The sequence below is a fragment of the Pogoniulus pusillus genome, chromosome 9 (genome assembly GCF_015220805.1).
Source record: "Pogoniulus pusillus isolate bPogPus1 chromosome 9, bPogPus1.pri, whole genome shotgun sequence".
Classification (NCBI taxonomy): domain Eukaryota; kingdom Metazoa; phylum Chordata; class Aves; order Piciformes; family Lybiidae; genus Pogoniulus; species Pogoniulus pusillus.
Window position 1 is genome coordinate 33409645 of NC_087272.1, and position 121896 is coordinate 33531540.

The 121896-nt window shown below is 43.8% G+C and overlaps 4 protein-coding genes across 7 annotated transcripts; 2 read left to right on the top strand and 2 right to left on the bottom strand.

Annotated features, from left to right (window-relative positions):
- Positions 1 to 20083: 20083 nt before the first annotated feature.
- On the top strand, positions 20084 to 47766 carry KLF3 (KLF transcription factor 3). The gene is made up of 7 exons (XM_064149129.1): positions 20084 to 20281; positions 24330 to 24368; positions 30625 to 30721; positions 38307 to 38802; positions 39467 to 39617; positions 44974 to 45134; positions 46976 to 47766. The coding sequence occupies exons 3-7, from the start codon at positions 30665 to 30667 to the stop codon at positions 47155 to 47157; spliced, it is 1047 nt and encodes a 348-aa protein (XP_064005199.1). The 5' UTR covers positions 20084 to 20281; positions 24330 to 24368; positions 30625 to 30664; the 3' UTR covers positions 47158 to 47766.
- Positions 47767 to 57970: 10204 nt separating this feature from the next.
- On the bottom strand, positions 57971 to 60533 carry LOC135178005 (toll-like receptor 6). Its single transcript, XM_064148431.1, is given in 2 exon segments — positions 57971 to 60422; positions 60424 to 60533. Coding segments are annotated over 2 exon segments (2562 nt in total).
- A 7319-nt stretch (positions 60534 to 67852) lies between these two features.
- Positions 67853 to 76665, bottom strand: LOC135178306 (toll-like receptor 1). 2 transcript variants are annotated; one of them, XM_064149130.1, is made up of 3 exons: positions 76505 to 76665; positions 75943 to 75983; positions 67853 to 69925 (listed from the first exon to the last, which is right to left on the bottom strand). In XM_064149130.1, exon 3 carries the CDS (start codon positions 69853 to 69855, stop codon positions 67900 to 67902), a length of 1956 nt encoding a protein of 651 aa, XP_064005200.1. In that variant the 5' UTR covers positions 69856 to 69925; positions 75943 to 75983; positions 76505 to 76665; the 3' UTR covers positions 67853 to 67899. The 2 variants fall into 2 exon arrangements, with proteins under 2 accessions (XP_064005200.1, XP_064005201.1); XM_064149131.1 differs by lacking the exons at positions 75943 to 75983; positions 76505 to 76665 and adding an exon at positions 75567 to 75652.
- An 82-nt stretch (positions 76666 to 76747) lies between these two features.
- Positions 76748 to 120306, top strand: FAM114A1 (family with sequence similarity 114 member A1). Of its 3 annotated transcripts, XM_064149133.1 has the most exons (14): positions 76748 to 76970; positions 80292 to 80641; positions 82381 to 82468; positions 92939 to 93052; positions 93209 to 93312; positions 95092 to 95226; positions 97007 to 97159; positions 99116 to 99239; positions 105958 to 106040; positions 107153 to 107320; positions 110563 to 110702; positions 112603 to 112675; positions 116926 to 116979; positions 119803 to 120306. In XM_064149133.1, exons 2-14 carry the CDS (start codon positions 80300 to 80302, stop codon positions 119902 to 119904), a joined length of 1680 nt encoding a protein of 559 aa, XP_064005203.1. In that variant the 5' UTR covers positions 76748 to 76970; positions 80292 to 80299; the 3' UTR covers positions 119905 to 120306. The 3 variants fall into 3 exon arrangements, with proteins under 3 accessions (XP_064005203.1, XP_064005204.1, XP_064005205.1); XM_064149134.1 differs by lacking the exon at positions 116926 to 116979; XM_064149135.1 differs by lacking the exon at positions 112603 to 112675 and having other exon boundaries at positions 119803 to 119824.
- Positions 120307 to 121896: the final 1590 nt, after the last annotated feature.

Sequence of the window (121896 nt, forward strand, 5' to 3'; positions counted from 1 at the left end):
CTGATTCTAAGACGATTCTATGAAATGAGGTCTGAGATGTGGAAACTCTGCTTTGCACAGCATATAAGCAACCTGAAATGAGGCATCCAGGATGGGATTCATTTCACTTCACCTTACCCATCTAAAAGTCAGCCTCTCTCAGTCAGCCTCTATAATTACTTGAAAGGGGAAAATTCTTTCAGAAGGAAAACTCAAGTGTGTGAGCTCACACATGGGCAGCTCTGACCTTTTGGAGTCATCTGTCCACCAAATGCAGAGTAATGTTTAGGACACCTAATAGAAAACTAAAGGTAGATGAGACTGCTGATGGACGTTTGATCTCTTGACAGCATTTTGTAAACAGAAACTAATTATTTCTGGCTCTTAGAAAAGCTAAGTAAAACTTTCTAACACCTCTTGGAGAAGGTAAATAGAATCACAGAGAGAATATAGAAGCTGCCAGAAGACAGACTGGCAATAACTGTCAAAGTCACAGGAAGAACACAGGAGATCTTCAATCACAGTCCTGTGTTGAGCCCATTAAACCATGCCTCTTTCAACAAACACCTTTCTACTTGTTGCCAGCAAACATCTCAATAGCAGGTAATTAATTGCTTGTAGCACCTTGCCTTTGAACAAAAAGTGGTCACAAAGCATTCTCTGGAACTGGGTGGCCAGGTCATGTCTCCTAACCCCTTCAAGTGGGCTTGAAGGGAGGAGCCAAGTGTGGTATCCAGAGTAGTTTCAAGTGATCCTTCACTGCTCTGGATTTAGTAAAATTCCAGTGGATACACAGTTAACACCACCCCCACACCATCCCCCCAAAAAAAAGTGTTGTTTTTTTCCTCCCAGGTGTGATGGTTTGGGTGCTACCTGCCCCCCACACTCAAGAAAATCACCCAGACTAAACTCAACCAAGCTGGAAATTGAATGAAGCTTATATTTACAGCTCAGCACAATATACAAGCAGATATTTACAACATAGACAGCTATAGACAGAAATAAACAAGTTAAAAAGTAATAGAGAAACACCACAGCCCTCCCAGAAACCTGAGTCCCCAGGAGGGGCTCCCAATCACCCTTCCACCTTCTTCCCACCCCTCTACCTTACCCCAGACTTTGCCTTACGTTCAAGGTGAGTTTGGAGGGTCAGCCAGGGGGGTTAGGAAGCAGAAGGATTAGTCACACAGTTAGGTTAGGGAGAGAAGTTCATGCAGCCCAGAGAGCAACTCTGTTATCTGTATTTATGTTCTTGTTCTTATACATCTCAGCAAGCCCATGAGTGAACATCACCACTGTTTCCTTTTCACAGCCTATAGTCTAGTTCTTCTCACCAAAACATTCTAGCTAGCTTCAAACTAGCACACCAGGAAAGAAAGGGTATGACAAAAGTAATCTTTCCTCCCATCATCAGTGTGGAAAGCCTGCCAGCTCCAAATGTATTCCCTAGTGTAGAGCAGAGCATCACAAGTATTATATCATCTCCCATCCATAAAAGTCAGGCCAATGAACCTTTAAGTTCATAGGTTATCCAAGGCACTTTCAATATATATATATGTGAGTGTGTCTCTATTGATATGTGCTCGTATGTGTACCTGGGTGTACCTAGGAGTGTCTGCATCTGCATGCACACAATTCCATCGTTTTTCAGGTAAATAATTACAGAATCATAGAATGGTAGGGGTTGGAAGGACCTCTGGAGATCATCCACTCTCGGTATTTAAATATTTGGTCTTACTAATATTGTATACTGCTGGCCAGAAGTGTGTGAGCTATATATGATATGTATGATCTATATATGTAATATGTGAGCTTTCAGTTATGGTGGAACCCTAGAGGGATTTAATTTTTTCACTTTATCAAGCCAGACAAAGCCTTCAGAGCACTGAAGAGACCCACAAGACCAAGAAGGGAGAGATATAGCTACAAAACCAGGGTGAATAATCAGTGGTGCAATGCAGCTGTAAAATCACCGGGCAAATAGTCCATGGAGCTACTGAACTTCCCGCTGGCGGGGGAGGACATGCCCTGAAGCAGCTCAGCTGTGTCATGTAAGAAGCTGCATGGGAGTCCTGAATTCTTACCACCAGCTTATCAGAAGCAGTCACAAGGCAAAGAGAAGGATTTGCTCTTTTTCAGACAGTTCAGCTACCGAGCGCAGAAAGTCACAATATCACAGTATCACAGTATCATCAGGGTTGGAAGAGACCTCACAGATCATCAAGTCCAACCCTTTACCACAGAGCTCAAGGCTAGACCATGGCACCAAGTGCCACATCCAATCCTGCCTTGAACAGCCCCAGGGACGGCGACTCCACCACCTCCCCGGGCAGCCCATTCCAGTGTCCAATGACTCTCTCAGTGAAGAACTTTCTCCTCACCTCCAGCCTAAATCTCCCCTGGCGCAGCCTGAGGCTGTGTCCTCTCGTTCTGGTGCTGGCCACCTGAGAGAAGAGAGCAACCTCCTCCTGGCCACAACCACCCCTCAGGTAGTTGTAGACAGCAATAAGGTCACCCCTGAGCCTCCTCTTCTCCAGGCTAACCAATCCCAGCTCCCTCAGCCTCTCCTCGTAGGGCTGTGCTCAAGGCCTCTCCCCAGCCTCGTCGCCCTTCTCTGGACACGCTCAAGCATCTCAATGTCCCTCCTAAACTGGGGGGCCCAGATCTGAACACAGCACTCAAGGTGTGGTCTAACCAGTGCAGAGTACAGGGGCAGAATGACCTCCCTGCTCCTGCTGACCACACCACTCCTGAAGTCGTGGGTTTGTTTGTGGTAAAGGCAGCAGTGTGCCCTGCACTCGCTTTGCTGCTGTGCAGAAAGAGAGGAGGTTATGAATGCAAAGCAATGGCACTTTGATTTCAGGTTGTAAAAGCTGTATCCTGCTCTTCATGCCCTGTGCTTCACGCCGAGGAAAAGCTGCAGCAGGCCAGAAAGGAGCTCTTGTCAGCCAGCAGACACAAACCCGAGGAAATGTACATTATTTACTGCATCTAAACCTCTTTCTTATGGTAAGCAAGGAGCCTGGCCAGCAAGCCGCAAGCCAAAAGACACCTTAGTGGTCCAGGAAGTTGAGAGATCTTTGAGTTAAATATTGAGCAATGCAGGTGCAGGCTGCAGATGGGAGGTTTGGGTGTGAAAGCATGCCAAGTGCACAACAAAACTCGATTGAAGGAAGCCAATTTTCAGACCTCGGTCTGAATTCATTGCACATAGATGGCAGGAATTCCACAGATAGCCTGTCTGAGAAACAAGGGTTTTCAAGGTTCCTCAGTGTGCAAGCCACTGGCATAGAAAGGGACCTGCTTTGGCTGGCTTTGTTTTGCTTTCTTGCAATTACAGTTATCACCAGGCACACCCAATTTATCTCCTGCTAAATATGCAGGGGCAAAACTCAGCTGAAGTGAGCGGGGAATGCAGTCTGTGTTCACAGGAACAATGTTGTCTTTTTCAAGATTCATGTCCAATTAGTTTAGAATTAAGAATTGAAGAGTTTGTTGAAAGCAAGGAAGCAGACCACCCATATTTGAATTATTTCCACCTTACTTCTTCCACTCATCTTTTGTGCACTTTGCAGTCCACTATCCACTGGGATACACAGACTATTTTTAAGGCTGAAAGAAATCCTGTCTGGGTGTGTGCTTCTTACCTATCTGTAGAGAAACAGGAGCTGTAGTCTGTAAAGATGACAGAAGTTCAAGCAGTAAGTGAAATTATAAAGAGGAAAAAAAGCAGAAATGTTGGGGGAAGGGTGTTTGGGTAGAAAGTAGTTTAGGTTGAAAAAAATGGGCAGAAAGACTTTACCATGCTTTCCAGTCTTGAATTCTCCCCATTCCTACCAAGCAGCCCAATTAACAGTTACCCATTTGAGGGGAAGATGTCACAAAGAAAATTCAAACTGATCATTTGTTCCCTTGCACTCGGCTTTGGTGAGGCCACACTTAGAGTATTTTGTTTGGTTTTGGGCACTGCAATACAAGAGAGATGTGGAGGAGCTGGAGCGGGTCCAGGGGAGGGCAATGAAGCTGGGGAAGGGCCTAGAGAATAAATCTAATGAGGAGCCACTGAGGGAGTTGGAGATGGTTAGTTTGAAGAAGAGGAGGCTGAGGGGAGACCTCATTGCTGTCTACAACTACCTGAAGGGACATTGTGGAGAGGCTCATCTCACAGGTAATTGGAGACAGAACAAGGGGAAATGGCCTCAGGCTGAGACTGGGAGGTTTAGATTGGACATTAGGAAAAAGTTTTTCACAGAGTGAGTGGTCAGGGACTGGAATGAGCTGCCCAGGGAGGTGGTGGAGTCACCCACCTGAGATGTGTTTAAGGGTAATTTGGATGTGGTGCTTAGGGATATGGTTTAAGGTGACTCTTGTAGAGTAGGGCTCTAGGTTGGACTCAGTGATCCTCAGGGGCTTTTCCAACCTGGCTGTTTCTGTGATTCTGTGATGTCTGTGACTTGCTTCTTAAAGCAAATGATCTGTGCTTGGTTACACAGCAACACGCAGGCAATACCTGCCACATGCCTTGAAACGGTGGCACCCACCCAAAAGAAGTCCACCTTGCATAGCATGTTCCACTGGAGGCTCAGTAGCCTTTTGGTGCACCTACTAGCTTAGAAATCACTTGAACAAGGTCTTGAAAGCAAAACTAAAATCTGGATGTTTTCTTCAGTAGGCCTCTCAAGTGCATGATGCATCTGTGTTTAACATGCATTTGGAAGTGAGGAAGCTGCAAGACCAGCTTGCCTTCCTAATGCCTGGCTGCATAGCTATGCTATAATGACTCCTCTGATTCCTTAAGATAGTTTTCTTAGCTTTGTTGCAATGTTTACTTGCATAAGAAGCAAATACACAGTTCTTGCCCCATCATGCAATTTCATCTGTAAACTGTTCAGAAGGGCCTGTGGGGTAGGATGAAAGTAATGGTTTGGAACTGGAGCAGGAGAGATTTAGGTTGGACATCAGGAGGAAGTTCTGCACGGTGACAGTGGGGAAATACCAGAGCCAGGCTGCTTAGGGATGTGGTTGAGGCCCCATCCCTGGAGACATTCAAGGTCAGACTTGTTCTGGCCCTGGGCAGCCTGCCCTAGTTGGAGATGTCCCTGCTGCCTGCAGGGGCTTTGGACAAGATGACCTTGATGTTCCCTTCCAACCCAATGCGATCTGTGAACCTGTGAACTATAGGTGATAATAACAGATGACAGATGCATGTAGAGCTTAGTGAACCCTACCACTGCAATCCCTTGCACTGGCACCTATGTTGGCATTTTGGCTCTGAACCATCACTCACACAGTGCTTTTTGATATAGAAAGCTCTATGCATATGCTAAGTATTCTGCTACTGTTGACACGTACTTAAAACATTTCTCTTTCATTCTATTATTTATTCTTCATATCTTACATTTCTTTGCTTAGGTCCCAATTCTACCCAACTTTCACAACCAGCATTTTCAGTTTACACATTTTTTAGTTATTAGGCCAGAAATATTTGCAATATATTAGGTTAAGCACATACAAAAGTCTTTGGAGAATCCAGGATGCTTAATAATTCACAAAGATTGAAATTCTCTTTTCTCAAGTACGCCTTTGAAATCACTCCTCAACATTTACTCCAACTTAAGGATGTAAATGGGATTTATGTGGGAAAGAGGCTGTTGCTGGCTGTTTACACACGGGTGAATTTTGTCCAGTGGGTGTGTATGTTGATTTTTCCACTCTAGAATTTCTGATCCTCCCAATTCTTCATTACTACCTGCCAAAATCACTGTTGTTCGTTTGGGGATTTTGTACGCTACAAGTGTGATTTATGACCTTTGTGGTCAAAAAATTCCATATCTGACTCTTTTTCCATTCACCTTTAACTCTCCATCCCAGCCCTGATCATAAATGCTTCAAAAAGTTTATATGGATCAGTGACCTTTTTATTAATTAATGGTATTACTAAAAGCTAGCTTGTTAACAGAGTAAGCCTTGATTCTGCCTGTAGAAAAAGTCTCTCACTGAGGACCTCTCTAAGCCAATGGTGCCTGTACAAGAAGCTCTTAAATTTCTCAGCTGCTTATTTCTGAGAACTTCCAGCCCCAAAGGACTGATGTTTTTCTTTGCAACAATTTTCTTTGGGGAGATTTAGGAGTTTAAAGACTTCAGACAGCAGCAAATGTTGCGGGAAGAACATTATATTATATAATTGTTTTCCCCAAAGCAATACAATTCAACCACTTTTGAATTTGGATTATTTTACCTGTCATATTAAAAAAAAACAAAACAAAAAAACCCAAACATTTCCTTAAAGCTTGACCCTTGAGCTTAAACATATTTTCTGTTTTCACTTTACAACATTAATAACTGACATTTTAGTATCACCTCTGAAAACCAACAAGTTAACAGAAAAAAATCTGATGAGACCTCAGTATTCTGAATTTGTATTTCTTACTTGCCATAAGCACACTCCAAAGATACCTAAGTTGGTGCCAGAATATAATCCTACAATTACATCACATTTCCTTTTGAAAAGACAAATATTCAAACATGGTAGAACAAAAATAAAGTTGTAAATTGCATTAGGAGCAAGAGCCATTGGAGTTATCCAAGAAAAGCACATCTTTTCTGCACAAAGCTGGAGGCTGCACAAGCCCCAGACTCCACAACTATGCAGGGAATATGTGGCTGACCAGTAGCAGTTTGCCCTTTTATTAGAAGTATGCACAAAATAATTATTCTCTCCTGATTCTGTGAAGGCTTCAAATAGAGGAGAGATGGCAACAAGCACAACTGGAACAGGCCAAAGGAAGATTTTTGGATACAGTATGCCCCAAAGGGACAACAAAGCAGATTGGATGCCTGCAGAAACAAATAGAGCACAAGTGCCCCTCAAAAGTATGTTCACAGACTAATTGTGATGAAAAGTGGATGGAGAGTTTGCTGCTGATGAATGAATAATGGACATTTAGAAGTAATGTAAATCAAGCTACAAAGGTGCCACAGCAGATTTTTGTGATAGTATCCCTAAACAACTGTTCATCAAAGGTGGAATTTCTCCACTGATGGGACTCTGCTTTGGCCTCACCAAAGGGTTTTGCTGAGGGAGTTCTTTTGGGAGATATCATAGAATCATAGAATCATAGAATCAACCAGGTTGGAAGAGACCTCCAAGATCATCCAGTCCAACCTATCACCCAGCCCTAGCCAGTCAACTAGACCAATCTTGTTCCAATCCCCCATCATAGGCAGGGACATCTCCCACAAGAACAGGTCACTCAAGACCTCATCTGACCTGGACTTTAACACCTCCAGGAAAGGAGCATCCACATCCCATTACTCTATATCCTGTCATGACAAGACCTTGCAAATAGTTCCTCCCCAGCCCTCCTATAGGCTCCCTTCAGATACAAGAAGGCCACTATAAGGTCTCCTCAAAGCCTTCTCCTCTCCAGGCTGAAGAGCCCCAACTCTCCTAGCCTGTCCTGAAAGCGTAGCTTTGCTGTTCATAAGGTATCCAAAGAAACCTGAACAGACCATGTCTTCAGTGTAGACAGGAGAGAGTAAATTGACTAAAGAGCCTTCTTCATGATCTCCTAATCTTGGTCTTCTCAGTCCCATGTAACTCAGCCATCCTAGACAGACTCCAGCAGGCATGTGAGCAGCAGTGCTCTCAGCACCAGCACACTTTAAAGTGAAGCCATCATTAACATCCCCACACCCATCCCTAGTAAATCCTTTTCCTAAGTTTCTGAAAACAGATTTGGAAAGTCACCACATGGCTGTCATGACCTGTTCCTGCTCCATGTCAACTGTTTTCTCTCTGAAGATCTCTTCCTCTTTTCCATCCCACTTCCATACCGTGAAAGGAGACAAGAGGGGTAAGGATGCCAGCTACAGTTTATATAGGTCCAGCAAGGCATGTTTTGCTGCCTCTGTGACCCAGGAGAGGTAAGATCTCATTTCTGGACAGTTTTCAGTGACTTTTTCCTGTTTTGGGGAACTGTTTTATTTCTGTTTAAATGTTACTATAGATACTGGAACTTAGCCTTGCAAAGTTATATAACCAGCTTTGCAGAGTCAAGGGCAAGGATGTCAGGAGGGATCCTCCTGTGCAAGCCCTACAGAGAGGAGAACGTTTGATGCAAGAGTGCCAGGAGGGAAAGCTACTATTCACACCTGCTTCTAAGTCTGGCTGTGTGCCTGCCCTCAGGCCCATATGGATCTGAAGAGAGGTGAGATTTCTGGGAATGTCTTGGTGAAACTAGCCATAGGACAGTCACCAAAAATATTGAAAGAGTAACAGAATTTCTTCAGACATCAAGAGACAACACCACATAAAGCAGGCACTCCACAGCATGGAAACATAATGAAGTTGGTGTTGCATATGTCTGGACTGTTCAGGACAGGGATGTGCACAGAGCCCAATCCTCTTTGGAGGAAGCCAACTCCAGTCCTACAGTGTCTGTGTGGCCACACACCCTGGCTAAGTAGCCCAAAAAGTAGAGCTAGCCAGTTGTTGTGTCAGCACTGTCTCCAAGACCTGTGGTTCTGGAAGCTAACACGGTTCAAAAGTCACCAGCTTGCTCAGAGTAAATTTTGAGCAAAGTTACCTAACCATGGTGGTATGCTCAAAGCCTCAGGCATTCTTCTATTACTCATGAATATTTCTTTATCATATGGTAGGGAAAAAGAAGTTTCTAAACCCATTTTTAAATGCTTAAAGGCATTTGGCTTTCTTCACCATCATGTTCTTAAATTTGGATATTACTTAGAAAAAGTCCACTGTCCTCTAAGCTAATCAGCTCTCTACTGCTTCACCAAATACAACTGAATTCCAGGTGGACACTTGTATCTAAGAAGGATGGCTCACTGATTTCCCAGTGTTTTCAAGAAAGCTGGATTCAGCTCTTGACCCCTTGCAACATCAAAATCTCAGTCCACACTTCCAAACCAAGCTGGGCATTTGAACGTTTAACAGAGTATCTCCTGATTCAAACTGTAATTTTCATCCTTCCTTGCCCATAATACCTGTTTTCCATGAGTGGAATAGTGACCATGCTTCCTTATTTCACAGAAGTGTAGCAAAGATAATTCCCTTAGCAAGTATGTGATGTTTGCCATCAGAGCTTGAGAAAATGAGAATGGAGATTCCTTGCATCACAGGCATGAGAAATGCCCAGCTGTTCTTTACTTGAACCAGTGTCAGTTGTAATCTTGCCTCTCTTGACAACTGCTACAGATGTTCCTTTCACAACCAGTAGGAAGTCCTTCACAGAGATTTGCCATTGGAATGGGCTGCCCAGGGAGGTGGTGGAGTCACCATCCCTGGAGGTGTTCAAGAAAAGACTGAATGAGGCACTTAGTGCCATGGTTTAGATGACTGGCTAGGGCTGGGTGCTAGGTTGGACTGGATGATCTTGGAGGTCTCCTCCAACCTGGTTGATTCTGTGATTCTATGATTCAATACATATGCTGCTGGTGGTTCTTCAGCAAAACAAGGAGAGAGCTCAACAAGAGAGAGACACCAGGCACAGTCATTTAGGACAGAAGTAAGTATTAATTAACATCAAGGGCTATACATCTAGGTGAATTATGTGAACAGAAGCCATGTTTCACCTTCCTTGATTGTTTTTTTTTGCATATACCTGCCACCTCACTTTTATATCTCACAGCTCCTCAAAAGCTTGTTATACTCATACTGGAGCTTTTAAACCAAGTGCAGTTTTCAATTAAATGAAAGTCATTTAGATACTCTTCAGTGGTCCAAATATTCACAAGCTACAAGTGCAGTACCGTACTTGACATGGCCTCTGACACTACAGTTCACTGAAGTAGAGTTTTCCCAAGTCACGTAGAACAGGTCAGACAGAGGTCTGCTGAGGTGTGCTGCACTTGCACACTTAAAAGACAAGGTTTATGCAAACATAAAGAAGACAAGGTTTATGCAAACATAAAGAAGACAGGGTTTATGTAAACATAAAGAAGGATATTAAATGATCCAGCAGTAAGAAGTTGAGTAGGTGGCCACGACAAAAGCAAATGGCTTCTAGTTGCACCAGGGGAGATTTAGATTGGGTAGTAGATGAAATTTCACTGAAAGGGTTCTCAAACACTGGAACAGGCTCCCCAGGGAGCTGGTTGAATCCACAGCCCCTGGAGCTGTTTGAAAGCTGCAGAGATGTCATGCTGAGGGCCATGGTTTAGCACCAGACTTGGTAGAGTTAATGGTTGGACTTGATGATACTAAAGGTCTTTCCCAATCAAAACAATTCTATGATTCCATGACTCCAGCACTTGTACTGTATAGATACAGACAGACATTTCAGTTATTTTTCTTCCTGCAGTCACTAGAAACAAAATTTAACCAAACCAAAGAAAAATCCAAAATAAAAAGAAAGAAAAAGCTCAGTTTGCCCTGAGAAAATCTATCAGAGAACAATTTCTGGGATGTAGTGACCCCTCCACTTTTTGACAATCTGATTCCTTATCTCAAGTTGCACAGTGAAAAGCTGGCAATTTAAAACGAACCTGGTCATTTCTTTTATGATATAATTCTAACATGAAGGGTTGTAGATTAAGGAACAGAAATAATGAGTCCTCCCTTTAAGATTAGACTGGAAAATGTTGGCTTTTTTTTTTTTTTTCTGGTGCTAGTTTTATCTGAGTCATGAAAAATTACGAAGGTGTTTGGCAAAACACACTGTACAAATGCTTTTCTTATTGTATTGAAGAAAAAAAAACCACCCTACTAGCACAACTGGAAGCCTTGCACTTATTGTGAAATCATTTCTTTGCTTTCACGTCATTTTAATGTCACTCAATATTTCTTAACGAACTGAGCTGCAGGCTGGATACCTATGGAGGAATTCCCCTCTGCCTTTGAATGTTCTGAATGCCATATCCTCTTCTATCCCACTTAACTTTTCTTTCACAGTCCCATTGACTTTGCTTGAATTTTAACTGTTACTGTGAGTATTTCAAAGACATTCAGGCCACTTTAAGCGATCAATTCGTTGCTCAGAAATGCCAGAGTGACCTTACCATTTGCTGAATCTGTAAATAAGTAATTATTTGGCTTACTTATTAAGGTAACACACCCTAGCTAGGATGAAAAACCAGACCTACAAGATAAACCTCATCTCAAGTTTCTGCTGGTTGTACTGTCTCAAAGTACTTGCCCGTATTGTATTAGTGAAATTTCATCTATGCTTCACGGTGTAGGTTGGAAGTGTGAGGCATGGGTGGTCAAAGCCACAGTCACCTAACAGATGTCTTCTCTCATTAATTGATGAGTTTAGAATCTTGTTCTGTGCAGATAGAAAGTCAGATTTTCTTTATAGCAGTGGCTGCATGGCAAAGTGTGTAACTACAATTTTCCTGTCAAATCACTTGTCTTTAAAATAGGTGAATCAATAATTGCATTACCAGGTGTCTGTGTAGAAGGGAAAGAATTACACTTCGTGTAGGGGAAATATTATTACCATCACCCCAGAACATTCATCTTTTTTTGCCTGTGTATTAAAATCCTAAATAACATCACTTTACAAAAGTGATTTGGAAGTATCATGAAAACAAATTGTGTCCAAAATCATGTTAAACAAATTCCACCTGTATAAAAAAACCCCAACATTTTAAAAGGATGTATTTTCCCAAATGGTTTTTTTTTTTGCTTTTAACATTTAGAATATGTAGTAAAGGGGAAATACAATAAAAATGGATGGTAGTGCTGTTAAAAACCCAGCACTTGTTCTCTGGTTTGACTAAACAGATGCCATTCTTGCTGGAGAATATAGTGGCACACACAGCTATGGAAGGTGGTAGCCACTGGCTATTCCTTTACTTTGTTGTTAATGCCAGCATTATGGCAATTTTAAGTTGCAATTTGTTTTCATTTGTTGTTTTCTGTTTAAAAAGTACAGCATTTTATAGGTAGTGGCTGCCATGAACAGCCTGGTTTTAAAGCACATAATGATCCTTATCTTCCCCTAAAAGTGGTACTTAATAGAGAATCACAGGATCACAGCATTGGTCAAGTTGGAAGGGACCTCAGGAGGTCATTTAGTCCAATTTCCTGCTCAGAGTAGGTTCAGCTCTGAATTCAGAACAGATTTGTCTGGGCTTTGTCCAATCAGATTCAAAAACAACCAAACTGCTGAAAGAATTTAAGAGCCTCTCTGGGCAACATGTTCTAAAACTTAATGGCAAAAGACTGGTTTTTTTCTTGTTTTGGCTGGAATGCTCCCCTGCCATTCCCTTGGTTTTATGACCACTGTTTCCCATCCTCAAATGGTGCCCTTCAGCTTCACCTTCTCAGTAACCTCACTGTAGGTGCTGGAGAGGAGCTGCTGGTAGGTTCCCACTGAAACTATTTCTTCTCTAGACTGTAACAGCCTTTACCATAATAGGATGTTTTTTTTTTTTAATATAATGGCATTTAAAATATATTTATATCCATTTTTAATACTGAAAAAATAGCAAAAGATGGTAGCTAGTCCAAACTGGACAGATTCTGCAAAGTTCTTAAGCTTCTTTCAAACAGCAGAGGAAAGAACCAATATGTACTCAACACTGGTCAGGCCATACCTTGAGTCCTGTGTCCAGTTCTGGGCCCCTCAATTCAAGAGAGATGTTGAGGTGCTGGAACATGTCAAAAGAAGGGCAACAAAGCTGGTGAAAGGCCTGGAACACAAACCCTATGAGGAGATGCTGAGAGAGCTGGGGGTGTGCAGCCTGCAGAAGAGGAGGCTCAGGGGGGACCTCATTGCTGTCTACAACTGCCTGAAGGGAGACTGTAGCCAGGTGCGGGGTGGTCTCTTCTCCCAGGCAACCAGCAATAGAACAAGGGGACACAGTCTCAAGTTATGCTGGGGGAAGTATAGGCTGGATGTTAGGAGGAAGTTCTTCCCAGAGAGAGTGATTTGCATTGGAATGGGCTGCCCAGGGAGGTGGTGGAGGCACTGTCCCTGGAGGTGTTCAAGCAAAGCCTGGATGAGACACTTAGTGCCATGGTCTAGTTGACTGGGCAGGGCTGGGTGCTAAGTTGGACTGGATGATCTTGGAGGTCTCTTCCAACCTGGCTGATTCTATGATTCTGTGAATATCACACCAACTTCAGTACATCCCTGCACAAAAGGAATGAAACTCTACACTTTGTCTGGTAAGTCATGCAAGAGCCTCACAGCTCAATGAAGAAATGTGCTCAATTTTCAGTAAGTATTGAGTGACATGAGAGTAAGAGAGACAGCATTTATCAGTCCCCTGTTTTCATGCAATACCAGCTATGCAAGAAACAATAAATAGAATTAAAAATAAAACTGTTTCCCCAAATGGCATGCTTTTGGAGGCTGTTTTTCAATATTGTGCATTATGAGTCATCTGTGACTGTGGAAATTCCAGTAAGTCAATGATGTTCTGTCAGGCCTGAACTGGACTCTTTAATTTCTAAACTACACAAGCAAACAAACTCCTCAAATATAAAAAGAGGAGAAAAAAATGCTAAAATGGGTGTTTGCATCTTAAGAAACCCCTCAATCACCCAGAATAGATTAAAAGTTGTTCCTGTGTTCTTTCAGGACACCTAAAAACCTGTGATCTCTGGATATAAGAGACTTCCAACATGTGTCCTGCTTCAGCTATACAAAGCTGAAGCCATGCATAATAAAATATGACCAAAGAAAGAAAGGCTTTAGTTAAACAAAAGGAATTAACACAATACATTAACATTTATCTGTTTTCCCCTCAGCCACACAAAAAATAACTGGAGGCACAATAGCCTTAACTACAGGCTACTTTAGTTAGTCTGAACTCTGTTCTGGAAGATCTAAGGTATGCCTTTCTCTTAGGAGTAATCTGGCATTGCATCTACTGAGTTGCTTGACTGAGAGAAGTCAAAGTGATTTTTAAATCATATAGACCCTTTGGAGGCATAAATAGATACACCTGAAGTACTTTTTGCACAGCAAAGTCAACTTTGATCTGTTAATGATTCCAATTTCTAACTGGCTCACAGCAGGACTTTATTGAGAACAGCAAAGAGCAAATACTGTTGGGATGGAGCAGTGGACAGAACTAAAAGCAACAGCAGTTTTATAACTAAAACAATGACTGCATCTATTTTATTTATTTATTTTTGTGTGAGCAAATCACATCATCTTTCTGCTTCCTATTCTATGCTCCTAGGAAAAATTCCAGCCCAAGTACTAAGGGAAATGTCATTACAGTAATAAAACTCAAGAACAGTAGTAAGAGAAACAGCATCTGCACAGATGGCAAGACTGTTCTCAGCTACATCAGCATCCACACCTCCACTGGAGTGCCTACCAGCATACATTTGATGAGAATTTGGTCTCCAGACCCAACTTTACATGACCATATCTGCTATTAGCTCCAAAAAATGCTGCTATGGAAATCTCAGGTGTCCCTGAACTACATCTTGGACATCAATACTTAATGCAACAATCTCTCTGCATTTCAAATAATGAAACTGAAGCCCAGCAGCCTTCAGTAGCAGTTACATCTGCAACAGAAACATGCTTGTTCTCAAAAAACATCCATGCATAACATGAAATTCAACACACACACACACTGCTGTCCCCAAATGTTGTCCCTGTAATTTTGATTGTTGCAGTGGACCTCAAGATGGACTCTGAGAGGACTGTTTTTTTATTAAAAGCATTTATGTGCAGCTTGTGGTTTTAACTGGAAAGAGGAGCCAGCCATCCTTTCCTCATGTCAGGCAGTGAACACAGGAGGACCTTGTGTTGTACTGCCACAAAATGGGAATTCATTGGTGCTAGTCTCTTCCCCCTAGTAACAAGTGGTAGCATGTGAGGAGATAGCCTCAAGTTGCATCAGGGCAGTATTTGGTTGGATATTAGAAGAAATTTCTTTACTAACAGGGTTCTTAAAGTCTGGAACAGACTCTCTCAGGAGGTGGTTGAATCCCCAAGCCTGCAGGCAATTAAAAGCCACAGAGATGTGGTGCTACTACCAGACTTGGTAGTTAGATGATGGTTGGGCTCAATGATCCGGGAGGTCTTTTCCAATTGGAACAATTCGATGATCCCATGATTTCTGGAGTGAGGAACTACAGCACTTGTCTTTGCCCTGAGGACACAGGAAGAGGCAGGCAGTGAGGAGGAACCTGGGCTGGGTCAGGCAGCAGGAGAAGGAAGGCAGGGAGGGGTTCACACATTTACCTCTGCCCTAGGCCCCATGAACATCAACACCAGCTCTGCCCAAGCTGCTCCAGTGGTTTCCTCTTGCCCACACCTGTGTGACATAGCCAGAGAGCCTGGCTGCTCATTGCCACCTTGCCCTTCCTCCAAGCAAACAGTAAGGTCCCAACTATGCAAACACCCAGGCTGACTCACAGGTTGCTTGCATGCCCAAGTGGCTACAAGATGAGAGCCCACCATTCCAATATGGGGAGTTCCAACACAAGAAAAGCACATCTTGGGGCACACTGCAAAAGCCTTTCCCAGGGATCAGCTCACTGAATGGCATGAGAATTGTCTGACAAAAGATATGCTTGAGTCACAGAATTCACAGGAGGATATGTCTATACCATAGACACAAGCAATGTGACTGCAACACAGTGTAAACATAACCAAGCAAGCTTTACATTAGCTGCTCTGGGCACTGGTAGTCATCCAGGCATTGAGTTCAGGCCAACCTAACCACTCAAGTATTCGCTGAGCTTTATGGGCATGTTTTCTAGCCAGCTCCAACGTCCACACTGCCACAGTTGGATTGCTACCAGCTCCCCAGCTGACTAGTTTAAAAGCAGCTCAGGTATGTCTGTGACCAGCAGCACAGACATACCTAAGCTTCTAAATCATTTAAACTCCTATTTAAGCTCCTACTGTCTCAACTTCCACATCTTAAAAATTGGAATAACAGCACTGGCCTGTGGTGTCGCTGCATGGCTGAGATGAAACATTTGGGGTGGAATAAAAGAAATAAAGAATGCTTAAAGTGTGATATTTAGGGTTCTTCCAAGATATGAACTATGATATTCATCACAAAAGTAATGCAATGACCTCTCTCTCATTCATTCCAGAAGCAGTTCACTGAAGCTGAGGGGAAACCTCAGTCGCTGTCTACAACTACCCAAGGAGAGGTTGTATACAGGTGGGGGTCGGTCTCTTCTCCCAAGTAACTAGTAGAAGTTTGAGAGGGAATGGCCTAAAAGTGTGCCAGGGGACGTTCAGATTTGATACTAGGAATCATTTCTTTCCTGAGTCAGGCATTGGAACAGGCTGCCCAGGGAGGTGGTGGAGTTGCCATCTTTGAAGGTGTTCAGGAAATGCATGGACGTGGCACTTTGGGACATCATTTAAAGGCCATGGAGGTGTTGGTTTGACAGTTGGACTTAATGATCTTAAGAGGTTTTCTCCCACCAAAACAATTGTACAAGTACCAGATGTAGGAGGTGATCTGAAACCATGCAGAATACAGTAAGTTTGTACATAGATACTCAAACACCTCAAATATGTCCAGGCCTTACCCTGTATCTGTGGACTAAGGGAAAAGTCCACCGAGTCCAGCAGACATTTCCCCTCCATAAACACCACCAACTGACTAAACAGAGTAGTTTGTGACACAGAGCAACTGGAAGAAATGGCAGCTGAACACTTGCATTGCTTGGGATCAGTAAATCACCCCAACTTCAACACATAACCTGAAATTGAATTCAGGACTGAAAAAGCACACAAAATTCTTCACTATTTACTTTACTTTTAACTGACTGGAAGCACAATGTAGCTTTAGACTTTAAAAGCCTTAAATTTCTGTACTATTTATGTCACATTGATCACAGTGGTCATTTAGCTGATTGCAGCAAGGGTTCCTTTCATCATGGCTGGTTTTGGTTCTTTAACAGACATCTGAATACATTACATCTTTTCCTTTAACATTTAAATACCCATTTGTTCACACCAAAGAGCCATCCTCCACCACCTCTGCACCACCTCCTGTCCTGTTACACCGAAAATCTGCATGTGCCAAAACTCTCCTTAACGTTTGGGAATACGGATCCTCATGGCTCCATCATGTCACATGCTCCATGGCAAGGGCTCATGCCATGTGCTGCAAACCAAAGGACACTCAATCAGTAATCTTCACTCCTCAAATACCAATGACATCCATACCACTTCTCCTCCTGAGAGAGAAGTCACTCAGCACATCAACATCTGAAATGCTGAGAGGACAATGGGCAGAGCAGGGATGGAGGAGGTGTGGTGGTAGATGTTAAGGGCTGCCATCAGGCAGTCCTTTGATCTAGAAACACTTCCAGACTTGGTTAAAACTGCTGAGTCTGCTAAACAGATGGCAAGGACTCTCTGTGCTACCAGCTTCTCCTCCTGCTTTTTCAATTCCCATTAAAATCAATGAGATTCTGGTCCCTTCAGAATTTGAACATGCCTTCAAATTTCTGGACTGTCAAAATATGAAAAGCAAACACAGGAAGGCAGTGAAATGCTGACTGATGTACAGCCCTGCTTGGCATCACAGAAGTATCATTCACAATCCTCACTCCCCTTGTTTGCCAATATAAATGCAAACAGACTTCACAAAAAGACAGCAAAATTACACTGGATTAAAGCAGGTTCACCTGAGGCTAGAACTTGATGACAGCAGCAAAACCTGACATCTTTACCAAGAGCATCATGCTAGCTCTACTAAATCTTTCGGCATTTATCATGATCACATTAAAACTACTCTGCCTTCAACCTAAGGGTTAGCTGCTACAGTTTGGACCACAAGCATACCTTGGGATGGGCCTATATTCCTATGGTTCTATTTAAAGGGGACCTTGGACCCCTCAAACTACCACATTAGCTGTGTAACCTCTGCTAGTTACCAGAAGAATGCAAAACTGGGACACAACTACTGTATCTTGAGCATGTTCATGCAAGAAAACTACAGGAGCTCCTTTTCACAGCCCTAATGAAATGTTTCATGTCCATGTGTATGTTTTAACACAGCAATTCTGATTATAAGCTTATAATAAAAAAATGACACTTTATGAGCTACATGATAGTATTTCAACAATACCTTGTTGTGACATGATACAGCGTAATTACTTAGCAAGAGAAGCTACAATTCATTGTTATGTCATTGAGTTATAGCCTTCAGGGCTTCAGATTGGTGTCTTAGTTTGCTTTTTAAAGCCACAGAGACTAGCAAGCTAAGTCAAGGAATGCATTAAAACACCCCAGCAGTAACAACACTGCACACGGCAGCAGTGTGTTTGAAAATGTTCTCCCTATCTTTTCCCCATCCCTTTTTTTATTCTTCTTCTACAGCATTGAGATCATACTGGTAAAACAGATAACAGAAATTTCAACCCAAACAGGTCTGTTACATGAAAGTCCTATCAAGGCAGTTAAATCCAGAGACTGATCCTACAAAGCTAGACATGTTGAGCACCTACCACTTGCTCTACCCACCAGACAAAGCATGCCAAGTCCCACATGGTGACCTCTCCATCACTGGCTTTTCATCTGTCCAAGCACTTTGCTCTGCAGGACAGGGCCTTGCCAAGCACAGCATTGGCCTCTTCCCTGGCACCATTTTTAGGTACCATCTATCGTCACTCAAGAAAGGAGATGATTTTATACAGACTGTATGGTCCTGCTCTGGCAGGGGGCTGGACTCGATGAGCTCTTTGGGTACCTTCCAACCCCTAGCATCCTGTGCATACAGTTGGATTAGTAGAAGCAGTGTTGCCTCTCTGATGGAGATGAAGCAGTAGGCCAGGAGGTAAGTGTTGTAAAAAACACCGCTCGCAGTGCAGACCCTTGGTTTGTTTCAGGGTAGAAAGGTAACTGGCTCCTGTTTCACAGGAGGTTCGCCTGCGAAACTCTGTCTCAAGCATTAAGTACGATTTGGGTACAAATCCGCCCCCTCCGCCTCGGCGTGCCCCCGCTGCCCTAGCACCTGGGGAGCCGTGGGGCCGGGCCAGGCTTCCTTAGCCTGGCAACCCCCGGGCAGGGCGGTAGCTGCGGCCGCTCCCCTGCTCCTGCCCCTCCAGCGGCAAGGGAGGCCAGATAGAGGAATGAATGGAGGACACACCTGCTTCGGGCGGTGCCAGCCGCGGGGCTAGGCGGGCGGTCAGGGGCCAGTCGGGGAGTGGGCCAGCCCACCCCGGGGCCGCCCGGCCGAGGGGAGCTAGTAAAGCATCTATCTCAACATCTGCCCCCTTCCCTCACGCCTGTCCCCTGCGGACAGCGAAAGCGCACCGGGGTACGACGTGTGGGTCGCAGCCATTAAAAAACCCCACCCCGGCAGGGGCCTCAGGCAGCTGGCAGTCTCAGCGGGCGAGTCGCCAAGCCGGGGCAGAGGCGGCCCGACACCTCTGCCCCACGCCCAGCCTCGCCTTGGCGCGCCTCGCTTCTCCTCGCCTCGCCCGGCCGCGGCCCAGTCCGGCCCCGCCACCTCCCCGGCGCGCCGGGGCGCGGCACGGGTTGCCCCGCGGGCGGGCAGGCAGGGGCTGGGGGAACCGCCGCCTGGTTCCACGCCGCCCTACTGCCTTTCCCAGCCCCCGCCAGCGAAGCCAGCTCGATGGCAGCGCCCCAGAGCGAGCACCTCCCTTCCTTCCCCCCGAGCACTGGGTGTTGCTGTTGTTTTGCTGCCGCGGCCGCCGCAGGTCGGCCGGGGTGGGCGCGGAGGGAGGGAGGGGAAGGGGTGCGCTGCGCTGCGGGGCCGGGTGCCAGGCGCACGCCTCTGCCTGACACACGGGCGGGAAGGAGGAGCTGGACGGGCAGGTTTGTCAGCGGGGCGGTGGCGGCCCCGCTCCCCTCCCTCCCCTCCTGAGGCTGCTGGGGATAATTAATGTCTGTGCGAGTCTGTCTGCCCCCGGGAGGCAGGGCGGGAGGCGCGGAGTCAGTGCGTGCCCGCCTGTTTGTGTGCGGTGACTCGCCCCGGCCCCTCGGCGGAGCCTCCACCCCGCGGGCGGGGAGCCGCCCGGCCCGCCCGGCCGCGCTCCCCGCCGTGACCCTCCCACCGCCACTCACCCCGCCGGCCCGGGGAGCCTGGCAGGGCGAGCGGCGCCGGCGTCATGTGACAGTGCGGCCCGGTGCCAGGAGCCCGGGGGGGAAGGCGAGCGGGCGGGCGGAGGGCGGGAGGCAGGGCGGCGGGCAGCTCCTCCTTGCACACACACCCCGAGCCACCGCGGAGGCGCCTCAGCCACGGGAACGCGGGACACGCCGGCATCGCGCCTCGGTGCTGCCGAAGCGCCCCCAGCCTCCGACACCTAACGCGACCCCCAACACAGTGGGAGCTGACGGAGGCCCGGCGTCTTGCGCACCGCCAGCCGAGTGTAAGTCTACGGGCGTGGAAAGGGGGGGGCAGGCTGTGCCGGCTGCGGGATGGAGATGCCGGAGGAGGAAAGTTTCCAGGCTACGCGAGCGGTGCGGAGCCCGGCGCGCAGGGGGTGGGACGCTGCCGGCTACTGGAGGAGGCGAAGCCGCAGCCTTGCAGCGGAGGCAGCGGGAGCGACGTCTCGGTCGGGCTGCAGCTGCGGGGAGAGGGGAGCGGGACTCGTCCCGAGGGGCTGTGAAACTTCGCGGGCGCGGTGGGGCGGTGAGGGGGGCGAAGGGTCTGCCGCTGTCCCCGCGCCCGCTCGAGCACGCCGCGCACCTGTGAGGCCACCGGGGCCACTCGGGGCCGCCACTCCAGCGGCGCCCTCCCCCGCTGGCCGCACTCCCTGTTGGAGGGGCCTGGGGCCTCCCGCCTGCCTGCCCCTGGCGGGAGGGCCTGTGGCTGCCCGTCCTCCCGCCCCTCAGGCCGCCCTCCCGCCGAGCGGGGCCGCAGCCCCCGGCCTCCCCTCCGGGCTGTGACAGGCGCAGCTTTGGTTGTACTGAAGTGTCATAGGATACCGCATGGGGATATCGTGCCGGACGACGCTGAGGTGAAAAGTACAGCGAGTTCTCTCGGTTCTGAGGGCGGTAAGGGAAACGCCCGGGCAGGAGCTCGCCTCTTGGCTGTGTCCCGCCAGTAGCACGAAGCTGATCGGCAGCGCCGTGTCCCCAGTTTAACTCTGGGTGAAGGCAAGGATGAGACCGGATTTCGAAAATGAATCCCTCCTACTGTCATCGAACCTTAGCGCCACTTGGCCATGATGTATGCAGAGTTAAACCACTTAGAGCCTAGGACAGCAAGGCAGTTAAGTGTGGAGTTAGAACCTTGGCAATTTGTTTCTTTTAGTTTTTCGGGGTGTGGGGGAGTGTTGTTTTTTTTTAACACTAATGTAGGAATAGGATTTATTTGCTTTGGACTTTTGTCAGGTGAGTGCCTGGCACAGGTAGGGCAGCCCTGGAAAAGGAAGTTTCTGCAACAAGAGCCTGCAGTAGGAGATGACAGCACCACTGGATATTGGGAGACCTATTTCAGAATAGCTCAAGTGGTCATTTTAAGACTTACATGGATAACAAAAAAAAGCAAACCCAAAACATATTAAAGTCACTTTGTGTCACTCACCTGGTGATTCGAGTACCGTATCTGCACCGTCTGCTATGTTTTATTTGTTCCCTTGAAGTTCAGGAAGTGTCACTATTTGTGGAGCTGAAGTCTGAAGGCTTTATTGTTGGGAAAAGCTGAATTTGGGTGGCTGAAAGGAGACCTCCGATTTAAACATCCATAAATGTTCATTACCTGTATTGAAAACAAAGGATCATACAGCTGCTCACTCGTGACTTTCCCAAAGAATACGCTTAAGATAAGATGTCTTGATGATCACATGAGGAGCTGCATCTTGTGTGAGAGGAATCACATCTGGATTTGATAATCCTGGCTAACCCATAAGAGATTTGTTTCAAACTAACTTCCTTCTGGTATTTCAACAAATATTTTGTCTAGTATCAAAATACAAGGAACCTGAAGCTGACTTGAGTGGCCTTTTTTATTTTTTCCCAAGCAGGTAAATACTTTCTTTTTTCCCCCACATTTCCCTGCACAGCAGGGTAAAAATAATTTAATAAAAAATGCTTTGCCTTCCTTGAGAAAAGGAGCAAAATCTCCTCCTAAGTAGCAGAGCTCCAAGGGATCCCCTAGGTACTGTGAGGGTTTGAGCTAGGCAACACCTGTTTAGCTAAAAGCAAAAGTCTTCAGATAAATAATGATGTAAATATGAGTGAGATTAGTTGAAGGCTCAGAGATAATAGAGATGGGAGCTGTACAACCACCAAATTACTTACATTTACAGATACTTGGTGTGAAGAAAGTAAGGAGCTGTTGCTATTGGCATAAAATCTATACCCACACATTGCTGTACTACCCGGTTGTCACCTCATGGGTTGTTAAACTCCAGACAGGAAACCCCACAGCAATTAATAGTGTTCCTGTGGTGCTCATCCACATAATTTGCTGTAACACATTCTCACGTTGGATAGTATTCGATGTCCCACCCGTGGTACGTAAATAAGTGATGCAGAGTATATAAGAGTCAGTATTTGAAGCCACAGCTTTGAAGGAAAACGCGTGTTAAAGTTTTTCTGTTGCATGACACTTAGACAAGACTTGCTTTTACGCTGCCTCGTGTTGTCACCTTTATTCAGCTGGCTAGTTGGGTGCTTTAAAAATACAAGTATTAAATCCATGGAAAATCAGGTCCTGGAATGAAGTCGGAGTGCATACAGAACAGCACAGAATCACCGGATGGTGGGGGTTGGAAGGGACCTCTGGAGATCATGACAGGCTGTGTGATAGCTCAGGAGAACGCTGTTGGGTGCACTGCGTGATGTTAGTCCTCAGCAGTGGAGCAGTACTGAAGAAGAATGAGGCAGAGTCCAGGAGTGACCCTTAACTTCACAAATCGCTCCAGCAGTGGCCTGATTTCGTTAGCCCTGCCTACCAAGAAGGTGCTTAGTGCCAGGCTGGGCGCTGGCTGTTTGATGTCACGAAGCTGTCGCTCTGTTTAGCTACTGGCATTCTGTAAATACAGTAATAAACCAACTGGCCCTACGGAAGGTTTCAGCTAATCGTCATGACCCGTGGTGGCTGAAAATCTCTGCTCCCTTCTGCTAAGGGAGCCTGTTTGTAAATAGGGCAAGTCTCCTGCATAGGGACAGTGTTTTTATTCACACCCAATGAACAAACACCTCCACCCACTGTTGTTGTTTTAAAAGACTCCAGCTGCTCATGAATACAGGGTCAGGGAGGGCCGCCTAAATGTTTCTCTGTGCTCTCTCCCCAGCGCAGCCAGCAGAGCTGTTTCCTGTTCTTTGTTTCAAGGCTGGGGTTTGCGTCACACATTCCAAGTGGCATATGTGGTGCTCTTTCCTGTTTCAGACTGTTTTCTGGCAGATCGGTAGCCTCGTCCAGGCCCCTTGTCACTGCCCCTCAACTCCCAATCCCCACCCAATGAGTTATCATGTCTCTACACACTCCTATTGCTTAAGATGCCTGTGTTATGTCATAACGAGGTCTCCAAGTTAACCTTTAACGCACACCCTCCACTCCAATATGGCTCTGGGACTGGAGAGAGCTTTGCTCCCTTCACTGAAAACTCGTACTCCAGAAGGCTGTAAGCCAGGTTTTTGCTTTCATTTGCTCATCAGCCCATCTGGAATAACTGTTAAAGTCACAGAGTTAAACTGGTGTAAAAAGAGTGTGAGAAGTGAAGTAGGCTTTTGGCTTCTGCCCTTACCCAAGCTGTGTGGCCCACCGTAAGAACTTTCAGTGTCCAAAAGGAATGGATATTTTCTCCTTATACAAACCAGAAGATTCACTGTCTTCCAGATGTAATATGGAAAAAGAGGCACTGCTGGCATGCTTTTCTTTGGAATAAATATGGCTGTCCCACATCTTACATTTTTGAAGGCATAAATGTTTTTTTTTTGCTCCTGTTTTTATATTTGTCTTCTCCCCCACCCTGTTCCGGGCAGACAAAGAGAAACATCAAGAGGAAATTCAGAAAGAGAACATAAATCTTTCTGTTGCTTTGCATCTGACAGAGGAAGAGTTCTAAAGGACCCAAGCCAAAGCTCATTGAAATCAAGAGAAAGACTTGCATTAACTTCAGTGGGCTTTGAATCGGGCCCTGGATGAAAATGCAAGATGGAGTGTTTATTCTTCTCTGTCAGTTATGGGCTGGAATATGCATGGCTTCTGTACACACTGAAATCCTGCCACTCTTTCATTTTACTTCTTTTTTTTTTTAATTATTTATTTCACTTGATTTTTAAGCAATATTTTAGTTCCTGCTGTTGCTCTTTCAGATGCTGAAAGTTAGTGGTTTGTGATCATTGCAGGTATCTTTAAAGAAATATTCAAAATACTTCCTCTTTCAGGGCTTAATTGTATGTGAAAAATAGTTTTCACTGAATGATGTGCATATCCTCACATCAGTTTCTTTTTTGTCTGTTCAGAAATCCAGAAACCAAGAAGTATTTGGCCACACAGTCTTGGTAAGTTGTTGATTGATTATTTTCATTTGTACCTCTCAGTTGTGTTTATTTCGTTGTTTTTCTGTTAATTCTAGAATAGCATGAATGAGTTTATCCCTTAGAACCCAATTAATTATCTTAATTCAGGTCTTGTTAATTTGCACAGGATTTCAAACACATTTGCTCTTTTTTCCCATGCCAGAGGAAGTGTTGCATTTAACTGCATTTAATATTGGAAACTGGTGTATAATAAATGCAGTAAATTTTGTGGTTTGCACCTTTTTTTATAGCCAGAAGTTTTACAAAATCAGAGACTGAGATTGAAATTATAATAGTTCTGTAAACCAACTTTTTAATATTAATTAACACTGCTAACAGGAGGTCTTTTAGAGTTCTTTTATGCTGTCAGCATTGAAGCTTTCTATTTTCATTGCTTCCAATCCAGAATATGAAGTTTGGCAGAGCTTGTTTTAAGAGAGATTTAACCCCTTCCTTGTTAAGGATTCACTTGGTGCTGAGGCTTTGTTTGCGGGTTTTGTAGCTGTAGTTGATATCTCCCAAGGGAAGTAAGTAAGTGTAGATCAACCAAATGGACAGAATAAGCTCTATCACGTTTTTAATAGTAAACTAAGTCAAAATGGGAAAAAAAAACCAACAAAATCCAAACATATGGTCTGCCTGTCATGCAGTCAGTATGTGTTACCAACAGACTAACTTGATACATGAAGGCAGGACAGACTTTGCACTTTTAAAGAGTCTGAGCTGCTTCGGTCACTGTCTCGTTTGTACCCACTACACTCTCCTGCTCTCCTCCCTTTTGTTTTTTTCCCCTAACCCTTCCATAGGTACATAGAAAGTCATTGGCACTTGCCCTATATTCAGATCCTCATTCAAATTAATCACTTAGGCTATTATTCATAAATGGACACTTCCTTTCTTTAGGATGAGAATTTGTTTGTGTTATTCCCCATACTATAAAAAATGTTGAGTCCGTTTTCTTAACTTTCATGAGACAGCAGGGTGTTTTTGTCATTCTTCTCTTGTAATAAAAATAGGGGATTTATACTGACTTCTTCAAATTGTCTTCAGAATTAACCTCTTAAGAGAAATGCAGCCAAAAAAAACCCCAGAGTTCAGTTTGAAAGGGAAAGATTATCAGACCGTTCCACATACTTGTCTTCAAAGGCTGATCTTCTATCCTTACTAGACAATTTCTCCTTCTAAGAAGTAGCTTGAGACAGGAAACCAGGCTGCTCTGATAAAGGAGAATATTGTCTGGTGGAAGTGCATCAGAAGCTTTTCTTTCTCCCTTAGATTCAGTAAATGTAGAACTGAAGGTTGAGCAGGGTTTACATCAGCTCCATCTTTCCCTTGTAGAGAAGAGGCACTGCACTTTTTTTCCCACAAAAAAGAGCCATTTTTGAGCATGTGGTTTTGAAGAGCCCACGATGGTATTATCATATAATATATGGTAATGGAAATATTAATTAATCTGATAAACAGCTAATTAATAATTATGTCAAAGCAATTCTAGGCCAAAAGAACATGATGTAAACCAAGGTAGGATGTACAAGTTACACAAAAAAACCCTCAGATTTTTCATCAGGCTTGCAGTTGTGAAGGGAAGAAAGTAAAAAGTTTTTCAAGTCAATAAAAAGCAAAAATAGTCTGAAATATTAAAAAACAGAATCCTATAGAAATATTCTATCCCTTCATGCCTGTCAAAGGAAACTTTCAGCTGAAAAATTTTGCCCAGTTGCCATTTTCTTTTTACATGACATCTTAACTTTTGCAACAGTTATTACCATTTCCCAGTGGAAATCAAGTGAATAAACAAACACAGAAGGCTGCCAATCAGTGAAACTTTTTGTGTGTGTGTGTGTGTACTGGTTCCTCATGATTCTCCCCCTGCTTTGTTCTTCATGGGCTGGCTGCTCTGGTCCCTTCCCCCAGCATAGTGTCTGGGCCTTTGCTCCTTCCCTTGCTCTTGCTTGTTCTGACTGAGGCTGACTGCTGTGCTGAGCTGGGGAGTTTCTTTGCATGCTGCTATTTTGGGGCCCAGTGCAGTTGAGCTCTTTCTTACTTCCCATTAAAGTTAATGGAAGTTTAGAAACACTTTTTTTGCTGACTCAGGCTTTGTTGAGCAGCTGGTGCACTAAATGCAAACACAGCCCTGGAAAACTTGTAGCTTTTCCAGGGAATCCTGATCTCAGAAGCTGTTTTTTTTTCTCTGTCAAACTTTCTTTAAAGGTTTCACTTGAAGAAAACTTCTCACTTCAGTTCAGAAAACCTCCCTACCATTTGGATTTCATCAGTGGATAGTCTTCTGATAGTATTGCTTTTCTTTAGTATCAGGGGGAAGTTTGACTGGAGGTTCACAGAAGTAACAGTTTCAGAACAACAGCCAAAGTCCCAAAGGGCTTGGACTCAGGAGCTTTGGCCACATGACTTTTGCTGCCTGCTAGATAGAACAGTGCTGCAAGAGCTGCAGTGTCTTTGCAGAGGGCACTGATGCAGTGCTAATTTAGCAGATATCATTACATTATTCTGTAATTACACCAACAATAACAATCATACCTTGAAGCTTCTAGACAAAGCCTCACTGTACTGCAGGGCAGCAGCATTCCTTGCTTTCCCCCAGGCAAAAAGATTAAGAAAGCAAAGGCCATGCATGCTTCCATGCTCAGTGAAGAGAGGCCCCTGCCTGCAAGAAGGATCAGATCGCTGATGAGAGCAAGGGCTCTGTGTTAGAGGGAGGCTTTGTAGTTGCTGGATGTGCAGTCAGAAGTGGCCCTGCACTGCATGCTTTTTTAACAGGTATGCAGTTGGTGGCCCTTGAGAAGGTAGATGTGCAGAGCTGCTGGGAGTAGCTGCAATGTGGTTGCTTTTCTCTGCAGATGTGTACTCTGGGCACATTCTTTAACTGCTTTGGTCATTTCATCCAGGGTAAATACACTGTGCAAGTCCTTATTATCAACATACATGTTAAGTTTTCATTTACTTTTAATTAGGTCTTTGAAACAGTTAAGCTGTTGGGAAGTTAATGTTGAGAAGTCTTCAATCCTGATAAGGTGGTGAGCCCTGCCAGTGACGGAAGGGTTACTTCACTGCATATAGGAGACTATACAGGCAGAGTTTGTGCTTTTCCTAGTTTGCTGTCCTTGCTGGACTTCAGATAGGAAAATGCTGAGGGACTTTGCCTGGACTTTACCTTGCACCTGTCCTTATTTGCATACAAAACCCAATTGCTTCATTTGTCTTTCAGAAGTACAGGGTGTGAGCAAAATCTTATCAAAAGCCATGTCCTGTTTGGACAAGTTGGACTGACTTGGCGGAGATCCACAGGGTGGAGTGAATGGGAGGAGGCAAGAAAGTAAAACCGTGTGGCTTGTTAGCAGAAAAAGAGAGGGAGAGGGGAAAAAAAAAGAGAGGGTGGAATGTTTGCCTACCGGATTGTAGTTAATTATTTAGTTTCAGATTACATGCGTTTTAAATTCTTCTAACCCACATGAAAAAAAACTCTTTAGTGCAAAATAGTTTATCTAATAACATGAAAGACAAAGGCTCTTATTTTTTAATACACTTAATATGAATATATTATTGTCTCCTAACTGTTTTTTTTCCCAGAGTACCTCAGGAATGAGGGACCCTATTTTGATTTTCCAGAAATTAGTTGTATTTACTAAACAATTTGGGAGCTTTCAGACAAGCACATTATGAAATCTATGTGTAAAGTAGAACCCAACTGTTTTCTCATTCCTCTGTAGTAGAAACAGATAAGACTGTTTACCTTCCCAACTGCCCCCTTCTCAGATGTTTAGGAGAGGGAGTTTGGGTTGTTTTTGAGTTAGTAGGCCTGATATTACAGATAGGCAAGGAAAAAAATACAGACTTCTTAGTAGAAGGAATATGCTTCATTTGTGTGTGAGTGTGCATGTACATAGTTGCTTGTGAATGTGGTCCAAGCAATCAATTTGGAGCATTATTTTTAAATACAAGGAGAATTGTTTTGTGAGTTGATTTGCAGCCTTAGGAAGGTGTCCAGCTGAGCTGAATTTTGAATTCCAGGCCGAGGACGGGTTTGTATTGACTCTAGAGCAGCTTTGTCAGTTTCTACCAAATAAGAATTTGTCCCTCTGATCTGGACTGACAGGACCACGTGTGATCTATTATTTTTTTCTTTGTGGAAAATTACTTTCTAGTCACTATGAAATGGGGAAAAGAAGCCCACTGCTTAAGAAGGAGTAGTTGATAAAGAAGGGCTCCATTTCTGTACTATGATGCAGCAATAAAATTAACGTTTCCCTCTGCTGTTCTTAGATGATTGCACCTGAGAAGGAGGGAGAATTACTTGTGGCTTTTATCAGCACAGTACACTTTCTGTTGTCTATGTCGGTCTGATTCCTACAGAGTCATTTAAGAGGCCTCTCAGGAAACACTCAGATGACATGTGAAATGTGTATCAAGTGTCTTTCATGCATTGTCTTGGGCTGAAAGGTGCAAAAGAGTAACAAGCTGAAGAACCACAGAATTGTTTTGGTTGGAAAAGAACTATTAAGGTCATTGAATCTAACCATCCAACCGTCCAAATACAATTTTAAAACAAGAAAAATGACAGAATAGCCTGGAAGTAAGACTGCAGGCTTATAACAAAATCTTTCTTTCCTCTCTCTCTCCCTTGCCTCTCCTCTCTCCTCCTTATTTCTTCCCTCCTCTCCCTCTCTCCCCACCCTCCTTCTCTCTCCTGACGCCCATGTCACTACTCCTTCCTTCCTTGCTTCCTTTCTTATTTCCTTCTTTATTTCCTTGTTTTCTTGTTTCCTTCCTTATTGTTTCTTATTTAATTTCTTACTTCCTTGTTTCCTTCTTTCCTTGTTTCCTTCTTTCCTTGTTTCCTCCTTTCCTTGTTTCCTCCTTTCCTATTGGATTTTTTTTCAGGCCTTTGACTTTTAGAAGTAGAATTATGAAGACACATCAATTTTCTTTTTTGTACTTGTTGGTTTCCCTTATTCACTGTTGTGAGGTGTTTTCCCAAGTCCCTGAACTTTATTGAATGATGGACTTGAAACCACTAATGTTGTCTTCCTTAACAAATTTTTATCTAACACATATGTAATGGTTAATTGGGAGCTTGTTGAGTGGTTTAAGATTGTTAGAATTCTTCTCGTTTGAGCAGGTATATCTTCAAATTTTCATTTCGTTTTCTGGCCACAAATAGAAATCTGTCGTGGAGCCTTTAGCCTTCTTCCTCTGGCTGAATGGGCTGGATGATGTATTCTGGCTGGATTCGCTTCTTTCCAGTGCCATCTACTGGGCAAAGCTGAATTGGTGGCTTTTTTTTTTGTCCTCAGTAGAGGTCACACCACTCACTTCCAGGCAGGGCTGTGAGCTGTACAGTGTTTGGTCAGAACTCGCTCCTTAGAAGATCATCCATATAATGTATACCTCTAGGGATTCATAAGCACTTGCCAACGTCTAAGTGTCACTGAGAACAGCTTTCCTTTGCTTCTCTTGGTTTTCACTCTGTACTCAGAAAACCTGTACTTGGCCCAGGAAAGGTATCTCCTTTCCCTCACACCATCTTCCCAAGTTGACCATGGCAAGTACCTAGTATGACAGTTATGACATGCTTTATGCTAAATAACTTCTACTTCAGGCAGTTTGAGATAAGCTAGAATTAGGCAAGTTAAGTTGAACGCACTGTAGAAAAAACCCATCTGAAGCCACATGGAGACAACTACATTTTTGAAGTTTTCAGAGTGTGCACAGATTGTTGAATTTTCAGTCAATCTGTCATCTCAGGGAAATACCTGCTGATGTTTTGCAGCACATTGGATCTACCTCTTCAAACCAGTCCTGGATTTTAGTCTTTCTTTTGCATGCAAGGCGTTATCAGGACTCTTAGAATATCTCCTCTCCAGAATCAGATCACCTGTACAAACAAGATTGTTTAGAAGTTGTAATTCTGATAACAAACACCTAGTTGAAACTGTGATGCTGAGACCTAATGAAAGTGAACATTTCTGCAGTCTTGGTATGCTCCTAGTCATGTTAAAGATCTATTAAAGTGAGCAGATTTGCCTTTGTTTCAATAGCAGTTGGGAAAGACTAAACTTACAATGACTGCAATGTTTGAATGAAGTCAAGTATTGTAAGAGGTATGTTGGAGGTGGATAAATATTCACATTCATCTGACAAAACAGTAAGTTCTCTACAACTGAAAGAGTTAAATGGGGGATTTCCTGCAGCTTTCTAACACTTTGTCTTGATCCTGCAGGTCAGGAAATCAGAGGCATCAGAACAGGTGGCTAAAGAAGATGTTAATGTTTGACCCAGTCCCTATCAAGCAAGAAGCCATGGACCCTGTTTCAGTGGTAAGACTTTGAAAATATAGTAATTACCCTTTATGAAGACTCTGTAGTTTTTCCATCTTTACATTCATACCAAGGCTTCTTTAAGCCAGGAAAGGTCATAAAGCTATATTTTACTCCCAGTGCAATTAAATGTACTTCCTAGGAAACCTTTTTTCTGTAGTTTGTAGTTTACAAATTCATTGTCCCTAAATCATTTGCCCTGTTACCTCTGCTGGTGCTCCTATCAAGAGAAGGGTTACCCAAGTACTCCTCAGCCACTGCAATGCAAATATGATCTCTGTAGCTCATGCTGCTGGTGAATGTGGGCTGAAATGGAGTTGCCAGACTTCACAGTGAAGTGACAAGAGCCTGTGGTTTCTGTGTTACACTTTTGAAGTAAATGAAAAACTTCTCAGCCCCCTTTTCTCTCCTGGTCTTGACAACATGGGCCTAGGGCTAAATCTACCCTCTATAAACAGCAGGAAAATTGATCCTGACAGAAAAAATCAGTGGCTTTTTTTTGCTGTATAAGCCAGGTCCATTACCTCACCATGTGAACCAGGGCAGCGGAGGAGGAATGGGAGGGGGTGGGAAAGGGGAAACTTTTTAGTTGGGTGAATTTTCTGCCGGCTTGGTGTGTAGGGTCACCTCAGAGTAAAGTCTGATAAGAAAGAGCAGCAGACACTTGTAGGTAGGAAAAATGGGAATTGTAATGATTTAGGATGCCAGAGAAATTCAACAGCCTTAGGAAGCAGTTTATGTCTACTGCATACTTCACCTATTCAACTTCAGGGTGCTGCTGAAAGAGCAGGTTGAGGCTTTTCTCCCTTCTTTCCAGCTTTGTGGCTCCTGTGTATGACATGAAGCAATTGCATGGCCACAAAATGATTTGGGTCAGCTCACTGGATGGTCAGAATTGCTAACTCACCAAAAATACCCTTGCTGTTTTGGTCAGACCAGGAAGCTAATCTGATTCATTTTGTGTATTTTGAGAGCAAGGCAAGGGAGGAGGAGGACAAAGGAATGGGACCTCCCCTTTCAGCAGTAGCCTGCAATAAAACAAGATTAAGTGTAAAATGAAGCCACACCCCTAGAATGGCTGATCAGTTAAAAGGGTGCATAAATCCAAGTGCCTTAAACTCAGGCACTGAACTTCCCAGTGAAAACTTTGCTTCCTGCTTTATTTAAAATGTAGGATAATTGTCACCAAATTCAGTGCATCTGTCAGCAGTCTGATTTCTTCAGTGCTGTTAACACTTTGTGGGAGTTAATATTATATGTATTCTAAAACCACAGTTTGACTTTCGTGGCATTTATTTGCTTGAGAGCAATGAGAGAAAAATAACTGGTCTGTCACTGGGACTGTACATTTGACAAATGACAATATTTGGGTCAAGAAAGAACTTGGCACTGGCCAGTGTCCTTTCAATCACACTTATTGCCTAACCTTGTTAAAATTAGAGGTGATTATCTGCAATTATCTAAGGGTATCAAATAGTGGCAATCAAAGGCAGAAAATTGGCCACTTTCACAGTAAAAGTGTCATTACCTGAACAACAGGAACTCACTCTGCAGGCACTCTGAGCTGTCTTGTCCACATCTGCCTTCATTACCCAAAGAAGGTTCTGCAGGGGCTTGGGATGATGCACAAGAGGCACAAGATGCTGCCGTAGAGAGCTGTGTGCTTTTGCAAGGTGGACAGGGTAGATCTCTCAATAAACAGAGCAAGAGAGGAGTGAGCAGTCTTTCCAGACTGGCAGATGAAGGGAAAACTGCAATGGGGAGAGGAGCAAGGGAGCATTTCTAAGCCAGGTGCTTTTCAGGAGTGTAGTTCCACATGTTGTTTTTTGGATACTTGGTGCTCCTTGCAGAGGTGTGGTACCTGCCGTGTGTTGGACTTCTGGAGTCATCTTGGGTGTTCTTACAGCTGACACAGCGTCATCTCTGACAGCTGTTGGAGACTATTCAGAGCATTTGACCAAATCCTTTTCCTGTTTTCTTTTTTGTTACTGCATAATGCAAAAAAAAAAACCCAAAACAAAAGCAGGAAATGCTTTTTTTTGAGTGAGGTTTCCCTCATGGAGATCTGTCTGGTTTCCCTTGAGCTAAGGAGTGTGTGTATTTCCGTGTGTGGTTGGTAGGTCCAGAGGAGGGCTACGAAGATGACCAGAGGGGCTGGGGAACCTATGCTAAAAAGGAAGTCTGAGAGAGTTGGGCTTTTTCAGCCTGGAGAAGAGAAGGTTCTAAGGAGGCCTTCAGGCAGCCTTTCAGTATTTGAAGAGGGCTACAGGAGAGCTGGAGAGAGACTTCAGACAACGGCATGGAGTGACAGGACAGGGGATAATGGCTTCAAATGGGAAGAAGGTTGATTGAGGTTAGACATGAGGAACAAATTCTTCCCCATTAGGGTGGTGAGACAGAGGAACAGGCTGTCCAGAGAAGTTGTGAAGGCTCCAAACCTGAAAGTGTTGAAAGCTAGGTTGGATGGGGCCTTGAGCAAGGTGATCTAGTAGGTCTCCCTGCCCATGGCAGAAGGATTGGAGCTAGATGCTCTTTAAGGTTCTTTGCAGTTCAAACTGTTGTGTGATTCACTTTCTGCACACACACAGACTGTATCCTCAAGCCTTCAAGGCCCTGCCTTCTCCAGCACTTCTTAGTCATGTGGCTTCTTCAGAGGCCTGCTGCTGAGCTCACCAGCAGAAACCACTTTGGAGACATCTCTAAAGGGAGGAATCATGGTGTGGAGAGAACCCAGGAGAGGATAGCAGCAACTGAGTTTGTTAGTTTTATTGACCTTCTTATGAGGAGGTGGAATGAAAGAGAGACTGTTGGTGCAATGCTTTGGGGGTGCTGAGCACAGCATTCAGTTCACTGCAGGCTGACATAACTCGGAATTGGAAAACTAGGATTTATTTGTCTTGTAACATCCATCCTGATAGTATCATTAGAGGCCAAACTCAGTGAACGCCCTTAGGAATAACTCCTTACTTTACCTGAACATTCACTGCCTGAAACTGTCAAGTCTGTCTTGAAAAAATTCCCAGTGGTTGGGGTGGGAGAAGGAGATGAAGTTTTGACACCACTGGATTTCAGGGGGTGTGTGGCTGAAAGGATTAACTACACTTCTCAGGTGACTTAAGCTCACACCCACAGCATTTCATCACTCAACAGCTCATGCTATTTACTGAATTGAATTATTTAACACATTTTAGGATAGTTCTTAATGAGCAAGTGTCAGTCATCCAAGTCCTAAGTAAATATTTGCTGCTAGGCCTTTTCAAGCCAGTTATTGCTAAAGTTGCTTTTTTTGTATGTTACCATCTTTCTTTGAATTGAAGTAGTTTTTTGCTCCCTTTCCATCAGTCCCCAAACTACTAGTTTCACCAGTTTGTAAAGATAGCTGTGTGCTACATGAGGGATTGATCCCCTGGTGTACTGGAACCCAAATGTCATGTGGTGAGAATGCTTTTTCGTGGATTAGAATAGAATCACACAATCACAGAATCAGTCAGGGTTGGAAGGGACCACAAGGATCATCTAGTTCCAACCCCCCTGCCATGGGCACAGACGCCCTATCCTAGGTCAGGCTGCCCACAGCCTCATCCAGCCTGGTCTTAAACACCTCCAGGGATGGTGCCTCAGCCACTTCCCTGGGCAACCCATTCCAGGCTCTCACCAGTCTCATGGTGAAGAACTTCCTCCTCACGTCCAGTCTGAACCTATCCATCTCCAGCTTCCCTTGATTAGCTACTGCTTGGGCTAATTCTTATTCATCCTCTTAGACAGTGCTGATTTGACAGATGGTTTTTCACCTGTTCTGTTTTCCCAAGAGACTGGCTAAATTTTACATTCATTAGCTCATATAGTTTATAAAAGATGGGCCAAATTGCTTCAAAATCTGTTTGCCTCTACAAGAAAGATGATGTTTCACTGAGGCAGTTTATCAGAAGCTTGAATATTCTAGGCAAACAGAGCAATGATACCTGGCTTTCCATTGCCTCATCTCTACTCCTAGGGCATAACTTCTGGGTCTGGTGAGAAGAGATTGCTCTTGCAGGCTGTGAAGTACACTCCTGTTTCCAGGTTGGACAGGGCTCTGAGCAAGCTGATCTAGTTGTAGATGTCCCTGCTTACTGCAGGGGGATTAGATTACCTTAAAGGTCCCTAAAGCATTCTGTGCCTATGTCATTCCTGCAGTTGGTGGCTTTTAGAAAACTAAAGAGAGTAGTGGGACTTCAGTTTGTTTGCTGTTATTAATGCTCCCTATTTCCAGAGAGACTGGGAAATCTTCCCTGCTCTTCCATCCCATATCCCCCAAGGGGTTCTGTCTGCTTCCCTGGTGAAGAAAGGGGAAGTAGTATACCAAATTGGAAAGCAGTGCTTCATACCAACCTAAGGGCAGTTGCTGTGTCCCAGGGAGCTAGCAACTGCTTAAAGACAAAGGAAGCTTAAATGCAGAAACAGGAGATAGATCTCCATGTGACTTACTCCAAACAAACAGGGCTTCAACTGATAGTGAAGCAAAACTGTTCTCCACCAAACACTTTCTGATTGATAACACATACTTTCCTTATCACTGTTCCAGCATCCTAATCAACTTTTTCATCCCAACACAGATAATTTGTCACACCACATTTTTCTAGGAGAACTTTTATCTGCAGTTCAGGTAGAAACACAGTGATTAAAATTGCAAGAGGAGGAAAAGTTTGGAGAAATCATTCAGCTTCCCCAAACTGCCAGAAAAAAACAGCTGGTGTTAAATCCATACCAGCTTAATTACAACAGTGGAAACCTTCTCTGCAAAATAATGCAAGATATATGGAGTGAAATAACCAAGTGCTTAAAATAATCACTTCTTAAAAACATCAATATTTTCTTTCTAATTCTGGAAAGAATTTATTGCTTCTCTAAATATATTTTACTCCTCTAGTTTAGAGTTCCATGCACAATATTTTGGTAGCTTGGTGTTTTTTCAGTGCACACACCTGGTGTAACCTGAAGACTTGAAAGAAAATTACTGTTTATATAGAATGGTTACAGCTTGGAAGATGCTTTGTCATTTAATCATAGAATCATTTTCATTGGATAAGACCTTTAAGGTCATCAAGTCCAACCATTATCTAACTTTGCCAAGTCTGGTGCTAAGCCATGTCCCTGAGCACCACATCTCTGCAGCTTTTAAACACCTCCAAGGATGGGGATTCAGTCACCTCTCTGGAGATTACCTGTTCCAGTCTTTGATAACTCTTCCAATGAAGTTTCTTCTAGTAACTTGCTGACCAGAAGAAACATTCCCTAAGATTTAAATTGCATAGTCTTTTTCCCTTCCAGTATTCTTGCACTGAAAGCAGTGTTCATAGGTAAGGATGTCGTGATCATCCTTGACAAACCTGCATACTCTAAATGCAGTGTTCAGTGGTAGAACATTCACACTTTGATGAAGCTGAGTAGAGTTTTGTATTGTAAACCACTAACAGCAATTTTAACAGAAGTACTTAATATAAAGTGTTGAATTGTTGCCTGTGCCCATAATTTGATCACATTTAGTAGATAGCAAATACTGTTAAATATTAAACTACCAATACTCAGCCACCTTGAGCACTTCAGTGCTAATAATTCTGTCACTTGGCTCAGCAGTGGTGACAAATGTATAGAAGTTGTTTTAGCCAGCCTAGCTTGCAGGAATGGCATTTTAATAGAATTCTGAGGAACCCTTTACCATGAAAAATGAACCTTTTGTTTTTATTGAATTTGTAAGAGTAGTCATAAAGAGAATAAATACAGTTTCAAAGGGTTTACTGCACTATTGCTGTTTGAAGATTCGTCACCCTTGTATATGTTATTTTGAGTGTTTTATAGAACAGGTGACTCAGCTTTGTTGCTTTATCACAGCACTATGAATGCGACAGGAAAATTGAGTATATCATAGAATCAAGCAGGTTGGAAGAGACCTCCAAGAACATCCAGGCCAACCTAGCACCCAGCCCTAGCCAGTCAGCTAGACCATGGCACTAAGTGCCTCATCCAGTCTTTTCTTGAACACCTCCAGGGACGGCAACTCCACCACCACCCTGGGCAGCCCATTCCAATGGCAAATCACTTTCTCTGTGCAGAACTTCCTCCTAGCATTCAGCCTATACCTCCCCTGGCACAGCTTGAGACTGTGTTCCCTTGTTCTGTTGCTGGTTGGCTGGGAGAAGAGACCAACCCCCACCTGGCTACAGCCTCCCTTCAGTAGTTGTAGACAGCAATGAGATTTGCCCTGAGCCTCCTCTTCTGCAGGCTGCACACCCCCAGCTCCCTCAGCCGCTCCTCATAGGGTTTGTGTTCCAGGCCTTTCACCAGCTTAGTTGCCCTTCTCTGGACACGTTCCAGCACCTCAACATCTCTCTTGAATTGAGGGGCCCAGAACTGGACACAGCACTCAAGGTGTGGCCTGACCATTATTGAGTATAGGGGCAGAATAACCTCCCTTGTGCTACTTGGCCACACTGTTCCTGAGCCAGGCCAGGATGCCATTGTCTCTCTTGGCCACCTGGGCACAGTGCTGGCTCATCTTCAGCCTACTATCTACCAGTACCCCCAAGTCCTTTTCTTCCTGGCTGCTCTCCAGCCACTCTGTCCCCAGCCTGTAGCACTGCTTTCCTAAACTCACTGTTTCAAACAGTAACTGAAAAGAAGAAAAACTTGTGTCATTTTGCAAAAATAGTACTTGACACTCAAAATCAACTAGCAGTCCCTCAGAGGGAAGACAGAGGTGAGAAACCAGGAGGATGTACTGCTAGAAGTTTCACCTCTGGAAAAACAGTAATTGAAATGTCATGGAAATTATTGTATAAAAATAGAATAGTTTTAGATTTCCAATCTCTTTCACTTTCTGCTGTTTTGCCTATTTTTTTTATTTTAATCCCACTCATCAAAGTCTTTTTGGTGCCAAGGAATTGAGTTGTTTTTTTCAATGTAGAGTGAAGCTGCTTAGCCTCAGGTGTGTGAAGCTTTGCTTACCTAGAATCCAGAGATAGCATTTTATTTTAAAAAATATACAACATCTAAAGACTGAAGAACTAAAAATGTTTAGCATTTACCTTTTTACACTCTTGAATTTCTTAGACTTCAGCTATTTTGCAGTGCTTGTAGGGTTCAGATACATAATTCTGTGCTTTAGTGACAATTGTTTTCCAGTTACTTCAGCATTTGGATGGAACCTACTGCAATTCTCAGTCCAATTTAACTCCTCTCTTGGTTGACTTTGTGATCTTCAGTATATAGTTAAATGCTGGGCATAGCACCATGAATCTCCCAGGTCACTTAAGTAATATGCAGCATAGTGTATGAAAGGCAGGTTTTAAGGGAAATAAAGATCTGGATAAGCCTTGAGGGCTTGTCTTCATCATCTGTTTGACATTGCTTCTGAAGCAGTTGAGGAATCAGTCCTGCAACAACTATGTGTGGAAAAATAAGCTTTATTTACTTCACTTTTATTTATAAAGTATGTTAAAGTGTTTTCTTGGAACTTGCTCCTCAGCCGCTTTTCTTTTTCAGCAGTAATTGTGGCTCTGCTGATTTATGGGTTTATTTTCTGTATTTTCCTTTCCCCTCCTGACAGTCATACCCGTCCAATTACATGGACCAGATGAAGCCAAACAAGTACAGTGTCATTTATTCTACACCGAGCATGTTGCACAACAAATTATACTCAAACCCTGAAGGACTATCGAATGGAATCCAGATGGAGCCAGTTGACCTTACAGTGAACAAACGCAGCTCACCATCTTCAACTGGAAGTTCTCCTTCACCCCTAAAATTCCAGACTGTGCATAGGAGAACTTCACCTGGACTGACTCTCTCTTCACCCAGCTCACCTCTCAGCAAATTCACACCCTCCCCACCAGGAGTACAGCCTATTTCCATGCCAATAACAATCCCACCTGTAATGGCTGCTGCTCTTTCACGCCATGGACTGAGAAGCCCTGGAATCCTCCCAGTTATACAGCCTGTTGTGGTCCAGCCAGTTCCTTTTATGTATGCTCCTCATCTTCAGCAGCCCATCATGGTGTCCACAGTCCTTGCAGATGAGATGGAGACACCAAGTAGCGTGCCAGGTTGGTGTTGTAAGAGTTCTTTTTTCTTTCTTTTCATCCTGAGAAAAATAACTGTACATCTAAGTGCTTTTTTTTGGGTGGTTCTCACAATTTAGCAAAAGGAACAAAATTTCTGTTTTTCTAAAGCCTGCAGGAGTAGAATGTATTGTGTAAATACTTTACCAAGGCTGTGACAGTGTAAGTATTCATTTCAGCAAAGGCAGGCAAATTCTGCTGAGGTATTTAAGAGGCCAGGTACCTCACCTGTACATCAAATAAGGCAGCTGACCTGGAGAAGAAAGTTTCTCCTAGCCATAAGGAAAAGTTTATAACCATGACAGTGTAATCTCTGCAAGTTCACAGATTCACAGATTGCAACCGGTTGGAATGGACACTCAAAGGTCATCTTGTCCAACCTTCCCATATTCTATGTCTGAATAAAGCTTTTTATCTACAGAGATAAGGACTGATAAAAAAGTTGGACTGATGAAAATTAATAGAATTGTATCATCAGGAGAGAGACTAAAACTGGAATATTTTGTCTTCTAGCACAAATCATTGCACTAAATATAGAGCTGGGGGATTTCTTTTGGTTTAACTGTGTATCTTTAGGTGTATTTTTCATTTCCATAATGCTCCATAATTTTGATGTGTTACCTTCCCTCTCCTACCCTCCCCCATACAGTGCCTGTCATCGAGTCTTATGAGAAGCCTACACTGAAGAAAACAATCAAAGTAGAGCCAGGAAGTGAACCATTGAAGACTGACTTCTATCCCGAACAACTGTCACCTCCAATGATGACCTCATTGTCTCCCCAGCAAGTAATGGTGCAAGAGTAAGTAGCTAACAGCAGTCCCAAGATCAGTAAAGAACCAAAAGCAGTTCATTGCAGCAGGTAGCAGTTTTGAGGAGTGGAGGCATTGTTGTGCTTTAGAAGATAGGATAAAATACAGATAAACATCCTTCTCCACTGCCACTGTGAAATGTGATTTCTACTCTTGTTTTTCCCTCTTTAGCAACCACATAGATCTGCCATTTATGTAATGCGTTTCTAAAGTAATGCTGGTGCCAATCCTCCAATTTACTGGAAGTGAGATTCCTAGTAATACTTGTGTATGTAAAGCCAGCAGCAAGCAAACTGGAATATACTGTAAAAGATATTTCATACTGATCTCTCCATTTACATCAGCTAAACACCTTTCTTTAGGACTTTCTTTTCTTGGAGGATCTCTTTGTCTTTTAGAAAAAGTTGGCTCCTCAGTGGAAAGAACCCCCAGAGGCCTGGAAGTTCTGTTTATATCCAGTGAAATTCTATGTTTACTTGAGGCTGTTATTCCTTGGGTGGGTGTTTTGGCAGCTCACATAGTTCCTGAATCTTACTCTCCTCCCAGCCACTCGTTTCCACCCTGGTACCAATTCATTGTGCTGGCACAACTGTTACTGAGGCCGCTGCATGAACTGGAGTACAGATCTAACTGAGTTTAACAGTCCTGTTTACAGAAGGCAGAACGAGGGCTGAGAACAAGTGAGGTATGGGGCAGAAACTTTTTCATGGGAAATATTAACTATTTCTCAGAAGTTACCTGAGGAGCCATGAATACTCTTCTATTTCCCTTCATTCTAGGAAAATTTCTGTCAGGTTATAAAAATTGTAGCATGGCCTGGATCCTAGCTCATCCTTCAGCAAGCAGTGCTGAAGTACATGACCTTAGAATCCTTTCTGCCCTTGCTTTCAGCTCACCATCACCCTCAGAGCTGTTGTACCCAGACCTCACCTTCTGCAGTGAAGAAAAAGGGCTTCAAGGCAGAGTCCCAGACCAAGTGTGTGAGTGCAGGGTGATTCAGAAAGGGAGAGAAAGCATCAGATAAGCTGTCTTCTGTGTCCTCCTCCTCCTGCTCATGACCATTCCTAGATTAGAAGGCACACCATGGCTCCAGGGCTAGCTACATTCTGCACAGCCTTTTTTTGGGCACCCTTCCTGGTTTGTAAGTCCCTAAGCAGCTTAGATGCAGGTTCTAGACTGCAGGCTCTGCAGTTAACTCATAGCTTCCATAAACCACGCTGTTTATTGAAAATTAACCTTCTGCCAGGCAACCAGCGACAGAACAAGGGGACACAGTCTCAGGTTGTACCAGGGCGGGTCTAGGCTTGATGTTAGGAGGAAGTTCTTCACTGATTTGCTATTGGAATGGGCTGCCCAGGGAGGTGGTGGAGTCACCATCCCTGGAGGTCTTCAAGAAAAAAATGGATGGGGCACTTAGTGCCATGGTCTAGTTGACTGGCTAGGGCTGGGTGCTAGGTTGGACTGGATGATCTTGGAGATCTCTTCCAACCTGGTTAATTCTGTAATTGTAATAAATATGTAATAAAATAGTAAACTTCTGTGTTTGCTAGGTGATTACTTATCTTCCATAATGGACCTGCCACACAAAGGAGTCAGGTCTATATGTACTCAGGCCTAACATCTGCTAGGTCACAGGACTATCAGATGGTTCAGTTTACACTGGTTCTTTGTTAGGCGTCTTCAACAAGATTAAGTGCTGTTCCTGGCTGATACCACACCCTTCCTCCAGGGCTGTCACTTCTGCAGCCTTGACACCTGCATTAGTGATTTACATCAATTATTTTCCAGTGAGTCCAGTTTCCACAGGAAACCCATCCGCTGAGCAAAGAAAACAAAATTTGGTGTAAACCGTGGGTAGCATTGTCACAAGCAAACTTATGAAGAGCCCATGATTCCAAAGCTTCTCCTCTGCTTGCCCTTCTTCCCCATCTTATGGAGAACTTCTGATGCTTTAAGTTGCTTCCTAGCTCTCCTGTAGAGCTGCAGCTCTTGTTCCTTCCTAAAGCCAACCCTTCCAAGTGTTTATTTGCAGCAAAAAGGTTGTAAATGGTAGGTTTTTATCTTTTCTTGATCACTAAAAAAAAAATATAGACAAATCACACACAAGATGACAGATTTAACCTTAATCAAATTCCCTGTCATCTCACAACTTGGTCTCTCTCTGCAGTATAAGCTCCAGTTGGACAGTAATTTTTTATCATGTTTCATCAGTTGCAAATGCCCAGAGTGCATTATCAAGACACATAAGGTAAAGGGGTATAGGATACCTTCACTGTCACTTTTAACTGACTGATTTTGCTTTAGTATTAGCTTTTTGGCATAAACATCCATAGAATCATGGAATGGTTTGAATTGGAAGGGACCTTAAAAGATCATCTAGTTTCAACCCCCACTGTTATGGGCAGGGACATCTCTTACCAGACCAACTTGATCAGGACCCCATCCAATCTGGCTTAGAAACTTGTAAGATAGGAGCCTCCAGAAGTTCTCTGGGCAACTTGTTCCAGTGTCTGACCATCCTCATGGGGAAGAATTTGCTTCTAATATCTAAAGAAAATGTCTGAGTTTATATATGTGTATAAAAATAAGTATATATAAGTACATGTAAATAGACAGGTGTGTAGGTAGGTAGATGGATGGATAGATAGATAGATTGGTGACATTTCTGTAGGGATGGTCTAGTAGGTCTAATAGTTGATGAAACTATAGAGTTACTTTTAAAATCAGACTGGAGGTAATAATCTCTATCCAAGTGTAAGAAGCCTCATTAAAGCTGCATCTTCTTGCCAGTGCAAGTATCAGACTCTTCACTCCTGCTGTTAGTGTGGCAAAGAAGGAGAAAAATCTGTTGAAATTGTGACATGACTTGCTTTGGAAGATACTCATCTAGTAAGGAGTGATGCTTAAATGATTTCTGTCAGTTTGTATCTGGCCTGTGTCAGAGGGAATGAAAGAATTAGGGCTGTGCTTCTGTTATTGACACTTTACCTCTGATTTTTGACACCACATTTTTTGAAAGTGCCACACCCTGTCTGATTATTGATAAGGTTCTGTAACCTTGCCAGCCTCCTGGCTGCTAAAAGGAAAATGAGACAAATTCTCAGGGCAGTTTTAGAGTGAAAACCATTGCAATCCCTGTACAGGTGCTGTCCTTTGTTTCCATTTTTCCAGATGTGCTTCGAATCACAGAATCATTTTGGTTGGAAAAGAGATATAAGGTCATCAAATCCAACCATTACTGCTAAATCTATCAAGTCTGGTGATAAACCATGTCCCTCAGCACCACATCTCTGCATCTTTTAAACACTTGCAGGGATGAGGATTTAACCACCTCCCTGGGAAGCTTGTTCCAGTGCCGGAAAACCCTTTCAGTCAAGAAGTTTCTTTTCTAAAATCCAACCTAAACCTCCTCTGGTGCAACTTGAGGCCGTTTCCTCTTGTCCTATCACTCATTCACTAGGGAAACCAACATCTCCATTCAGGGCATTGTGGAGAGCAATGAGGTCTCCCCTCAGCCTCCTTTTCTCCAGGCTAAACAACCCCAGTTCCCTCAGCAGCTCCTCATCAGGCCTGTACTCCAGATGTTTCACCAACTTTCTTACCCTTCTATGGACCTGCTCCAGCACCTAAGTGTCTTTCTTATGAAGGCCCCCATTTTACCATGTCCAGGATGAGCCTCCTCACTCAAGGATTTAAAGTCAGGTTTGCTTGCTGCCTGCAGCCAGAGCTTCTCCACTAAGCCTAATATGCAACAGCTTAAAACCGAGCATTGCTTTAGAGAAGCCTTTGGGAATCTAAAGTCTACCTTTCTCACTAAGAGTATGTGCATCTGTGTATTAACATCACCACCTGGGGCTTCCTGCCACTGCAATGTTTTTAGGTAGATTTGATATGCATTTGAAGAATATATCACTCAACAGCCACAGAAACACCCAAGGGAGAGAATTTAGTGTCCAGTTTCAAACTCATAACTAATCAAAGAATTAATAATGTAATTAAACTTCACCCACATCAGTAATTCCCATCCTTCTGCTGTGGAGAGAGTAGAAAATTCACTTCTTAAACCATGCAGAAGATTTTCTGTCTTCAGCACATGCCCTTTGCTTTGCTTAGAGAATTCAGTATTGAGGGTTTCTGCAAATGAGCCCCTAAAGGAATGTGGTTTAAGTAACTAATACATCCTAGGGTTACAAAATGTAATTCCAGACACTAAAAATGTGAAATAAAGCAACTGAGAAAAGACAGGAGTTTCAGAGATCTTATTTCTGCCATGTGGAGGAGCTGTTTTTCCTAAGAAGGAACGCTAATATCTGTAAGTTATATACTCGATTTCGGTTAAAAGCTAAAACATGGGTTAAAAACACCACCGCAGATCTGCTAACAGGGTGAAAAATGCAACTTTGTGAGGTCGAGAGATGCCTGGAGCTGCTCAGCTTTCTGACAAACTTGTTTTCTTTTCTAACATTGCCATGGATTAAAAAATTGAGGTGGTTCCCAGTTCTACTGTAGGAGTGGTGTTCATACTTTAAACTCCATAGCCAGTGACACCTTCTAAGTGTCACCTAAATCTAGTAACACCTAAAATCTGGTGGCCCCAAATCTTGTATATAATGCACAGATATTAGCTTGATGTGTTTTCACGTGCATAAATGCTTATGTTTGTTACAGCAGTCCGTGTGTAGTTAGTACATGTCTTACCTGCAGTGTACCTGTGGGCTTCAAAAGCTAGAAATGATGTTTGTGAAGGTGGAGGGACAACTTCAGACATCCTGTGGGTGTGCCACGCAGGCTGAACTCTACTTTTAGGAATTGACGTCAGTGGTATAGGGAGGCCGCACCCTCCTGCCAGCACCAAACAGGAAATTCTTAATTACTCTCTGAAGGAGTGGCTGGAACAATAAAGATTTGAGTTCTGCTTTGAAACGCTAAAGACACAACTCCTTTAATAATAAGGAATAACTGTTTCCAATTACAAGGGAATGAATTACCTTTGAAGGAAGGAGAAAAGTTGTGACCGAATACAAGAGTGAACTTAAAAGTTTGAGCTATCTGGCATAGGCTGAAAAACAGGAAATTGGAAGGGTTTTCCCTTTGTAAGTTAAAGAAAAAAAACAAAACTGGGGAGTAATGGCTGCATCATGCCACAAAGTGAGTAAACAAAAAATATTCCTGCTAGAATACACAGAATTTGCTAAACCCTGTTGGATTTTTCGACATGCATGTAATGTTGTTCTTCCTGCCAAGAGACAGAGTGGTAGTGAATAAAGAGCTCTGTCAGGAATCATGGTAGCTGAGGTTTGCTCTGCAAAATGTTTTTCGTTTTTAACATTCAATCTGACTTTGCAGGAATCACCCCTCAGTTATAGTCCAGCCAGGAAAGAGACCTTTACCTGTGGAATCTCCAGATACACAAAGAAAACGCAGGATACATCGATGTGACTATGAAGGCTGCAACAAAGTCTACACTAAGAGTTCCCATCTGAAAGCCCACAGAAGAACCCACACAGGTTTGAGCACTGCTATGCTTTTCTGTCATGAGGTCTGTGGTAAAAGACAGTAAGGTGCTGGAGCAGCTCCAGAGAAGGGAAATGAAGCTGGTGAAGGGTCTGAAGAACAGGTCTGGTGAGGGTGGCTAAGGGAACTGGGGTTGTTTAGTCTAGAGGAGAGACCTCATTGCTTTTCTACAACTCCCTGAAAGGAGGTTGGAACCAGGTCAGGGCTAGTCTCTTCTTCCCAGTAACAAGTGACTGGATAGAAGGAAATGGCCTCAAGCTGCACCAGGGGAGGTTTAAGTTGGATATTAGAAGAAACTTCTTGACCGAAAAGGTTCTCAAACACTGGAACTGGCTGGCCAGGGAGGTGGTTGAATCCCTGTCCTTGGAGGTGTTTAATAACTGCAGAAATGTGCTGAGGGACATGGTTTAACACCAGCCTTGGTAGAGTTAGATACTGATTGGACTTGATGATCTTGGAGGTCCTTCCAACCAAAATGGTTCAGCGAGTCTGCAAAATCTGCAGCCTAAGCTTTCAGTTTGTGCTGATAGCCAGGTGACCACAGGTGTAAGTAACAAAACTGTAGACGTTAGATCTGGTGTTGTTCTGGATGTAATGATAGGCTGAAAGAGAGATGTAGTAAGAAGAATCCACAACAAGAGCCTGTTGAGCCAAAGCAGGATCATGGCATACCCTGGTGTGCTGTACATTCACTGGCTCTTTGCTCATTTTCTATCCAAGCGCTTACCAATTACTCATTCTGCACACCCTGTAAACACCAAATCAGTTCAAATTGCCTTGCTTCACCTCTGACATCACTACTAAATTTGGCTGAGACTTCCATGGGAGTAGCCCACTTGCAAAAGTCTGGACTGTGTGCCAGATATGAAGACCTCTGCTTCAGTGCTTCAGTGAACATAGCCCCGTCTCTGCTGTCTGCAGAATCATTCCTCTTGGCATGCTGAATGAACATGTGTGCATTCAGGAGTTTTACAGAGATGTGGCACACCTCTAGGTAAAATGGAGCCATCTAGCTGTTGGGCAGCCCAGCATCATTAAGAGCAACTAGAAAGCAGTGACTGAGAGAGACTGTAAATGCACAAAGTCACAGTGTGGTAGGGGTTTGAAAGGACTTCTGGAGAACACTTAGTCCAACTCCCTCACTAGAGCACCTGGAGCAGGTTGCACAGGACAGATGCTTGTGACATTAGTGCCAGGTACTAAAATAACTGGTAGGAGGTCACAACAAGATTTCTACCCTTGTGCTGAGTGGTACCACCAAGCCTTGCCCCCAGCTAATTGAAAAATACCAGGTCCTGGTTTTGGAAATACTTGAACAAATGCTCAAACCATCACACTTCTGAGCTTGATGAGACAGAAAAAGTGCTAATATGGCAGAGGGAGGAACACAGAGACAGCAAAAAAATAAGTTGTGGCAGGAAACATCTTCCCAATCAGTCAACTTCAACTGAACAGCTGCTAGCACAGAGCAGTCATCAGCCCAGTGCTGCTTGGAGGCTTCTTGAATAAGCATCAAAGTGCCTGTTGAAATTAGGCAAGGCAAGATCTGCCAACTATTCAGTTGATGCATTTGTGTCTTAAATCTTCAGTCTCTTAAATCCTTGGCATGCCAGGGGAAGTTTGGCTTGGATACCAGTTAAAATTTATTTACTGGTGGAGCAGTGAAGCACTGCAACAGGCTGCCCAGAGAGATGGTGAAGTCACCATCCCCAGCAGCGTGTAGCTGTGGCGCTTCGGGATATAGTTCAGTACTCGTGACAGCTGGGTTATAAGTTGGACATAATGATCTTAAAGGCCTTTTCCAACCTTAATGATTCCGTGTTTCTTGTTGCAGGTGAGAAACCCTACAAATGCACTTGGGAGGGCTGCACATGGAAGTTTGCTCGTTCCGATGAACTGACGCGGCATTTCCGCAAGCACACAGGGATCAAACCCTTCCAGTGCCCAGACTGTGACCGCAGCTTTTCACGTTCCGACCACCTTGCTCTGCACAGAAAGCGCCACATGCTCGTCTGAATGTCCTTCTCTCCCTGCCTCCTGTCACACTTCGGTCGTTGTTTTGGGTTTTTTTTTTACACACACATTTTCATTTGGATTCAGCTGGTCTGAATCTCTGAGTTTATACCATTAAAAGCTTACATATGGTCAGTAACATATTATCTAACCCTTCTATGTCCTTGCCACGGGTCAGACCTAAAGAATGTGAACACTTTTATTATTTTTTGGGTTTGTTTTGTTTTGTTTCCTCTGGGGGGTGCTAAGCAAACCCCTTTCTGCAGACAGTATCTTTAATGTATTCCATTGTGAATAAGGGAATTTGTAAACTAACAGCTTTTGTTGGTTTCTTCATATAATCAACCCAACATATATTGATAAAGTAGTAAATGTTACTGGATATCCAAAATGCTAGTCCTTGCCAGAGACTTTTATTTATGTGCCCTCTGAGGGGTACACTCTCCTTTTATGCTCAACAATGCAATGAATGGACTTTCCTGACCGTGTTGATTTCTGCAATATGGTTAATATGACAGTTTTAGAAAGGCACCTGGTTTGGAAATCCCCTCTGCCCAAACAGGGAATAACACTGTAGAAATAAATCGAAGCAATACAATGACTTTACAGAAAGATTTGAGTCATAGTATCATTTACCCCTCTCCTGAAAATGGGCAGCAGTTGGTCCATACATCATACTGTGCATCTAAACCAGTGTCCCCTCTCCTCTGTTGGAGTGTTACATATATCCTTGGATTTATTGCATCATTCCCTGGTGGATTTGTTAAACGAATATCTTTTGTAACACTCTACACTGTGCATATGTATGGTTGGAGCAACCAGGTACTCTCCTTTGGTATGGCATTAGATGATATTCCTAGAAACCTGCCACACCTCCTTTTAACAGTGTAGGCAATCCATCCTACATTTCCTCTAAATCATTTTTTCTCTTTTCTGTACCTCAGAAAATAGAAATCCATCTGTCCAAGATGCTCCAATCTCTATCAAGTGCCACTTTATTAATACACTACAGTATTTAAAATTAGTAATCCATTATATTTTTATGAGAAGGTGGCATCAGATATAAAATTCTTCCCATGACATATTGAGCCATGTGTCTGTTTTGGATAAAAAAATCCCTTTAATCTGATTTGTCACTTTGGTGGTGTCTCAGTGTTAGGTGGATTGAGCTTTCCTGCCAGCATCTCTACTGTTAAAATGCACCAGAAAGCCTTAACTCCCACATCAATCAACAAACACAACTCCACAGATAAAATAAACTGAGTTCAAGCAACCTGCAGTGGATCCTAGCAATGTTACTGTCTCTGGGAGCCTGCTGAAAGGCATGTTTGTGTCTCTATTAGCTGGCAGACTTTGTGACACTGCAAGAAAAATGGGATGTGTTTCTCCAGGATCTCATGCACCAGTGCCAGCTTCTTTACCCCTGGTGAGGTAAATACCATTCCCTGCAAACTAAACCTGCTGAAGTCAGAGTTGTTTTTTTCTCTTGGAAAAGCTCACTGGCAAATGGCAGGGTGAGGGGAGAAGGAATTTGATCAAACTCTTCAGGAGGATGCAGGTGAAGTGTCCATCTGCAGGTGGGTATATCTGAGCTTGTGGAGCAAGTAGGCTATGATTCTACAGCATGGAAAACCCAACAGCAAACCAAAATCATCTTGGAGGTGGAAGAGTTTTTGAGTGCAAAGAGCCTTCCCTTGGATAAGAGTTTACCAGCTGTGCTGGCATGCACATAGCCACAGAATTAGATGAGAGGATCTATACTGCCTAGAGAAAAATCTTCCTGCAGCAACTGCTGAGAAAGATAAAGTATTGTTCCATCTGTTTAACAAATCCTACATGGGAGACTATGGAGCTGCAGTTTTATTGAAGAGCTAGAACCCTGAACATGTACTTGACACAGAGGAGATGAGGGACTCAGAAGGCAAGACCAGGAACATCCCTGCAAAGCTTTTGTGAGGAAGATCACTCTGCACCATACATCCCTGTCTTGGGCGGGACTGAGGGAGGTCATGCCAGGTCTGTCTTCAAACTGCTGCTCATCTGCTTGTCTCTGGAGCTGAAAAGCCTGGCAAGTGACCTGGTGGGTTTTTTTTGTTGGTTGGTTGGTTGTCACTAGCATGGAGGAACTTGTAAGGATGAGAATAATACTAACAAGCAGCTGTCCTAGAATGGGGATTTCTGCTGGCTAATTTTTACTGCCAGCAAAAGCAGAGTTGGCCTCTTCATTAGGCTCTGGGTGTTATTGGCAGTTTCATAACTGCAAACTCATCACTGACAGGCTGTGTGGAGTCCCTGTAGCATCTGTCACAAGTGTCCAGATATTGAGTGTCCCAGGATGTAAACAATTATCTGTTCTATTCTAGGGTTTAAAAAGGCACAACAGGTAAGATCCTATAAAAATAATGCAGCTTAATGGCAACTGGTCCCATTTTCAGTTTAATAAATACATAAAATTAGGGATGTTCCCTAAGGGACATTTATTTCCAATGCCAAGACAGTGATCATAGTAGTCGGGTTACACTTGGGCTCGATCTTAAAGGACCTTTCCAACCTTAATGATTCTATGAGTCTATGATTCTCTTAAGGCTTTCATAAAATGTTTTCTTTCACTCTTTTTAATGAGAACTCTGAAATCAAGGACCCTAAAAGACCTTCTTTGTAACTCACAGTTACTTTAAAGCCTTGAATCTAGGTTATTCACCATGTTCACTCATTAGCTTATGTACCTTTTCCTTAGAATATTTATATTAACAGTGAGGAAAAATACTGTGGAGATACAATAGAACTTTACAATATTTTTATCCATGTGCCTTGCAATTTAGGACAACAGAAATTAAGATATTAAATACAAGTGTTTGAGATTATTTCATGTAAATGCCTTGCCTATAGGATTTTTCAGTTGTGTCTGTGGTGTCTTTTTGTATGGTGACAAAGTCAGAAACACACTTTCAGCTGAAAATATGAATTTACATCTTAACTGGTTCATGGATTCCTTGTAGGAAAATTTTATTTGAGGAGTATCTTACAATTTTCAAATACACATCATTAAATCCTCTTTAAAGCAAATCTTGGTCCTAAAGAGAAGCCAGTTATAAAACTCCAGTCCTGCAGAAATCTGTACTTAAACCAAGCCACCTTTTCCTCTCCCAGTAGTGCACTGTGGAGTGTGTAATAGGTAATAACTGCTAAACTAAAAGACAATCACAAAAAAACACAAAACCAAACCAAGCAAAATCTAAGCAGGTATTTAATGGGGGGGATGGGGGGTGAGGGGGTATTCAGAAGTCCTATTTCTCGTGCCAAATCTTATCCAAGTATGTTGTTGTCTCTGATGAGGTTAGCAACACACAGATTAATACAGATCCTTTTCAAAAATTACCATACCATAAGCAGATTCTGTTACTTCTTTTAGAGATCTCGGCACTTTTGTGATGTATTTTAAAGGGTCAAAATAATCTTTCTGCTCAGCATTTCACACCTGCAAATACAGCAGGGGCAGTTCTATTGACTTTAATATTTCTATAAACTACGTAGAAACACTTTTTTAAATAAAATGTGATCTATTTTCTAAGCTAATAAGATGGGTAATTAAAGGTTTCTAGCCTGCATGACTAGAACTTGCAACTGCAGAGACATTCTGGTAATCTTTCCTTACTAAAGATCGTAGAATCATAGAATCAACCAGGCTGGAAGAGACCTCCAAGATCATCCAGTCCAACCTAGCACCTAGCCCCATCCAGTCAGCTAGACCATGGCACTAAGTGCCTCATCCAGGCTTTTCTTGAACACCTCCAGGGACGGTGCCTCCACCACCTCTCTGGGCAGCCCATTCCAATGCCAATCACTCTCTCTGCCAACAACTTCCTCCTAACATCCAGCCTAGACCTACCCAGGCACAACTTGAGACTGTGTCCCCTTGTTCTGTTGCTGGTTGCCTGGGAGAAGAGGCCAACCCCCACCTGGCTACAATGTCCCTTCAGGTAGTTGTAGACAACAATGAGGTCCCCCTGAGCCTCTTCTTCTGCAGGCTGCACACCCCCAGCTCCCTCAGCCTCTCCTCGTAGGGTTTGTGTTACAGATGTGAATGCTTGATGTGCTTTTCCCTGTTTCTGCTCTGGCAGTCTGATGGGCATTCAGTAATGACATTGTGTCACACCAAGCTGTGACGAGAGGGGAGCACTGTACAGTCCTCCTATACTGAAAACCCAGCACCTATGTATTACACTTCTTAGTAAAGCCACAGAGTATAGCTTGTGGTTCTGCCATCGTAGGTGGCATGACAAGGAGCTACAAGCTTCAGAGGTGTGCCCAGCGATCCCTTCTGGCTCCTGGCAGCGTGCTGGAGCTCCTGTCCTGGGGTTTTGGCACAACCCTCCCATAGGAAAGCATGGGACCAAAGGCAGGAGCAGGCAGAGCATGGCGGGAGGTACCACGGGCACGGCCTGTAGCATTTGAGCTGCTTTTGGCTGCTGTGCCACGGAGAGGCCGTGCTTGCAGTGCGCTTAGAAGCAACCACAGGAGTTCGTTTAGGGCCTTCTACTTAGCCCACTGGCAGGTCATCAAGCACACCGATTTGCTTTATTTACCCTTCGCAGAATGCCTGTCCGAGCCTGCTCCTGACAGCTGCCTCAAAAGGAGCCACTGTACGCGCAGTAGCATCCTGGCCTGGAACAGTGTGGCCAGCAGGAGCAGGGACATGGTTGTCCCCTGCGCTCAGCACTGGTGAGGCCACACCTCGAGTACTGCGGTCAGCTCTGGTGCCCGTAAGGCTGACCCTGTGCGGCTCAATACCGTTCGGAAAAGCTCTTGGTTGGTTGGTACGCGGCAGTTCGGCACTTGGCCTCCGGGGGTCAAGTAGGGGCCTTTGAGCTCGGGAGGCCCTCTGGTGGGACTTAGGACCCCGGGGGCTCCCCGGCGGCGAAGGCGGCAGAAGCACCTGGAGACAGGAGCAGGGTTGAGAGCCCTGGAGAGAGCTTTGGGCGCGCTCCGCTGGCCAGACAGGGCAGGGGGCAACTGCTCGGCGGCAAGCTGCGAAACTGCGAGAGACTGCTTAGAGGACAGCTTGGGAGACAGAAACACCTGCGTGGACGCTGCCGGGAGGGTCGACTGAAACCTGCTTAGAGACTTGCTTGTGAAACGGCTGCTGGGAGAGGTGCTGGTTGCTACCTGCCTGCCCGCCGTGAGGAGCCGCTGCCTGCGTTCTTGTCGTGCCTGTCTGTACCTGCCTGCACTGCCTACCTCCCTGCCCTGGCGTGCGCCTGACAGAGCGAAAGGCTGCTGCAGAGCGGCACAGAGAGCTGCAGTCTCGCCTGGCCCCACTTCCTTACCCCCCTCCCCCCCACTCCTTTTTTGCACCATCGCCTCTCGACCACCGCGGGAGTTATAGGCAGCCTGTCAAATAAACCTTTTCAGGCACTCGACTCCATTTCGAGTCTTAATTCTGTTCCCAAGGATGTAGAGTTGGCCACATTAAAGCTCCACCCGGACGTCCATCAGGGGTTAAGCTCAGCCGCAGGCAGCGCCAGCTGGAACGCAGGCAGAGTTAGCTCCCGCCAAGTCACCCACCCTGGCGGTGTGTAGTTTGGGACCACAGTGAGCCCTCCCTGCAAGAACGGCATTGAGGTGCTGGAGCAGGTCCAGAGAAGGGCAGCGAAGGTGGTGAAGGGTCTGGAGAACCTGTGGTGAGGAACCGGGACTGTTTAGCCTGGAGAAAAAGGAGGCTGAGTGGAGACATTCGCAGCCTCTACAGCTCCTGAAAAGACGTCGGAGTCAGGCGTGCGTTGGTAACAAGTGGTAGTGTGAGAGGAGGAGAGGGCCTCAAGCTGCACCAGGAGAGGTTTAGTTTTGATATTAGAAGAAACTTGTTGACTGAAAGGGGTCTCAAACACGCTACCAGGCCCCTCAGGGAGGTGGCATTCAAAGGCTCCGTGGAGGTGTTTAAAAGCTGCAGAGGTGGCGCTAAGGGAGGTGGTTTAGCACTAGCCTCGGCAGTCAGAGAATGGTTGCACTCCATGACCTCAAAGAGCTTTTTCAACCAAAACAATTCTCCCATTCTCCACAGCCTTTCCTCAGGCTGAAACGCCAGAGCAGGCAGTGAAGCTGACACATCAGTGCACATGAATTCTGATCGCCTCCAGGCTGATCCCCGCAGGCTTTACTGAGAGGTGACGATGTGTAGAGCTTCACACCTTTTCAGATGCCTAAAGAGAGTGAGCCCAGTTGAATTCACTATGCATCTCAACGCTTCCCACTCCCGCTGAGGTAACTGCATCAGAATGTTGGTCTGGTGCTGCCAAGGACCCAGCAGGTCAGCCTGGTGAGCATTTCCTCTATCACAAAATCACCACATGGTAGGGGTTGGAAGGGACCACTGAGGATCATCTTTTCGAATGCCCCTGGAAGACTAAATCACACAGGAACACATCCAGGCGGGTTTGGAATACCTCCAGAGACAGAAACTCCACAACCTCTCTGGGCAGCTTATTCCAGAGCTCTGTCCTCCTCAAAGTGAGTAAGTTTTTCCTTATGTGCAACCTCCTGTGTTTCAGTTTGTATCCACTGATCCTTGTCCTGTCACTGGACACCACTGAGAAGAGTCTGACTCCGTTCTCTATGCTATGGTGACAAACAGAAAATGAGTCATCAAGATAAAGCCCTGCAAACAGTGAACAGAAGATGAGGAAATGGTCAGCCTGTACTTTTCGGCATGCTGCTTGAAAACAAGGATTGCTCTTTGTAACCCATGGGGTTACAGTCATGGGGGACAGTGGCAGCCACTGATCCAGAGCAGGATCTGCCATGAGGAAAGGCTTCTCCTGACCTCTCTTTTCCAGCCTGCACACACCTGTAAGAAGGTCTTAGAATCTCTGAATCGTCGGGATTGGAAGAGACCCCAAGTATCATCTAGCTTCAACCCCTCTGCCGTGGGCAGGGACACCTCACAGCAGATGAGGTTGCACAGAGCCAAATCCAGCCTGGCCTTAAACACCTCCAGAGATGAGGCTTCCACCACCTCCCTGGGCAAACTGTTTCAGTGTCTCACCACTCTCATGGCGAAGAACTTCTTCCTAACATCCAATCTGAATCTACCCACTTCTAGTTTTGCTGCTTTCCACCTAGTCTTGTCACTATCCAACACTCTAAAAAGTTCCTCCCCAGCTTTCCTGCAGCCCCCTTTAGATACTGGAAGGCCACAATAAGGTCTCCTCTGAGCCTTCTCTCCAGACTGAACAGCCCCAACTCTCTCAGTCTGTCTCCATAGGAGAGGAACTCCAGTCCTCTGATCGTCTTCGTGGCCCTTGCATGGACCGGGTTGATGTGATTACCTAGGTCAGCTTTCCTCAGAGGCAAAATGCGTTGTCTGTATTCTAGCACCTTTGTTTTCAGGACATGATGATCATTTGGTTTGCCACTGGGTGTCACTCTGAGTCTGAGAACGAGGCCACATTTACCTAAAGAAAACCCAAGCCAACACTTTATGAACCATCTGACAGGAAGAGTTTCAGGGAAGAAGAAAAGGGAATTTCCAATAGTGTTGAGGGACACTGTCAAATGCTACCTTAAAGGGAAAAAAAAAAACAAAAAAAAACCAAACAAACAAGCAAATCAATAAACCCAGCCAAAACCACCCCACAGAAATAAAAAAGAACCAAACAAAATTAATGTGCTGTTTGAAAGGGACTCAGAAGTCTATTTTACTACACTGCATCGTGTAGTGTACAGTAGGATAGGTAAATAACTGAAATATTTGGCCTGTGCATGAAAGATCTGTGAAGTAGGAAGGCCAGAGAACGAGGAGGTGTTACAGAGTTAATATGCTACATGGTTAGACTTGAGAAACCATTCCTTTCACATCCACCTACAATTAGGTTTCAGAAGAGTGTTGAAGGCGGTGGACTCTTCCACAGCCCACATCCTGTGCATCAGTAAGGACACAACCCCCAGTCTGCTGACATGTTACATTCACAGAGAGCAGAACTCCTGATTTAAGAAGTTCTGTTTCCTCTTTCTGTACACAGGACAGAATCTGCACCCGTGAAAACATTACCACTAAGGCTGAATGCTCATCATGTCTGTGGGAAAGTAACCAAAGACTGGCAAGGAGGATTGCAAATATGCTCAAGTGACCTGCAACTGGGGTGTCAAAAACATCTATATCATATTAATTCTTGTTTGGCCTCTTGTGTTCAGGCAACATAAGCCTGTGACAGACTTAGGGGCAACATACTGAACATGCCTAAAGTTCCTGCCCAGCTATGGGAAAGATCAAAGCAGAGTGGTAAGCTACACCTGTGTGAATCCCTGAAATACAGGTGAAAACAACAGGTTTGGTGATTCTCTGGCAGGGACCAAGCTCCACAGTGCCTGTGTCCCCATCCATGTGCCTCCACCCAGGTGCAGCATTGAGGATTCCCCAGTTGGTGAGGTAATGAAAACGAATTCACTGTTTACATTTCATCTGTGGGTTTTGTGAGGTTTGTCTGCATTCTGTAATGCTTGGGAGGGGAAGAAGTCTTTCAGGAAGGAGCAGCACAGATCTTCTGGTATCATTCGCCACTGTAGAGCAGAGAGGAGCTGTGAGGAGGTAAAGGCCACAAAACCCTTAACAAGTACACTGGCCTCTGCAACTCATCAGCTCCTTAAGTTCCTAGGAGCTGTACAGCACCAGCCTTAAACTGTAGACCGAAATAAAGAAGTCACTAAAGCCTGCCCAGGCAACTGCCTAAGTGCAGATAGTGATGTTACAGAAGAGGTATGATCAGAGGGCTGGAGCACCTCTCCTATGAAGACAGACTGAAAGAATCGGGACCGTTCAGCCTAGAGAGAAGAAGGCGCTGGGGAGACCTTATAGGTACATTTCAGTATCTGAAAAGAACCTGCAGGAAGGCTAAGGAAGGACTGTTTAGAAGAGTTTGTAGTGATCAGATGAGGAAAAACTGTTTGAAACAGGAGGGCAGATTTAGGTCGGACATCAGGGGGAAGTTCTTTACAGTCAGAGTGGTAAAATACTGGAACAAGTTGCCTAAGGATGTGGTTGAGGCCCCTTCCCTGGAGACATTCATTATCAGACTTGATGTGGCCCCAGGCAGCCTGATCTAGTTGGAGGTGTCCCTGATGAGTGCCCACGGGTTGGACAAAATGACCTTTGAAGGTCTCTTTCAACCCAATGCAACCTGTGAATCTGTGAAAAGTAAAGAACCTGGACTCAGAGGGATGTATGTGTATGGGTGGGAAAACCTGTTAAGAAGGAAAGATTGCAGCTCCAGCAACACACTGAGGCTACACTCTCAAGGTAGGGTAAAGCCTTCCTGACTCAAACTCCAACAGAGCACAAAGCTCTTCTGTGTCTTTGAGCATCTCCCTTCATCATAAATACATGGTGCAGCCACTAGCTCCCACTGAAGTAATGAAGCTTTAGCAACCCTTTTAAAAGTACACAAAGAGACCTTGGTCCTGGCTTTGGGAAGGAGGAGATTTCAGTTATGTGTTATCACAGAAGTCAGGAGCCAATTACTCTTTGCCTTAAATTAGGACTTAACAAAAGTAGCCCTTCTCTCCAAAGCTTTGCACTAGGAGTCAGGCACCTAGCATCCTACTGCAACAGCAGGTTAACCTGAGCTGCAGCAGTGTCTCAACAGCTCTGGACATAGGGAAGCTCTCCCATAGATTCCTGTCCACTGCTTCACCTAGCTGCCCCCCCACACACCTGGGCGATCCTCAGTCAGCCCCTCAGCAAGTTCAGGATTACATCCCCTTGCTGCCTTGCTCACCTTTTGTGCCACTCACTCTTGCATTTTTATTAAGCTGTAACTACACAGCTCCTCATGACCACTGAAATGACACCAGAAAATTCAATCACACTTAAGAAATTAGAGGTTTATTAGATTGTGACATTAAATCCAAAGACAGAAAATGCTTAGGTGTGTCTTATCAACAAATACTATTAATCAGTTTGATTTTGGAAGAGAATCTATTTCCCAAAGAAACTAATTCCTTTTTCACCTGCATGATGACCCTCAACACCTCAAGATTAAAAAGACAAGGTGATAGAGTTCAGCTAAAAGGGGATCCAGCTCCAGACAAACAACTTTCTGTATTTTTAGAAAACAGGATAAAACAAGCAACCCAAGATAGCTTGACAGGATCATAGCAGGAAGCAGCAATATCATAAAAATCTCTAAAGTTTGGATATTAACTATGATTTTGAAGCCATGAGTAGTGAATTCCATAAAGTCAGTCTTTGGTAGGTAAGTCTAGATAAGAAGGAATGTTTAGCACAGCAAAGGAAGAAGGATTAACAGCTCAAATATCCACCTTTTACCCAAGGAAGTCTTTGTCTGTAATGAACTCCAAGACTCCAAGAAGGGAAAGCATGGTGAAGGTCTTGGGATACTGTACCCTTGACATCTACCACACCAGTGAGGAACAGACTTAAACGAGAGCTTCCTGATTCTTTCTGTCATTTAATTAAACCAAAGGAAGAAGATCCCTACCACCTTAAACCCACAACAGTCATGTCAGAACAAAGATTAAATGCATTCCTTGACAGACCTGATGGCATTGAACCCAACTGATATTTTTGCTTATTTTCAAATACAGTTTTCAATGGAGAAAGTCTAAATTAAATGCAACCCAAGTAGGCAAAAATAAGTGCGGTCCCTCCTCTTTGTTGATGATGGGCAACTACAGAAGACTTCTACTACATTTATGACTAAAATAGGCAATTTCAGTACATATCACAATGACATATTGCTATAAACTAGGAACAGTGTAAAGAACTATAAAAGAACGATTTAATGAAAGACAGCCAACTGAGCTAGTCACTTAGATCTACAGTACTAGCAGAACTCACATCACTCTGCTCCTCATTTGCTTCGAAGGACATTGGCAGGTTAATGCTAATAGCTGCCCGCAGGTTAGCCCAGAAGAGAGCATGCTTGCCCCTCTCCTTTGGCCACTCCAGGTACGTTCGCTTTGCCATGAGAGCCTTCAGCTTGTGATACCTGGCAGGGATCATGTACGGAGCAATGGGCTCCAGCAAGATGAGGATCAAGCTGTTGGAATTCTCACTGAACAGCTTGTGGTGGGCAAAGTACAGCTCATAGTGGCACCACTCGCTCTGCACAAAGTTGGGGGACAAGACAAAGATGGACTTGTAGCTCTTCTCGATGCAGTTGACGATGTTCTCCACTATGCTCTTGCCGGGGACGAAGTTCCTCTCGTGCTGGCACAGGCGGATGCAGCCCTCGCCCCTCTCCAGGTTGGGCATCAGCTCGTCCTTCACCCACAGCGAGTCGCGCTCGCTGTACGAGACGAAGGCATGGAACTGCAGAGCGGCGTCCAGCTCCTCGGGCCGGTCGTGCCGAGCTCTGCGCTTCGTCTGCGTCCACTGCCAAGTCATCCGCACGTACCACGGCACGTCCAGGGAGATGCACAGGAAGGCCACCGCGGCCACCAGCGCCAGCGTCAGCAGCAGCGCCGTCACCAGCAGCAGCGTGGTGTTGCAGGCCAGCTCGCTCAGGTGGAAGTCCTTCAGCTGCCTGCCTCGCAAGCCCTCCGGGTACTCGCACACGTAGGCCGCCGGCCAGCCGGCCAGCTTGCCCCCGGAGCGCCTCTCCAGCCGCACGAAGTCCTGCAGCTCACACGAGCACTTGAACGGGTTGCGCCCGGCCCGCAGCTCCCTCAGCCTCGGGCAGCTCTGGAAGAAGTCGGCGGAGGGGGTGACGATGGAGTTCAGCTCCATGTTCAGCAGCTCCAGGGACCCAAAGCCAGCGCAGCCCGGCAGGTCAGCCAGCCTGTTGGAGGCCAGGTTCAGCTCCTTCAGGGCCTGCAGCTCAGCCATCCCCTTGGGCACGCTGGTGATCTGATTGCTTTGGAGGGACAGCTTGGCGACGTTGGCTGGCAGGCACTCGAACACGGCCTCTGTCAGCTGGTTTGAGGACAGGTCCAGCTCTGCCAGAGACTCTGCCCACTGGCACTGCGCTGCAGCTCCGTCGTGACTCAGCAAGTTGTTGCTCACGTCCAGGTATTGGAGCGAATCCATGCGGCTGGTCATGAGGCTTACCTTGGAAATGCTGGCAAATTTATTCCTCTTCAAAATAAGTGCTTTCAGGTTTGTCAGAGTGCCACAATTCTGGAACAACGCATCCGTCAGGGCGTTGTGGGAAAAATTCAAGTACTGAAACGAGCTGGTTCTGTTGGGGCAGAGCATGTGAGGCATATATGCATCATATATTGTCAAACTGGCAATATCCATCTCTGAAAACTCCCTGTAGAGGATCCCCTGGTTGAAATAATAAAGCTTATTACGAACATGCTCCAAAGTCATTGCTTTCATGGAGCCCCCCAAAGAGACTAATTGTTTCAGAGAGCTTAATAAGGGTAGAAAGTCATGTTCTGACAGCTCTGCCAGTGGTCCCCGAAACGTCAAATCTCTCACAGTCAGATGCTCCACAGGTGAATACCAAACCAGCAGGAAAATCTGTAAAATGATAGGCCATTGTAAGTCCACTGTGTCAAGCACTAGAGCTCTGGTCTTCATTTTCTTCAGAAGTGCTGACGAAGGAGCGGGGAAATCTTTGTAGCTCAAGGTATATATTAAGTTAACTATTTTCAAGTTTTCTGAACTGCTCATTCCATCATACAAGAGTGAAAAGTTGAAGTTCTGGTTTGCTGCATAAACAACGTGAAGGTTTCTTGTGTTCAAGAGTGTCAGACTCTGAGGCTCATAGAGAGAAAAGTCTTCCAAGGTTAGGTAGACAGTTTGCAGCTGCAAATGTGTGAGACACATGAAGTCTGACCTTCGTATCATCGTGGCACTTAATCCTAGATACTCCAGATGAAACATGTCACCAAATTCTTGACAGACAGGCATGGAGGTGAAGCTATTGAAAGAAAGATCTAGATGCTTAAGATAGGTGAGAGTCTGACAGAAAATGTTCAGAAGATTATTATGAGATAAATCTAAGTACTCTAAATCATCATTAAAAATGAAGACATTAAAGTCAAGCTCTGTAATTCGATTATAAGAAAGATTTAATACTTGAAGGCTAGGAAGAGAAATAAATTCTGAGACACTAAGTCCTGAGATCCTGTTATGGGATAAATCTAATACACGAGTATGGGCTGGAATGTTCTTTGGAACATTAGTTAGCAAACTGCTTGAATAATTTGCAATAAGTTCATTTTCCACAGTCGACTGGATATTCTCCCACAGTGTGAAAGTAAAGATATAAGCAAGGGGATAGAGATTTGTGTGGGGTTTCATTATACTTTCCAGGTTTATCTTGCTTTTTCACAGGAACACAGAAGCGTATCTTGGTTTTCTGCTCAATATGGCTCAGTGATGATGAGTCCAGCCCTATGAGAAGAAAACACATGGAATTTGATGAAGTTGTCCAACTGCTGAATTTGGGTTTTAATACTGAAATTCAATTTTATATATATATATATATATATATATATATATATATATATATATATATATATATAATCTATATTCTTATCAACCCTTATTACCCCCATTCTTTAAGGCAAATGATTGATTTTCTCAGCTGAGAAGACATTTGGTCCTTTCTAAGGGGAATGCAATCAGTGGTAAGCTAAAAAAGCACAGAGATGTTAAGAAGTGCAAATATCTCACCCATCTTGAAAAACACAAACCTGGTACAAATAGACATTGATGCATTTAGGAGTAAAGAAAACCACAGCAAACCTCTGAAAACACAGGCCTCTCAGCTTCTCTTTCTATGAACCTCATGTCCACAAACATCTGGGGACAGCCCTCCAAAAGCCCCATGGATGCTCACAGGAACTGATGCAAAAGGAAACTCTGCACTCAGAAGAGACAAAGGATATCCCTCTTCATGCTTCAAAGACCCAACACATGGCCGTGCATCCCCCACCAGAGAAGGTGATCAGCTTTGTCTCTGCTGCAGCATAAAACACTTAAGTTCACTTTTCCAGCAATCCAAGAATCTCGAGGAGGAATGACACTATCTCATGAATACCATAATGCCAGTCTGGTCAAGAACAGGAAAATCCCAGCAGAACCAGACACTAGATATGGATCAGTGGCACCCAGAAGACACATGCAAAAACTCCTGGATTTCCTAGGAAGTGCACGTTTTCCAAATGGGATCACAGCTGCAACGTGACAAAGAATCTTCCTAGAAACAGTGAGGGACAAGAAGTCTAGTTCTAAGGATCACAAACCCCAGGGAAGGAAAAATATTGTGGATATGGAAAATGATCAAGCAGAATTAATATTTGGCCATGTCTAGCAGTAGCCTACACAGATTTGAAGAGACATCATTGCCATCATGGAAAACCATCACCTGGTCATTACTCCCTTGTGGACAAGCATTTAACACAACACACAACCTGAAGTATGCACAACTTGGAATTTGTTTCAGGAGACAAACTTCCACAATCTTTTTTCCTGTGCTGATTTTGTCTGTAAAAAACCCAAACCCTAAAGGTCTAAAATTCTGCCCCTGTGCAATCTTTTGTTAAATACAATACAAAAGTCTGGGGTTTTTTTTTTCAAGTCTAGGTCATAATGTGTGTCAGTCCCTAATAATTTGATTAACTGATATCAAGGCTCATCCCTTCCACTCCAAATGTCTTGCCAAGTTTAATCAGGTCTGCTTTTAATTAAGCAAAGATTAAGTGTAATGCATCATCAAAAGCAATAAAAGAATAAATCAGTGAAAGACAGATGTCTGCTTCAACAGAATCCAGATGGGCAGTCAAATTCTGCCTTCATAAAGTTGTGCTGGGGCATCTGAGAAGAGGAATGAAGGTGTGATGGTGGTCAAAGTACTGTATCACTCAAAAGAACCAGCACAAGGAAATCTGACCAGGCTTCTTTCAAAGGGCAGCCGACCCTCTTTGTCAGAGTCCAGGCTGGTAAAGACCCTCTTGAATCAAATAACATTTGATCAGGAGCTGTCTGGAGGGCGTTCCTCCTGGGCAAGAGGGACATCAGGAACAAAGGAAGAAATGTTCTAAAGAGAGAAAAAACATGGGAAGATACTCTCTGTCCATTGATGGATGAATTTTAATTGACTGTACAAGCTACACCACAAGCTGCAACAAGGGACAATCCACACTCAAAGAATAAAGCAGATATGTGCAACTAAGCAGTATAAAGGATAAGGTTGGAGTTTCTCCTCCAACCCTATTTTATAATAGTATTAAGAGCTGGCAGAATTAAAATTATCATTCTCTTTTTTTGTTTTTCATTTTCTTCGTTGTTGAAATTCAACAGACAGATGAGTATTTTCACTGACATTTTGAAACATAAGAACATTTTCCTACAGTGAAGCAACACCAGCACCTGTATCTTGATGGAGTTCAAAATACATAAAACATAAAGAAAAAGTAAATAAAACCTACCTGTTATGTATGGAATTCATCTCTGGGTGAAGAACCCCAAAAAGTCCTCTGAATACTTGGTTAACATCTTGAAAAGAGAATTTCAAGCATATGTCATCTTCAAGCTGGGGAATCTCACATGAGATGCTAATTCTTTAGTAATTACTACCTCAGGAAGTAGAAATAAGAGAGATTTCTTATGCAGGCTAGATGATTCTAAGCATTAATGACATTTCCCCATAGTGCAGGTATTAAGAGCACAGTGAAAGGAAATTTTGAACAGTCCAGACTTGAAATACTCTTCTTTCTGTAATATTTACATAACTGTATGGTTTAGGGGGAAAACAAACCTAACTGCCCAACAGAATATTCACCAAGGCAAGATGGTTTAAATAGTTCTGCCTTTCTAATTTTGTCTCTGCTTCTGAAGGTTACACACAGGTGCTCTAGAAATTAATCAACTGCATCTCCTCTTTTGCACACAGAAAAGAGGAAGCAGAAGAACCCTCAGTGCCACCTTCTCCTCATAGCAAAATGTCTCAGAGAGCTCTATCTCACTGACTTAGCTCCCTCAGCAAGCAAAGTAATTCAGGTAGTGCACTGAGATGGCAAAAGGTGAGAATTCAAACCCTAGCATGAGATCTCAACGTCTAGTAACAGGGGCAAAGCCACACAAACCCTAGCATGAGATCTCAACGTCTAGTAACAGGGGCAAAGCCACACAAACTCAAACCCTAGCATGAGATCTCAATGTCTAGTGACAGGGGCAAAGCCACACAAACTCAAACCCTAGCATGAGATCTCAACGTCTAGTAACAGGGGCAAAGCCACACAAACTCAAACCCTAGCATGAGATCTCAATGGCTAGTGACAGGGGCAAAGCCACACAAACTCAAACCCTAGCATGAGATCTCAACGTCTAGTAACAGGGGCAAAGCCACACAAACTCAAACCCTAGCATGAGATCTCAACGTCTAGTAACAGGGGCAAAGCCACACAAACTCAAACCCTAGCATGAGATCTCAATGGCTAGTGACAGGGGCAAAGCCACACAAACTCAAACCCTAGCATGAGATCTCAACGTCTAGTAACAGGGGCAAAGCCACACAAACTCAAACCCTAGCATGAGATCTCAATGGCTAGTGACAGGGGCAAAGCCACACAAACTCAAACCCTAGCATGAGATCTCAATGGCTAGTGACAGGGGCAAAGCCACACAAACTCAAACCCTAGCATGAGATCTCAACGTCTAGTAACAGGGGCAAAGCCACACAAACTCAAACCCTAGCATGAGATCTCAATGGCTAGTGACAGGGGCAAAGCCACACAAACTCAAACCCTAGCATGAGATCTCAACGTCTAGTAACAGGGGCAAAGCCACACAAACTCAAACCCTAGCATGAGATCTCAACGTCTAGTAACAGGGGCAAAGCCACACAAACTCAAACCCTAGCATGAGATCTCAACGTCTAGTAACAGGGGCAAAGCCACACAGTTCAAAACCTTGACAGGTTAATGATCTTTACACTACAGATGCAAAGCTGGTGGTTATCAGGGATACTCCACATTGTTTCTTTCTTCACAAAACTACTAAGAAATGAACTTGAAAGAATAGTCACAGAGTCACAGATTGCAACAGGTTGGACGGAACCCTCAAAGGTTATCTTGTCCAATGCCCCTGCAGTCACCAGAGATACCTCCGACTACATCATGTTGCCCAGGGCCACATCAAGCCTGATCTTAGAGGTCTCCAGGGACAAGGCCTCAACCACATCACTGAGCAATCTGTTCCACTAATTTACCACTCTCATTTAAAGAACTTCCCCCTTATGTCCAACAGAGCCATCTAGGGCAACGTGGGAATGGAGGAATCTAATAAAGCAGCCATTCAACTGGTGATCTGAACTAAGGCATGAGCCTAGGGAACAAATCAACCCAGCAAAGATGAGAGCATTGCACAGGCAGATGTAAATAACCAAAGCCAACACCTCACTTCCATAAGCCTCCAAACTAATAAAATGTGCTCCAGGAGGATTAATTAGCAAGGCAGGAAAAAGCACAGATGAGTGAATGAAAGAAGATTTTTTTTTTTTTACTATTAATGAAATTTCAGATTAAATTTGTGAAGTATGTAAAGTATTCTTCAGGTATGAGCAACTAGGAGTCAAAGGGGCACTTGGGTCCATTCTGGATCCTAGTCTACTCCACGGGGTAGGCTTGAGGAGAGTTCTTTCTTGAAGGCAAGAAGGGATTCAGCTAAGGAAGCTGAGAAGCATGAATATTTATTCCACAGAGCAGAGCCAGTTATGTTTCAAGCTTGTATTAGATTCCTTCAAAACTTTTATTTTGCAATTACTTTTTCACAGCATCACACAGTCACAGAATGCCAGGAGTTGGAAGTGACCTCTGGAGATCACCTAGTCCAAACCCCCTGACAAAGGAGGTTCAGGCTGAGCAGGTTTTCATTTTTGTAAAGAAGAATTTAACCCTTTGCTTTGCTGGAAGAAAATGCCTGCTTTTCATTTTGCAATTGATGACTAAGACAGTCCAGACTGAAACTGAACTGAAACTGAACTGAAAGCATCCTGCTGTCCTCAGTTCACTGAGTCTGAGCAATACTTTCCAGAAAACTCTGAGACATCTGTGACCCAAGACAAGATCATGGATCATGAATGTATCTTAATAAGCAGCAAGAGTCTGCTTGTCAGCCAATACTGTCTTGTCTTCAGGTCTAAGGAGAAATTCAATATTAACTTACTTTGTCATATCAAAGTAGGATGAGAAACCAAACCAGATCCAAAAAACACCTTCCAGCCACTCCCCCCTTCTTTCTGGACTCAACTTCACTACCAAATTCTCTATGTCCTCCCACCCCCATGACGTTTTGGGAGTTACCTGCCCGCCTACTCTTGTGGAATCACCCATACTAGAGTCAGCCAGCTGGAAGTTAAGGAATGAAGCTTTATATTTGCAGCTTAGCACAATACACAAGCAGATATTTACCATATCTGGTACAAATATATACAGCTGTATACAGAAATATACAAGGTAAAATTAATACAGAAACACAACACCCTTCCCAGAAACCAGAGTCCCCAGGAGGGACTCCCAATCACCCTTCCACCTTCTTTCCACCCCTCTACCTTATCCCAGAGTATACCTTATGTGCAAGGTGGGTAGAAAGCAGAAGGGTTATTTACACAGAAGAAGCCCAGGGCTCCCACCGTGACAGACACACACATTCTAACTCTCCCGCTCTGTCTTATCTATGTTTCATGTTCTTGTTTTTATACATCTCAGCAAGCCTATGAGTGAAGTAGACATCACCACTGTTTTCTTTTTACAGCCTTTAATCTAATTTTTCTCATTAAAATATTCCAATTAGCCTCAAACTAGCACGCCCCCTCAGTGGTGCAGTGGGGTAGGGAAAGGGAGTTGTGGTCACTTCAACACCCAGTACCCTTGCCACTCCTTCCTCCTCAGAGGGAAAACTCCTCACACTGTTACCATGTTGTGCTAGTTTGAAGCTAGCTAAAATGTTTTGGTGGGAAGAACTAGGTTACAGGCTGTGAAAGGGAAACAATGGTGATGTCTACTTCGCTCATAGGCTTGCTGAGATGTATAGGAACAAGAAATAAAACCAGATAACCACTCTCACTTGGGCTGCTGGCTGAGCTGCACCTTACTCTCTAACCTCACCCTCTATTTTGGACTAATCCACTTTGCTTCCTAACCCCTCTGGCCAAACCTCTATTCTTCCTTTGGAGTGGGGAAAGGTTGAGAGGGGTAGGGAGAAGGTGGAAGGCTGATTGAGAGCCCCTCCTGGGGACTCAGGTTTCTGGGAGGTCTGTTGTGTTTCTGTATTACCTTTTACCTTGTATATTTCTGTCTATAGCTGTATATACTGTAAATAGCTGCTTGTGTATTGTGCTAGCTGTAAATATAAGCTTCATTCATATTTCCAGAGCTGGCTGAGTCTAGTCTGGGTGATTTCTAAAGTGGGGGGGGGGGGGGGGCAGGGAGGGAACACCCAAACCATCACACATATTCCAGCATGGGGTCCCTCCAATGGGAGATAGTCCTTCACAAACTTCCCCAGTGTGAGTCCTTCTCAGGAGCTGCAATTCTTCATAAACTGCTCCAGAATGTGTCCCTGCATGAGGTGCAGGCTTTCAGGAACAGAATGCCATCACATGGGCTTCCATCAGAATCATGGCCTTCTTGAGATGCAGCCAGCTCCTCTGATGTGGGCATCCTTCATGGGCTGCAAGTGGGCATCCACTCCACCATTAACCTTCATGGGTTGCAGGGAGTCATCATGACATCTCACCATGAACTGCAAGGGAATTTCTGTTCTAGTGCACTTCCTATACCTCCTTACTCACTGACCTTAGTGTCTGCAGAGTTGTTTCCCCCATATCATACTCCTCTCTCTTCTCGAGCTTTTCCCTTTTAAAGTATGTTAGAGGCACTTCCACTGTCGGCGATAGGCTCAGCCTTGGGCAGCAGTGAGTCACAAATTCAGGGTGAAGGCATTTCTAGAAGCTTCTCATAGGAGCCATGCTTGTAGTCCCCCTTCCACTACCAAAACTTCACCACACAAATCCAACACACTCTTGACCAAGCAGTGACTACCAATGTGCATTATGGTCAATCACATTAATGTTTCCAAAAGGAAAACCAGCCAAATTGAAGTCCTGAGTAAAAACAGGGGGTTCACAGTGGTTCTTATCACTCAGAATGCCTCACCTCCCATGGAGCCCCATTCTCTTCCTCTGAGCACCTTTCCCTGCTCTAACCCTCTGGCAGCAATGATGCTTTGCAACATTTCCAAAGCTAATGAAGAGCTGATCTCTTTGCAGGGCAATCCACACTGCCACAGGACTCCCAGTTCTATTTATTCTACATACTGCTTAAATATAACATAGAAATATTTATACTTTCACTCCATCAGGCACGTTTTTGGGGGTTGGAGAGTGCTTAGCTCCTGTATTATCGGTTCTGTACGTCATTCTGTCACATGTCTGTATGTATTACTTTGTAGAATAGTATTCCTGCTAGTCACAAAGATGACTAGTCAAATGCCAGGAATCTGCTCTGATATGGTATCTGAGATCAGAACACATTTACTCATTCCCTTTTCCTGATAACTGGGGTGTACTAGCAGATGCAGACTTCAGGGCAGGGTCAGCTGCAGGCTCACATCTCCAGGGTGTAGAGAAAAAGCTGCCTGCTTCCCAAAATATACTGCTACAGGAGGCACCATAGACAACTACATAGAAACAAAGTTCTGTAACCAAAGATTAAGTACATAGACTGATTAGAAACCACAAAATATTTATTGCCTCTCCATGAGAAGAAACTCAATTAGAAAAAAACTGTTTCCTCACACCTCCTCCCATCAGCCATTGGCAGGTTAATGCTAATAGCTGCGCGCAGGTTAGCCCAGAAGAGAGCATGCTTGCCCCTCTCCTTTGGCCACTCCAGGTACGTTCGCTTTGCCATGAGAGCCTTCAGCTTGTGATACCTGGCAGGGATCATGTGCGGAGCAATGGGCTCCAGCAAGATGAGGATCAAGCTGTTGGAATTCTCACTGAACAGCTTGTGGTGGGCAAAGTACAGCTCATAGTGGCACCACTCGCTCTGCACAAAGTTGGGGGACAAGACAAAGATGGACTTGTAGCTCTTCTCGATGCAGTTGACGATGTTCTCCACTATGCTCTTGCCGGGGACGAAGTTCCTCTCGTGCTGGCACAGGCGGATGCAGCCCTCGCCCCTCTCCAGGTTGGGCATCAGCTCGTCCTTCACCCACAGCGAGTCGCGCTCGCTGTACGAGACGAAGGCATGGAACTGCAGAGCGGCGTCCAGCTCCTCGGGCCGGTCGTGCCGAGCTCTGCGCTTCGTCTGCGTCCACTGCCAAGTCATCCGCACGTACCACGGCACGTCCAGGGAGATGCACAGGAAGGCCACCGCGGCCACCAGCGCCAGCGTCAGCAGCAGCGCCGTCACCAGCAGCAGCGTGGTGTTGCAGGCCAGCTCGCTCAGGTGGAAGTCCTTCAGCTGCCTGCCTCGCAAGCCCTCCGGGTACTCGCACACGTAGGCCGCCGGCCAGCCGGCCAGCTTGCCCCCGGAGCGCCTCTCCAGCCGCACGAAGTCCTGCAGCTCACACGAGCACTTGAACGGGTTGCGCCCGGCCCGCAGCTCCCTCAGCCTCGGGCAGCTCTGGAAGAAGTCGGCGGAGGGGGTGACGATGGAGTTCAGCTCCATGTTCAGCAGCTCCAGGGACCCAAAGCCAGCGCAGCCCGGCAGGTCAGCCAGCCTGTTGGAGGCCAGGTTCAGCTCCTTCAGGGCCTGCAGCTCAGCCATCCCCTTGGGCACGCTGGTGATCTGATTGCTTTGGAGGGACAGCTTGGCGACGTTGGCTGGCAGGCACTCGAACACGGCCTCTGTCAGCTGGTTTGAGGACAGGTCCAGCTCTGCCAGAGACTCTGCCCACTGGCACTGCGCTGCAGCTCCGTCGTGACTCAGCAAGTTGTTGCTCATGTCCAGGTATTGGAGCGAATCCATGTGGCTGGTCATGAGGCTTACCTTGTGAAGGCTCTCAAATTTGTTCTTCTTCAATATTAATGTCTCCAGTCGATTTAGTGTTTTACATTCTTGAAAGAGAAGATCTGTTAAAGCATTCTTAAAAAAGCTTAAGTATCTAAAGGGGCTGTAAGACGAAGGACACAGCATGTGTATCATCTCTGATTCAGCTATTGTCAAGGCTGCAACATTCATGTTTGCAAATATCCTGTACAGGTAATCCTGTATGAAGTACAGATCTGTGACTACAGCCTTCTTCACTGTCACAGCTTTCAAAGAGGTACCCTTATAGTCAAACTCTAACCTTGTGATGTCTGACAACTGTGTGAAATTGTTAACAGTGAAGTATTTCACAGAGGAGTGCCAGACAGTCTGCAAAATTTTAACAAAAGCACTCCAGTCCACCTTCATATTTGTCAGTGTCAGATTTTGTAACCTGGAGCCTTGGCTGAAACGAGATACTAAAGCTGTTAACTCTTTCACATCGACATTTGTGATTTCTGACAATGACAGGCTTTCTGTAGTATTTTCTATCACAACCCAGTTAAAATCAGCTTTGGACTGATGACTCTTTCTGTATGGGAGTGGCAGACTCCTAGTTTCTTTGTCAGAATCGCCTTCTGGAAAATCATTAGAAACAGCTGCAAAGAGTTCATTTTCCACAGACAAGCTGACATGGTTCCAGATGGTTAATGCCAACAAGCTCTTGTAAAGAAAAAAGTTTCTGAGAGATGTCATATTTTCTGTTATGCTGCTTTCTGCTTCCTTGGAGATGCTCGGTACTTATCTGTCCATCTTTGTCCTAATCCTGTAGAAAACCAAAACCCAGATTAAGTGGCTATGCAGGAGCCATCACATCTCTCCAACTGAAAAAAGCAGGGAAGGCACTTAACTATCATTCAGGAGAGCCATTCTTTAAGAAGAGAACACCACTCCTATCTATTTGCTAAATATTCTGTATTTCATAGAATCATAGAATCAACCAGGTTGGAAGAGACCTCCAAGATCATCTAGTCCAACCTATCACCCAGCCCTATCCGATCAACTAGACCATGGCACTAAGTGCCTCAGCCAGGCTTTTCTTGAAGACCCCCAGGGACAGTGCCTCCACCACCTCCCTGGGCAGCCCATTCCAATGGGAAATCACTCTCTCTGGGAAGAACTTCTTCCTAATATCCAGCCTATACCTACCCTGGCACAACTTGAGACTGTGTCCCCTTGTTCTATTGCTGGTTGCCTGGGAGAAGAGGCCACCCCCCACCTGGCTACAATGCCCCTTCAGGTAGTTGTAGACAGTAATAAGATCACCCCTGAGCCTCCTCTTCTCCAGGCTACATTTACTGTATAATGAGTCTGTTTCTTACATAACAGGCCTGATTTCATAGCTGACTAAAATCTGCTGCTTGCTTATAAAATTGTTGCTGTGAGTCAATGTCTTATGAAAGCTTCCCACAACTGTATAATACATGAACTACAATTCTTTTTGAAAGGGTAGGTACTAGGCATGAAGACATCTTTTTAAATGGTCTTGTGACTGTAAAACATGGACTGCAACACTGGAAGGAGGTTGAAGAGAGTTAATCAAAATCTGAATGTCTTTAAGTAGCTAAGAGTAGTCATTAGTATTTATTTGAATTCAGGAGACTGGGGTGAGGTGGGGTAGAATGTTCTGTATTTATGCTATGGGAAAGTCCACGGAAGAGTTAGCTTCTTGTCTGGGGCTGAGTGTCTCCTGAATTTAGACTCTGACAGTGTACTGTCCCTGTGTCTGAGTACACCAAACACACACTGAAAATATTTGCATGCTACACAAAAAAAATACCCATTATAGAACCTCTGCACACAAATTCTAGCCCTGATCTAGGGACATGACACTGACTTCAAATGTCTCTATTGTGAATGAGAAGCTCATTTAAACAGTTTCGAGAAAACCCATAACCATGGCTTTGCTTTGGTCTTTCCTAGTGGATGGCACTTTTCTGTACTGTGTCCAGTTCTGGGCCCCTCAATTCAAGAGAGATGTTGAGGTGCTGGAATGTGTCCAGAGAAGGGCAACAAAGCTGGTGAGGGGCCTGGAACACAAACCCTATGAGGAGAAGCTGAGGGAGCTGGGGTTGTTTAGCCTGGAGAAGAGGAGGCTCAGGGGGGACCTCATTGCTGTCTACAACTACCTGAAGGGATATTGTAGCCAGGTGGGGGGTGGCCTCTTCTCCCAGGCAACAAGCAACAGAACAAGGGGACACAGTCTCAAGTTGTGCCTGGGTAGGTATAGGCTGGATGTTAGGAGGAAGTTGTTGCCAGAGAGAGTGATTGGCATTGGAATGGGCTGCCCAGGGAGGTGGTGGAGACACCATCCCTGGAGGTCTTCAAGAAAAGACTGGATGAGGCACTTAGTGCCATGGTCTAGTTGACTGGATAGGGCTGGGTGATAGGTTGGACTAGATGATCTTGGAGGTCTCTTCCAACCTGGTTGATTCTATGATTCTATGATTCTATGATTCTATGAAAGGTAGGAGTTTAGGGTAGCCAGTCTCTAAGTTGGCAATTGTAAATATTTCCTTAGAACTTCTACATCTTGACATAAATCCACTAGACTGCCTTTCTGAAAGAGGAACAGGCATGAACTTAACCAGCATTTTTATACATGTAAATCTTGATTGAAAGCTGTTTGCTAGATTTCTCAAGTATTTTTGTTCCCTCAGAACACTTTCCTTCTTCCTCCCACTACTTTTAAATTGTAGTTTTTGTCTGCAGCTTTCCATACTCAGGACTGCAGGAGCTTCCAACTTCATCTTGATATTGGAATGGCTGAAATGGTTAAGTTTACATTTCCAGTGTCTCTGCAATGATTTCTAGTGACTTTACAATGTTGGATTAAAGCTACAACCTTGAAGACTACATCCTCTATACCATTAACCGTTCCACATGCCTTCTGAGAATTACTGGGTCCAAAATGTTTGTTCTTCATCTAACACAAGACATACTAGAAACTTTCAAAAGCAAAACAAAAATAAGTCCACCAAATTCTTCTTTTGTAAAGAATGCATGAAACTAGGCTTGGAAATCATCTAGAAATACCGGGGCAATATGTCAAAACTTTTCCAGTCTTCTTTCAAATTTTCATTTGGAAAAATGATATGCAGTTTTATCATTGTACCTCTCAAAAAAAGCATTAGAGAACAAAATTTAAGCAGCATTCTCTAGTCTGTTCTTATGATTGGGCAACAAAGCAATAATCAAATCTGCTTGCAAATCATGATTTCTTCTATAGACAAAATTTCAGCAATGTCCAGGGACCAGGCTGAAAGGAAGATATAATTCTTCCACCAAGGCTTACTTTTCTTTATCATTCAGTCAGATTATTTATAGGTACCTTCAAACTTTCTTTAGAATATCCTAATAAGCAACAAAATTAACTGTTGTAACACACAACCAGTGATTTGGGAGTAACACTAGAAAAATTATCCTTTATAGCTGGGAAATTACCCTTTAGAGACAAGAAATTATGCTTTATAGGCAATAAAATATGCTTTATAGGCATAGCACTTTTACTTCAGAAGTAATTTTAAGTCTTCAATCTTGACAGAAAGCTGATTATCGAGATGTAAGCAAAGCAAACCAAGATGACACCAAAGAATTGTCCTATTGTTTAAAGAGCAAGAGAAGAGATCATTTCTTACCCATACACTTGCCAGCAGTACATCCATACACTTGCTAGTAACCGTCTAGGGAAAACATGTCTCCTTTCCAAATAAGACCCAGAATCTAAGTCAGTTTTAGCAAACCAGCAAATGCATAAAAGCAATAAAAGTTTCTCACCAGAAAACCCTGCTCTCTGGGAGAAAAAAAAAGAAGAACAAAACAAAAAATGCACTCAGGAAAAGACAAAAGAAAACTTCCTGAAAGTCTCTCCTCCTGTGTCACAACATTTAGGAACGCCCAGACTTTTCATATAAATGTTTGAGCCACCTATTGCCAGCTTATGAAATGACACTGGCTCTCCTCCAGATGTACTTTCCATGTAGCCTGCTGTAATTCCCAATTATTTGTCATTGAACTGTGTGTTTTCATGCTTTGCCAACAGGTGAACCAGCTTTCTGTCTTCATCAAATTAGTATCACAATTGCCTAGGCTGGAAAAGACTTTTAAGAATATCAAATCCAACCATTAACCAAATACAACCACATCTGCAGCTAAGCTACATCCCTTGGCACTACATCTACGCTTCTTTTACATACCTCTAGGGATAATGATTCAAACACTTCCCTGGGCAGCCTGTTCCAGGGCTTGACCACTATGCTTTCAGGGAAGAAATTGTTCTTAATGTCCAACCTAAACAACCCCTGGTGCAACTCAAGGCCACTTCTTCTTGTTTTGTCATTTGCTACTTGTGACAACAGAACAATACCCGCCTCTCTCCAAACTACTTTCAGGTAGTTGGAGAGAGCCAGAGGGTCTCTCCTTAGTCTCCTCTTCTCCAGACTAAACAACCCCGGTTCCCCCAGCTGTTTCAATATGAAATGAAGCGCTTCTTCTGAACAAGTTTTACACTGAAATTCAAACATTTTACCCTCTGAACTTCATAACAATCTAAGTCTATATGCATTATTCCAATTTTTTTTTTTCCATTTATCTGCATCAATTTAGTTGTCAAATTCTTATCAAGTCCGGATTATAAAAGCACTATTTGTCTTATTTTAATTTCTATTTAATGTGAATGGAAAAATAATACCTCTCTCCTGCTCCAGCAGTGCTGTGATTGGGTTAAACAGTGACACGGAAACAAAGCAGTGACTTTGCCTTTAGCACCGAATGCCCAGACACTTAGGTTATTGTCCTGACAAAGACATAAACCAGTCTCTCTTTATTTCTGTATAATGTTGGTCAGAAATTCCATCTTAGCTGAGATCTAAACACAGAACTGCCACACTACAACCTACCTTTCAGGGTTATCACACAGTAACACATTCGTGATTTAGCATTTCAGTGGTTCAAGAAGCAAAGAAAATAATCTTTAAAATTACTTTTTTTCGCTTTAACTCTTATTTGGTCCATCACATTTCATTTCAACTTAAAAAGCTAAAAGGCTAAAAAAGAAAGGACATATAGGACAATTTGTAAGTGACAGAATATGGACCATTCACGTTCTCTGCTTCTTATGCTGATAAGCCTTACAGTGGCACTCTGATTCTACAGTTCTTTCTCTATTTCTGTCAATATAGACAAGAGTATTCACAGGTGGTTCCCACATGACATCTCATAATGTTAGTACATGCAAACCTCACCGTCATCTGCACTTAGCTGGGAAGGTTTTGCTATCCATCCTAAGGATGAGATAAAAATCCTAAGACCTTGCTTCTACCTAGCATTCATTTCTGTTTTGAAAAATAACAGTTTAATTGCTTGAACTTAACCCAGCTATTACTCTAATGAATACAGAATCAGACCTACATTCAGTTAACTTGTAATAACTCTGATAAATCAGAGATTCTTACTCTTCAATTAAGTATGAGCTAGCCGCTGGCATAGTCTGAGTTCTCCAGTTCTGCCTACAAATGATAAAAATAGATAAAGCACAGCCTAAACAGCAGAATCAGCATATTATCATTAATTGCATGCCATTAGTCCTCACATTCACCACTGAGATTTACCAATGCAATCACTGGAAGAGCTATATATTCCTCAAATGTTATATATACTTACATGTACTGTTGAAAGTAGCTAAAAGTACTTGTTTCCTTCCATCTTTTCTTTATCTGTATCCATTTATTGTCAAGTAGTTTTACTGAAACCCATTAGGAAGATGATAGCACCCAACTTAAAGTAACAACTCCAGTGAAATCTGAGATGAATAGAAGAGTTCAGTCACTATTGCTCATTTACTCCAAAACCAAATTGCACCAAAAGTGAAATTGAGCACTCAAAAGTGAAAGTAGAAAACGCAAGTGTTAAGTTCAATAAAGTTATTTAGGAACTTAGGAAACAAATACACTGCTTCTGTCCCAATAGGCAGCCAAACACATTGATGTGCTTAGAATGTTAATTTCATTATGGAGTAATAACTTTGTTACAGTAGTGATTAATACTGCCTTGCAGTTCTACAACATGTATTGCCTTGCACAGAGTCTGCAAAACCGACAGGGCAAGATCTACTACAGTCAAAATGATCATCCATCATGGGGAAAAACAATTTTTAGCTTTTGAGCTTCATCTGTCTTGATTTCTCCTGAGACACTGCCCTTACCCTTCCACAAGCTCCACACAGTGGCAGAGAGATATCTTTAGGGTCACTCTAGAGTTCATGTGCAATAAATACATCTAAACATGAATAAATCAACCTAAAAGATGCTAGAACTACCAGCATGCCTTGATGGTTAATTTCTCATTGACATGCCTTTGAAATTAACTGATTATTTACTGAAATAAAGATTAGTTGTGCTATCACCTACCTTAATGGGAAGCTTCAGAGACTCTTGCCTGATAAACACCTAAAGCCACATAGTGTGATCACACTTAATGAGAACTGAGCTTTATTTTGTGACCTCCTATTTAGCGATGCCTTTAGAGATTCACCACATCGATTTTGCTTCCTGTAGCAACAGTTTCTCTCATCAAAGAGTTTCTCTCATCAGCAGACTAGTAATAGAAAGGCTAATGTATTGTGGAAATTACTTTCATCACAGTAAACTGGCGTGCCAGTGGTAAAAAGAGGAAAGGGTATGAGGAACTAGACAGAGTCAGGAAGCTGTTGGGCAAGAGCCTGCAATTTTCCCGTTCAAGCAAGTCTTTCTAGCTTGGTTGAAGGCACCCAGTGCTGACACTTACTGGAACTGTGTGCACCTCCCAGTTTCTTTTAGAAGCATTTCCTGTAAAGAGAGAGAACACAAGGAAGGTGCAAAATGGCATCCAAAACCTCAGTTGTTTAATTCTGCAACCCCACGCTTTAGTGGGTGGTTAGCTGCAGGTCACTTTGAGGACTAAGTTTTGTACAAAAAAAAGGAAAGAAAAAAAAGATAAAAAAAGGACAACAAAAAATGCAGTAGCTCGTTGACTAGATTAATTTATACCTAAAATCACAGACTCATAGAGTAGTCATAGAAGGGTAGGGGTCGGAAGGGACCTCTGGAGATCAAGTCCAGCCCTCCTGCCAGAGCACCCAGCACAAGTTGCACAGGATTGTAATGGCCACAGATTGCAACGTTTTGAGGTCGAGCTTCCAGAGGAGGAGCATCCGCAAGCTGTCTGGACAGCCTGCTCGCTCCAGTGCTCCGGCACCCTCCTAGAAAAGTTTTTCCTTACGTGAAAACTGCTGTGTTCTAGTTTGTGCTCTTGCTTGCCGCTTATCCTACCACTGAGCACCACTGAAAAGAGCCCAGCCCCGTCCTACCCATAGAATCGTGTAACTGTTTCGGTCGGAAAAGACTTCTAAGACCATCATCTGTCCCGGCGGGATGCTCAGCCCGGGGCCCGCCTCTCCCGCCGGGGCAACCATCGCGTCCCAGAGGCGTCAATCAGCCCGCGCCTCGCCGGCCCCTCCGCCGAGCGGAGCCGCAGACAGCTGGGGGGGTGGGGGTGGGTGCAGGGACATAATGGCGGCCGGGACAGCACTGCCGCCCCAGACCGCAGCCGGCTGTCCGGGGGCGGCCTCGGAGCCGGGAGCCGCCTCAGACACACGTATAGAGAGCGAGGGAAGAGACAGGCAGCCAGTCTCCCCTCCTCCCTCCTCCCCGCGGCCCGTCTGACCCGCGGCTGCCTGGCCTGCTCTGCCTCCTCCCTCCCCCCCCCGCTGCTGCCGACGTGGCGGGGCGGAGAAGGGAACGGAGGGGGCCAGCCGGCAAGGGAACTACCGAGCGGTAAGGAGCAGCGCGATTCCTTGTTTTATTGCCGCGTTTGAAACTGGCTGCGGGCGCTTCACTAGCAGCTCTACCCCAGAGGGGATTTCGGAAAGAAAAGAGAAACAACACAAAGAAGGAGGAAGTTGTGGCCGCTGCGGGTTTGAGGGAGCGGCGCTCCGGCTGCTCCTGCCGTGCCCGGGGCGCGGGGCAGGTGGCAGCGAGGCAGGGGAAGCTGGCAGCGGCAGCGCCTCAGCTCGCCGCACCCGCAGCGCGAAGCGACGGCAGGCGTCCGGCCAAAGGCGAGTGCCGTGCCGCCGGCCACAGAAAGTTGACCCTCAGGGAGGCGTTGATCAAGGAGCCTGTGGGCGGCCGGGCTCGGCTTCCGAGGCGGGATGGAACCGCTGAGGCGGTGGAGCGGAAGATGCCACCTAGCCACGGTGGGAACTGCCGCCACAGCCTGCCCCTGAGGGCCGCCGGTCCCGTTGGCCGCTGCCAGCCTCAAGTGCGGCTGGTAACTGCGGGCGGGTGTTCCCCTGGCCTTTGCATCTTCCTTATGAGCTGTCTGTAGGGACTAATGCCCCTTGGGCGGAGTTGTCCGAGTTGGTTTAGATCAGTGTAGCTTCACGCATGGCAGCTTGATTGCCTTCCCTCCGGGTCCAGACCGGCATTTGGGTTGTGACAGCTGTGGTCGTATGCTGTTACCTGCTGTCGCCCTTGGCCTGAATGGTCCCCAGAGATGACTCTAATCCTGCAAAGGTTCGTGTACACGTATGTAGAAGCATAGGATCATTTTGGTTGGAACAAGACCTTTAAGAGGAACCAGATGAAGTTCAACAAGGACAAGTGCAGAGTCCTGCATCTGGGGAGCAATAATAAACTCCACCAGTACAGGTTGGGAGGGGATCTGCTGGAGAGCAGTCCTGTGGAGAGGGACCTGGGGGTGCTGGTGGATAACAAGTTAACCATGGCACAGCAATGTGCCCTTGTGGCCAAGAAGGCCAATGGGATCCTGGGGTGTATTAGGAAGAGTGTGTCCAGCAGATCAAAGGAGGTTCTCCTCCTGCTCTACTCTGCCCTGCTGAGACCTCATCTTGAATACTGCCTTCAGTTTTGGGCTCCCCAGTTTAAGAGGGACAGGGATCTGCTGGAGAGGGTCTGCGGAGGGCTACGAAGATGATTAGAGGACTGGAGGGCATGGCTTATGAGGAGAGGCTGAGGGACCTGGGGCTGTTTAGTCTGGAGAAAAGAAGACTGAGAGGAGATTTGATAAATGTTTATAACTATCTGAAGGCTGCCAGGAGGCGGGGGCCAGGCTCTGCTCACTTGCTCCCTGTGACAGGACAAGGAGCAGTGGGTGTAAATTGCAACAAAAGAGATTCCGCCTCAACACAAGGGGGAACTTCTTTATTGTAAGGGTCACAGAGCACTGGAACAGGCTCCCCAGAGAGGCTGTGGAGTCTCCTTCCCTGGAGACTTTCAAGGCCAGTCAAGATGCATTCCTCTGTGATCTGTGCTAGATTGTGTGGTCCTGCTCTGGCAGGGGGGTTGGAGTCGATGATCTCCTTGGGTCCCTTCCAACCCCTAATATCCTGTGAAGATCATCCAGTCCAACCCTTTAAAAATTGTTTGACTTCTTCTCATTCAGATCTAATCACCATACAAAATTATGATGCATGCATGTACAGATTGCACAGCTTTGGGTGCAGTCCTCACATCCAATGGTAGAATTTGGTTTACAACTACAAAAATTTTCCTTAAGTGATGTTGCCCACCACACTGAGTACTGTTAAAACAATGGCGACACTTACCTACAGTAAAGCATTTTGTACTATTTGCTTATATTTGTGACAGAAGACTGCAAATACTTGAGACAATTGCAAGGATTCTGACTTGTAAATAAATGTTTTCTGAAGGCCATTAAGCCCTAGCAAAAGCTAAAGAAATGTAAGTGGTGCCAAGTGCTGATTTGTTAGTTTTATTTCTCATTCATTGATCCCCAAAAGATGGTTTTGAGATTAGTCAAGCAGCTAATCTATGTTCAGGTTAGATGAACAGACCACTGAAGCCACAGATGTGATTCTATAGAATTTAGTAAAATAATTAAATACATGAAGATTTCTACTAAATCCAAGTTACATTTTAGTTTTTGCCTTGCTTACTGTTGTTCAGTCTCTCTTAGAATCTCAGTCCTTCATAAGAGGTAGAAAGCTTTGAGACAGATTTAATTAATACAAGAGTCAATGAAAAGACAACATGTACAGAGAGGACTCTGTGAGTTTATTTTATGCTAAGGCAACTCAGCATATAGTCAGGAGCTTGCAGTGACAACTCTTTGTCAAGGGTTGTCTTCTGAGTGCCAGACATATTGTTGTTTCCAACAAGTAAGTGGTGATAATCACTGCAGAGTAGTCCTTTTGGACTCTGCCAGTGCCACTCCTTAATCAGCTGCAGAGCTTACTTAGTGGCCATTTCTTTCTCTTCCTGAATCCTCAACCTGATGACTGCACAGTGCTGGAAGATACTTAGAAGAATAAAGTTGCATTGGAAGAAACTGAGTAAGTTAATCTTGTTCATAACTTAGCAAAACCAACCAGCAAAAAAAACCCAACAACAAACAAACAAAAGAGAAGAATCAATAACTGTACCTCGTGCAAGCTTACTTTGTCTTCAAAACCTTTAATCACACAGATGGAATTTTAGGAGCAGGTGAGAACCCAAACAATAAGTCTTTGAGACAGGTGATGGAGAAATGGTGTGAGCAATGAATGCATCCTGGTTTATGAAATGGCTGCAGGGACTGTGGCCTGTCATGTTCTCAAATTGTGCCTGTTCTCCAAGACAGAAATATCCTTACAGTTTTAGGCTGTATTTGTCATCCTCCTCTCCCATCAGTCAGCAGGCCATAGGAAACTGTATATGTGGAAATGATGAGAAGGAAGGAGAGTAACAGTTGCTTGGCTATTTCAGATCAGTGACCTGTAGTATGCTATTCCCAAGTGGTCTTCCATACACATCTCATAGGGAACTAACCATATAGAAGCTCTTAGATTTGACTTCTCAGACCAATGGACATCCTTTCTCCCTCACCAAACCATATTTTGTAAATCAGCAATACTGCTATTTGTACTTGAGTGAGATCCTGCAAGGTGAATAGAGTGTTCAGACTATCACTGTGATACCAGTCCTGGCATGGCATATGGGCTACACATCTCCACGCTTCAGGAGGCCTTATATCAAGGCTGTGTTGGCTTTCAGCAGTAGGCAATGGTAAACGCTGTGTATTTTATAGTCATTCAAGTGTTTATGGAACCTAAAAGGCAATTTATTTTCTGTATTCAGAATTGAAAATGTCTGAAGACATCTGTGATGGCATCCCATCAGAAGGAAAACCTGAAGGCACTGAAATGCCCAGCAATGAGGTATTGCCTGACAAGGTTGTAGCACACCTTGGGGAAGCTGAAGTCTTTCATGAGTCTTCGCAAGATGAAATTGGACAGACTGCTCAGAGTGCCAGTAGTGGACAGGAAGGAGATATATTTATTCAAGAAAACCCTCTGAGTGAAAAAGTACTGGAAAGCCTGCCTTCCAATGGAGAAGCCACTGAAGACGTGCCCACTGAGTGCAGTGAGACTGTAAGCCTTGATACAGAACCAGAATCTGAAGAAACACTGCATGAAGAAGGCAGTACAGTAAGTAAGACTTCCTTTTCCCTCTCTGCTTCATAAGGACAGTACACTGTTTTTCACAGAAGCCTAGGGAGTTACATATAGAAAACATGCATGGGAACAAAACAAGGGAAACTGCAACACCAGGCTTTTGGGAACTAGAAATTGTTTGATTTCTCTTTGCCACTGCAATATTAATGTGGTCCACTTAGCCTGGTGGCAGTAAAACATACCAGAACCTAAGTCTTATTAAGAATCCAGTCCATCTTTTATGAATATAATGTTCCTGTGAGTTAGTTATCTGGCTTCCTGTACAAATCTGCTTCATTCAGTTGACAGAATGAAGCTAGAAAAGGGCAGGATTTAATCTGCATATGCAGCACTGAATCTTATACTCACTAATTTTCAAGTCACTGACTGTACAAAAACAGCCTGTGTTTCACAAGGCTTGCTGAAACAGCTGGTAGGTTTTGATTTGTTCAAGGCCAGTAGGTTTTGATTTGTGATTCACAGACAAAGATCCTTTGGGAGCCCTGTGAATAATTGCAAGAAGTTAATAGAGAAGACTAGGAAAAACAAGGCTTTTTTACAGTCTATACAGCATCCAAATCTAATATACACTATGTAGCTGAAGGTGTGTTTTCATCTCCACTGAGAGCTTTCCAGCACCCACAAACTGAAAAAGGTTAAGCCACATTGTTACAGGGTCTTGACCAGTGATACCCTCCACAAGGATCTGCTCCATGCACTTGAGCTTTTGTGTTTGAGTTGACTGCATAGGGATGATATATTACTGGAGACTTCCTTGAGACAGTTTCCCAATATGATTTCCATATGGAATACTGATAATTGCTTAACACCAGACATTAATAAATTAAAAAATAAAGCTCCCATGGCTGTGTTTTTATGGATCTTGGTTTTTAGGAGTTCCTTGTGCACCTCTGCTGGGTTCCACCTCTGAGGAGACTCAAGCAGATAAGCCTTTAACTCTGAGTCCCAATAGAACTCAAGAAAGTGATGGCTTTCTGCCTCCTCCTAATAACAGCCCTGTTGAGGTGGCCTCACTTAGGCTGCACGGGAGCGGGAAAGACAGGAGCTCATACCGATGTGGTGCATAGGTGGTCAATCTGTTTCTTGAAGCTAAGAGTGGTGCTTATATCGTGGATTCGGTACAGGGGCGTGTACTTTGAAGGGTTTACATAGCGGAGTATGGGCTGTCCACACACATAGAGGCAGACCTGAACAACTACCCCCCTTAGCCCCCCTTTGCGCAGCTAGCCACAACATTTGCTTGTTCCTGGGGCTAACCAGCCTGCCCCCTCTTTGAGGCCTCCTTGCACGGCTCAGCTACAGATAGCAGCTAACTTCTGAGCTTCTCTACTAGCCTCCCCAAGGCCACTTTTCTGCAGCTGTGCCTCCTTATCAAAATGACCTAACGTTACCCTGCCTGTTCTTTTCACTTCAGTTCTGCTCAAACCCCGACACAGCCCTAATAAAGTTTCCTGCTTTTATAGGATTGGGTGCCTAAAGAAATATTGGGATGTCTATAAAAACAGCCTTGGAGTTTTAGTGCTTTCAGGAATGGGTAAACAAAGCTTCTCATTCTGCTTTATTGTGCACTGAATCTTGAACTCCACATAATACCCAATCTATCATCATTTATTAAATACCAGCCTTTGTTGCCTGACAGGTTCTTCATGTTCCCTCCTGCCTCTAGAAAAGATGAATTTTAGATATTGGAGTAATATTTTTGTTCCTTATAGGCCACAGACTCCTCATCTAAAGCAAGTAGATGGGGAGCTTGGGGTTCCTGGGGCAAGTCTCTCCTGTCATCAGCTTCTGCCACAGTGGGTAAGTTTTCAGTAAAGTATGTAGAAATAGATTGTAATTTTAGTGTTTTACTAAACACATTAATACTGTCTCTTAAAAGAATATGTTGTCCTGACATCCTTGCCAAGCATGATTTTTTATAATAGCTTCATATTATTTAGGTCCTTCCTAAATTGTCAAAATGTTTCTTTGGGTTAGATTATGGACAAGGTACTAGGCTTGTTTGTAGAAGCTTGTGGCTTTGTCACAGAAAGGGTACATAACCTTGATACAGTTACTGTCAGCCAAATCTGGCAGAGTGTGGAATCAACACACTTCGACCCAATTCATGCAGATGCATGTTGGTGGCTTCTGTCTGTACCATACGAATTCACCCCTCATAAGTCATTCTAGCTTTCACTGGCACCCAGTGAAACTGTTAAGCTGTCACACCAGACTTCAGAGACTGGAACAACATGTTGACCTGACATGGTCTTAACCCATCATGCACCCTATATCCCCTTTCTCTGTACTCTTTTTTCCAGCAGTATGTCAGTACAGAATGTCCTTGTGAAGACTTCAGATAAAACTTACTCGTTACACATCAAAAACTCACAGGCAAAAAAAGCAAAGTGTGCAAATACCAGTGGCCAGTGGGAAATCATCACTCACAAAATTAAGCTGTTACCTAATCAGTGCTCATAAAGGATCCACAAAACACCTTCAAAAGGTGAAGCTAGGAATTAAAATTAATGACTTATTAGTAAAAATGATTGCAAATGATGTAACAGCTGGATCTTCAGTGGGTGCAGAGAAGGGCAATGAGGCTGGAGAGAGGTCTGGAAAACATGACCTATGAGAAGTGGCTGAGGGAACTGGGGTTGTTTAGTCTGGAGAAGAGGAAGCTGAGAGGGGACCTTATTGCCTTCTACAACTACCTAAAAGGAGGTTGTAGTGAGGCTGGAGCTGGTCTCTTCTCTCAAATTACTAATGATAGAACAAGAAGAAATGGCCTCAAGTTGTGTCAGGGGAGGTTTAGGTTGGATGTCAGGAGGAAGTTCTTTCCTGAGTGGGTGGTCAGGCACTGGAGCAGGCTGCCCAGGGAGGTGGTGGAGTTGCTGTCCCTGGGGGTGTTTTAAAAAGAGTGGATGTGGCACTTGAGGCTATGGTCTGGTGAGTAAGGATGCTAGGATGAAGGGTGGACTAGATAATCCTGGTGGTCCTGTCCAACCATAGCGATTCATAGTGATCAGATGTTCTGCTGGAGGATTTGGTTTAGTCTAGGACTTGTCAGTGTGAAACTAATGATTGGACTCAATGAGCTTGAAGGGCTTTTCCAATCTAAGAAATTCTGTGATTCAACAGGGTCAATTTGCAAGTGCCCTAATTTGGCTCACCATTTGATCACCTGAACTGGGGGAATATGGGAAATGATGGGACCACACAGAACATGCTGGTGTGGACAAGGGCAGCTCTGTTAGTTGTGAAACTGCTTAAGTGTTCTCAGCTTGTGTTTAACCTTTTCCTATTTCCTGGAATCTAAAACTTAGATTTTTCTGACCCTGGACCCAAGGTAGGGTTGAGTTCCCATATTACTATCTAATAATTTTGGATCTGACTTTTCTTGGTGAATTTATTAAATAAAAAAGCCTTGGACTTAAGCAGAAATCAACTGTACATTCTTCCATGTTCACTGAACCCAAGAGGACTTGGAAGGCCACATAGAAAATCTCAGATTTGTTTCAGGAAATCAATGCAGCAGGTAATATTTATATTCCTGGTACAGAGGGCTTATTTCCTAGGTGTTTGATTCTGTGATGTGTTCACTGTCTGTCACTGTCATGGACAGGATGTGGGACTGCATATATCTGCTTCAGTGTGATAATTCCTAATGAGAGAGGAGGAAAAAAACAACCCTAGAATCCACATAGAATCCACATAGAATCAACCAGGTTGGAAGAGACCTCCAAGATCATCCAGTCCAACCTAGCACCCAGCCCTAGCCAATCAACTAGACCATGGCACTAAGTGCCTCATCCAGGCTTTTCTTGAACACCCCCAGGGACGGTGCCTCCACCACCTCCCTGGGCAGCCCATTCCAATGGGAAATCACTCTCTCTGTGAAGAACTTCTTCCTAATGTCCAGCCTAGACCTACCCTGGCACAACTTGAGACTGTGTCCCCTTGTTCTATTGCTGGTTGCCTGGGAGAAGAGGCCACCCCCCACCTGGCTACAATGCCCCTTCAGGTAGTTGTAGACAGTAATAAGATCACCCCTGAGCCTCCTCTTCTCCAGGCTAAACAGGCCCAGCTCCCTCAACCTCTCCTCATAGGATTTGTTCTCCAGGCCCCTCACCAGCTTTGTTGCCCTTCTCTGGACATGTTCCAGCACCTCAACATCTCTCTTGAATTGAGGGGCCCAGAACTGGACACAGCACTCAAGGTGTGGCCTGACCAGTGCTGAGTACAGGGGCAGAATAACCTCCCTTGTCCTGCTGGCCACACTGTTCCTGATGCAGGCCAGGATGCCATTGGCTCTCTTGGCCACCTGGGCACATTGCTGCCTCATCTTCAGCGCTACTATCTATCAGTCCCCCCAGGTCCCTTTCCTCCTGGCTGCTCTCCAGCCACTCAGTCCCCAGTCTATAGCGCTGCTTGGGGTTATTGTGGCCAAAGTGCAGAACCCTGCACTTGGCCTTGTTAAGTCTCATCCCATTGGCCTCTGCCCACCCATCCAGCCTGTCCAGGTCCCTCTGCAGGGCTCTCCTTCTGTACACTTTCTTCTTTTTATTAAATATTTATTATTCCCCTTCAAGTTATTCCATTTAATATCTGAGCAGTTCAACCAACACTTCATCCCCTGTTCTACATCAGAAAATAGGTTTACCATGATCCCATCCATTTTACTGATGCTTATTCCTTCAGTGTAGCAAACAGTCCAATGAAGCAGCTTTCTTGGATTTAAACCTATCAGCAGCACCTTTGGTGTCTGATTTTTCCATGGTCTGTCGTTATCTTTGTACATCACAGGTGCTTGTCTAGCTAAGTATGACAAGTAATTACTATTCCTCACATTTTCCTTCAAAGTTCTACTTTGTGAAAGTAGCAGAAACAGCCTGAGCTGGGCTTGATAACATCTTAAAGGTCTAACCAAATACATTCAGATTTTAGCAAATAGTATCACAGGACAACCCAGGTTGGAGGTCACCTCAAAAGGTCGTCTAGTCCAGGCTTTTGTGGGAAAGGGTGTCTAGCTCAGATTAACTACCCCTTGTCCAGTCACATCTTGAAAATCTCCATCAGTGGGGACTCAACTATCTGCCTGGGGAGGTTGTTCCAGTGAATGATCACTCTTACTGTTAAATTTTTTCTGACGTTCCTTTCTCTTTGAAAGATTCAGCTGAAGTGATAGTTCCAAGGATCTTTGTCTCATTATCCTTCAATCCCTGATTTAGAGCTCCTGAAGAGATTAGGTCTTTTTCTGCATGGCTATACTTTATTTATTTATTTGTTGTTCTAGTTTATTTAATAAAGCAGTTTCCATGTAGTTTGTATCTTACCTCTTTAACTCTGCACGTGTGGCTAGTGATTGTTTTGGTGATGGCTTTGTACTCTGAATAATATAGGTGTTGCCTTTGAACTTCTTTTGACATTATGTGGCTCACCACAAAGCAGATGTGATACTCCTCTGCACAACAGAATCTGTAATGCATTTGGGTTAGTATCAGTCACTGCCTGAATCGTGCCTGGTGTCTGACGCTAGATGTCACACTAAGAGAGTTACTGAATCAGCCTCCTAAATGAGATGAAGAGGTTTTTGTTTTCCTTCCCTTGTGGAACCACAGTGGATGATGAGGAGGGAGAAGTAGTCTCATTCTGATCTGGAGACGCAACTTGTACTTATTGTCAGCATTTTACCCTCTTTCTTTTAAATAGTATTTTTTAATCAGCAACTGCACCATCCAGTCTTTTAGTTACAGTGTTGCTAAAACTCTGCTCTAGCAGTGTGTTGCCACTGCAGCTCAGCCAAACTAAGACCAGCCACTGGAATGTGTGGTGCTGTACTTCTTTTTCTCCTTGCATGGTTCTTCCTTCTCCTTGTGCCAGTGTTTGTGTTTCTCTGAGCTCCCAGTAGTCCAGTTCAGAAAACAGAACTGCCAGTAAATACAACAATGGTACTACAGGACATGTTTTAGTGGGAATGGTGGTGTTGGTTTGCTGGTTGGACTTGTTGGTCTTGGAGGTCTTTTCCAACATTAATGATTCTGTGATAACTCTAGAAGAGAGGGAAATACATTTTTTGCCTCTTCAGTTCCTTGAAGCAGCTTACTGAGATAAATGCCAGGGCAAGCAGAAGGGACATGTGGAACATGGAAGGAGCAGAACTTCCCATACCAACACCAAGATGCCATTAGGTCAGCTTAGCCTTGCCTTTCATGCATTGTGTTGTTTTATATGGGTGAATCATAGTGTTCTGTGCTATGAGAATAGGCTGATGCAGCTGGGTTTGTTCAGCCTAGAGAAGAGAAGACTCTGAGGGGACCTTATAGCTGCCTTCCAATACCTGAAGGGATCCCTGGAGAGGGACTTCTCAAGAGGGTGTCTAGTGTTAGGGCAACAGGAAATGGTTTAAAGCTGAGGGAATTACTTTTAGACTGGATCTTAGGAGAAGTTCTTCAGTACAGAGGTAGTGAGACTCTTGAATAGGCTTCCCAGGGAGGTGGGAGGGTCCTGGGGGTGTTCAAGGCCAGGCTGGATGAGGCCTTGAGCAGCCAAGTCTAGTTGAGAAGTGTCTCCGCCCATGGCAGAGAGGTCAGAGTAGATAATCTCTAAGATCCCTTCCAACCTAAGCCATTCTGTGATTCTTTGATTCATAAAGTGCTTAGGTGATAGGGCTCAACAAGCTGAACTTCCACGCAAAGCCTGTTCCTTGTCATGTCGTATGCATGTGCTTTACTCCATGTAAGTTTGGGGTCTTTTACCTGTAGTGCCATTGGTAAAGCTAACATCTGTCACTACCTCTTGCACAATAAAAGGTTTTGAGAAATAGAGCCCAGCTCTGTAATTTACATGGTCTCTGAAAGTCATATTACAGGGCGGCTTCTGCATCTCATTCATTGCTTGTGAGCAATCTGCTATCTTGATTATTTTGTGCTTGTGTATGTTCCTCATCTAGGTAGAATCAGACACAGTTCTTCCTGGCATGCTGAAAACTTCTTGTCAGTATGACAGAATGAAATGTTGCTTTTGATGTGCTGTGTTCATGAGCTTGAAGATTATTATGTGTGTATACGTGTAATAATTAGCATTGCACAGCTTAAACTGAAGTCTGTGTGGAAAGGAAATGCAAATGCTTCATTCACTAGCTTGATTAGTGTTATTCCTGATTTACAGACTGGATGGCATAGGGATTATCAGAATCTAGGCTGGTTTTGTTCTAACTACAAGGAAAAGAATTTTCCTGAGGCCTTGGAGTGCCAGTTGAATAGCCTCACAGTGATCATAACAAGGTCCCATTTTTTTTCAGTGTACAAACCCAGAGCACAGAGGGCTTTTCCTCATATTTTATATATTAGAGTGATTCCTCCTAGCTATCTTTAGGTTCCTCAATCAGGGTCAGATGCAAATTTAAGACCTTGGTCTTCATCTTTAACTTGAACAAGAAGAAAAAACATCTCAAGCTCTTCCTCCCTATCTGTACCACTGAAGCAGCTGTTAGGGAGTGCTAGATTGACAAGAGACGTGAATTCTGGAGGGAATGATTCAGATTTCAGACGTCTTGAACTGCCCTCTGGAGGTGTCTGTGGCCCTTTTCAGCTCTGCACAGAATCTAAAGCTGCTAAGCTGGGAGGAGGAAGATAAGAGAGCCTACAGTGAAATGGGATGTATCTGACTAAAGCATTTGTCAGCACTGTAATCTGGCCTTGGGCAGATCAGACAAACCCAAAGGCAGGCCACGTTTTTAGGCATGCTTAGAAAACCTTCCTTTTCAAGCAAAAGATTCCAGCTAGCAAGATGAACAGCAATGTCATTGCTGAAATTGCTAGCCAACAGAAAGAAGAGGGATCATGTAGGCAAGAAAAACAAGACCACCACCACAAGAAAAATGTTAGCATTACCCATTGCAGACCTTTTGTCTCTGCTGCTGGAGATGAGTAAACGGTGGTGTCAGAGGTCTTCCTAAATGGTTACCACACTCAGAGTAGGAAAACCAGTGTGCATTTATCTCTACAGTGTAGGCTCATCTCCCATAATCTCTTCTATTTCTGTGCCTTTTGAAATTACAAGTAATTATTTTCACTTCCAGAGCAGCAGAGGCTTCTGCTCTGTTTGTGCATGTATATCAAGCAGTGCTGACTTGCTTCAGTTGTGGTTCTGTTGTTGTCTCACCTGTTTTTTTTTGTTGTTGCAGTCAAACATAGGTGTCACGCAGCTTAATTCAGCAAAACCACTCCTAGCTGGAGGGAAATATTTTCATATCACTTTATCATTCTAGTGCACATAACCACAGCCCTGAAAATGCTGGCTTTATAAGTCTGTAAATATCAGCACAGCAGCTCTCTGCCTACTTTTTTTTTTTGATGTATGAGTGTCTGAAAATCTGTGAGAAGCAAATTCTAGAATATAAACAAAAAATCCCTAAAATGTGTTGTGATACAGAAGAAAAAAAGAGCAACATAACTTTCACAAACAAAGAATTTTTTTGCTTAATATTGATAGTTATTTTTTTACTAATTACAAGATTAACAAGTCAAGTTGTTCAGAAGAATGAAGGGATGAAAGACTAGAACTCTTTTGCTCATTTAGAAATGGAAAGAGCACAGAATGTCTATTACATTAGTTTAAAAGTACAATTAACAGCTAATAAATTGAGTCTCAGGAATTTGGACAGTATATAAATTACTTCAGAATCAATTCCTACTAATATTTTCATGGAGCCAATTAAAATGTACAGGAGGTTGGGATCAGACTAAGCATTACACTGCTCTCCAGTATCTGAACTGGAACAGGTTTTGCAAAAGATGAGAAGTTGTTTACTATGAAGATGGTGGAACACTGAGACAGGTTGCCTAGGGAGGTGGTTGAGGCCCCTTCCCTGGAGGTATTCAAGGTGAGGCTTGATGAGCCTCTGGGCAAGCTGATCTAGTTGAGGATGTCCCTAGATTGGAGACTAGATGACCTTTGGAGGTCCTTTCCAGCCTGGATCATCTTGTGCTTCTATGCTTGTTCAGCAACAACTTAAATCACTGTGTTTCTGAATGTCATGTCTTGTACAGCTGGATGTACTGCTACATTTTGCAACACATGGGATAAAATAGATAAAGGTCATAGTTTCTTTAGAGAGATAAAAGCATTTACCTGCCTAGTTTCAGTGTAAAATATCAGGACCTCATGCAGCTTGTGTTGTCATACAGAAAATTACTTGTTTCTTCTCATCTTTTCCTTAGAGGATATGTGTTCCTTGTGTGTACCTCCAGACCCTTCAGTTTTCTTGCATGTGATCTTTCAGCAGTGCTGCTTCACAGATGGTTTCTGGAGTATATTTATTATTAAATTCATTGAGTACCTGATGTGCAGCTCATCTGGAAATCATCAAATCCCAGGTCTAAGCTTTCCTTCTTCTTACTCCATTTCACATGGTTTTGCTGCATCTTATTTAGTCAGCTGTTCAAAAGCATATTTGTATGACTACACACATACCCCTCTGTGTACATGTATATCTGCATGTTAATCCAGAATGCTGCAGAGCACTGGTGAATGATAAGGAAGTTTTTTGTAGCTGAGAAGCTAATTCAGCAAAGATGCTTTGAACTTTTCTGATAGAAAGTGTACACAGTTGTGGGAAAGTATGTGCAACATTGACCCATTTTGTTTAACTTCCTGCCTTAGATGTCTGTGCATCTGCCTGAGCATCTGTATTCATGTCTTTTCTGAAATCATGTATCTGTTCAGAGTTTAGTTTAAGGTAACAAAGCAAAGTATGAAGTTGACATTAATCATAGAATCATAGAATCAACCTGGTTGGAAGAGACCTCCAAGATCATCCAGTCCAACCTAGCACCCAGCCCTATCCAATCAACTAGACCATGGCACTAAGTGCCTCATCGAGTCTTTTCTTGAAGGCCCCCAGGGACGGTGCCTCCACCACCTCCCTGGGCAGCCCATTCCAATACCAATCACTCTCTGTGAAGAACTTCTTCCTAACATCCAGCCTATACCTACCCTGGCACAACTTGAGACTGTGTCCCCTTGTTCTATTGCTGGTTGCCTGGGAGAAGAGGCCACCCCCCACCTGGCTACAATGCCCCTTCAGGTAGTTGTAGACAGTAATAAGATCACCCCTGAGCCTCCTCTTCTCCAGGCTAAACAGGCCCAGCTCCCTCAACCTCTCCTCATAGGATTTGTGCTCCAGGCCCCTCACCAGCTTTGTTGCCCTTCTCTGGACATGTTCCAGCACCTTAATAGGCTTCACAAGTAGGCAGGTGGTTTCAGCACTCTGTGTCATTCTGCTGCTAGAAGTGATCAACTTTACATGAGATGAAGTAATGACAAACTGTGCAAGAAAAAAAACCAAACCAAACAGGGTCACTGCAGCCATTTCATTTTGTGTTGGAAAGAAATACTGCTTGCCTGGTTGGTTGTTACTTCCTGCATCTCAGCAGATGTGCAGAAGCTTCCAGCTAAGGAAGGCATGCTAGCTGAATTTCTTACAATGAGAGAAGCATATCATGAGTCTCAGACTGGAAGTGACCTCCAAAAGCAATTTAGTCCACCCTCCACAAAGATACTGGGGGCTATATCCAAAGCAGAGCAGACAGAGTAAGGGTATTCTGTTTTAAGGGCAGCATTTTTCAACTAGAGCTGATGCAGATCAGGAAGCTACTGCCTCTTTTTGCAGACTACCAGGCAGTCCCACCCTATCCTGTGGTGAGATACTACTAGTCTGTGTGGTCTGATGGTGAAAATAAACTGCAGAAAAGCAGCAAAGCAGTCTGGTTCAGCCAAAATCATTCAGATCAAACTACAAGTAAAATACACTCCCTTCATTAATCTATACCATTTTAATGGAACAGAGAGTTAGGGAGTCATCACTGCGTTAGGTAAAGGTGCTAAGGTATCTGTTGGAGATCAGCCACCACCGGAACAGTAATTCTGTCTGGGTCATCTGACACCAACAGGCTGCACAGAGTGTATTTAAATAGCAGCTTTGGAGAGAGACTTTAGAATTTAACTTCTAATGAGCCACTGAGGAGCGTAAAACCTGAATATATTTGAGGGGCTGGGTTAGTATTCCTAAAACACTTATCTAGCATAGCACCTATGCAGCAGACTGAGGAACCTGATCCCTTACCCCAGCTCTGCAGTCACTCATTAATTGTTAATGATTAATTGTTCTGGGTTTCTGAAAACTAGAGAAGGACAACCCTGCAGCATTAGGAGGAACATCAATTTCAATTTAAATTGCCTGTAGTAGAATATATAGGATTTTGAAAAGTGGGGAACTAAACTCACATGTGCCACTGAAACAGGTTTTGCATCATCGAGTCCAACCCCCCTGCCAGAGCAGGACCACACAATCTAGCACAGATCACAGAGGAATGCATCTGGACTGGCCTTGAAAGTCTCCAGGGAAGGAGACTCCACAGCCTCTCTGGGGAGCCTGTTCCAGTGCTCTGTGACCCTTACAATAAAGAAGTTCCCCCTTGTGTTGAGCTGGAACCTCCTGTGCTGCAACTTACACCCATTGCTCCTTGTCCTATCACAGGCAGCAAGTGAGCAGAGCCTGTCCCCTGCCTCCTGACCCCCAGCCCTCAGATATTTAGAAACATTGATTAAATCCCCTCTAAGTCTTCTCTTCTCCAGACTAAAAAGCCCCAGGTCCCTGAGCCTCTCATCATAAGCAATGCCCTTCAGTCCTCTAATCATCCTCGTTGCCCTCTGCTGTACCCTCTCCAGCAGATCTGTGTCCCTCTTAAATTGGGAGCCCAAAACTGAACACAGTGTTCAAGATGAGATCTCACTAGGGCAGAGTAGAGCCGGAAGAGAATCTCCCTTGATCTGCTGGACACACTACTCTTAATACACCCCAAGATCCCATTGGCCTTCTTGGCCACAAGGGCACATTGCTGTGCCATGGTTAACTTGTTATCCACCAGGACCCCCAGGTCCCTCTCCACAGGGCTGCTCTCCAGCAGATCACCTCCCAGCCTGTACTGGTGGAGTTTATTATTCCTTCCCAGATGCAGGACTCTGCACTTGTCCTTGTTGAACCTCATTTGGTTCCTCTGTGCCCAGTTCTCCAGTTTGTACTATTATATTTCAGCTTTATCATTTCTGGTCAGTTAATATACCAGATAGACTGGAACAAGTGAATTATTAACCTAGAAAAAAAATTAAGCAGTTGAGGTAAGTATGGTAGTTAATTCTGATCGTTGTGGAGTATAAGAATGTTGTGCACTGTTAGTAATAAGTTTTCAAAATCACATCACCTAAAATATGCTTCTGCTGCAGGCCATGGGATAACAGCAGTAAAGGAAAAAGCAGGAACTACTCTAAGAATTCATAACACAAGTTCAGCATCTTTGGAGACAGCAGAGCCTCCTGCAGCTGAAACACCAATTATACGTAAGTTCACGTTCATTGAAATTGAACAAAACTCTTTGAAACTGCCAAATCAGCTTACAAAACTTTGAGATTTTTATGACAGAATCCAGACTGTGTGACTTGTAGAGCTGAAAGCCTGCTGTATTTTGGATATCTATTTTTTTTTTACTTTGGTAGAAGCAGATTGCCTGGACCAAAGCTCTTCTGAGAATGTTCCTGCTTCTCCTTCGTCTGGATCTCGTGGCGTGTTGTCAGCTATCACAAATGCTGTCCAGAATACAGTGAGTCATAATGGCTGCCTTCTCTGCTCTGGTTGTTCTTCATCATGTTTAGCTGCAGCTTTGCTGTAGGTCACATTTGTTAAGTTGTAGGTCTTTGTGAAAGCAGCTCTGTTGTTAGGCTCTGTAGAGTCTCTTCCAGGGCAAAATAATTGTATCAAATTTAAAAAAGAGAAGTCAAACACAACTCTGTTCCAACTTCAGCACTACCTGCAGTGAAAGATCTCCTAAGCTACACAGAATTCTGTGAGTTCTTGGGATTTTTTTTTTTTACAGCTGTGTTACCATCATCATCTAATTTCTTTTTTTACAGTTAAGTCCTTCCAGAGAAAGTACGTAAGATTTATTATCATTTCTGAAGGCAGATAAAAGAAGAAAACACTCCATTTGCTTGTCTTAAAACTTATGCTAAATTCTGGCCCTTCCCTTCACCTCTCTATCTAGTCTATCATTTCATATTAGCCATCCCAGAAGGTGGGCTGATTGCAGACTCAATGAGGCGAAACCCTTCTGTCCACAGTTCTTTCCTACTACACTCCACACACAGAATATGTGTGTTGCGCTTCATTCTTTTCTGCTCTTCTCTGTTTCAGCTTTTGAAAAATCCTGTAGCATGCTGCTTCCAAATCAATTTTTGTGTCATCTTTTTCCACAGCATTTTTCACACGCTATTGCCAGAGCAAATGCTTTCCTCTGGGCTCTTCGGTAGGGTGTTTCCCTTGCAATTACAAGAGACTTTAAACATTGGCTCAAAAATCAGAGAAGACTTAACTCCCCATTGAGCATGTTTTACAGAGTGGCAATTCTTTTTCAGTTCATATCCAGGTCACTCTGAGTGTCTCATCACGCTGATATCAAAGATGTTTGGAACAGAGGGGAATTCCTTTTGCTGCAGAATCTAAATCATCACAGGGTTTATGAGAGGTGGACACCAGTAAAGTTAGCTGAGCATTGTTGCAAATAAGAGAAATATGCTCTTAGGCAAACCTCGAGAGGCTTCTGTACCATGCTGGTGAGACTCACCAAAGAAATAGAATAATTTAAGGGCTCAGTAAGTTGCTTGTAATGCCACTGGAGATTTTAATAGGGTTTTCCATTATATATCAGGTTACATCATTAGAGTATCTGGCAGATGCATAATTCAGATGGAAATGAAAATATTTAACTAGTGAAAATTCTTCTTCACTGTGTATGAAAAATTGTGAGTGAAGACTACTGCCACAGGAAAAGCAACTATATAGATAATTCCAGAGTCATCACAAGTGTCACAGAATCACAGAATGACAAGGGTTAGGAGTGACCTCTGAAGATCAATCAATCAATCAATCATACAATCAACCAGGTTGGAAGAGACCTCCAAGATCATCCAGTCCAACCTATCACCCAGCCCTATCCTAGTCCAGCTCCCCAAATTTTAGAAATCAGTTAGGTAAGGCAGGATCATGCTGGTCATGGTGGACTTTGGCTCTGTATTATTCATATCACAGGCAGATGCCACTTTGGATGCAGTTAAGGTAGTAGTATTCATTTTTTTTAATTGGTAATGGTTGTTTCATCCCCTCCAATATGAGTCTTTTGGTATAGTTCATTTTTTTCCTCTTTGAAAATTAATTCAGAAGGCAGCAACATAATTTTGTAAATGTGTAAATCCATTTGTTAGTTAAAGCATAGAAAATGTAGGGAGATGATTGTTCAAAGACATGTCAGCAACAGCAGGACTCTTTACAGTTTGTATTAGCATACAGTTGAAAGAAAATAACCACATTGCATTGTTTTATACAGGGGAAAAGTGTATTATCTGGAGGCTTAGATGCTTTGGAATTCATTGGGAAGACAACCATGAATGTCCTTGCAGAAAGTGATCCTGGATTTAAGAGAACCAAAACCCTGATGGCAAGAACAGTTTCTCTATCTCAGGTTGGATTTATTTAAATACAGATCTGTCAATGCAGTTTCAGATTTTTCTTCCAGAATTTCAGATGCCTCAGGGAGAGAAAGCCTTTATTTTTTGCAGTAGATATTGCCTAGGCTGATGGAAATAAATATTATATTTGCTCCACTTCATTTTTCATGACAGAAGCGCAAAAATTAATGTCAGATCATCTTTTCTGCATAATCAGATGTGCAGTAGCTGATTTTAATCAGCTATCGTACGTGGTGATCAATCATTAAACTCTGGAGACAGAATCAAATTGGTAGTGGTTTTGTAACAGCTGTAGATTGATACCTTCCATAAACATCACTATATAACTTTCCTTGGAAGTAAGTATTGCTTGAATATGACATATGTGTCATTGGGAATGAAAGCTATAAAAAGTTGTATTTTTATGCCTATCTAAACTAATGATACCATTACACCATCATGCTTAAAAAAATCAGGCATGATAAAAACAGATGTATAACTCCTGTCAGTACAAAATTATTTGAGCTCTCCAGACACTGAGAGGAGAGAGGCAGTGGAAATCAATAAACATTGAAAGCAACCTTTGATTTTACTACATGTTTAATTCCTTGTAGAAAGGAGTAAGGTACTTTTCTTTTAATGAGATGTTTCACCTTTAGGGTTTGTTATTTGAAGTGTGAGCACGCTGATAGTGCTGTAGCAAGCCAAAAGCAAGTAACTCTTTGTTAAACCCACGGGTTAAAATGGGCTTTGGAGAATACCTTCCTAAACAATATGCAGGAATTCACACATAGTATCTGAGGAAGAAAGTGACCTAAATCAGTTCTCAGGGGTCATATAACACAGGGTTTCCTTTTCAGTGGTTTGCCTCTAAATCTTTGTGAGAGGTCTGTTGAAGGTGGAGACTGAAAAGTCTACCATCATCAATCTTTTATAACAAATGAGAAGCTGAAGGCAATGTGGTAGAAATTCAGAACAATGCAGTGGTGTAAATGGCAAGACTTCATCTGTATTCAGAGGCTTGTGTGTGACTTAAGATACAGTTCAGATTTATTTACCAGTTCTACTGTAGCAAGTTCATATGAGAGGTCATTCCTTCCTGGGAACAGAAGAAAGGACTAGATTCTAGTCTATACATTATTCTTCTAATACACTAGGAGAAGTGTATAAGGTTATTACCATGTCTCCTCAAGTATATAGAGAATAATTTTGCCCTACCTTTGGTAGAAGTCCTACCTTATTGGGCCAATATTTTCTCCTCAACTCTGCAGTCACATAAACCTGACCTTAGTATCTGCTAAAAATGTCTTACAGAAAATGCTTCTATAGGTGCATTATTTATGCAAGTAGGTAAGTAGGTCTTGAAAATAGTATTTGTCCCACTTTATGGTCTGTGTAATGGATGGCATGAGTCTTTAAGCCTGCTTATGAAAGAAGTCCTTGTAATTGTTCTTTTGTTGTAATTGGTGGCTAAATTTATGGCCTATCCATAGCTGGCAATACTTTTGAGAACACAAGCAGAATAATTTGTTTATTCATTGTGTTCTAAAAAAGATGGTTAGCAGTTGCCATTGGGGAAAAAAACACACTTGGAACCCTACTGAAATATTTTATTAGAGAAGTTTATCAGGAAAGAAGATATATATTTCAGCCCTCAAATTTCAGCTCTGCAGGTGTGACACAGTCCCAGATTTCATTACCACTTCCTGGAGGAGCAAAAGCAGAAGGTAATAAAATCTGTCATACCTACAGCAGTACCAATAAAACAACAGGAATGATGTCTGTTTTTTGCAGCTGTTGCGAGAAGCTAAAGAAAAAGAGAAACAAAGGCGGGCCCAGCAAGTTACAGTTGAAAGAACAGCACATTATGGACTACTTTTTGATGAATTCCAAGGTTTATCTCACCTTGAAGCTCTGGAAATCCTGTCGAATGAAAGCGAAGCCAAGGTACAGTATGCAGGCAGCATAAATCAAAATGGGTGGTAAAAAATTGATCAATATATTAATTTCACTCTGCAGATGCATGTGGAATGAACAGTAAGTTCTCCATCAAATTCAGAGACACCTGGATTGGTCCCATAGTCAGGCTTTGGCTTCAGGAAATCAGTCTCAATATACCTCAAATTTAACTCCAAGATTAATTCAAAGCAACTAACTTCATAACTGAAAGCTTTTTTTTTAGGGCCATATACAGTATATTTTTCTGCTTGTCACACTATGTGGATGTCTTTTCAGAATTTGCAGGAAGGTTGAGGTCTTCTGGGTTTGTATCAAGCACTGGGACATTCAGGAAATTTACACCTGGAGGCTGGTGAATCAAAATTAATTCTAAATAACTTATTTACTTAATAACCCTTCCTTATGGTGTTAAAGTTACATAAAACTACCCCAATGTGATGGTTTGAAGGGAGGCTGTAGCCAGGTAGGGGTCAGTCTCTTTTCCCAGGCAGCCAGCAACAGAATAAGGGCACACAGTCTCAAGTTGTGCCAGGGGAGGTCTAGGCTGGATATTAGGAGGAAGTTCTTCACAGAGAGTGTGATTGGCATTGGAATGGGCTGCCCAGGGAGGTGGTGGAGTTGCCATCTCTGGAGGTGTTGAAGCAAAGCCTGGATGAGGCACTTAGTGCCATGGTCTAGTTGATTGGACAGGGCTGGGTGCTAGGTTGGCCTGGATGATCTTGGAGGTCTCTTCCAACCTGGTTGATTCTATGATTCTATGATAATCAACACATGCACAAAATATTTACCCTGCTGTCAGCTTGAGACTTATATGAACAGCCCAGAAGCCACAGGAGGAGTACAAGAGAGAATGGAAGCATTGCTAATGTCTAATGTGCTCCTAATAGCAGAGATTTAAAAATATTTTTAACCTTTTATCTTAAAATTATTTTTTTCAATTTCCATTTAAAAAAAATCCCAATTAATCCTATGAAATCGAGAGTGCTCTAAAGAGGGACAAAAAAGCCCTAGGTAGCCTTTCACAGCCTGAGTTGTGTCTCTCAACTTTATCTTGCTGTTAATGCTGGGTAGATGAGCTGGACTCATCAAGGGGAAGCATAAGAGAATCCATCATTCTCCAACCTCTTACCAAGCTAGACTGCACTTAATGTCAAGCAAGCTTACAATAAAGCAACCCCTGAAACAACCCTAAAAGCATAATTTGTGTCAAGGGGAAAAAAGATATTTCTCTTGGCTTCCACAGGTAGAAAGGGCTATCATGGAATCATAGAACAGTTTTGGTTGGAAGGGACCTTAGAGATCATCTACTCCAACCTCCCCAGCATGGCAGGGACACCTTTCAGCTAGACTTAGCTGCTCAAGGCCTCATCCAATCTGGCCTTAAACACTCCCAGGAAAGATGTTAATCATGGGATTGACACCGTATCGCTGCAGTGTAAGCAAACACAGTTGTTCAATCTCTGTGAGTCATACCACCAAGTTAGATACACAGGGACTTGCAGATACCAGGGATGTGCAAAGACCTGTCAATATGTTCTTCAGAACAGGTGGACTGGTAATAATGTTGGATGTATTTTGAAGGAGAGAAACCAGTCTTCTTTTCCCACCTCTTTTTGTGAAGTCTCAGGCTATGAAATTTGCTCACACTCTTATTTGCCTGCTGTCTTCATCCAAGCAATCCCAAAATGCTTGTTAAGAGTTTGCAATTAAACCACAGATTCATAATTCAAAACTTGTTCTGAGAGAAGGTAGAGACCTGATGATGTTGCAAGGTTGGTGTAATTTTTGTGATACTCAACAAACATTGTTGATGAGAACTCTATTGGAAGCTTACAATGTAATGGAATTTTCAATTTCTTAGGCTATTTTGGTATCAGGCTCTAAATTAGCATTTAAGACCTGCTCTGTTTTGTTTAGAAATGCTTATTGTCCTTTCTTTTACAGATTCAGGCATATTTAGCAACGCTGGATGGAGAGCAGTTGGAGACTGTGAAAAATGATTTAATTGCTATAAAAGAGGTTTTTGTTCCAAAGGACTCAGATGACAAAGTGGTGCAGGCACAGAAAGGTAATTAGAAATAACAGAGACTTAACCAGATGAAAAATGGTTACCTCTGTGGATAGCCATTTTTAAGCATACAATTCAAGCTGTAATTCCAGATATCCTGGTATTATTCATAAGGTAGTCACTGAAATTAATGCTCTAAAACCTCTGAAAACTGCTAGATTTTGAATTTATATTGTAATCAAAGTGTGAGCTATAGAAAATACACTGTAAGGAAATATCATACTACTTTTGCTATATCATCAGTGAAATAAAACCAAAAATAAGAAAGAAAAATAATAGATTTGGGGGTAACTGAGGTTTTCTCTACAGAATCTTCATGAAATTGTTTAGCCTGAAAGGTTTGGAGTGTTTAGCACTGCTTTTCTGCTTAGCAGCTTCATCCTCACTTTGCACCCTAGACAGGGAAAAGTCTGGAGTGTAATAAAGAGACTTAAAACCTCTGAACTTCTTGAAGGAAAGTCAGTTTGAAGCGTAGTGCCAAAGGTGCTTTCTAGGTGTTGCTTGGCAAGACATGGCAAGTGGAGTGTGGGAGAGGTTAAAGCAGCCGCAAAGTGTTGTAAGTATGACATAGAGCACAGTGTTGAAGAGAATGGGGCCAGCATGACGGCCCACCTATCAGCTTACAAAAGCACCAGAGTGGATGCTTTGGTGAGAGGCAAAAGAGATGTCTTGAACAGGTCAGAAATACTGGCTGAGAACAGACAGATAAGAAGTTAGCTTACAGCCACTGTGGTTTGTGTCTCCAGGCCTATGAGATCCACACCAAATCCATTCTAGCTAATAGAAGCAATCTGCTTGACCTGACTGTAGACTGGCTTATGGCATTGTTGTGTTGCAGAAACAGAAAAAAATATATTTCTTACACATCCTTTCTCTGGGGTGCTTTGCCCATAAAACCCACATTTTACAAGATGATGAAGTTTGATTTCTCTACCCTTCAGAACAGTTAGAAAAACTCTGTCAGCATCTGGATGTTCTAACTGAAAAGCCTTTTCTGCTCAGACTGCTCTCTCTAGCAGTGTGTACTCAGTATGCCTGATGTCTTTCACAGGGAGTTTATTGTTTCCTCTCAGGGAGGACAGCAAGTGTTCAGTGTCAAGTCTTACTATGGTAGTGTTCTGTGCTGTTTTCTTCCTGTGGGGTTGAGAGAAATAGTTGAAAGCCCAGCCCTCAGTTTCTTGCTCAAAATGATGTCTTCTCTGGTGGGCAGAAGTTCTCTTTTCTCAGAGAAGCAAAGCTGCTGATTATGCTCCTTGAAACATTAACATTAGACTGAGCACTCTTTAAAAAATGAAAATAAGTCAGTGTGCTGCAGGCTTTCTCCTTCAAAAGCAGAGCAGTCAGCAGTGAAACATATCCTCCTCTCTGTGACAGCAGAAATAATAACCACACGAATGTTCTCTGCACCTTACAGCTGCATGGATGCTACTTCAGGCTGCAGTCCAACCTGACTCACAGCTTTTAGAGCCATCAGGATCCAGATTTAATAGTATTTGAGCTACAGATAAATTTCATTTCTTATTTTTAAGCTGGATACATTTTAGTTCCATTGGAAGACACCAAAAGAAGGTCAATCATATCTTAACGTAGTTTCCTATTAGGGCTGAGCCTACAACTCTGTGGCTGGGCTCCTGACCTGGGACATGTGGCCTTTACTTCTTCCTTCAGCCTCTCATTGATAATCTGTGGTACATGCATCACATGTGCTCTAACATTGTATAGTGCTTTGAAACCTCCCTTCTAGTCAGTGCCCTAGTCTGGGTTCCTTGCCCAGTCACAAAAAACATGTTATCTTCATTAAAATCTTGTCATAGTAGATAAAGGCTTCTTAATGATTCTTCTGAGGCAGGAAAACCAGACCTTTTCCTGAGTTTGTTAATGCCCAGGAGATGAAATGTTTTTATTAAGTGCATTCATGCAGCAAAAGCATAAAACCTTGTACCTCTTAAAGAATTCTTTTAATAGACCTTTACGTGACATCTGTCTGCCATTAAAAGTAAAATCAGTGTCCAGCACCTTTCCATCTCACATTGTATGTGCTTTGCAGCATGTCCACTTACCCCCGTGGGAAATTCTATTCACCATTTTAATGAGTCATCCATACTTTAGCTTGACAATTTTTACTTACATTAAGTTGGATTCACAGAGTCACAGGGTGTCAGAAGCTGGAAGGGACATCAAAAGCTCATCCAGTCCAACCTCCCCTGCCAGAATAGGATCATCAATACCAGATCATACAAGAATGCATCCAGGCATGTCTTGAATATCTCCAGAGGGGGAGACTCCACAACCCCCCATGGCAGCCTGTTCCAGTGTTCTGTTACCCTCACAGGGAAAAAAATTCTCCTCATGTTTACACTAAACTTCCTATGCCTCAACTTCCACCCATTGCCCCTTGTCCTGTCATTGGGCATCATTGAGCAGAGCCTGGCTCCATCCTTTTGGCACACACCCTATACATCTTTATAAACATGAATGAAGTCACTGCTCAGTCTCTGCTTCTCCAAGCTAAAGAGTCCCAGCTTCCTCTCCTCATTCTCTCCTTGTAAGAGAGATGATTCCAGTGACTCACTGTTGACTACACTTAGTATTCTGGTCATGTTTTACAAATGAGTTTAACTTTCTGGGAGGTATCAATACACTTGGTATATTTTAGGGTCTAGATTTGGATTGTTCAGGTGAGTTTTTTTAAAATGGAACTGTTGACTTGAAATGATTTGTTGGAAAGCATATTTCTGTGGCACAATTAAGATTTCTGCTAGGAAAACTGTCTTTAATGCTACCATTTGGCATAAGTAAAAGGCATTAAAGTTAAACAACAGGTTCATTGGCCAGGATTCAATCCAACTCAGGTCTGACTGTGAAGGGAAGACTTCATTCTAGTTCATATTCTTAGCTCGAGCTGGTTAATACAGTTGAAGCTTGAGTAGGGTGGCTTTAGACTGGATATTAGAAAGAATTTTTTTACAGTAAGGGTGGTGAGACACTGGAACAGGTTGCCCAGGGAGGTTATGGGTGCCCCCTCCCTGGTGATGTTCAAGGCCAGGTTGGATGAGATCTTGAGCAACCTGCTCTAGTGGAAGGTGTCCCTGACAGTGCCAGAAGGGTTAGAACTAGATAATCTTTAAGGTCCCTTCCAAACCAAACCATTCTATAACTCTATGAACCTATGAATGAAAGTCTTGCTAAGCACATTAATAGTTTTACACTTAGAAAATCAAGTCAGTAAGCCATATGCTCTTTTAGTGGCATAATTTTGAGAGAGAATTACATGTTTTTACTTAGCTAATCTAGCAAAAGGTAGCAGGCTGTTAAATTCTGTGAGTTTTAATCCAGCTTGCTAAACAATTTAAACCTACAGGAGGATTTTGATTTGTGCTTCCTAGCTCTATAAAACCTGTGATTTTTTCCCCCCCCTTTATGTAAGGAAGCCACTCCCCTACAAATGACAGAGATTAACTAACTGTGTTTCGAAGTGTTAAATCTTGTCTAGCTACTGAGCAGTACTTGAAAACACGTTAATTACCACTTAGTGCTAATTTGTTACCACTTTGTCATCATCAAAGTCGTGTTATTTAAATGGTATCATTTGTCAGTGCTACCTATGTTCAGCAAAAAAACAACCAGCTGAGAGGAAAACCAGTGCTTTGCATTTGAGTGTTTGGAAAGAGTGGCTGCTTGGCTTGTGTAAACTCACAGGCTCCTGTCTTGTCCCAGGCTCTCAGGATCTCATTCTGAAGTGTTAGAGCCACTTTTAATTTCTACAGTAAATACTTTCAGTCCTCCTCAAGGAGAAATCACTGCAGTGATCTTTGGAGGTTTGGGGAAAGGAATTCTTCCTGGCAGCTTTGAAACTGGAAGGAATCCTAGAGGGTTTTGTGTCATTGCTTAGCAGTTAGATAGGTGCAAACTCAATATGAAAAGAAAGAAAAGACATTTTCTGGCACAAGTAGAAGCAAGCCAAATGCATACCCTTCCCTCTAAAGTTTCCTCTCACTTTGCTTATGCAACCATTTAATGAATTGTTCACTGCAGCATCTTTTTGTTTCAGTCTTTTTTAAATGAATTGATGAGAGGAGAATGTCTGAAAAATTAGCTTTACCTATATTTTGCAAGCTTATTAACACCAAACATTTCATATGTGAAGTTAAGGGAGATGGTATGCAAAGTGAGTATTGAATTGAATATATTCATCATCAAAAATGTTGGTAATTTTCCAGTGCTCCAGTAAACTGCTGATGAGTTTTCAGTGTGCTGCAGTTGATAAAACAAGTTGGCATTGTTTTAAGAACAAGTGAATTCAGTGTATCCACAAGGTGCAGTACTGCAAAACCTGAAAATCCTGTTACCAGAATTTACTGATAAGGGCAGCTGTGATGGTTTGGGTGTTACCCCCACTCCCACTTAAGAAAATAACCCAGAATACACTCAATGGCTCTGGAAATTAGAATGAAACTTTATAGGTATTTACAATATATACAGAAATACAAGTTAAAAAGTAATACAGAAACACAACAGCCCTCCTAGAAACCAGAATCCCCAGGAGGGGCTCCCAACCACCCTTCCACCTTCTCCCACTCCTCTACCTTACCTCAGACTTTCCCTTATGTTTAAGGTAGTTTGGAGGGTTGGCCAGGGTTTTAGGAAGCAGATGGGTTAGTCACACAGACAGCAGGTTAGGTTAGAGGGAAGTGCAGCCTCAAATACAGAGAGCAAACAACTCCCTTATCTGTATTTATATTCTTGTTCTTATACATCTGAGTAAGCCTATGAATCATAGAATCGGTCAGGGTTGGAAGGGACCACAAGGATCATCTAATTCCAACCCCCCTGCCATGCCCAGGGACACCCTACCCTAGAGCAGGTTGGCCAGAGCCCCATCCAGCCTGGCCTGAAACACCTCCAGGGATGTGGCCTCAACCACCTCCCTGGGCAACCCATTCCAGGCTCTCACCACTCTCAGCTGAAGAACTTCCTCCTTCCTCCTCATGTCCAGTCTGAACCTACCCATCTCCAGCTTCACTCCATTCCCCCTAGTCCTGTCACTCCTTGATAGCCTGAAAAGTCCCTCCCCACCTTTTTTGTAGGCCCCCTTCAGATACTGAACAGCCACAATAAGGTGGAGTGAAGGAGACATCACCACTGTTTTTTTTTCACAGCCTGTAATCTAATTCCTCTCACCAAATAATCCCACCTGGGCTCAAACTAGCACATCAGCAAGGAAATGAAACTTCTTCATCAGTTTAGCCTGCCAGAATGCAATCTTTTTGGCTTGATCCCCTGCTGCTAAGAGGAAACCTTAGTCAGTTGCTCATTGCAGGTGAAGAGTTCTTCCTTCTAATTACTACTTTTAATTTATAACACCAAAAATGGGCACTTTCTTTACAGAGGTGAGATGTCTTTTACTTTAGGAGAGTATGATCTGAGCATGAAGTTCCACCACCTTTCCACACCTTGCAAGTGCTGCAGACTGCAAACAGTTCTACCAAGACCCCTAAATGTATTGGAGAGTAATGGTCCTCTGCTTTTAAAGCCCAGTACTGAAGATGTGCATAAAAATGGAAAAAATGGCCCTGCCTAATAAAGCCCCCCCCCGAAAAATAGGAGTACAGCAAGGCATGAAATGAATTTTTTAAGTAGCTGGACTTTCACCAAGCTCAGCACAGGGATCTTGACCTTTCAGCAACATCAGGCTAAAAAAAAAAAAGAGTTTGTATATTCCACCAGGAAATGTTAATGAAGATTCTGAACTCAGTAACTGCAGATGAACAGAACCAACCAAAATACCAAGTTTTAGGGACATCAGAGCGTGGCAGAATATGGCAACTGGAATATATATAAAAAAGATGAAATACAAATACTTGTGATATTTGCCTTTGCTCGTAAATCCTGTGAAATAAAAGTGCAGATTCTTCAAGGCTCATTGCTCCAAAGTGGCACAGAAAACATTCTTCATTTCAGTGAAGCTTGATCTTAACATAGAAAGGGAACAAACCTCTTACCTGTGGTTTGCAGACAGAGCAACAGACAACAGGTTTTCATAGAATGGTTTTGGTTGGAAAAGACCTTTATGATCATCCAGTCCAACCACTAACTCTTCCAAGTCTGGTGCTAAACCATGTCACTCAGCACCACATCTCTGCATTTTTTAAACACCTCCTGGGATGGGGTTTCAATCATATCCCCAGGGATCCTATTTCAGTCTTTTGAGAACTCTTTTAGAGACATTTCTTCTCATTTCCAAAGTAAACTTTCCCTGGTGCAACTTGAGGTCATTTCCTCTCATCCTACCAGACATTTTCTGGTATGTTTGCTCTGAAACTTATTTGTGTCTGTCCCTGTTGCAGCTTTTATTCTTTGATTTGAAAGAATAGGTTAGTGTGCCATCCCTGGTTATTAGGTGGGTCATGTATCTTTGTTAGAAAAATGAGAGCCATGCAGCTTCTTCTCCTACCTGTTCTTCTGTAACTTAGTGGAATTTGGAACGGGGTGGAAAGAGGAGCTGGAAGTGTCAGGCTAGCATGTCTGGTTGTGCAGGTATCTTTGTTGTTTGGCTTTGGCTCTGAGCATATTCATGCACACACCCCTTCCCTGTGTCACTGTCACTGTTTTTCAAGAGCTGTAGTGCTCAGGGAAACTCCCTGGCTGTATTTGTTTGTGTAAAGTATGGTAGTGATAACACCCTAACCAAAATTGTCTTGTTTTTCTCTTGCAACAGATATGGGAGAAGAGTTTGTCAGCATGCTCACTGAACTGCTGTTTGAATTGCATGTTGCTGCTACTCCTGATAAACTTAATAAGGTTAGCATCTGCTAGTGGGCTGCCCTCTGCTCCCTGGGCAGAGAGGGAGGGCTTTGTTATGAGATGAGGCACTGAGCAGTGCCTGACCCTATGCAGGCAGTTCAGAAAGCAAAGTACAGGATCATGGGACTAAAATGACCATCACAGAGAAGCTTTCAGAGCAGAAGTAAGATTAGTAAGGCAATACAGCTGCAGTGAGCTGGCAGAAAGGTCTTGTTTAGAAGGCCTTGAACCAGGACTGTCTCAACAGAACAGAGTTCCTGAGGACAGCAGGTTTGGGTTTACATAGTGAGAACAAAGGTCAGGGTCAGAATTATTTTCCTTGCTCACCATGTTTGTTTTTCTGAGGAACTGTTCCAGGCCCTCTTAGCTAGAAAAAGTCTTGGATTTATCTCATCTAGCTTCAAACATCTAGAAGTTAGATGGCAAGAAGTTAGTCTGATTTGTTCTATCATCTGCCTGGATTCACCTGCTGATCTTAGACTCAGGTGAATGCTTATCTCTGTAGCTTCACAGGCTACAGATAACCAGCTTAGGCTTAGATCTTAACCTATTTTAACTTCAAGTTGAGAAACAGGCATCATAAATATCCTACTAACAGTAACACAGGTCTAAAGTTGTACAAAACTTCAAGGCTTTTCCAATTTGAACTGCACTTGTGCCTGGGAAAGCAGCTGAAGACACAATGATTTTTTCTTCTATTTTTCCTTCAAGAACTCATCTCTTATATCTCTCCACATTTTTATCTTTTATATATATATATATATATAGCACTTTCACCTTTTTTAATGAAAATTACTTCTAAGTAAATTCCTCTGTAAAACACCACATAAAGCTGAAATATGAGTGACTTCGGTATTGATGGCAAGTCTGTGTGTTAGGTGGGGAGATCAGACTGAGATGGCTCTGATCCAGCCTTTTGCAGTCAGAAATGCTTCTCCCTGCAGTTTCTTAAGTGTACACTTCACTAAATGCCACACAGAAGCTTGACATGTTTAAACTTCTGAATGTGAAAACGGATGTAATTAAATGTCTTGTTAATTAATCTTCAGGAACGTCATTTGATATGCCTTGTATGAACTGAACTTTGGGCTGGGTTCTTTGTTTGGCAGGCTAGGAAAAAAGCTCACGAATGGCTGGAAGAAGCCAGTTTTTCCACCCCAGTAGACATAGAAGAAGAGCTAAAAGAAAAACCTGGAAAACTTGATGAGGAGAAGTCTGAAAAAGAAGATAAGATTGTCAGTGATAAACCAGAAGTACATAAAACCAAAACTGTGGAGGTAATGTAGCTTTTGGAGAATGTTTCATTCAGCAAATTGCCATACATTGATAAGATTACTTCTTTATCTCTCTGTGTTGCTTTTATGTGTTGTCCTTATTTTTGAAACTCATTTGAGGTGTTAAGAAGCATTAATATATAACTATTCACTGTAGACCCAGTAGGAAACTTCCATCAGTATTTTTACTGTTAGTCTACTCCCATAAGCCAATATCAAAGTAACAGCTCCTCTGTTTGTCACCCTTTGGTTGATTTGAATTTCTTTTTAAATGTTTCTGTGTGTCTTCCTGTTTATTCAGAACATGCAGAGAACAGGGGGATTCTGTGGAGTCATGTCAAGAGCACATTAAGAGTCGTATCTCCACATTCCTTGGCATGTCTTTCTCTCAGAGACAATATAGGGGAAAAAAACCCTTCAACTTCAAACAGTTTAAATCATAAGGAGACAAATAAATATTATTTAGGCAGCTTAGAAGTGTTCATTCTTTTTATGAAAGATAGCTCTTAAGGCTACAAGTCTCGTGTCCATTTACACAGCCTCTCTTTGTTGTTGAATATTTTAGGCCAGGTTATAGCAATACTAATTGTGGTTGGTAGCTTTGTCAAGCTTTGCTGATTGACTTCAGTAGGTCAGTAGACTTCAGTAGGGCCACGAGGCTGCTCAGAGGGCTGGAGAACCTCTGCTATGAGGACAGACTGAAAGAGTTGGGACTGTTCAGTCTGGAGAAGAGGAGGCTCTGAGGTGACCTTCTTGTGGCCGTTCGGTATCTGAAGGGGGCCTACAAAAAAGCTGGGGAGGAACTTTTTAGGCTGTCAGGGAGTGACAGGACTAGAGGGAATGGAGCAAAGCTGGAGATGGGTAGATTCAGGCTGGATGTGAGGAGGAAGTTGTTCAGCATGAGAGTGGTGAGAGCCTGGAATGGGTTGCCCAGGGAGGTGGTTGAGACCCTATCCCTGGAGGTGTTTCAGGCCAGGCTGGATGGGGCTCTGGCCAACCTGCTCTAGGTAGGGGAGTTGGAACTAGATGATCCTTGTGGTTCCTTCCAACCCTGACTGATTCTGTGATTCTGTAGTAAAGAAATTATCTGTCATGTTATTCCTTGCAGAAGTCCAAAAAAGGAGACAGAGTTACACTGTATATGTTAGAGCTTTTTGTGTGATTGCACATCTCCAGCTGGCATCAGCTTGTGAAAGCTGCAATGCTGTAGTGCTAGATAGAATTTGTTACTCATTGCAAATGAAAGCTGCATTTTTTATTGGGAATATGATCCATTTCTACTCCAGATATTTGTCTGAGGGATGGCTCAATACTTTGGGTTCCATACAAAGTAATTATGACTTACTCTAGAGTTAAGGGATCTTTATTTCTTGGGACTAGGTTTAAAAGCAAACACCCATGTTAGAAAACCTGAGATCCTGACCTAGTTCCCATCCAAATAAATGGCAGACTTGTTCTTAATGGTTTTTCATGAGGAGTATAAGGGCTGCATTTTACAATATGTGCTCCACTTGGTGAGACCCCACCTGGAGTACTGCATCCAGTTCTGGAGCCTCTGTTACAAGAAGGATATGGATGTGCTAGAGCATGTCCAGAGAAGGGCCACGAGGATGATCAGAGGGCTGGAACACCTCTCCTATGAGGAGAGACTGAGAGAGTTGGGGCTGTTCGGTCTGGAGACAAGAAGGCTCCAAGGAGACCTTATTGTGGTCTTCCAGTATCTGGTGAGGGACTTTTTAGGATGTTGGGTAGTGACAGGACTAGGGGGAAGCAAGAGAAAATAGAAGTGAGTAGGTTCAGATTGGATGTACTGTGTATAGTTCTGGAACCCCCAACACAGGAAGGATGTGGAACTGTTAGAGCGAGTTCAGAGGAGGACTATGAAGATGATCTGAGGGCTGGAACAGCTCTGCTGTGAAGACAGGCTACAGGAGTTAGGGCTCTTGAGCCTGGAGAGGAGAAGGCCTCAAGGAGACCTTATAGTGGCCTTCCAGTATCTGAAGGGGACCTACAGGAAGGCTGGGGAGGGACTATTGACAAGGTCTGACAGGACAAGGGGAATGGGTTTAAAGTGGCAGAGGGGAGATTCAAACTAGATGTTAGGAAAGGGTTCTTTACAGTGAGAGTGGTGAGACACTGGCACAGGTTGCCCAGGGAGGTTGTGGCTGCTCCCTTCCTGGAGGTGTTCAAGGCCAGGTTGGATGAGGCCTTGAGCAACCTGTTCTAGTGGGAGGTGTCCCTGCCTATGGCAGGGGGTTGGAACTGGGTGATCCTTGAGGTCCTTCCAACCTAAACCATTCTATGGTTCTGTGGTGGTTTGGGTGTTACCCACCCCCCCTCACTTCAGAAATCTCCCAGACTAGACTCAGCCAGCTGTGGAAATTGAATGAAACTTTATATTTACAGCTTAGCACAATACACAAGCAGATATTTACAGTATATACAGTTATAGACAGAAATATACAAGGTAAAAGGTAATACAGAAACACAGCAGCCCTCCCAGGAACATGAGTCCCCAGGAGGGGGACTGCCCTTCCACCTTCTCCCACCCCTCTACCTTACCCCAGACGCTGCCTTGTGCCCCAAGGAAGAATGGAGGGTCGGCCAGGGGAGTTAGGAAGCAGGTAGATTAATCAGAGAGACAGAGGATAAGGTTAGAGAGAAATGCAGCCCACAGCCCAGACAAAGAGCAACTCCTGACTCTGTTTGGATTCTTGCTCTTATACCTCTCAGCAAGCCTATGAGTGAAGTAGACATCACCATTGTTTCCCTTTCAGAGCCTGTAATCTAGTTCTTCTCACCAAAACATTCTAGCTAGCTTCAAACTAGCACAGATTCCATAAGTTCCTCAGCATAAGAGTGGTGAGACACTGGAACAGATTGCCCAGGGAGGTGGTAGAAGCCCCATCCCTAGGAGTTTTTAAGGCCAGGCTGGATGTGGCTCTGAGCAACCTGATCTAGTGTGAGGTGTCTGGGCCCATGGCAGGAGCAGGGGGGTGGTGGAGCTAGATGATCCTTGGGTAACCCTTCCAATCCTGACAATTCTGTGAGTCTATATTTCATTTTCCAGAATTTTTTGTGGTGATGACATGATGGGTGGTATGACTTTATTATGTAGGTGGAGGTATTTCCAGGTGGGGGCAAGGAGAGCTCCTTTGTTCCAAATCCTTTTATATGCATATATCTATATGTGTACTTATTGATGGTGTTATTATTGATTAGATTATTCCCTCTTTGAATTGAAGGAAATCTACATGCTCTCCATTGAAAGCCTGGCTGAGGTGACTGCTCGTTGTATTGAACAGCTGCATAAAGTAGCAGAATTAATTCTACATGGGCAGGAAGTAGAGAAAACAGCTCAAGATCAAGCAAAAGTCCTGACAAAGTGAGTATGCTGTGCTTCACAGATGAACAGTAGACATTTGCTTTGAACTCAGGACGTTCTGTTCAGCTTTTGGCACTTGAAGGCACAGTAAGTTCATGGATCAGCAAACAGCAATGGCTTTAAGGAGCCTGGTGCTATATTTTCTCATGAAGTCAAGTTGCATAGGCTGCCTGTCACTTTCTGAAATGGCTGTCAAAAACATGACCTGTTCACAAGCTGGAAGTTGTTTCTGCTCCAGCAAGCGCACGTACATGCTGCTTTGGGTTGTGTTTCCTGTTCCCTCTGCAGAAAACACTGTGCTTGCATCTGCAGAACTTGCTTTCAGAGTCCACCATGCAGGTTTGCCTGCTAATAGATTTTCATGTTTAACTGCCAGAAATACACAAAAATCAATTTGTAGCTCCAAACAAGAAGACAGCATCTGTCAGCAACTTTGTGGCAGACCACAACAGAAGGTCCATAAAGTCAGGAGGCCAGTTCATCTCATGGAACTCAAACTTCACACCTCAAGTTCTCTGTAGTTATCAATTCTACCACTGTCAGTGGGGTTTGATGTCGAGATGCTGTAAGCACTTGAGTCCTACCTAAGTCAAGTGTTTAAGGAAGTGTTTATCCTTATCATTACTGTTAATAATAGCCAAGAAGGGACACTTCAGTCTGAACCAAAGTGCTTGAAGAAGTATTTGTCATAATTAGAGCTAAATTACATGGAGCACCTTGCAGGGTGATGTTCTGTATGATTCACTTGTGAATGTTCAACAAAACAATGAAAGGTCTGAGATTAGAACTAGATCTTCTTGTTCTTTTTTATTTTAACCTCAGGACTACTTCATCTTTTAGCACAGAGATGTTTTATTGCTCAGATAAGAAACTTCTCACTGGTTTATTTCCAAGAATGTTTCTGGAAGTTGTGTTGTTTAAAGAGAGTTAATCTGAAAGTTTAAAATGTACAAATTGAAACATTGCCCTCTAAAAAAAGACTGATGAGGAGCCAACGTGGCATCACTTTGCTGCTGTATTCAGCAATGGATTTTTCATTGATGGAACAGGAAATCTCTGTCATGAACAAAGTCTACATCAAAATATTTTTTAAATCACCAGAAGGAAAGTAGCCCTTGGAACATTCTTGGCTTCTAATATGAAGGGGTTTTATGCTGGAGAGCAGCTCTGAGGAAAAGGACCTGGGGGTCTTGGTCAATGAAAAGCTCAACATGAGCCGACAATGTGCACACAGCCCAGACAGCAACCGTGTCCTGGGCTGCAGCAAGAGAATTGTGGCCAGCATGGCAAGGGAGGGGACTCTCCTCCTTTACTCTGCTCTCATCAGACCCCACCTGCAGTACTGTGTGCAGTTCTGGAGCCCCCAACACAAGAAGGACATCAGACTGTTGGAGTGAGTCCAGAGGAAGGCCACGAAGATGCTCAGAGGGCTGCAGCAGCTCTGCTATGAGGACAGACTGAAGGAGTTGGGGCTCTTCAGCCTGGAGACGAGAAGGCTTTGAGGAGACTTTGTAGTAACCTTCCAGTATCTGAGAGGGGCCTATAGGAGGGCTGAGGAGGGAGTATTTACAGAGTCTTGTAATGACAGGATGAGGAGTAATGGGTTTAAACTAGCAGAGGGGAGATTCAAACTAGATGTTAGGAAAGGGTTCTTCACAGTGAGGGTGGTGAGACACTGGAACAGGCTGTGCAGGCAGTTTGTGGCTGCTCTCTCCCTGGAGGTGTTCAAGGCCAGGTTAGATTAGGCCTGGAGCCACCTGTTCTAGTGGGAGGTGTCCCTGCCTATGGCTACCTTTGAGGTCCCATCCAGCCTAAACCATTTTATGATTCCCTGATTCTATCCATTGTCAGGACAAGGATGTATTTTTACATTTGTCTCTCTCTCTTTTTTGAAAACCAGTTTGACAAGTGCCATGTGCAATGAAGTTTCCTCTTTATCAACGAAGTTTTCCGATTCCTTAACAGCAGCTGGGGTAAGACAACACTATTTTCTGTAGCATTTGGCTTTTTTTTTTCCACACAGTTCCCTTCCTGAAGCAGAATTTACTACCCAAGTCCAGTGGCTTTACATGAGGTTCCAAGCAAAGAGGGCACATCTCTCACAAAAAAGAACACGAGGCGTTTTTGTAGCAGTTTCCCTATTGCAGAGAAACTTTATAAGCCTTGATAGCCTGCAGTGTGTCCTCTGACTTCTAAAATCTTTCTAGACACTATTTCCTGGTTTTCCTGATCACTGCTCAGAACTTCTTATCTTCTTGTATTGACATGGTCCCACATTTGAAGTCTTACAACCTGATATTTCCTTCTCCTACTCAGCCTATCTCTTTTGAATGCATTTGAGTAAAAGTTATTAACAGATAACAGTTCCAGTACCTTAAGATGGTTTCACAAACTGTCTTCTTAGCTTCTGCTAAATCCCCTGGCCTAGGGCCACTGTGTTTTCAAAAGGTTTAAGAGATTAGAAAATCTGCTTGGTTGTCCAGCTTAAAAAAAAAAAATCATTACTTTGACTTGTATCTCAAGAAATTCCATTTAGGAACATCCTTTTATCTGTGCACATCTCTGCTAGAAATAGCATCCTGCCTTTCAGGATGTTTCAGACAACTGACATCTGAGTATTCCAGCAGCATCCACGGGCAAAAATTGTGCTGTTGCTGCAATTGTTCAGTAAATGTCAGAGAAGAACAAACTCTGTCTCTCCTGATTATTCCATGAAAATGTGACTACACATCAAAGGAAGTTTTCCCAGTTCTCCCATGTGCTCTCCTGGCACATTTCTGAGCAACTTTTTCTGGGGTTTCATGTAGAGAACACTATTTATTTGGTTGCTTTCATTCTGAATCATTTACATTCCTTCCCATTACTCTGAGAGAAGCTGCTTATTTTGCATTTCATATTTTAGCACATCCCTGTGTGACACTTGCAATAAATAAATGCACAGACATAAAAAAAAAAATCAATTGCACATGAAATATTAAGCTGGCCCAGCTCAGAAAATTGGGAAGTATTGCACAAGGCTTTTGTTCTTATCAACTCAGTTGATAGAGTCACATTGTTCTTCTGGACATTGTGTGGACATGTAAGAAACTGAGCACAAAGATACTTCCCACTGCTAAGATACCCACTAGAAGAGAGTATTATCAGGGCACTCTGGTGATCTTCATGTAAGCTTTTGAAGAGGATGAGGGCCTTCTCACCATGATCAGACTTGTCACAGAGTTATAGAACAGTTGTGGTTGGAAAAGACCTTTAAAGTCATTGAGTCCAACCATTCTTTAAGTCCATCATGTCTCGTGCTATACCTTATCCCTCAGTACCACATCTCTGCAGCCTTGAAACATGTCCAGGGATGAGGAATTCAACCACTTCCCTGGAAAGCCTGTACCAGTGTTTAAGAACCCTTTCAGTCAAGAAGTTTCTTCTAAAATCCAACCTCAAGCTCCCTTGGTGCAACCTGAGGCCATTTCCTCTTATCCTGTCACTTGTTACTAGGAAGAAGAGACCAACACTCACCTCACTCCAGCTTCCTCTCAGGAAGCTGGAGAGGGCAGTTAAGTGTCTCATTTCTCCAGACAAAAGAACCCCAGTTCCCTCAGTTGCTCCTCACTAGACCCTCCACCAGCTTTGTTGTCCTTCTGTGGACACACTGCAGCACATCAATGTCCTTCCTGTAGTGAGGACTCCAAAACTGAACCCAGTATTCAAGGTGTGGCTACATCAGTGTTGAGTAGAGGGGCACAATCCCTTCCCTGGTCCCAGTGGTTGAGTGTCCTCCTTACCCTGCCAACAATATCTGGGTTCACAAACACATTCCAGTGTCCTGCAAAGTGCTGTAACTCATGGCAAACTGAGCAGTGGCTTAGAACAGAAAGTACTGGTTTTTTTCCAAACACAGTGCCATCCCATCTATGTAAGTCAGGCATTAGTTGTAGTTTTGGCTCTACACATAGTTTATAATCACAGAATGCCAGTTTGAAAGGCATCCCAAGGGTCATCTGGTCCAACCTCTTTAGGTGATAGTAGATTTGAAAGGAGGTGGTCCACCACCCTGTCAAGCTGAGTCTTAGAACTACCCAGTGCAGGTGAAGAGTTAACGCAGGGGTAAGGAATAGCAGCTTGGTTTACTAGGCAGGATTTCCCCAAAACTTTAACTTTTTGATCCATGTAATCAATAAATGTAATTGGTACTGCTCTCTATCTGTTTCAGTTTATTGACAGGCAGCTGGTAGGGGGTTGGTCTCTTCTCCCAGGCAACCAGCAACAGAACAAGGGGACACAGTCTCAAGTTGTGCTGCTGGGGGAAGTATAGGCTGGATTTTAGGAGGAAGTTCTTCACAGAGAGAGTGATTGGCATTGGAATGGGCTGCCCAGGGAGGTGGTGGAGGCACCGTCCCCGGAGGCGTTCAAGAAAAGCCTGGATGAGGCACTTAGTGCCATGGTCTAGTTGACTGGACAGGGCTGGGTGCTAGGTTGGACTGGATGATCTTGGAGGTCTCTTCCAACCCAGTTGATTCTATGTTTCTAACTAAATAGTGCACTCTGTAATGGATTTTCTAGTAACTAACAGTGAAAGAACTCTTCTTTTCTCTAACCATTTTCCGTTTGATCTGCCAGCCTTCTCCCTACTCAAGGTGTTTCATCTTTAAATCTGTAATGTGAAAGCTACGAGGTCATAAGTGGAAATTCTTCAGTTAAGTATTGTGAGTCCTTTGTTCCAATGAGGTCCACTGTTTCCTATTGAAGGAAAGGAACTCTTGCCTGGAGGTTGTAAAAAAACACAGTGCAAGAAACAGTGAGAATAAAAAAGGAAAGAACATTTTAAAAGGCAGAGGAGCTGACAAATCTTGATTTTCTAGTCTCCAGTAGTGTCACTACTCATTGTACTTCTCCCAGGTAACCAGCAATAGAACAAGGGGACACAGTCTCAAGTTGTGCCAGGGTAGGTATAGGCTGGATGTTAGGAAGAAGTTTTTCACAGAGAGAGTGATTTCCCATTGGAATGGGCTGCCCAGGGAGGTGGTGGAGGCACCGTCCCTGGGGGTCTTCAAGAAAAGACTGGATGAGGCACTCAGTGCCATGGTCTAGTTGACTGGCTAGGGCTGGGTGATAGGTTGGACTGGATGATCTTTGAGGTCTCTTCCAACCTGGTTGATTCTATGATTCTATGATTCTATCTTTATTCCTATCTAGTGGTTGAGAAAAAAGCTATTCTGCTAAGCTGTGTTTACTGTTCAGCCTGCACTGTCCAGCTCAAAATATACTGCCTCCAGTTTGGGGATTTCAGTATTACCTGGTTTTAATTAATAGAAAGAGACCTCCAAGATCATCCAGTCCAACCTAGCACCCAGCCCTATCCAATCAACTAGACCATAGCACTAAGTGCCTCATCCAGGCTTTGCTTGAACACCTCCAGGGACGGTCACTCCACCTCCTCCCTGGGCAGCCCATTCCAATGCCAATCACTCTCTCAGGGAAGAACTTCCTCCTAAAATCCAACCTAGACCTACCCCAGCACAACTTGAGACTGTGTCCCCTTGTTCTGTTGCTGGTTGCCTGGCAGAAGAGACCAACCCCCATCTGGCTACAGCCTCCCTTCAGGTAGTTGTAGACAGCAATGAGGTCACCCCTGAGCCTCCTCTTCTCCAGGCTGCACACCCCCAGCTCCCTCAGCCTGTCCTCACAGGGTTTGTGTTCCAGGCCTTTCACCAGCTTTGTTGCCCTTCTCTGGGCACATTTCAGCACCTAATTCTGTAGGGCAGCTAACCTGGGCCTTCATTTCCTTCTAACCACCGATATGTACCAAACTTCCAAGAACTTCATTTTCCTTGTCCTGTAGTTTTATTTCTTGTTTCCTTTAAAGTGAGCAAAGAGTTAAAAAAATGTGGGAAGGAGATGAAAAGGGCAGTGACACACAGGTGGGCAAACAATGTCATCACATACATCTTACATCTGTAGGCAGTTTGAAACTCTGTGGTACATGAATTAATGACAAAGTAAAACTCTGTCTTAGTTCATTGTACTCAGTGATAGAAACAAGTAGGCTCTGCTGAAGTGTGTATGAAATGTAGACACAGTTATCAGGAATATGTCATAAACAGGCTGAGTGAGAACCAAGGTGAAGCAGGACCTTGGTAGAATTCATAAAGCCACTTCTCAGATATGCAGATATTTCTCTTCATCATATTTCATGTCCTGCCATGTCCTTTCCTTTTCTGCTTTACAGAGCAGTATGAAGGCAGAGATTCTTAACCCCTTCATCAACAGTGTGCTGTTAGAGGTAAGCCTTTGCTTTTTTCCTGTTAGAAAATGCTCCAGTGAAATGATTTTGAAATGATACAGTCTCATTTTTGCCTGAAGAAAGAAGTACACATAAAGTAATGACAGTATCATTCTGTCTGTGCTGTGCCAGTGCACGAACCTCTTGGGTTTGTGTTGTCTCCCACAAATCCTGTGGTGGTACCACATTTACTGAGGAGTTTTGAGAGCTCCCTGACGGAAGTGAGACTAGCTAGCTCTTAAATTCTGCTGCTGGATGGCTCAGAGCACAGCAGACAACTTGCAGTGTGCCCTTTAGCCCTTTTCTCTCCTATTCACAAGCTGCCTGGGATAAGGCTGTTCACTCTGTGCTGGATCAAGAACTGGCTGGATGGCAGAGCTCAGAGAGTGGTGGTGAATGGTGCCACATCCAGTTGGCAGCTGTCACTAGTGGTGTGCCCCAAGGATCAGTGCTGGGCCCAGTCCTGTTCAATATCTTTATTGATGACCTGGACGAGGGGATTGAGTCCAGCATCAGTAAGTTTGCAGATGACACCAAGCTGGGAGCAGGTGTGGAGCTGTTGGAAGGTAGGAGAGCCCTGCAGAGGGACCTGGACAGGCTGGATGGGTGGGCAGAGGCCAATGGGATGAGATTTAACAAGGCCAAGTGCAGGGTTCTGCACTTTGGCCACAACAACCCCAAGCAGCACTACAGGCTGGGGACTGAGTGGCTGGAGAGCAGCCAGGAGGAAAGGGACCTGGGGGTACTGATAGATAGTAATCTGAAGATGAGCCAGCAGTGTGCCCAGGTGACCAAGAGAGCCAATGGCATCCTGGCTTGCATCAGGAACAGTGTGGCCAGTAGGACAAGGGAGGTTATTCTGCCCCTGTACTCAGCACTGGTCAGGCCACACCTTGAGTCCTGTGTCCAGTTCTGGGCCCCTCAATTCAAGAGAGATGTTGAGGTGCTGGAACATGTCCAGAGAAGGGCAACAAAGCTGGTGAGGGGCCTGGAGAACAAATCCTATGAGGAGAGGTTGAGGAAGCTGGGCCTGTTTAGCCTGGAGAAGAGGAGGCTCAGGGGTGATCTTATTACTGTCTACAACTACCTGAAGGGGCATTGTAGCCAGGTGGGGGGTGGCCTCTTCTCCCAGGCAACCAGCAATAGAACAAGGGGACACAGTCTCAAGTTGTGCCAGGGTAGGTATAGGCTGGATGTTAGGAAGAAGTTGTTGCCAGAGAGAGTGATTGGCATTGGAATGGGCTGCCCAGGGAGGTGGTGGAGGCACCGTCCCTGGGGGTCTTCAAGAAAAGCCTGGATGAGGCACTTAGTGCCATGGTCTGGTTGATTGGCTAGGGCTGGGTGCTAGGTTGGACTGGATGATCTTGGAGGTCTCTTCCAACCTGCTTGATTCTATGATAGGGTTCTGTTGCCCATTCCGAATATCACAAAGTCTCTCTGGTTCCCAGGTAGTTTCAGACTCTTTCTTTCTTTAAAATCGAGTTGCAGCTGTGCTTCAGTGCTTCCCACACATAGGCTAAGTGCATTTCTACAAAGATTCACAGCCTAGCAGCTGTGAACCAACCATATGTCAGACATAGAATCAGTTTACAAGCCAGCAAGAGCAGTTTGAACTCCTGGCCAGTTTTGTTAGTAATGAGAGTAGAATAAAATGCCCCAGAAGATTTGACTCATCCTTCCATCAACAGCACTAATTCTGAATTTGCTGTAGGTGGGAGAAGTGTCACTGAAATTAATAGTTTTAATTGTTAGAATGGCTTTAACACATAGCACTATTTTTGGAGTTTCTAATACCAAACAGTAGGAGCAGGCTGCAATCCTGCAGGAACCTAGGCTGCATTAATAGCTGCTTGTATACAAATATGAGATTTAAGAAGCACAAACCATCAAATTCCAGAGTTCTGAGCTTTCCCTCACTTTGCAGTTCCCACAGTTCAGGAAGAACTGCAGCAGCAGATCTGCTGTATAGCAAAAGGAACTATTTGGGAATCTTTCCTACAGTTTTTCTACAGCTCCATTATTAATTCAGTGCAAACTTGCTTACAGGAAACAATATTTTCCTCACTTTTAAGGGCACATAGCTATCAGATACAGAATCTGTAGTCACTACTACATGTTTATTTATGTTTAGAGAGCTGTGATCTAATTAACAGAGTTAAAGGAAGTCATGCTGCAACTGGTACACGTTTTAGTACTTCATGAGTTGACCTCTTCTTGGTAAAACTGAGGCACGTTTTCCTCACTCTGCTTTTCTGATAGAAAGCAGCTCGTGGTTTGTAGCAGAAGAGGTGACTCACAGATCATGGTGTCTAATAAAAGAAACAGATCACTTGGGCTGAGAGACTTGGGGTGTTCAACCTGGAGGAGAGAGGGCTGTGGAGAGAATTTTCTGCAGCCTTCCAGTATTTGAAGTGAGCTACAGGAGAGCTGGAGAGGGACTTTTGACAAAGGCATGGAGTGACAGGATGAGTGGGAATGGCTTCAAACTGGAAGAAGCTGGATTGAGATGAGATGTTAGGAGGAAATTGTGCCCCATGAAGGTGATGAGGCACTGGAACATCTTGCCTAGAGAAGCTGTGCAAGCTCCAAGGCTGGAAGTGTTCAAGGGAGGTTCCCTGGAGTCATTCAAGAGAAGACTGGATGAGGCACTTAGTGCCATGGTCTAGTTGATTGGATAGAGCTGGGGGATAGGTTGGACTGGATGATCTTGCAGGTCTCTTCCAACCTGGTTGATTCTATGATTCTATGATCCTGTGGATGGGACCTTAAGCAATGAAATGCACAGCAGCTGTCCTGATGAATCCATGTTTTCTCCCCCTTCAGGGCTGCAACAGTACCACCTACATTCAGGATGCTTTCCAGCTGTTGCTTCCAGTTCTGCAAATTTCACAGATCCAGACCAGCTGTTTGAAAGCACAAGAGTGACAGTTTCCCAGCAGTTGTCACCACAGAGCTGATGTCGTTGATGTATGCAGAGAGAAGAGCTGGTATGAGGGATGTCTGCCCACCCAGAGTCCTCTGAAGACACCAGACGCGGTTTTGCACATACAAAGCTGAACAACGTTATAAAACTCTCAGACTTGTAGACTTTAGAAGCAGTTAGAAAAGTGAGTCATTGCTTTTCCAGGAGAGCATATCCTTTGCATTAATTTAAACTGAAGTTTACTGATACTAGCATTGGCTTAAATAAGAATTCTAACCATTGACCCTTTCAGTTGTAGACAGCACATGAAGCAAATCAGAATGTCAAGTTGTTTAAAACATTTCAGCCCAAAGGACCATTTCTGGCTTTTTGCATCTTTCCAGTTAAAAATGTTTATTTCAGAAGTTGATTCTGGTATTTCATTTTGGCCAATGTGAACAAATCATCAGAGTGTTGACCTTGCCCAGTATTATTTACCATAGCAAACAATAACATCATCATAATATTTACCACCTCCAGAACACTTTGTGTTGAAGGAGTTGTACAGTAACAGGTATTAACTTTACTACATGAAAATTATAGAGGATAAGCACAAAGAATTATCCTGAAAAGACATTTTCTGAGCCAGGTAAGAGTACAGGTAAAGCTCTATATTTGCTGACCCAACATTTTATATTCATCTATGTCTATTCATTAATTCCAGCACCTAAACAACACTGCAGACCAAAGTAATCCTTTTAGATCTAGTCTGGATGTTAGGAGGAAGTTCTTCCCTGAGAGAGTGATTTGCCATTGGAATGGGCTGCCCAGGGAGGTGGTGGAGGCACCGTCCCTGGAGGTGTTCAAGAAAAGCCTGGATGAGGCACTTAGTGCCATGGTCTCGTTGGTTGGATAGGGCTGGGTGCTAGGTTGAACTGGATGTTCTTGGAGGTCTCTTCCAACCTGGTTGATTCTATGATTCTATGAGTAGAAAATTTACCTTTTTCTTCTTGGCTTGTTTTTGGCAACTGAAACACCCCCAGAAATAATCTCCTCGTGGATGTGTGACCAAGTGACCACTCTGGAGTTTAATCTGAGCTTTAAACATTATGAACCTTTTTATCAGATGGAGTTACTGATAACTGCCAGTTCAGAAATAGAGCTCTGGGGCATGGGAAAGTTGTGAAAAGATGTTACAAGATAATTGCTTTGAGTGGAGAAGTCGAGTACCAGAGCAATCACCTTTGCTCTAAGGCGGTGGCATAAATGAGCAGCAGGAGTGAGGTTTCCTAACACTAGAAATCATGATAATTTGTTTGCTTCCTTATCTTAAAATCCTCTGAACCTCAGAATTCTTAAGGCTACTTTACCTTAGAGGCAGGAAGAACCTTTCAATTTTTTTATGTAGCCTGGATCACCTTTGGAAGAGAGGGGAGGTGTCCCAGGAGAAGTTCAAGGAAGTTGCTAGGTCTTGTAGAGGAAAAATTAGAGAGGCAAAAGAGTGATTGGCATTGGAATGGGCTGCCCAGGGAGGTGGTGGAGGCAGCGTCCCTGGGGGTCTTCAAGAAAAGACTGGATGAGGCACTTAGTGCCATGGTCTAGTTGATTGGCTAGGGCTGGGTGATAGGTTGGACTGGATGATCTTGGAGGTCTCTTCCAACCTGGTTGATTCTATGATTCTATGATTTTAATTGCTCAGAAGGTTTCAGCTGTTTCATTTTTTTGCCTCTTGAAATCATTAATTGTATTTAAAGACTTTTTAGTTCTTGTTAATATCTGACTATGTTTAGTCATCAAAACATAGTTCATACTTCATCCAAATAACAAAACTGGGCAGGAGGGAGCACTGTCCTGTTTGTTAGAAAAGAGAAACCATGGCTCTGCTTTGCACATGGTAACTTCATTGAGTCCAAATAAGAGAGGACAGAAAGGTTGGTTGTGCCTTACAGTATTTTTCTGCTGTCACATGCAGTGTGACTTTTTCATCTTTTTGGTATGTAGAGATAAAACTTTCA

Excerpts from the sequence above, each read along its gene's own strand:
- KLF3 (XM_064149129.1), top strand. The coding sequence starts at position 30,665 with ATGTTAATGTTTGACCCAGTCCCTATCAAGCAAGAAGCCATGGACCCT. Across the intron at positions 39,618-44,973 it reads CAGCAAGTAATGGTGCAAGA|GAATCACCCCTCAGTTATAG; the intron begins GTAAGTAGCTAA and ends CTGACTTTGCAG. Across the intron at positions 45,135-46,975 it reads CCACAGAAGAACCCACACAG|GTGAGAAACCCTACAAATGC; the intron begins GTTTGAGCACTG and ends TTCTTGTTGCAG.
- FAM114A1 (XM_064149133.1), top strand. The coding sequence starts at position 80,300 with ATGTCTGAAGACATCTGTGATGGCATCCCATCAGAAGGAAAACCTGAA. Across the intron at positions 95,227-97,006 it reads GAACAGTTTCTCTATCTCAG|CTGTTGCGAGAAGCTAAAGA; the intron begins GTTGGATTTATT and ends TGTTTTTTGCAG. Across the intron at positions 107,321-110,562 it reads ATAAAACCAAAACTGTGGAG|GAAATCTACATGCTCTCCAT; the intron begins GTAATGTAGCTT and ends TTTGAATTGAAG.
- LOC135178306 (XM_064149130.1), bottom strand. The coding sequence starts at position 69,855 with ATGACATCTCTCAGAAACTTTTTTCTTTACAAGAGCTTGTTGGCATTA.